This window comes from Fundulus heteroclitus, chromosome 4, assembly GCF_011125445.2.
Source record: "Fundulus heteroclitus isolate FHET01 chromosome 4, MU-UCD_Fhet_4.1, whole genome shotgun sequence".
NCBI lineage: Eukaryota > Metazoa > Chordata > Actinopteri > Cyprinodontiformes > Fundulidae > Fundulus > Fundulus heteroclitus.
The window spans coordinates 18,317,162-18,461,340 of record NC_046364.1 but is presented as its reverse complement, the minus strand read 5'-3'; the positions used below and the strand labels follow the sequence as shown (position 1 = coordinate 18,461,340).

At 40.7% G+C, this 144,179-nt stretch overlaps 2 protein-coding genes across 2 annotated transcripts in view; both read left to right on the top strand.

The window, feature by feature from the left end:
• The window catches only part of smad3a (SMAD family member 3a), a 30,748-nt gene extending 324 nt beyond the window's left edge, over positions 1-30,424 (top strand). The window contains exons 1-8 of the mRNA XM_036136204.1: positions 1-468; positions 22,258-22,451; positions 22,736-22,870; positions 24,189-24,314; positions 25,061-25,273; positions 25,362-25,499; positions 26,293-26,437; positions 29,554-30,424. The exon at positions 1-468 is cut by the window's left edge and continues 324 nt beyond it. Of these exons, the coding sequence (XP_035992097.1) occupies positions 266-468; positions 22,258-22,451; positions 22,736-22,870; positions 24,189-24,314; positions 25,061-25,273; positions 25,362-25,499; positions 26,293-26,437; positions 29,554-29,677 (1,278 nt within the window). The 5' untranslated portion in view covers positions 1-265 and the 3' untranslated portion in view covers positions 29,678-30,424. The remainder of the gene's footprint in view (positions 469-22,257; positions 22,452-22,735; positions 22,871-24,188; positions 24,315-25,060; positions 25,274-25,361; positions 25,500-26,292; positions 26,438-29,553) is intronic.
• A 40,424-nt stretch (positions 30,425-70,848) lies between these two features.
• Positions 70,849-137,117, top strand: map2k5 (mitogen-activated protein kinase kinase 5). Its single transcript, XM_012877155.3, has 22 exons — positions 70,849-71,257; positions 71,470-71,518; positions 75,293-75,360; positions 79,770-79,839; positions 82,102-82,142; positions 83,457-83,524; positions 83,626-83,674; positions 85,321-85,385; positions 89,622-89,661; positions 89,779-89,847; positions 91,102-91,183; positions 92,357-92,418; positions 94,896-94,944; positions 95,051-95,124; positions 96,009-96,059; positions 96,176-96,247; positions 99,210-99,239; positions 106,580-106,606; positions 106,960-106,992; positions 112,881-112,942; positions 113,960-114,005; positions 134,363-137,117. Exons 1-22 carry the CDS (start codon positions 71,132-71,134, stop codon positions 134,462-134,464), a joined length of 1,335 nt encoding a protein of 444 aa, XP_012732609.2. The 5' UTR covers positions 70,849-71,131; the 3' UTR covers positions 134,465-137,117.
• Positions 137,118-144,179: the final 7,062 nt, after the last annotated feature.

The window sequence follows — 144,179 nt, the reverse complement described above, 5'->3', positions numbered from 1 at the left end:
GGCTGTGTAGCTCGATTCAGGGCGAAGGAGTGCGCCGAAGCTGAGGAGTTTGAAGCTGGAGATGCCCTGCAGAGGCGTCTAGCAAACACGAACCGCTCGCTTTCTCGGCCAAACAACGCTCCAACCTTTGCTGCGTGGACCCTTATAGGGGCAGGTGGTGGTGTTTTTTTTAATTTTTTTTTTTTTTTTGTGCGTTGTGTTTTCGGTCCAAAACCCAGCGGACTTTCTCGACACTGGACGGACTTTGACTGAACTCTTTTGAAAGATGTCAATTTTGCCTTTCACTCCCCCCATCGTCAAAAGACTGCTGGGCTGGAAGAAGGGAGAGCAGAACGGCCAGGAGGAGAAGTGGTGCGAGAAAGCGGTGAAAAGTCTGGTGAAGAAGCTGAAGAAGACGGGCCAGCTGGACGAGCTGGAGAAAGCCATCACCACGCAGAACATCAACACCAAATGCATCACTATACCGAGGTGAGGGCGGCTCTGGTGATGGCACGCCGAGCGTAAAGTTAGCCAGCCGGCTTTTAAAACGCACATTTACAGCCTTGGCGCAGGAAACTAGACCCTTTCTCTCCGGTTCCACTTGTGAGGGAACTTGGCCTCTCCGGCTCCCCTCCTTTTTTTTTTTTCTCTCGAGCCGCAACTTCAAACTCTGATTTCCTTCGCGTCTAGTAAACATGGAGGCGAGCAGGCAAGCTAACAGTGTGTGTGTGTGTGTGTGTGTGTGTGTGTGTGTGTGCGTGCGCAGCTCAGAAACCTCCTGCTAACCAGCTCCCGTAACGGCGCACCGCCACCGGAACACAAACGCACCATTTGAGCCGAAACTGTCCCCGGCTGGATCTGGCGAGCCGGACCCCGCGTCACCGAGACGTGTTTGGGTCTCTGCGCGTGCGCGGCCGGCCAATGGGACGCGTGCAATGCAAAAGCACCGGTGTAGTCCCAAGTTATATAACTTGGCCTTAATCTGGGACGCTTTCTAGCGTTGTTGGTGCGTAGGCGAGTCTGGAGAGCTGAAGGGGGGGTGGTGGTGTTTATCCTCTCTCCTCTCAGCGTCACCCTGCAGCCATTTGTTTCTGTCAGTGCATCCTTTATAATAATAATAAGTGAAGTAAGGTTGCTGCCGGTGGTTCAGTAGACGGGTTCCTCGAAGGCTGCCACAGCCAGGCACTTTATTTGCAAGAGTTGCAGAAAAGGATAAACCAAAAAAAAAAAAGGTGCGAAATGTCCAAATCCGTATGCATTCTTCCACAATCAGACTACTTGATAGACTTTTGCGTGCAGGGAATGGTCCAGGTGGACAGCGATAAACGCCATGCAGATAGCTACTCCAGTGGTAAATAAATAAAGCACAATTGCACCAATGTTTGTTTTTGGCTATAATCATCTCTACGTACACTCTGCAGCCTGGCAAACACTCCAATCCAAACTTACCCACCATCAGCTGAGCTATAGTGGACTTGGCCAATTGCATTAAAGCAGTGGCACTGAGCGAACAAAAGTGGGCGATGGTAAGAATAGCTGTGCTCTGTTGTTGCTTTCCTGGAGCAGACAGCTTAAAAAACGAACAAGTCCTATTGTGCCATCAGTCTTTTTGGGTTAGCAGGCCTCATCGGTTCATTTATTATTATTGCTGCAGGAGGACAGATCTGTATCAGCAGCAGCGAGTAAATAAGGATCACATTGAAATAGTTCCAGTTCACACTAGATGAATTAGAATGAATTTCCTGAAAAATAAATAAAATGGCGAGCATAAATCCACTTCAATTCCCATTTTTTCCACTGCGGTGTAGAAAACTGAGCTTTTCTTTTTTTATGCTTAAAGCATGGTATTGTCTAAAATACGTTACTGTGACGTAGATTCTTGCATTAAACCTGTGATCGGGGCATAGGGGTGGGGTAAAGGCCAACAAGGACGCAAGCGGTGACAGTAAGTAAGCATCTGTAATGTTGTTCTGTGCACAGATTGAGCCAATCTAGAGGCTTTCTCCACCTCCACATGGTAAATGAAGGCCGCCACGAGGAGGATTAGAGCCTGTCACGGCGGAGTACAGCACAGGCCTGTTTATGTTTAGCAGGGAAATGTTCTTTATTGGCATGTGTTAACGTGTTTCCAAAAAAAAAAGACTTAGGTAACACGGCTTTTTACCTAAGTCAGATATCGATAAACATGAAACAACCTTGGGGTGGGGGAAAAAAGAGGCGATTTGCCTTTTTAAATGTAGTTTCAAACTTTGCTTCAAGCAGTGTGGATCAAATGGCTCTAAATTCGCTTTAAGTGGTAGAAACGTTGAAATTTCCAGTCACACCTGGGATTTTACAGGCTTCTGTCATGTATTCCTCTTTTTTTTTCTTTTTTGGTTTTGTTTGAATGAATGTAAAATAAACGGCCAAACCTTAGCGTGCATCCAGAAAACCTGGCTTGTGCGGCTGGGCTGTTCCTCGCATTTAATAGCACGCAGTGTCAGATGAAATCTACACCCCCCCCCCCCCCCCCCGCCTCTAATAGGGCGCTCCCACATTCCCGGCGGCCACAAGTGTGCATATCACAGCTACCGGGACTCTGTGCCAGCGCGCGGAGCTAAGCCGCCCCAAAAAGTTAAATAACGTTCCTGACGTTCCGAACGTTTCCTGCCGCTAATGCTCACAGGAAGAGGCAGAGCGCGTCGAGATGACCTCAGATTGGAGCTGGCCTGTCGGCGTGGGCCAGCAGGGTCCCTGGAGGACTGCTGCTTCTATTAATTCCCCCCCCAAGCTCTGGCACGCCGACAGCAGCTGCCTGCGTGTTGAGGCCTGTCCGCGGCCGGGGAGCTCAGCTCCTATGTCTCTGACACATGAACTGTGTGGCGGGGCTCGCCGCCGACGCGCTTCGCCAGGGTTCTGGGTGATGCTGAGGGCGGAAGTAAGCCAGCGCTGTGTATCGATCGGGTCGATAGCGGCATCAGGTTGGGGAATGGCATATCATGGATCACATATCATCTCAGGGAGGAACACACACATTCACACACAATTTAAAAGAACAAGATGCAGAATAGAACAGCCAAACAAAGTTAGCTGTGTTTTGAGGTTTTTATCCCTTTCTCCTGTAGTTTTCTGTCAGGTTTCACCACACGGTGATTGGATCTGACATGATGTTCTGATGTAAAAACTGATTATCAGGCAACCAAGCGTAATTATAGTGGTCAGCGAGGCTGGTTCATGTCCCAATGGGTTTACCTAACAGATAAAGCTCTCGTGGTATGAAAAGCCTGCACTTTCTTTTTCATTGGGAGCAAAGTGCTAAACTAAAACTAAAGCCGGGACAGGGCAGCTGCTTTTCCAGCCTGTCACGTCACTTGGGTTTTGACAGGAAGCATTTTTGTCTTTTTTTAGGACATCATAGGGAATATAAAAGTGAAAGCTGAAGCTTTTCTCTAACTTCAAGTCTTAGTCATTCAGCATCTAGTAATGTTGCCGCTGTGCCGCTTATCACTCTCAAAGTCAAAGACTTATTACCCCCCCACACACACACACACACACACACACACACACACACACACACACACACACACACACACACACACACACACACACTTCCTGTGAGCTGTAAACATCGTAGAGTTAACAATACTGGTTTGGATGTGTGTCAGTCCATGGGAATCTACTGCTTTCTAATGGTTTAGGACCAAATGTGACTAATGTATTCTTCTTGTGTTTCATTAAGCAGAGCCTGGACTTACAAACACAGGGTGGGTGGCTCATTGTTTGTAAATCTGGAAAATATGCCAAAAACGTTACACTGGAGGTTAGGTGTCAGGTTCTTCTATAACCTGGATGGTGAGGGTCATTTAGCCCTAAGGAAGCCAAACCACAATGTTTTCTTAACTCTGGCTGGCTGAGTGTTTTCACCTTCTCATAACCCTTAGCAGGCCACCCTTTGTGCTTAAAGCTGACTGAACGTCACCACTGGGAAAGTGATTTATCGCGGTTTTTAGATGAGTCAAGCATCTAAACCAGGATCCGACTCAGTATATTGACCAACCTTTTAGTTAACAATAATTTCCCAAAGTTACAGTAGTAAAATTGACCCTTTGAGAGAAAGAAACAATGATCCCTTTAACAAAAGTCGGCCTTTTCACAGCCATGCTTACCATGATGCGGCAGGACTGTCGTCATGGCTACTACAGCTGCACTAACCGGGCTTTTATTGGCTGGCGCAGACTTCCAGGTTTTCGGCTTTCTTTGATCTCTGACTCGCTGCTTCCCATCTCACCTAATCCCAAAACCCATGTATGTTTGATTTGTTTCAATTCAACAACTACATGACAAACATTCGCTGTAAAAGAAATTGTGCTTGAAAAAAAAAAAAAAAGATTTGCAGGACTTATTGCGATGTGGGACGCATTAGTCACATTCTGCTCGCCTACAAAGCAATCTCTGCATTAAAGGGAGAGTCCCACAGACACCGATGATGCATAAAAAATAAGATGCACCCATAGCCAAACAGGCCTCCATCAGACACTGCTTACATGAAATCAGGGGTGCCAGAGTCCGCTCCTCGAGAGCTGCTGTCCTGCTGCCTCTAGACGTTTTCTTTCTCTAAATGAAGGGTTCATTACCGAATGTCTGAGGGGATTCAGACATTTGGTTCAAGTGTAGGAGAAGGGGTTCATTTGAAGGTTGCAGGATGGTAGTGCTAGTGGACTGGACTCGGGCATCCCTGCATTAAGTAGCGCATGTAATGCATTTACTATCTCATGCAGCCAACAGTGGAAAAACTGAGTTTGAAAGGCAGAAGTTGAGATTCAAAATATACTGCCAGCCTTATGATTTTCACAATAGCTTACAGTTTATCTTACAGGGGTCCCCCCCCCCCCCCTCCCCATAACAATAAGCGGAAGAGCCATTTTCCACCCGTATTGACCGCCTGACCTGATTTCAGTCACTGGTTTAATTGATTGGGGCATCAATTATCATGAGGATGAGTTATCCTACTCAAAGTTCAGAAAGTTGAAATAGACTAGAAAAAATGTTAATTTGTAAAAGAAATGAAATAAAAATAACTCGGGTTACAAGCAGAGCCCTGGTTAGAAGATACAAGCATCACTTTTTTTATCACATTGGCTTAATTCAAATCATTTCAATTCAAAAGTGCTTTTTTAACCCCAAAGGGCAACTAAATGTTGAAACTGATGCCGTGCAGGTTTCTTCAAATAGTTGCGGTAGATGCTGATGGGTGTGGACAGGAAGGATCTCCTGTTGTGGTCTGTCTTACAGCGGATCTGACGAAGCCAGAGATCGCTCTCACTGCAGCAGACTCATAGATCTGCAGCACCTTGCTGCATAAACTGGCTGGCCCGCGCTAGGGCCGGGCGATATGGCATAAAATCAATATCGCGACATGTTGAACAGTATCACCTCGATAACGCTAAATGCCCGATGGTACTAAATTTCCTCCATTTTCTCAACCTCCCTTGGCTCTCGTTTCAGACTGGATGGGGCGGAGTCACGTGACTATAGACTGTAGCGCAGCGTCTTAAAGGGACAGGACCAAAGCCTACCTTTACCTATGAAAACGACTTTTGCTTTCATTTTTGTTTGAATACCAAAAATACCGACAGGTCGGTTGCAGTTGTAAATTTCCGTGGCGGTAGATTTTTTCACCTTACCGCCCAGGCCTACCCGGCGCTTCTTGAAGGAGGCACGGTGTGCGCTGTCCCTCCCTGTAGACGGCTGCACTGTAGCACCTCCAGTCCAGGTGAAGACCGACGTATTAATACTCGTCCACCTTGTTCTCCTGTGAAGGAAGTAGCGTCTGACCTGTAGCCATTTCTCTTTAAATCCACTATGAAAAGATTGTAACGTACTTTAATAATGATAAAAGCGGTGCACATGGCTGTATAAGACCCTGTATGCCCTTTAAATTACAGCAGTCGGACATAATGTTCAGGAAAGCTTTAATTGCCTCCTGAATGCCTGCCCTGACACGGATGCCCTTCAGCTGAAACGGGGGCGCCTGTGCCTGGTGTCCCGGCTGGAGATGGGCGGCTGGGCACTGATGCCGGTCAGCAGGTTGTCAAACTGGGTGAGTCAGCGCAGCAAACTCAACACGCCTCTGATTGATCTGGTGAATTCAGACACGGCGCAGATTACCGTGTTTTCCGGACTATAAGTCGCAGTTTTTTTCATAGTTTAGCCGGGGGTGCGACTTATGTGTGAAATTATTAGACATTTTTACCGGTATATCATCTTCTGTTATTTTCACACCAAACAGAAGACATGCTTTGCGCGGACGACCGGCGGAGCGGAGTGCCTGTTATTTCACTATATGCACGCGCGAAAGCAACAACAAAAAAAACGGCTGTTATCATCAAATAAACATGCAAGACTTAGTTTTTTTGTTTTTTTTGTTTTGTTTTTTGGAATGTTGGCAAGATAGCGCTACACTGGTACAATTATTTAGCCTGTTGTTGCCTCCGCTCTATTTTTATCTAAAATTGCCTTTCAAGATGACATGTCTGTTCTTGATGTTGTATATTATCAAATAAATTTCCCCCAAAAATGCGACTTATACTCCAGTGCGACTTATATCTGTTTTTTCCTTCTTTATTATGCATTTTATGGCTGGTGCGACTTGTACTCCGGAGCGGCTTATAGTCCGGAAAATACGGTATATTATATTATTTAGTAAATAAAGCCAAGCCGCTCTCTTGATTTCATCCGTAATTTTACAAAGAGTCCAGCAGAGGCAAAAAAAACCAGGACAGCGCCTCCAAACAAGCGTCCAGGTTGAGGCGTTGGACGTCTTTTTGACGCTCAAAAGGCCTTTGGTAACGTAACCGTCTCCTGCGACAGTCTCGGCCTGCTTTAACAGACTGATTGGTCTTAGAAACTCCCCATGGTAGCCCAGTACCATGGGGAGTACAAACATACGTAATCTTCCTCTGGCGGTAAAGAGTTGGTGTAACACCGGAGCATTTTACAGACAGCCGTGCGATGCCTTTGTGTCAGTCGTGACTGGTGTTGAGCCTGGGGGAGTGGATTCCCCACGTCTACCTCACTGAACTCAGCTTGGGTTCAGGCCTTGAGGCTTCGGTGAGCGTTTGTCGTGTTTTGGACTTATTCATCCCGGCAACAGGGGTGCTTTCCCCGTTCCCACCACTGCGTGTCGGGGCAGGAGGGAGATGAGTTAAAGCGAGGGGGACCAGGAAGAGGGAGAACAAGTGTCACCTTTTTACAGGCCAAACATGTCTCCGCAGCCGCGTTTCTGTACTCGGCGCCTCTTTGTTCATTCCTTGATTTATTAAGAACATCGATGCCTCTTTAAAATAAGCTTTGGTAACCAATCAGGCCTGATCAAACACCAGGAAAAGAGGACGTCTCTGCATCGTGTGCCATGTTTGTGGTTATTGTCGAGCGCTTTGACGCTGATGCACAAGTCAGATGAGAGAGAGAGAAGAAGCAATTAAGGTGGAATTATGGGTACTGACGAGGAGCTGGGCATTCCCATGGTCCCGTTTGGTGCCGGACGGGCCCGCGTGTCGATTAGAACCAGGAACATGCGACGCTGAGTTTGGAAACAGCCGGGCTCTCGGATTCCCCGTCTTATCGCAGCCTCTGGCTAGAACAGTTTGTGTTGAAGGGAAAAACAAATGAAGCTGCTGATAGCTGAGCTAGAACTGGTTTGTTTGAAGCCAGACGGCAGGTTGAAATGAAAAGGAGCGTGTCTGCGTGTGTCTGGGTGACTGCCATTAAAAACACACACACACACACACACACGGCTGAGGAGACGTCACATGTACCTGCACTGCTTCATAATCTGAATGCCTGAAAGGCATAAGCTGTGCAGCGCTGTGTCGTCGTTTTAAAAGTCGCTGCGCATTGTCAGCATCTGGCTTTTGTCCAGAGGGTAACATCGTGATTTTGGGAACATCGATCAGTTTATCAGGCCTTCCTTAAGTTTAACATTAAACACATTTGTTCATTATCAGGTGATTTAGTAATCGATCCGCCGTTTGACCTTTTCGGTGGCAACAGAAGACGGGCGTGGTGCGCGTCGGGCCTCAGCCGCTCGATAACAAGTGATTTGGGTGTTGTGGTGTTGACCTACAGTTCCTCTCTCTTCCCTCCGTTTCTGCTTTCGGCGCTCTTCGCTTCTCCTCCCTAATTTGAGGGCGACACAATGAAAGGCAGAGGGCGGCTATATCACACGCTGGACATGAAAAAGAGGCAATCGACAAAATTAGCTCCTGCAGCCACGAATACGGGAGTTTGCTTCATTCAGTCGGGCACTGCTGGACGTAATATTCACACCCGTCGAGCTAACCCTGCCTTATATTTAAAGCCTTGGTGTGGCAGTTCCCCTGCCTTTTGTCCGAGCACTTGCATTCAGCGCTTGAATACGAGGCCCGGTGCCCGAGTCACCCAGGACGGCGTTGTTCAGGGCAGACGCAGCCTGGGAACGGGTCACGGAGAGTTCACGCGTGTCCGTCTCGCTGCTCTGACGACGTTAACCTGTCGTCCGCTTCAGGGAGTCCTCCGTTGTTTGATCCGGTTTGACAGGCGACCGATACGGCCGTGAGTCAGCAGAGGGGCCCCCGAGCCGTCAGTGATTTCTGCCTCTGCCGACTGGCCTATGCAGTTTGTTTCAGGTGATTAAACGGCACTCCGGCGTCCAGCTGCAACAACTCCGATCTGTTTGTTATGTTTTGGGTGAGTCACAGTCAATCCTACGGTCGGGACTGTTTTCCTGTCGGTCCGCCGCTGTTTAGAAAAAGCCGGTTAGATTGGCTTTCCCCCCGCGTTATTCCTCACACAGGCCAAATTATCTCTAAAGCCGTTTATGGGAAGCCGGCGGTTAAGCGACAAATAAACTTGTGTGAAATCTGATTTACTAACAACATTTAGGATGTTTTCTCTCTCCTTTTTTTTTTTTTTTTTTTTTAGCGACAGTGTGATCCCCCGTGTTTCCGTGCGTGCGTGGATGAGGTTAGTCAGCTCAGAGGAATGCTCTCTGTGCCTGGTGGGGCTCTGAGGAGGGCGTGGGCCGCTGTTTGGTTTGCGGCTTAAAACCATGGGTGGAGGGGTTAGAGACAACTCTGCCTCGACTTGGCCCTGGCCGTCTCACTATCTGCGGGGGAGTGAGCGTGCACGAGGCAGAGGCACGCACACACACACACACACACACAGACGCAGTTTCACCAGACAACAAATGCGCCTTTGTGCTCCACTGGCTGCCACTGCAGGCGAAAAAAAACCTGCGAGATTATACAGCTGGATAAGAAAGTAGCATTAAAAAAAAAAAAAAGGCTTGAGTTTAAAAGGAGAAAGGAAGTTCAGAAAGGGATCCATTGCGCAATAGAGTGTCAGGAAGGCTCGACAATGTTGCGGAGATAGTGGGCCAACACTGACTTTAAAAAAAAAACCTCCGCGGATGAATCAGAGCAGAACTGTGCGCTTCCATGTTTGATAGAAGAGATGTTTAAAAAGCCCCCGGTGCGGTGAACTGAAATGTGTCGTGTTGTTTTTTTTTTTTTTTATAAGGTGAGAGGCGCGCTTTTGTCTGAGCAACAGAACCAGAAGCGTAACGAGAAGCTGAGAGCTTCCTGTGCACTTTACTGTCAAGGACGGCCGTTTGCTTTAAAGAAGAATCAAAATGTGTACAATTTATTTCAGTCGAGGAAAGTCTAAGAAATCAGTTTGGTATTTGAGTGTAGAATTGCTCTTTAGTGCAGCAGAAAACAGAGTCGGAGCCATTTGTTGTCCCAGTAGGTCCATACTGGACGTATTTGACTGTGGCTTATATTTCCTGGGCTGTTGGGAACCTGGGGGGGGGGGGGGGGGTTCTGGTGGTTTCCTCCCACAGCTCTGAAGCCTTGGGGCTGCTGGGTGGAGCAGAGTTTATCCTCAAAAGGTTTAAAAAGTTTATCCTCAAAGGTTCATGAAGTGAATAAGCCGGTGTATGTGTCATTCATATAATCAGCAGTGCTTGGGTGCTGGCTCTTTGGTTGTAATCACATCAGTGATTGGGGTTATTTCCCCCCACATCAGATAGATGAGGCAGTTCATCTCATGTGTCATCTAAAGGCAACTTTTATTCTTGCTGGAAAAGTAATCAGTGAAAATCAAAAAAAAAAAAAAAAAAAAAAAGGGCTCACCAGCAGAGGCTGTATGGTATTCCCTCACTGGGCATTGTTAGATAACTCGTTAACTCACCATTAGCCAATCATATGACTTCAACTCTGTGCGTTTAGGTCGCATGTCAGGGCAGGACGGCGAGGAGGGAGTCTGTAGCTCTGTCAGCCGTCTAGATGTGACGAAGACGACATGCTGAAGTTCAGCTGTGAAGTCACAGATGTGAAGAAACGGGGATTTAAGTGACATTCAGCCAGGGCTGCACCATATATCAAGAATATATTGTTATTGTAACATCAGTGTGTGCAATGCTCACATTGCAGCGAACTGTTTGGAGCGCAGTAATTGTTCGCTAATATATTACAAATGTTGTATCTTCAGAATATTGACCAATGTCATCGCCGTTGCAAGGTTTTCTGATATGGTGCCGCCCTACTTTGAACTCGCCGTGGTTGCTGGTACTAAACTCTGCAGCTCCGAGCCATTCAGAGACTTCTGATCTGCACGGATTTTAAGACACAGCCGCGTCTCTGTTTGGTCCGAGACAATATCCAGGCGGCGGGAGTTGTGTAAGGAAAAGTACCTTGTTAATGCTGGAGGTCAGAGGAGAATATATACAGACTGTTTAAAGATGATATAAAGGCCAGAGTAGCTGAGAGTACCACCTTACAGCCCACGTGAACATGCTTTGTGAATGCACAGCACGTCAGACCCCGAAGCAGCCAAAGAGCCGACTGCGTGCCACGTCTGTCCGTAAATATTAATCTGAGGCTTCCCATGTCAGATTTCCAATTTTTTTTTTCGACTTTCTAGTTGATTTCGCCGGCTTGAACCTTGGAAAGCGCAGCTATCCTAGTCCAGGAAGACTCACTCGCTAAGATGACGCTTTAATGGTGTTTTATTGTGAATTTGTCAAAATTCTTCTTCTTTTACTACATAGCGTACTTCTTCATTCAGGTTCATTGATAACAGTAGGCACATTTGTCCTCTGATTTCACGTGCCGTCTCCCTCCGGCCTTCGTTCACATCTTAGCTCAGCAAACAGTCGGTCTGGGACGTACGCTGTGCAGCTGACTCTGGCTCAGCAAACTAATAGGACGCTCGATCTTATCAGAGAACATTAAAACCACTTAAAGTTGGGTAAAAATACGCATAAGTGGCGTTTGCTTTTACATCACCCTGACAACCGTGACCAGCTGTGTGATGTGCCCATCAGCTGTGGGGTTAAACTTAGCACTAAAACCTGCAACGTCACTTCTGCTATTTTTTTCTTTATTCTTTCTGAGCGTTAGCTTTGTGCTGTGCTTCATGCTGGTGGCTGCCGTCTGGGTATGGATAATACATCAGTTCAAATGAGTGAACAAACATAAATTATCACGGCTCGACCATTTCCAGCTGAGGGGGGGGGGGATAAAACTTAAACGGCTCTGCCATGTGTACGGAGAAATGTATGATTTGTACGCTCAATGTTTCCAGTCATTTATCACTTTGTTCAGATATTCTGCTCAGCTCATTGACTCTTTGCAGTAAAACTAATGGATCTTTGCCCTCCTCTGTCTCCCCAGGTTTTTTTTTTTTTTTTTTATTGCGTCCAGACTGTTATTTGTAGTCTCGCCTTGCCGATCGTCCGTCTGGTTTTGTATTTCACGTTCGGGCCTCCTTCACTGGTCCCAGCACACTATGATATCACCTATGTGCCACAGTCAAGTCAGACTTTTCTCTCACAGTCTATGGTTGTCCCCCCCCCGCCCTCACCCCCTCGATCCCCCTTTGTTTGAAAAAGAGAAGTCTGATGGGTTTTCCAGAGAGAGTGGGTGGTGTGTTTGGACGAAGCTTCTCCGCTGAAGTCTCGCTGCCGCTGGAATGCGTTCAGAAGCCAAGGTTCCTGCACTTCTCTCTACCGCTGATGTCGATTGAAGCGGGTTGGTGATGACAAAAAGGAGTTTTCTCCTAACGTTCTGATTAGGAATATGATTAGGAAGGTTCTGCGTTTTGCGGCCGAAGCGCTCAGGTGACACCGGCGTTCCAGACAAAACATGTTTCCGATCGTGTGTCGGCGCACGATGAAGGGAGAGGCTGCTGTAATCCGAGTGTGTCTTATTTACCCTAGACAGAAAGAGGGTCTGACTCATTGCTCTGGGTGTACAGTGGCAGTCGGAGGTTTACGTACGCTCATCATCTGCATGAACGTCAGGATCATCTCGGGCTTTTGCTGATGCATTGAAATCGGGCCTTTTTTTAAAAAGGAAACGTTAAAATGCGTCATTAAAAGCCCCAGAATTAATATGGTATTCATATTGATAAAGGATTGCTTGTGAACTTCTAGCCAGCTCAGTGTCTTTACTGTGACAGATTATGTTCCTGAACTGTGTTGTTAAAGACGTCCCAGTAGATATATTTCAGAGAGTAGATCCCCCACACAATGAAACCAAGCGTCTGCAGAGAGTTCAACAACTTCTCAATATTTGCTGAGATCAAGAGGATATAACAGGGACTTTATTAGTGAAAAGATTTCAGATCTCTGAATTTACCTTTTATTGTCATCCAAGACTCCAGCTTTCTGATAATGTTAACGTCCCCATTAGAGATAGACCGATACAGTTTTTAAGGCCGATACCGATTATTTTGACATTAGTCTAAACCATACCCGATTTCTTTTTTTAATTTTTTTTATTATGGGCCAATTCTTGAAGCTGATGTTGCTTTTTCTTCCTCCATTGACACAATAACAAATGTCACCGAGTTCTCAATATAAACAAAAAAGAACCATTTATTAAAGCGAACAATACGTATCGGCCGGTACAAGAAATAAATGCAAGTACCGGCCCGCCGATGTGTCGGTCGACCTCCAGTCCCCGTTGTTCGTTCTCCAAAGAAATCTTGTGCACACTTTGGTAAAAGTCTTTCAAACATACCCATTCACCACGGCTAATGCTAATAGTTACCAGGTAGAAATGATGCTAAAAGGCACCTGATACAATAACTTTATCATCCCAGAAGAGTAAAAGAGAAAAGACAAGCACTATTTTCACTGAGCCTGACGGGGAAGACAGTTTTTGTTGTTATATTTAACATTTTGTGAAGGATGCTAATTATGAGTATATACCTTAATTAAAGGGTGGAGCAACAAAGTGATACAGCAGTAGGTCTAGCGTCACTGACATCGGGCTGCTAAAACCAAACAAGGAGCCCCACACTGAGGGGGAAAAAAGTCAATTTTTAGAGAATGTGAATGTTTCAAAACAGCCCCTGAAGTAAAACAGCTACTGAACCAGATATGAGTTTAGTAGCTGTTCATCTTACCCAGCCATTTTACCACAGTCATCCAGTTATTTACCTCTTCTCTGATAAAGTGTCATTGGACGGCAGCCCTGTTGATCATGACGTGGCCGACTGCTCTAAGGCGCTGTAAAATTCACAAAAGACGTTTCAGCTTTCCACCCCCACCCCTCCGTCGGGGGGACAGACGGCGGGCTCTGAGGGGGGGGGGTTTAGGGGCCTGGTCACAGACACTCTGAGCGGCCCTGATCTCTTCAGGCTTATTGTCCAGCACACCCGGCCCCCTCCCCTCTTGTTGCCCATCACCCTTTTGGCTCTTATGGGACACGGCGCGTGTGCGCAGTGATGATGTTCATTTGATCAATATTTAAAAACCAGTTTACTTCTTGATTTGAAGATGCACACTGAGCTACACATTTTAGATATTTTTCTAATAGTCAGCGGTGAAAGACCACAGAGAAGTTGATAATCAGAGTTTTTCACTGTGTCTTTGGGGGGGGGGGGTCTCAGTATATGATTCTTGCATGAGGCTCGCCAGAGCTGTAAAAAACATGTTAAAAGGTCCAAGCCTGCAGGGATGTGTGTGTGTTTGAGGCTACAGTCCACTTGAACACACAAATGCTGTGTATATGTTATGCCTGTGAGCAAACTGAGCATACCCCCCCCCCCCACCCCTCGAGCTTAGTGAGCTCAATCTGCTCTGTCTGAGTCTGCTCAGTGTGTCAACCAAAAACATCAACAATGTACTCGTCCTCCGCTCTTTACAATTACATATGTCCACATATTTTTACTTTATTGTTTGTAGGATTCCTTCACACTGACGAGTTTCAGATCTGTTATAGTTATTTCACGCCGCTCACCATTCCTCAGCGTTCACATATATAAGCATATAGGTTGATGGGCGGCGAGGTCAGACCCAACCTCAGCGTCCGATCATGGAGCACAGAGACAATGGCATTATTTTTCCCCTCTGGCAACAAATCTATATCAATTTGCTGCTTTCTGCTCTTCGGACATCAATTTTACCCCCTTTCCGTCTCTTTTGACGGCAACATCAGTGATCCATCTCTTGTTCTCTGTCAAAAAGGGAATCCTTTTTGACAGAGAACAAGGACGCCCTAAAGAAGAACTGACTCTTGTATGGGTTGAAAGATCTTCGTTTCTTTGCTTCATTGGTTTCCACTTGTTGCTTTATCCCCTCCGTAAACTCAAACAGAGTGTCTAAACAGGGCTTGATTAAAACAAACAGCATTAACAGCCAATATATTTTCCGGTATATTCCTAATATCTGTTTGTGATAGCTGTATTTAATATTCCTTCACATTTGTAGCTTAAATATGCTTCACTGATATTTAGCTCAGTCTGCGGAGAGAGCCTTGAGTCTTATCCTGACCCCGACGTTGGGAGCCACTTGTCTAAAGCGTCAAGATGTGCAAGTAGCCAAGATAAGTAGAAAGTAGCTGTCTGGTTGTGAGTAAAATCACCTGATTAACTTTAAGAACGAACGCGCCGCGCTACAAAGAAACATTTGAACACTACAGGAAGCCAAGTTGTGGATTATGGACGTGGCTTTGCAATAAAGGTGAATGAACGGTGACAGATGAACTAAACTGAAGTTGAAAGGATTTACGGGATTATTTGTAACAATGTCTGACGCTGCTAAGATTGCAGCCGAGTCGGTACGTGTTTAAAGCGCACATTGCTTCGTGTAGGAGGCCGAGCGGGAGCACGCAATGAAATAAAGGCTTTAATGACTGATGTTGATAAAGTCAGTGATTCATTTTCAAGTGTTTTGAAGGAGCAGTGAATGAATTTAAAAATGCCCACAATTTGATGCAAGAGCTCTTATCGGAGGAAGAAAAGGAAAAATGATTACCGTGACTGGTATTAACTCAGAATAACCAACGTGAATTACTTCATGAAAGATGTTGAAACGTGGAGAAAAATCTGACCATTGGTCCAGCAAATCAAAGTCGTCGACCTTCAGACCGTTCTCAGTCTCCTCACTGCTGCGACGGTGCGACCCGCTCAAGGTGCTGCATAGAAAGAAAAACACTCTTTCTATAATCACACAAGCTGATATGAAGATGTGGCCTTATCTCAGGGGCATCCAGTTAAAGGGAGGTGAGGCAGACATTGAACTCCTCATTGGGACTGATGTTCGACACGCATTGGAGCCATGGAAGATAATGAACAGTCACGATTACGGACCGTATGCAAACAGCGCTTCACAGGGACGGGTTATTCTGTTTTCAAGTAACAAAATCTCATACCGAGTTTACGGATCTACTCATCAGACAATATAATCAGGATTTCTCTGAGAACGTGAGGTGACAGATGTAAGTTGAGGATGTGCGTTTTGTGCCGACTGCTTCCAGCTTAACATATATCAAAAATGGCCATTATCATCTACCTCTTCATTTCCGGACGAAAGACAAGGTCATGCCTGCTAGCTATAATGTGACAAAAGAACAAACTCTCCACCCTATGAAGAGGTTTAGGAAGGACAAGAGGAATAGACCTCCGTCACGGAGGACATATTCAAAAAGGGCTATGCAGAAAAAGATTCCCTCAGCAGCTTTGCAGGGAGGTTGGGCAGGTGTGGTGCATGCCGCATCATGAGGTTTACCATAAGCGTAAGCTCAAACTGAGCGCAGTGTTTTGGCTTTATATCCTCGTTTCAAGGAACGCGTCTCAACAAGGAGCTCCTTCAACGTCCAGACTTGACAAACGTCCTCATGGGCGTATAGCTTAGGTTTCACCCAGAACAGACTGCAGTTATGGCAGACATTGAGGCAATGTTTTATCGAGTACATGCGGATGAGAAAGACAGAGACTTTCTGAGGTTTTCGTTGTGGCCAGAGAGCGATATTAGCAAACCACTTGAGGTTTGTGGGATGAAACTTCACCACTTTGGCGCTACATCATGCCCAAGCATTGCTAATTTTGCCCTGCGTCAAACTGCTGATGAAGTTATTAAAACCATCAAAAGTGACTTTCATTTGGGGAAATTGGTGAAAAGTTGCTGTCAGGGAGGTTTCAGACTGACGAAATGGGTCCGCAACAACCGTGAGGTTGAGCGTCTCAGTGCAGGGACATTTAAAGACAGGGTTCCCACGGGTCCTTGAAATGCTTGAAAGTTTGTGTATCTGAAAAAATAAATTCAAGGCCCTTGAAAGTTCTTGAAAACAGCCAAAAAAACACTTTGTCCTTGAAAGTCCTTGAATTTTTTTGTGGGGTTGAAAGTTCACACGGATGACGACTCATGTGTCATTATTTTACTACCACACGATCTTTCAAAATTATGTTGATACTGCAGACTTTTAATTTGCAAAAGTACGTTCGCTCTTCTTCGTTAGTTGGTAGGCTACGGTTTAGGCCTACATGCATCCAATAGGTTACATTCACGAAGTGTTGCCAACTCAGCGACTTTATCGCTATATTTAGCGACTTTTCAGAGTCAAAGTCAAAAACTAGCTTAATCAAAGATGAAAGTAAGTAAAACAAATTGATATAATTCTGAAAATCTCAATGCTGCACTTTTTTCCATAAAATTCCATGAAACGGTAGGCTAATGTACATCTTATATGTAATGTAGTATGGCATAGCCATGTACTGTGGATATAAATGTAGGCTATGAATATGATCAATATCAATGTAGGCTATAAATTAAGTCCACTTTCTAGCATTGCTTCTGACCCAACAACTTCTGTGCTGTTTAGTCTTATATTGAATTTGCATTGTATTAAAATATGATAACCTATTCAGCGGTCACAGTAGGTAAATGCCGTCACGTGTGGTCCTTGAATTTGAGGAAATTGGTCCTGGAAAGTCGTTGAAAGGTCCTTGAATTTGATGTTCACTAAGGTGTGGGAACCCTGTTTAAAGAACTGGCTTTGGATAAAGACGAGCTGAAAGGACAAAGTAGAGCCTGCACTTGGGATCAACTAGGACACCCACAGTGATGCCTTCAGCTTAGAAGTCACTTTCAGCAACCGTTTACCCTGCAGGTCTTCATGCTAAATTACAATTTTTTGCTGAAATTGGATTTTTTGAAGTGGCTGTCCATGTTACTGTTAAACGAGACCGCCATCAGACTTAAAAACCGTCCGTAGAAGACGGATAAAATAAATGTGACATGAATGTTCAGACTGCGTACATTTAATTAAATATCCGATATCTATCCCAGTTATTACCACATATGGAAGTGGCACAAGTTGGGGTTTATTTTGGGTGAAAAGATCAGAATTGGGATGTTGCCACTCCCATGCAGAAGACGGATATGGGTCGCATTTCCCTGCAGTGTGAACGTAGCCTTAGACAGGACATGACAAATTGTTCAGTGGATTTTGATTTTGAGAAACATAATCATTACTTTCCATTTTGCAATGGTTCTTGTTTAGGCTCCTTTGAATATTATTTAAGTAATTATTGCTTAACTAAGGCTAAAAATTAGATGCTGGTATGTTGGAGCCTATTGAGTATTTAATTGGCAGTTTTAATTATTTGTAAAATGCTATTAATTAGATAAAATAACGCTAAGGATCGTAGATGGTAGCTGAGCTGTTATTTATTATGATTTTCTGTTCAGGGCCCACCATGTCATGCCAGCCTCCCACTATGACTGAGGATAGAAACACAGCTGGATTGTTTTGGCCTGTGTTTGTTTGTGGTTGAGGGAGTGAGGAGCGAAACAGGTTTTCTACTGCTAAATCATTTCAGTTTCAAATTTTATTAAGTCAACCATCAACATCTAGCGCATCGAGAACCTCCTCCGCGGGAACTTCTCTGACGTTCCTCATTATTTTTTAGCTTATGAGGCAAGAGTGGCTAAATGTAAGAGTAGTTTAGTCTTTGTTTTGAAAACTTCTTCACAATGCGGTCTGTTGTTCCGCGGGGTTCCAGGCGATCGTGTGCACAAGTCTTTTGAAAAAAGGTTGAATTCTTGAACGGCATAATATTAAATGACTAGTTTTTCAGCTGCTCTCTCCTGACCTGAAAGCTGCTTGGCGACGCCTGAAGGACAGCAGGTCACATGACACGACAGACAGGAAACTGCAGCAACCATTTCGAGTATCATTGCCATTATTGGACAAAAAAAACGGCTAGATTTGAAAGAAAAACATGTTTTTTTTGTTTTTTTGTTTTTTTGATCACCAGAAAAGTTTTCAATGCAATTTTTTTTCTTCAAGTAAACAAGCCAAACGGTTTTTTCTTTTTATAGGTTTTATGGGCTTTAAAAAGAAAAAGACGGCCTGTCCTGATCAACGTATTTAAAGACGCATTGATCAGGAACCTTGACATTGGATCGGTACATTCCTTTAGTTTATGCTACTTAACTTTGCTTTCAATATCCACGTCTATCTATTTCTCCTGCAGGCTGTGATTGAGTAAGAGTAAATAGATCCTCTCTGGATCTATTTACCTTTTTTTATGAATTGGCTGCTGGCTCTGCAGTAAAATATTGTTTGGGCTACCGGGAGGCTTTATACCTTTTGTCCTGGACATCTTGTGTCTGAACACAAACGCGCGCACACACAACGGAGCCCAGCAGTGGAACGTGGGATCATAGCCGCCCCCACTGCCTTCCCTTTTTGACCCATAAATCATTGTAAACTGTTTTTGCAGGATCTGAATCTGTCCCCTTCTCTCAACAACAGAAGTGATTAATACTGAGCTGTGGGGGGGTGTTTCTCAACCAGCTCTCGCTAGGCCTACAATTAAATAGTTTCTGTGGCTTCTGGTTGTAGTTTTAAATCAAGCTAGCCGCCATATAAAAGAGTAAACTGACCGTGCCTGGAAGTACGGCAGAGCAAGCAGCTGGACTTTTCACGCTGCGGGTTTCCTGCGTCTGGTGGGCAAAGCCGACTCTACGTAAACGTCCGTGCCTTCAAGACTTCTTTGCAGCTCGACATGTTGTGCACAGAGCAAAGAAAAGAAAACAAAAGTGGATATCCTTTCTATTTATTTTTTGTCTCTTCCACCTAACATACTGCAAAAATAGAACAAAAAATAAGAAAGTATTTCTTGAAATGAGAGTATTTTTCCTTGATTTGAGCAGGTAAATAAGATTGTTTGCCAATGGAATAAGATTTTTTACACTTAAAATAGGAACAACTCATCTCTATCTTCTTATTTCAAGTGCAGTACATCTAATTATCATATTTTAGGGGTCAAAATACTCATTCCATTGGCAAATAATCTTATTTACCTGCTCAAATCAAGGAGAAATACATTAATTTCAAGAAAATTGTACTTATTTTTACTTCTCTTTTTGCAGCGCAGTGGCTGCTACTAGTTAGTGATTCTGTAATTCCTTTCTGTTTCAAGTCTTTACACAGCCAGCTGCCTCTGGAACATCTGCACGGCCGTTTCAGTACCATTGACTAGCATAGACCCAACATACCAATAGCATTGCATCACTCCTGTGTGATCAGCTTTTCTGTCATGAAAAACCAACAGACGGGCTTAAAACGTCCTCTCCTTTCTCCGTTTTGCACTTTGGTTCATTTTCAGCTCTTGATTTTGATTTGACCCTTTTACACGGCTTCTCCTCCATGTCAGTGAGACCTTTCAGATAGCGTCATCTCCAAAGCGCTCTGGTCCTGTCTGGTTCTCTGATTGAAGTAAGTCCTTTTTTTTTTTAATAAGCTCTTAGAGGTCTGACTGACCGCGAGCACGGCAAAGTTTTTTGCGATAAACTTCCAGAGGTACAAAAAAAGGCCCTGTAGCTCTGTTGCAATGGTCATAAATTGCAGAGCGAGGTTATGAAATCTGGTGAAAGGAAGCGGTCAGTTATTCATCGCAAAATATGCCAAACGGGAACGCTGAAATAGGAAAGAGGAACAGCAGTCACAAGAGGATTCAAAGTAAACATTTTGTTTTTTTTTCTCCACAAAATGTAGTGTGTTTCACACAATTAGGTTTATCTGTCGTTCTTATCAGCTTTTATTGCAGAAGACTGAACTTGATTGCATCCCAACCCAGTTAGGTTGGGGTGTTTTGCTGTTTTTGTGGAGCAGCTGCTTCGGTCTTTTTTTTTGCTGAACGTCTAACGTGAACTCTAATCCAAAACCAAGCCCTGCGCTCAGCTCTGTTGTTTGTTGTTCAGGCTCTGCGAGCAGACGCCAGCCATATTGTCAGCCAGACTGTCTTATCTGCCACATGCGAGACACAGGAAGCTCCTGGTGCTCCTATCGCGATCCCAGAAAACATTTTCTCCCAGCCACCACCGCTGCGTTAGACAGACGCTTGAGGCAGCCATCCTTTCAGTCTCATTGGTGTTTGGGACATTCACCAGCCTCTTAGGCCTAAAAGTATAATTTCAGCTTTCGGGGTGTAATATAAAATTTAAAAATGTGAACTTGGCTTTCAAATCCCTTTAAGGAGACCTCTGTTTCCTTTTAACTTTGCCTATAGGCTTTTGTGGATTGCAGGTTTGACTTCAATGTTTTTTACAGATTCAGGGCCTTGAAATATTCAGCACAGTTTGCCACGTGTAGGTTGTCGGGATTTAGTTAGAAACAGCCGAGCTCATTCAGCCTTCCGCTGCTTAAGTGCGTCAACTTTAGAGCGCATAATCTCCACAGACACTGTGTAAAAATTTCAACACCTGACTTCCCATCAGCGCTTTTAGAAAACGCAAGACGGCGCGAGTAAAAGCTTTCGCTATGAAAAATTAAAGCACAAATGGGTTAAGTCATAGTGCCACCGATGAGCTTTCAGTAGCAGGATGACAAATGTCCCGTTTTTTATTTATTTATTTAAATTTTTTTTTTTTGGTTTGTGTGTGGAGCAGACATTTGTCCTTAGAAAATAGGTTTTAGTCATTTGACCCTTGGTCTGATTTTGTCTGCAGTGGGTGAGACGCTGAGCAGGAGAGCCACCGCGCCTGTTGACTCTTGCATAACACGATGAGCTTAGCGGGTATTTTATTTATTTTTTCCGCCATGGGTCATTGTGTTCACATTATAAGAGGCGGTGCAAAAGCCATTGTGTCGATCCACACTATTAAGCTACAGCTCAATGCTATCAGCTGACCTAAATCCTCCTGCCAGTAGCTATTTTATTTTTTTTTTTATCCCAGATGAGGCCAGATGTTTTACAAGACAATGAAATCCCTCTTACACACGCTGTAATCTCATTTCCAGTTGTTTATTATTGGACCTTAAGTCCTATGAAGTGAGCTTAGAGCTTGCGGCCTCATGGGCAGCAGGTCATTTTAGGGCGCTAAGCACTAACCCAGAACCGGTGTTCGCTCCATTTAACAGGACCGACCTGTGCTCCTCCTGCTGTAGATTTTACAAACCTTATTAGTATTTCCTCACACCGTCAGGAAGTGTAAGATTGACAGGAAGTGTTTTATTTACTTTCAGTTTCAGTGATTTGTAGTTTTAGTTTGAGTAGAATAAATCTTTGAGTTGACTGCTGTAAGTTTTGGTTCTTGAACATTTGAAGTCATAAAGGAATTTATGAAGAGTTTTCAATCTGGGGGAAATTATTTATTTTGACATTTATCATTGTGCAAAATGATCTTTAGTCATTTGAAGCAGCTTTATTTGGGTGGAATTTGCTTTAAGGAAGTTCCAAAAACCAAGTCCTAATTAGACGTGCATTATATGCAAAAATGACATTTTTATTGGTTATCTTTCCACCTTATTGCATCTTTCCACATAACTAGACTTACACGTGATTGGATTTTATCTCTCTGTAACATTTTTGCCTTTGTTTTAATCATTAGTAGTCATTCTTTAAGAGTTTTGAATTATCTCCCGATCTTGGTTTTAGTCTGGGGGGGAGGTGTTATCTGGATGGTACACCGAACATGACCCGTGTCTGACGGGCCTCCCTCCTCTCTGCCTCTCCCTGCAGGTCTCTGGACGGCCGCCTGCAGGTGTCCCACAGGAAGGGTCTGCCTCACGTCATCTACTGCCGGCTGTGGCGCTGGCCCGACCTGCAGTCTCACCACGAGCTGCGAGCCGTGGAGCTGTGCGAGTACGCCTTCCACACGAAGAAGGATGAGGTGTGCGTCAACCCGTACCACTACCAGAGGGTGGAGACCCCAGGTAGGACGGCTGGGAGGGAGTTGATCATTTAATCACACAGTTACAGAAAAAAAACATCCAAGATGATGTTTTACAGCAGTAGTGTAGTGTGATTTTATTTCAACCTAAATTGTGTTTGCCTTTTTATTCTTAAGAGTTTAACTTGTATTTTTCCTAGGGTTTACTGCTTAAATATCACCATAAAACGGACCTTTGTTATAAAACTCTACTATGCAGCGACTTTGTTTTTGTTTTGTTAAAATGGCTGTAGCGGTATTCTGAGGATCTCTCTGTGTGTGTCTCAGTCCTCCCGCCGGTGCTGGTGCCCAGACACACAGAAATCCCCAGCGAGTTCCCGCCCCTGGACGACTACAGCCATTCAATCCCTGAAAACACCAACTTCCCTGCCGGCATTGAGCCCCAGAGCAACTACATACCAGGTACCAGCGAGCTCCCAAAGACCGCTCGCACCCACGGCTGGTTTATGCTCTGCTTAAGTTTGTAAGATTTAGATTTCAGACAAACTGGGGAATTTCTTGAGTAGCAGCTTTTAGTCTTTTAAAATAGTTTACAGATGTTTTCCCTTTGAAGAGTTTCATAGTGTTTAATTAATTTATTTTTTTTTACTGTAAAAGAGACTCAACTGTTGTTTACCAAATTAGGAAAGCAACGAGTACAACACCTTGAATAGATCTTGAATTTGAAAGAAGAAGGTGCAAGGGAGTCGTCTGCTTGAAATCTCCTTTAACATTTCAGCAGTATCGGGCATTGTGTATCCATGGTCTCTCTAAATATCATTAATGAGAAGATGATCATTTGATTTTTAGAGGTTTAATTGGTTCAGTTTAACTCTTTTCTCTTTTTTCTGACAGTAATATTTTTTTTACACCGTCGTAATTCGCTTAAATGACTAGTTTGTGCTGCTATTTTGGTGATATTTATTATTTACTTGATGGTCCGACAGAGGTGCCAGAATACATTAAGATACAACTTTGTCAGCTCATCACTGCTGTAGCTGCAGCCTCAGTGGAAAAACTCAGAGGGACAGAAAACCTCAGTTTTATCTATTAGCTTTGATGGTCAGGGAAGGTTACCTGACTCCGCCAGATGGCATATCCATCTGGAAACCTTCCGTTGAAGTAATTTTGGGAAGGGGCGAAAATACTGGTTAGCTGATTGGCCTATGTTGGTGATAGACGGGCCAAATGAACCAATCAGATTCGTCGCCGCTCTGTTACGAGCGAGGACGAAAACACAACCACAAGCCAAGCTACTCTTGCTGCTGCAGGTAAAGGCTCGTTAGCTCAGCAAAGAAATACTCTGTAATTCCGATAAAACTTGCTCGATAGCCACGCTAACGCTAGTTTCATCGGCTGAAGCCACCATGTTGTTTAGACTGAACTGTCGCGCTTCCCGTTGCGTCACACCTCAACCCGCCTCAAAGCCAACGCTGATTGGACGTTCGTTTGGTGAACGGCTCCAAATTTTCTTTAACGGAGAGTAGCCAGACTGATCAGCGAGTGAAACCTTGAAAGCTCGCGAGATCAAGATGGTCTCACGAGGCTACAGGGAAGGAGCCGTCAGAGAAAAAAACACTAGCTGCATTTTCCATTTACCTTTTGAGGAGAGTGCCATAAAATGGCATCAAGATCCGACCTCCTACATCCAGAGTGACGTCAGATCTTGCAGACCTAAAATATCCTGAATGATCTGCATCCGTGTGTCGACATGTGTCTAAGCCTCTGGTGTGTTTTCCAGAAACGCCGCCACCGGGCTACCTCAGCGAAGATGGAGAGACCAGCGATCACCAGATGACCCACAGCATGGACACAAGCTCCCCAAACCTGTCACCTAACCCCGTTTCACCCACACACAGTAACCTGGGTGAGAACCTCCTGTCAGTGTGTCTTTGTTTTAGTGTTGTGTCTCCCCCCCCCCCCCCCCCCCCCCCCCCCCCCCCGCTGTGGGAATTGTCTGTTTGGTTGCGGTAAAAGGAAGCGAGATGATGAAAGAACCCTTTGTCTTTCATGACCACCATGTGAGCAGCTAAACAGACCAGGACAGTGTTCGGTCCACGCTAACGTCAAAAAAAATATCCAATGTTTGCTCTGCTAGGATGAGAACACATCTGAGGCCCTCGGCTGGATGCTACCAGCGAAGCAGCAAAATGACCCCCCCTCCCACGCTGTCCTGTGTTGGGGAGAAAACGAGCAAATTACCAGAACTAGTTGACTTTAGTGAAAGCAAACACGGATGAGCCTGTAATCTTCTTTTTTTTTGGTTCTGGCATCCCATCTGCGAGGGTTGAGCTTCCTCGTTTTGTTTGCTCAAAGTTTCTGGGAAACGGCGCATGGCGCTGACATTTTCTGACGCAAGCTTTCACTAAAGTAGTTTTTTTTTCTTAGGGAGCGTTTTCTTCCCAGTTTGCAGCCACCTCGGCCCGTTTTCCCCCCACGTTTCTTTCGTCGGCTCTCCGAAGCTTTGATCACTTCTGTTTTCTCTATTCTTTGTCGTATTTGCCAGCCGTTGCTTTAAACTTTTTATTGTCGTACTTTTACCATTATAGGTTCAGGAAAAGGTAACCTGAAAGCCGCTGTTTGCTGACCCTTCTTTATGTCCGTCTCTCCCAGACCTCCACCCTGTGACGTACTGTGAGCCGGCCTTCTGGTGCTCCATTTCCTACTACGAGCTGAACCAGCGAGTAGGAGAGACCTTCCACGCCTCGCAGCCCTCGCTGACCGTGGACGGATTCACAGACCCCTCCAACTCGGAGCGTTTCTGCCTCGGCCTTTTATCCAACGTCAACCGCAACGCAGCGGTGGAGTTGACTCGCCGGCACATAGGTGGGCCTCGCCACTCCTCCCTGAAGCGGTCCAGTACGTGCCGCTGCCGTTAGCGTCGCCGTGACATCTTGTCTCTGTTCCCTGTAAGGTCGAGGCGTGCGGCTGTACTACATCGGAGGAGAGGTGTTTGCAGAGTGTCTGAGCGACAGCGCCATCTTCGTCCAGAGCCCCAACTGTAATCAGCGCTACGGCTGGCACCCCGCCACAGTCTGCAAGATCCCGCCAGGTGTGGCAGCAGTGCACACAATCTGAAGCAAAACTAAAGAGTGGACAGATTGTGTTAAAATAAAGCAATCAGGCAGTCATGGACCGTTCATAGGCGCTCTCCTTTGTCAGTGACCGATGGGTTGAATACAATTTTATGGGTTTCTAAACTTTCAGGTAAAGCACGGCATTTAGTTTATGCAAGTTCAGGCTTTAAGATGCATGGAAGGAAAATTAAGAATGAAATATTGTGATTTCTCAATCCATCTACCAACCAAGCCAACCCTTCCTCCTTGTGGGTTTTGCAGGTTCTCAATTAAAGGTCTGCCACAAATTCGTAGTGAAACTTTTATATTTTAGAATTGAAAATGCAATGAAAACTTCATTTAAAACAAGTTTTAGTATCAACACTGCAAGACCTCATTAGCTAAAGGGTGATTAATCTGATCTAGTTGAGTATATTGGGGGATTGTGAACAGATGTGGAGTGTAAACCTTTCAATCCACACTGCTCCAACTATCTGTCCGGTTGTTTTGGTGAAACAACATTTTCCCTGCTACACTCCATACCGGACCTAGACTTTGAAGTCTTTCCTAATAGATCATTCCTAAGATTCTTAGTTATTCATCCTGGTAATAAATAAAACACAGTCAGAACAACAAAAGCACAAGTTAGAGTTTTCTACTCTCAGGGTGACTTCCCATTGCATCTGATAGTAATTATGGTCTGAATTTAAAATAAACCAGCGGTAACCACCGGGGTTTTTGTTCCGCTTTTGGTTCTTCTGTGTAACTCGGCTTATTGTTTCCCTCCAGGGTGCAACTTGAAGATCTTCAACAACCAGGAGTTTGCCGCCCTGCTGGCACAGTCGGTCAACCAGGGGTTCGAGGCCGTCTACCAGCTCACCAGGATGTGCACCATCCGCATGAGCTTCGTCAAGGGCTGGGGAGCCGAGTACAGGTGAACTGCAGTTCCATGCTGGGAACAGATACACGTGTCTGTTGGTGTCAAGAAAAGGTAGAAGAGGAAGAAGGACCGGAGAGAATGTGATTGGTCAGGTTTAGCATTGATTAAATGTAGCATGTTGTTATTTAAGCTGCAAAGTTTCCATGGCATTGATTTTACTAGCTTTAACATGGGCTTCAGCCTCGGTGTCGACCAGATGGCTCGTTCTGAGATCATCTGCATCAACAGCAGAGTCCCGCACATTCTTAGGAGATAAGCATCTCATTTTAGGGCTATTGTTAGTTTCTACACATGTGGGTCAAGTGACTTGCTACAAACAAAGCTAATTATTTAGAAAAACGAAAAATCAAACCTTACATTTTTTTAGGTTTGGGTCAAGTAACTTAAGATTTATGAAAAGGTAGACGGGACGAGGTTACAATCACTGCATCCATGCAAGAAGAGGAAAATTAAAAAAAAAATCTAGATGTTGCTTAAATAATTAGCATTTAGTATGCACTGTGGATTCGAAAATAAGTGTGAATGGAAACTGGTTTGTTGTGTGATTTAGAAAAGATGCATTGAACAAACTTTGTTTTTCTATTATTCTTACATTAGACTTCTATTTTATCGCATTTCTCACACAAACTTCTTTATTTTTTTCCCTGACTTCTTTTGACAATTTAATGTCTATGGAGTATTTACAAGCGAATACATAAACGATTAATCACCGCTGTTATTTTGGCTGTGTGAATGCTGCTGAGCAAGGATTAAACCACCTGATAGAGGGAGCCTGTGTGCGAGCAGAGACAATAGGAACAGCGCGTGAATCACGTCCCACTATCCAGCCGCCCCCGCTCACACACACACACACACACACACACACACACACACACACACACACACACACACACATCTGCTCACACTCTGGTGAATCCGGTGCATGACGCCATCGAGGCATCAACAGAACCCAGCCCCTGCTGGCACACCAGACTATTTTTAAACACACACACACATGTGCTGTGTCAAAAAGAGATGTCAGACTTTCCCCCCCTTCAGTCTTCTCGGCTTTCCACACAGTCTGACTCACTGATAGTAGGACGGATTGGCTGAAAGTCGGCCCCGGCGGGGGAAAGTTTCCACCAGGGAGAGTCCTTTCTGCTGTCCTGACCAGCAGCTGACATGTGCAGACACTTAAAAACAGGGTTCAGGTTACGGGATCAGGCCAGCCTCCCTTTCTCTCGGCCTCCGCCACACTCTCCGTTTTCAGTGTTCATTGATTTGAAATTCTATGGCTTCCTTTTTTTTTTTTTTTTTTTCATTTACATGGAAAAATAACCAATGCAGACAAAAAGATTTGAGCTGATAAAGCTGAAGAGTGAAAATTAGTTCTTACCAAGATTAAACAAAACTTTAGAAGTGTTAGATCATTTTTTTTTATTTTATTTTTTCAGGTGTTCAACATTACACTACAATCTTAAATTAAGTAATCTTGTCAGGTGAAATTATGTTACTGCATGGCCATATAATTTCACTTGTTTTGAGTACCTTTTCCTACAGATTCAGCGTTTTCATCTCCATTTTAAACACTCCCTTTTTGCAGTGAAAGCAAAAAACTAAATTATGGCTTTTAAGATGAAGTAGCAAAACAATTCAATGAAAAAGGATCAAACATACCCCGACCTAAAACTAAAAACGATCCCCCAAAAAAATAAGCAACAGTAGGTTTGAATAGAGGCGAGCAAAATGCAAATGACAGGAAGGGGAAATGGTGCCGCGTACATCAGAGGTGTCTCGTCTCTGTCACGTCTTGACAGCAGAGAGGCTCTTGGCCGAGTCAGGAAGCAGAGTTGCTGCTTGCAGCGCTCTGAAACCAGATCAGACTTTTATATAACATACACAAACTGCTGATAATTGATACTGATGTTTTATTTTTTTAATGCACTTAAATGCTGGAGGTATCTGCCATCTAACCCCTCTTGTTCCAGTTTTAGTGAGTGCTTTTAAAAACACTTCCTCTCACACAGAGAAAAGACTTTGTAGAAGAACCTTTGAGAATTTGGGTAAAGATCTGATGACTTGAGGTCATCCATGCATGTGAAATACATTTTTTTTTTGCTGTGATTTCTTTTTTTCTGTACTCAAATAAGACCTCCATTTGTAAATAACTGGAGGCTATAATGTCGCTGTACTTCACAGTGCCTTGAGGTGTTGGTATGACTACGAAAGTCTATTTATAATCCTCCATAAGTATTGAGATATAAAATTCAGAGTGTAAAGTATGAGATTTTCACACTTTTTTTCCTCCTTCCACTTTCTGCTAAGGTCTATTATTGCTCAATTAATTCGGTAGTTTCAAACTTTTTGAAAATTAAATTCCCATGCAGCGTCTTACATTTGCCTCACCACATGTTGATTTTAACATTTTATCTCCTTTAAAATGTTGCTTTCTTCTCTTACTGACTGAATGCGACCTTATTCACGAATCAAAACATGGTCCCACTCCCTGTTTAGACTGTGGACAACCTTAAATGTATCTTAAAGTGGACGTGTGTTTATCTTTAGGGATTTTGACAAACATGATGAAGTTACCGAAACTCACAAACATGCTTTAAATAATCTAGATTTATTCTTGGTTCTTTCTATGGGTTATAGATTTTGAACTAAATAAATCTTGTTGCCACTAAAGCTGTGGGCTTGTACTGCACCCTGAATATCTGAAAAAAGCATTTTACGTGCTGCGTTTAATTGTTTGTGCAACCTACTGATAAGACTCTGATACTGTTCAAGCAGGTTGAAACGGGTCCAGAACTTCATCAAAACGACAGAAGGAAATGTTGAAACGTGTAAATGAAAAACGTGAAGGAACCCTGCTCTTGGGTTTTGTTTCGGGCTGCAAAGGCCGGGTCACCTCAGAGCACCGTTAATGCTAGAACCAACGCTGTTCCCAGCCCCGTTACTTCGGCAATACGTGGTCATTCATTGGGGGGGAAAAAATCACACATGTCTCGCGTATCGCTGCGCAGAACTCAAGAAGCACTCTGCTTTTTATTGCTGGAACTTGACTTGTGTCCAAACAGCTGGCTTTGCGATCCTCACATCCTTCTGTCCTCTCCTGGTGTGTCCCACAGGCGACAGACGGTGACCAGCACCCCCTGCTGGATCGAGCTGCACCTGAACGGCCCGCTGCAGTGGCTCGACAAGGTGCTCACCCAGATGGGCTCCCCGACCATTCGATGCTCCAGCGTCTCTTAGGGGCGTCCTTCGTCCACGCGTCTCTCACATGACACGCCCCCCCCCCCACCCGCCCCTCCCAGGTTGCACCACATCTTAGTACTGGAAGCTGACGAGCCCTCCCTTCACCCAGCCGCTCCTTGTTCCTCCCCCACACCTGCTGTCAGAGGCACTTTTGTGAACACTTTGTGTTTGTGGCAAAAAGGGGACGAAGTGCATTAAAGTCGTACCACATTAATATGATCTCAGCTTATATGACGGCAGTTTCTTTCATCCTTGGCCTCCGCAAGCCCGGAAACTTTACGTTTGTTTTTTTTTGTTTTTTTTCATTCTCGCTTAATTGAAATTCACCGTTTGTATTTTTGTACAGATTTTGAACTGAACGGCGGATTTGATGAATGAGTTTTTAATGAATATTATTAAGTCCCAAAGGAAAACTAAAAACCTAAACATGTAAGAACATGTTAAATGCATTTCACTTGACTTTCTTTTTGTTTTTTTGGGGGCATTTCGTACATTATGAAGACTTCTATAGATGTAAAGCAATGAGACAGACTGAAAGTGATTTTTTTTATTTAATACACCTGCAAGCACTGTCTGTAGGAATGTACTACAAAGAGGGTATTTGTTATGCTTTTAATGCTTTCATTGTATGCTGCGACTGTTGTTCTGGTTAAAGTAACAAATAGCGCTTTGTAAGGCTGTGTATCTTTTGGTGTAAACGCCATCAAATGTAAAGAGAAAGAATGGAGAGAAAAAAAAAAAAAGTGAGTCAGCTTTGTTAGCTGTAAACCAAACTGTTGGAGGATTTACGCCACACATAAATGTCAGTGAGAATACAGACAAACGAGTCTGATTAAACAGGAACTAAAGCTCTTTGAGGACGTTACAGGAGTACTGAGAGACGGTGGATCTCATTAAAGGTCACCAGGAGGAAAGGCGGCGTAGACGAAGCCTCGCTTGTTAGCAAGTTCTCAGCCGGGACCGCGTCCCCGTCAGCAAGCTTTGCCGAATACGTATTTGCAGCACTTCAGGTTGTACATATTGTATGTATGAAATCAGGACTTGAAAACATCTCAGCACGCTTTTAGGGTTCTTCACCTCTTTTTTTCAGTGACGAACGGCACCCTCATAAGTATGATGTGAATACTCTGCAGAAAGCTTTGATGTGTTCAGAGAGCAGGAAGTGGCCTCTGCTTTGTTAGCAGCTTAACTATGGTCTTATTTTTAGCCATGCTGACTTTTTGCACACTTTTCAGGGCTGGAGGAAAACACACATCTGATTCATAAGCAATTGAGGGGGGAAAGTTCAAGTCTTTCAAGTTTATTTTGCAACTATTATTTTATTTGGAAGGTTGTCCCAAGTCCCAGTTGTGCATCGGAGGACGGATAACTACACGCAGGCCTGGGTCGTATTTTTTTTTTTTTTTAAATATGCTAACAAGAGGCAGTTTTGTTTTAAGCAGAGCTTTTTATAAAGGGAAACGTAGTTCAACAGCGGCATGTAAATAACAGTAGTGTCTTAATTTTTTTTTTTAAATATTATTTTCAGGTCTGTGTACAAATACAGCAAAAATTGTGACCATTAACGGTTATAATGTCGGCGGCTTTAGAAGCAGAACAAAAATAAAAAACGAAAAACTAAAGAGTTGGTAAAAGCTGTTGCTAAAACATAAAAGCATAGTCAAAGCTTTGATCCCATTTCCTTTCAACCACCCACTCGCGTGGAAGTGGATCAATTTCCTTTTGGTTCTATAACACTAGACAAAGACTCAGAGAGGGCGTGCATGAACAATATGGTTGTTTTCCGTCTTTACTGACCTGAACCTGGCTCTTGATGTTGTTGCCAGCCCGTTGGGGTTAATCTGCCACTTTGTTGTGACTGACGACTACGGAAGAAAAAGCAATGAGATATTAGCGTTCGATTCACGCTGGCAGATCCTAAGTGATTATTGTTTAAATGTGTAAACTTTGAAGCGTCGGGCTGTTTCAGTAATAGTAGCATCTACCGGTCTGAGACGAGCCTGCTCTCTGTCGGGCTTCTAGTGTCCTTGAATGCAGCAATCCTGATTCTGTTGGGATCTTAAAACCCTCGTGGTTAATGTAATTACCCTGATGGGGACGTTTTAAAAGCAAATTTGTCATTTTTTTTATACACCTCTGCAGGTTATAGCTGTTGTGTGTGTGTGTTTTTTTTTTTCTTCTCCCAGTTTAAAGTTTTTGCTGTAATCATTAGTTACTATTTACGGTCCTCGTCTCTGAATTTGTCTTTTTAGATCTTTTGTATAAATTTTTCCTTTCCATTTTTCCCCTGCTTCAAAAAAAGTAGATGTGATGCTTTGCATTTTTGTGTATTTCTATTGATCTACAAATAAAATATAAAACCTGAGTTGAATCTGAATATGGGTCATGTTTGATTTTCTTTGCGCTTTTAGTTGATCTAAAGTCAGATTTTGGAAGCAAGAAAGGAAATCTGATCTAATTCAACATTGAAAATTGGAGCTACTAACTAGATTTTATCAGTGTATTTTCTGTAGATTGGATAACAGATATAAAGATCTGGTTTCTTGCTTATAAAGACAGCTGGTTACAGTCAATCATTAAGTACATAATAAATAGTATTAACCCACCATTTTCACCAGCACCAGGCAACAACCTTATTAAAATAAAGTGCCTTACTCGAGGTCTGAATCCTGCGATTTTTCTCTCAAGCATCCGGCCTTGCGTCTTTGTGAGCACCTGGTTCTCTCCACCTGAATAACTGGTGTTCCTATCAGTGGCGACGGAGGATAACGCTTTAGAGAGGGGCGCACCAGAGGTCGCACATTAACACACAATAATAAACTACTTAAACATTAATCCGTTTACAGTCACTTTCCTCCTGCTGAATGTTTAAGTCTGGTCCAAGTTCCTTTATCTAATTTCTTTCCTACAACAAAAGCCTTGAGAAATTATTTTGTAAATGAATAAATTTTCTTGTGCCGCGCTGTTCTCTGTTGTTAGTCAGACTCTTCTGTTGAAGGCATAGTGGACGATCTTTTTCTGGGGTTATCACCTTATCTATTGGTTGTCCCGCACGCCGATCGTTGTGACGCGCTCACATAACGCCAGCGTGTGTGTACGTTCTTTGTTAGTTTCCGCTTGATGGCTGCGCACTTCTAGTGTTTATGTATCCGGTTAGCTTCGGTGTTAGTCGTTCATTGTAGCTCCGCTGCTCTCGCCATATACTTTGAAAATGGCTGAAAATCGTACATGTTTATGAGAAGAGCAAGGCCCCAGTAAAAAAAAAAAATGAACAGAGTGTGTTTGGGAGATTGTTTTGCACAATCCCCCTGAGGAGCAGAAGGGCAGGTAGGATGGTCTTGCGCATGTGTAGTTATTCAAAATGTGATTTGGGCGTTTCTTACCTACATTTCCGTAAAGATTGTCCAGTAGGCTTTTAACGTCTGTATGTTGGCGGGTATCATGGATGAATCTGATTGGATGGAGGATGGAAAAAAAAAAAAGCGATGACTGGTCCAGGTGCAGAGATCTGCACCTCTAACCAACATGAAGTCACATGGAGGCCTAAAGTGTTGAGTCATACGTACACACTCGTGTGTCTGGCGCCCCACACCATTGAAACATCAACATTACGAGACCTACACACAGCCCAAGATAGAATGGGAATACTGAAAATCAAAAGTCAGACACCTTTTATGAGAGAACAGACGTGATAATTACTTTTTATTTCGTAATTTATTTTTATTGTGTGCACTTTATTTCCTGCGATTTTAATGGGGCAGCACCGTAGCGGCTCTTATTGACAAGCTGCCTCTGTTTTTCTATTGTCTTTTAACTTGACATGGCTAAGGTTTTTTTTCAACACTTATTGAGGGCGTTTAGGAAAACTTATGGCTTATCATAAAGTGGAACAACAGTGTCTGTTCACAGTGACGCTAATTTTACATCACAGTGGACTGACAAGGTGTTTACCAAAAAGAAAAACCGCCTCTGCTCCAAAATAAACACACATGCAAGCACAACTGAAACCTGCAGCCACTAACATGGACAAGTGCCAAATGTCTTCTGGAGACAGATTTATGGTCGGATGTGACAAACATTGACTTCTTTGGTTGCTATGACTAAAAGTGGGTTTTGAGGGGTAAGGATGAGGCTTTAAACTGAAGATTATATTGCCCGTTAAGCATTGTGGTGATAAGCAGCATGCTATGGGACAATTTAGCAATCGGGGGTACTGTTGAGTTGTACAAGGCGGATAGAATAATGACAAAGAAGGTCTACCTTCCTAAACTTTACATAAAATCAACAAGTAGCTTTTTTGAAACTTTGGAGTGATCTTGAGAACAGATTTGGTGGAATGGATAAAGCTTCTGGAATGGCCTAGACAAAGCCCAAACTCCAACTGTGCTAAATTCATTGGCTGTTTTTTTAATGTGGTCAAACTCCTGCCAGAATTATACATGAAGCTTATTTGTGGCTACAAAAAACAAAAAACAAAAAAAAAAACATATGGGTTCTCTTCAACTTTGTTTTTCAACTCTTCAACTATTTTATCTAAATATTAATGGGAGCAGTCTGTATTTATATTCTTCAGCCCGTATGGATTGGAGAAAATCCTCACGAGATTCAAAATTGAAGTCTCAGTTTATGCTGCATGATCAAGGCACAATAGAAGCACGACAGCTTAAATAATAAATGAAAAAGCCCTGAAGAAATCCTACCCTTGAAGAAAGCATTGCAAACCTTTGACAAGGAACTCCTGCTTAGGTACAGTATTTCCTGCTCTGTGGTGAACAATTTGATTCCCCAGGAACAAAAAACAGTAATTACAGGGCCACAGCAGACGCTGTTGTTTCTTGTGTCTGTAGAGCTAGTCAGTTCAATGCATAAGCTGCTGTAAAAGAGAAAAAAAAAAAAAAACATAGCCTGACGTGGTGTCAAACATAAAGGAAGGCTTTGTTGTGATGCCCTTCAGGTGTAGACAGTGAAGTATGCTGCCAGACGTGGTTCAAGCCGGTTCACTGTAGTCACAGTTTGCCTGCATGAGAAAATCAAATAAGCAGAGAAAATACAAGACATATGAAGGCATTCCTTTAAAAAGCATCTACGTCGTCTCCACAGCTCACGCTGACAAATTTCTCTCTGCCTTTCCGCGACAAAGTGAGGTCTCACGGTAGGTATGGAGTTGATTTCTTTGAAAGCTTCGTTGATGTGACAGACCAAAAAGGTCCCTCATCATGTCATCCTGGCCCACCCAGAAACGTTGGCGACTGACTGAATGCCACTGTTGCTTTTTTTTTTTTGTGCTTTTCTGATGCCGGTTCATAGCGTGATGGGTGGCGCAATCAGAAAGCAATACACATGGACCGTGGCTTGAATAGTCTTTGATGGTCTCGTTAACTCTTTGTATGCCGCTCTACCCGTCGGGTCAACCTAGGGTTGCATATCCTGCTCTAGTTTAATCAAGCTTTTTTAACAATATTAGCAGCCATGGTCTTTGCCTTTATTTTATTTTCCTATATTTTAATCATGTAAAGCACTTTGCATTGTCTCTGTACTGAAATGCGGTATACAAATAAATTTTCCTTGCCTTTTAATATGGATTTAACATGGGGTCAATAAATTTGTCCATACTATATGAGCATGTAAATGCAAAATAATTAAATAATCAGCTACCACAATTGTATTTGTTTATCAGATACTAAGGACAGGTGGCTATACACTGAACCATTGCTTTTCATTTAATCCCTTTTAAGAAGAAATGTAGCATTGTGGACTAAAACCAAATGTGTCTGTTTCTTTGTGTTTCTTATGTGCTTTTACAGCAGCAGCAGCTCCGTCTGCTCTCTCAGCCTGCACCAGTTTCCCGCAGGATCTCTGCTAGAGCTTTACTGCAGACAGTCTTTCAATAATTAACTCCAATCTGTAGAGGTCAAACACAGGGCAAATATGAAAGCTTGACTCAGACTGTAAGTGTGCAATGCGGAGCTTTCTCAACAAACATAGACGGATGGTCTGGCTGTTATTATCTCAGATTATCCTGTAACCTTCAATTGGTAATGGCTAGCAAGAATTTATTTATATCAGACTAAAGCTGTTTGCCTTTGGGGATTATTCAAGATCCTTTCGATGCTTTTCATTTCTTCAAGCAATTTGTAATTTTATTATTAAATAAATGTACATTTTTATAAAACTTAAAAAAAAAGAAAAAGTGTTTCCCTTTATAGTCCCATGAAGGGGAAATTTGTCTCTGTGTACCCCGTGCCTTAGGGAGCAGTGAGCTGCCAACATTTCGTGGTCGAAGGCCTTGCTCAAGGACTGAAAGTGAGAGACTGGTTTTCAAACTGGCAACCTTTGCAGCCTCTCCAAGAGGCAAATGCCTGGCTCCCTAACCACTCGGCCACCACTCCCATATTAACCCCCCAGTAAATGCTTTGAAGAAGTATAAATATAAACTACATACACATGTAATAGATTAGTTAAACAATACATAACATTTTAATTCGTTGTGTTTTTTAATTATTTTAGCATTTAGTATCTCCTGTGCTTCAGTCGATCATGAAATTAGTTTAACAATTTGATTTGTAAAGCCGGTTACCTGCAGATCAGACCTTCTCTAGAAATTGGAGATAAACAAAATTCTAATTTAGTTTATTTAATGTATTTATGATAAGATTATTAAAATTATCAAGTAAATAAACGTTTACCGAACATGTTACCCAGTCATAGAATCAGGGCACTTTTGATCTGAAACATAAGTACTATAAAATGTGCTAATATAAATGCTTCCTTTAAGCTGAGAATGTTGATTAGTTACAGTTAATAGTAGTAGTTAATTTAATGTAATTGGACCTGATTGGCCAAATCACTCATACAGTGAGGTCAAATTAGATTTTGCATATAGTGCCTGTGTGGAGTCCTTAATATCTCGCTTAAGCACTCACTATTTGCCAAAAAGGTTAAAAATCTAAATTATATGGCTTATTTACTTTGTCTTTACACATGCTTATAATAAAGTTATATCTCTGTTGAGGCTTGAAGAGCCTGTTTGTATGTGAGCTGTTTTAGCTCAACACTGCCATCTGTTGACTGGAGAGAATACTGACAGGCCAGATTCAAAATGACTGTATACTCTGCAGATTGTCTCACACTTTCAGTTCTAAAAATATTATTTCATTAAATACAACTGAACTTACTTCTGTGAGCAAACAGACATACGATGTGGATTTTCTTTTATTATTTACTCCAGGATGTTGGACTTTAGAAGCAGTTTATCTACGTATTTCTTGTAATTCAAGTGATCCACACTGCTGCAATCCAACACCATTGTTTGAGTGTTCATTAAGAGAAACATAGCATTAAATATATGTTTATTTAATTTACAGTATCCAGGACAGTATGTTTGTCACTTCCAGCATAAAACTGGTTTTATCTGCTTCATGATTCTTAGGCATGCTGCAGCATTGTTGTTGAGTCTTTGCATCCATATTTCTATTGTAGATGCAGTACTTAAATCTTTAAACAAGAATGTTTAGGGGTTTAATTGTCTTAATGTAGAGCAAATGAAGTATAATAAAATCAAGAAACAAAGTTTTGAAGGTATCAACCCACAGGCTTTTTGATCACAAAACACATACATCCCTTTAATGTTGTTGTACAGCTTGGACGTCTGTCCTAGTTTATTTCCTGAATTTCAAATAAAAAAAGATGGGACTATCACAGACTGGCATTCAGCAAAATCGGACTAACAAAAACATTCAAAGCCTGAGGGCTGTGGACTGGCAGCGGGCCTTTTTTCACAGCCACACCTGGACTACTGGGAGACCCGTTACCAAGATGCATGGGTGACCATATCCCAGGCTTACAGGTTGCAGTTCTGTCATTGGCCACCAACCTAATCAGGGACCAACGTGCCTTTGGTCACAGATCCTGAACAGGCTCAGGTCTTATTGTAGGAAATACAAACCCTTTTAGACAATGGGCTCATTATGATCATGCCACCACGTTCGCAAGCCAACAGGTTCTTTTCTGATACATAAAAAGGATTCCTCTCCTTGGTCAGTGCTTGACCTCAGGGGTCTGAATCTGTATCTGAAGGTTCTGTCTTTTTGGATGCTTTGTACTTCCAATGTCATTCAGGCCATATGTCTAGGAGAGTGGTTCATCTCCATAGACCTGAAGGAGGCCTATTTCCACGTCCCCAACAATTTAGGACAGAGGATGAGGTATCTGCGGTTCACCTTTCAGAGCATAGCCCTTGATTAGGTGGCCATCCTGGCACTGTCCGCCATGAAGAGGGGGGACAGGATTTAGTTTCTGCTCCCCTCTTTTCATCCCGGTGGTTCATTGGCCTCCACATGGACACCTTGTCCCCAGGTGTACGCCGCTTCTCAATCCTTGGAGAGACAGCAGGCATTTGCGGCACTGCAGACTCCACGGCTTGATCCCTGCAAGGCGAGAGGTGGTGATGGCAGACACAATGCTCCTGGGATGGGGACCAGTGACAGTGCAGTCCATCCAGGGGCTGTGGGGCCCAAAACAGAGGCACCTGCACATATATGTCTGGAGTTGCAGACTATTAATTGGTACTGGTGGTAAAGATAATCCGGGATTGGTTAAAGAAGGGCCATGTAGAGCTTTTTGCCTCAAGGGCAAAAAAGCTTTCCTTGGAAAAGGCCAGCTCAACCGTGAGGGATGGATGCCTTTGTCAACACCTAGCTGGGTGTCCTAATGCTTTTCTGCCCTTCCCACTGATACTTCCCACTCTTCAACAGGTGAGCTTTTTGACTCAAAATGTTCTCCTAGGGGCTCTCAAGTGGCCCATAAGGGTCTGGGTCCCCAGATTCCTTTACCTTTTGGATGGGGAACCGTTGCAGCTTCTGGTGAGGAGGGACGTGTTTTCCCAGATGGACAGGAAGGTTTGGTTTCCATCCCCAGGCAGTCTGCTGCTCACAGGCTGGCCACTGAGGGGAGCAGGTAGCACATAATGGGTCTGGGGGCCTCAGTCTGGCAGACAGACACTAAAAAATGCCATTGCTCCTTCAACATTATGAACTTATGCTGATTGTTGTGGGAGTTTCGCAGCATAATGCAGTGACAGGAGTTTGCAGACAGTTATTCACTTCCTGCGTGACATTCTAAGGCACCTTCTATGTCTGTTTGACAAGGGATGGGCATTGGAGCGATTTCAGCGATTGTTACATTGATAGCATGTGGGTGAGGCCACACTACTGGGTGACACAATTTCTTTTAGGGGCAAGAAGGCTGTGTCCTTCCAGACAGAGACTCAGAGTCAAGCTTTGAGTCAGCCACTCTTTGAGCAATGTGGGAAGCCCCCTGAAACTGGTATCTCTGAAAACGGCCTTTCTATTGGTAGTGATCACAGCTAAACAGGTCAATGAGCTCCATGTACTTGCGGTTGCCCCTACCTGTCTACGTTGGAAGGAAGCCAGCAAAACATCGCCTGTTACCTAATGCTATGTCCCCCTGCTATATGAACGTGGTGATCCAGCTTGGGGCATACTGCCGGCCCTCCTCCATCCTGGTCCGAGGAACAGTGGTTGGCAAAGTTGCTGTGCCCGGTCGAAGCACTACAGCTGCACATTGCAGCTACAAGGCAATGGAATTGGGTAGTTAATACAATTGTGCTTGCATATAGATCGATGGGTGCTTCCTTAGGTGTTTTATGCCCTTCTACCAGGAATGTGACAACTTGTGATTGTGATTTTTGAAACATTTAAAAATCTTTCATGATATTTTTTATGTTTTAATGGGTGTATAAAGCCAGAACTGGCCCAAGGCAAAAGCAAACTAAGCTCCTGCTTAGGACCCCCAAACCATCCTGGGCATCCATAAATGCTTTGATTTTATACCAGGCCATTGAGTTAACCTTTTCATTTGTTTCTGGAGAATGAAAATACTATTAAATTTGATTTGGCAGTTTAAGCTAGAAAAAAGTGTAAATATGTAAAATTGAGATTTTTATTAATTTGATTTGTAAAAGGCCAAAGAATAATCTTCATCGTTTGATTGTTGTGGCACCATAGTTACAATCCAATGGTACTAAAGTTTAATCTTTAGTTTGCGTTAGAGCTCAGTCTGTTCACAAATACATCTCATCAAATAATAATGCTTATCGTTTAAGGTCAGCCAAATTCATATTGGCCCCCTCTCCTACATACCACCAGATCTGTATTGAAACATTGTTGGTGGTGGCGATTAACAGGAAGAGGGAAGGGCCCCAAATCAAATTCTGCTTAAGGCTTTAAACAACCTTAAGGAGAAAAAACCACAGGAATCACCTCAAGGAAGAAGAAAACGATCAGCCACAAAACGCTTTAGTGAACTCTTAATGATAGAAGAGTCATTTTACTCTGGACTTAAGAAACAGAGACCCATTTAACTTGTTTTGGAAGAATATTTCAACAACTTAATGAAAGAAGAAAAATCCAGAAGCATCTTATAGCAATTATTCCAGCATGTTATGACATATTTCTGTCCAATAAATCTCCAGTTGTGCTTTGACACACATAAAGTAGAATCACTCTTTTTACAGCAACGTATCTTTTGTTTATCACTATTAGTGGTAATAAGGCGGTTGGTGTGGAGCGGTCTGGGTCTCCTGCAGGTAATTGTGTTTAAATGAACGAGAGCTCCATCTATTGACGGAGAGAAACGTTCCTCTGCTGACGGGAAGGGAGCGGACGCGTGGGCGAGAAGATGAAATGATGAGACCTGTCAGATCAGGCTTCCTGTGAAGGTCACTTTAGACCCGGCCATGTTGTTGGTAAACAAATCCATCTCAGCAAAGGTCACCAGTTGTTTCATGGCATTTTCTCTCACTTTATCTCCTCTTCTGTTTCCTCCACTGTCTCCACTTCTTCCGTTTACTTATTTGGCTCCAGCTCTCTCTTACTTTCCTCGCGTTTTTTGTGTCTCGGGCCCGCAGACTGCAGCATTTTCAGCAATCTGTACCCTCCAACCTGATTGCCCGGCCGCGGGGTGGCTACATTACAGATGTCTCTGGATATGCCAACCAAGATGGGCGCCCGCTTCCTCCAACCGGCTGCTGCTGGCTCTGCGCCCGCACGTAGCCCTCTCTCGCACGCGCGAAGGATGCGCAGAGCTGGCCAGGACTCATCCGCCTGTCAGCTGCACACAGGCGCAGGAGAGGAAGTGTCACATTGTGAGAGGACATTTTGTTTCGACAAGATTCAGAAGCACCTGGCCAGAACTTATGTTCAGTCCAAAACATGCCTTTAAATGTGGAAACGTAGGGGGGGGAATGAGAGATTTATGCCCCTTGGGTGATTTGCTTCTCTCGTTTCCTGACAATATGTAGCAAAGCAAGCTTTCCAGCAATACTTTCGAGATCTACCTTGTACACTTCCATTGCCAGAGAGAACAAGGAGAATGAGTCGGGGCCTCTGAAAGCACGGAGAGTGTGAAAAAGAAAAGCGGAGGAAGAAAGAGGCAGCAAGGGAAACATATTTACTGACATCCATGGGCTGTCACCGCTCTGATTAATGGCAGCTGGAATACCTGCCTGGTGAAAAGGTGTTGTTGGGGTGTGGAGAAAGCCCGGGCGCTGACCCAGAACTAATAGCATTCGACTTGAACAAGCTGTCCAACCTGAGAGCGCTGAGCTCCTGCTGGCGCCCGTGCTGCACCGGGCTGGAAACCAGACAAATAAGAAAACTTTCAGATGGGAAACAAAGTAGGTGTTTAGGCTCAACCTTTGAACTTTAAACACTCGGCCTGACTTAACGGCATGAAATCACTTTGTTCACCCATCACACTATGCAATACTTACTCTCAACTTTTGAGCGGTAAATTACCATCGAGGGCGGCCATCTTTAACGAGTAGGGAGCCGGAGGAACGAGAGATTTACCTGCCCGCATGTATTCACACGTAAATTAGATTTACAGCGCATGCAAAATACAAATGTATTGAACCCCTCTGGCATTTTTCATGCTTTGTGTCATCACAACCTGGAATTAAAGGGGATTGTTTGCGAGTTTCTACCATTTCATGTACAGAAAATTCAGTAAAACTATATTGTGAAGCAAACAACAAATAGGACAAGATAACAGAAAACCTCAGTCTGCATAAATGTTAACCACCTTTAAAGTCAGTACTTTGATCCTCAAGCATAACCACAGATTCTCAAGTGGATTGGGGTGTGGACTTTGACTAGGCCATTCTAGCATATTTAAATGTTTTGTCTTAAACCACTCTAGTGTTGCTTTAGCAGTATAATCTGAGCTGTTGCTCTGCTGGAAGGAAAACACTCATCCCAGTCTCAAATTACAGGCAGACTCAAGAATCTCCCTGTATTTATCACCATCCATCTTTCCCTCAACCTGGACCAGTTTATCAGTCCCTGCGGCTGAAAAAAATCCCCACAGCATGATGCTGCCACCACCATGTTTCCCTGTGGGGTTGGTGTTCATGGGGGGGGTGGGATGTGCTGGGTTTCTACCTGACATAACCGTCTCTTTGGTAGCCTAAAAGTAAAATTTTATCCTCAACTGACCACAGTACCTTCCTCCATACAATTAGGGAGAATAAGTGTGTCTTTATTTTTAACACTAAGGTATGGCTTTTTTCTGGCCTCTCTTCCATAACGAACAGCTCTATGAAAAGTACTTCTTATCGTGGTCTTACTTTATGATTAAAATAAAATCCATTACTGTAGAGCATCAAACAGTTGTTGACATTTTTCTGATCATTTCTGATGAAGCTGTCAGTGGGCTGAAGGAGTTGGAGTATTGAGCGTGGCACCAACAGTCATATGGTTTTTATGAAAAGACGTGATCAACACTATGCTTGAATACTTTCCCTCATCTGGTTCTTTTTACTATCTAAACAATCATTTCATTCATTATTTGCGATTGTTGTTTTTCCTGTTAAAATCCATATGCTTCTCTCCACAGTCGCCACATGCTTGTTTAGTAAGTAAAAAGGTACGTCAAAACCAAGATACAAGGCAAACTGCTGGTTTCCTTGACAACTTTTTTTTTTTTTTTGATCGTGTGATTAACTGCGTCATAATATGATTAGATGGACTTGAACTACGTGCGTCTGGATTTGATTCTGGATCTCAGTCTACAGGATTGAAACGAGCTGAACCGAGCTGAATATGCATCTGAGCTGGACGGGATTATCTGTACATGTTTGTAACTCGGACCTGTTTGTCTCAGAATGCCTTGAAGACTGCGTTTCTTGGAAAACAGTGTTCTGTAAATAAACGCTGAACTGAGTTTCTGCGCCAACCGGTGCAGTCGCTGCTTCTGCTATATGTCCCCCTTTCATGGGTCACCCATGGATATTAAGTCAAAGTGATAAGCCCAGCCTGCGCCAGCTCTGTGGCAGACTGCTGATCTGTTCATGGCGCTGCTGCGTCGTGCGTCACGACGGAAGCTGGAACACACTCCAGCTCCTTTCTGTTCATTAACGCCAACATTTGTTCAGACGGTTATGAAAAACTAATGAATTCATAAACCCCTTTATCTTTTCTCTCTCCAGCCCCCATGTTGCTATTTATCATACCCTTTCCAACTATTATCATGCAGCATTTTAATGTATTTAAATCTGCCATGAACATATCCTCCACCCCCCGCCCTGATGACCACTAAGGGGTTCCATGAGCTCTTCCTCACATTTCCCCTCAAAAAAAAAAAAAACAGCTCAAAAAAAGCTGGGGTCTTGCATGAAATAATCTGCAGAGTGCTTGCCAGGAACATCATCCTGCCGAGGCTGTTTTTGCTGAGGGCAACAGAAAGCCCAACAGCTGGGACATAATGAAGCTTTCAGGCACTTGTTCTCCCATCATGTAGCGCCAGCCCCTGTCTGCTTCCACCAGATGTTCCATGTTTTCCCTCCAAGAGTCTCTCCTGCCAAAATCACGGGGACAATCACGAGCATCGCGGGAACTAGCTAACTCCACAGTCAGTTCATGATCATAGGGTGATCGCTGGGTTAATTGCTTGTTTCGTGTTTACTGGATGAGGCCCTGTCACTCAGTTGTCATATTCTGTGTTGTCGGAGGTGCTTTTACCAGCCTCAGGTCTGGTGTCAGTCTGGAGTAAATACACCAAAGCTGTTTGATTTACACCCAGAGTATGGTAGATGTGACTTTGAAATTAGAAACTTAACTTTATGTTGATGCAGAATTATATTTTAAAGGTCAGATTGTCATCTCTGGTTGTACTCACTGAATGCAGTATGTGAGCGACAGAACAGAATCCTGCATGACTCAGCAAATATGGCTGGCACTGTTCAAAGAGAAAATGTTTTTATATTCCTCTGGGACACATAAGTTTTCATCACCTAAAACATACGAATTAAGCCTCAGATACCAACAAGTGATAAGCTGAAAACTCACGGTAAAATAAAAATACACGAGGATTGAAAGTTAAGTTCACAAGAGGCACAAGGGTGGAGCTGACCAGCTGGTATCAGCCAACACCATGGTAGAAGAGCGACTTTTACACTGCAAAAATAGATATAAAAATAAGTTGAATTTTCTTAAAATGAGTGTATTTGTCCTTGATTTGAACAGGTAAATAAGATTATATACCAATGGAATGAGTATTTTAACCCCTAAAATAAGATAATTAGATATAATGCACTTGAAATAGAGGATGGAGATGAATTGTTCCTATTTTAAGTGCAAAACTCTTATTCCATTGGCAGATCGTCTTATTTAGCTGCTCAAATCAAGGACAAATACACTCATTTTTAAAAAAAGTTGACTTATTTCCAGTTCAGTTTTTGCAGTGTAAAAGGTTCTGGAGCCATTCCAGTTGCATTAGAGTTGAAAGCGGTTCACCCTTAAAATGTTTGAGACAGCGTTTAAGTCTGATAACTTTAACAGACATCTGCCATCTGATTGGCCGAGGTCGTGGAGGATGCAGCTCTTCTGCAGGAAAAACCGCCTTTGAAAATGATCTTGATGAAACTGATCAGCCACTTGGTTTCTACAACAACTTTCTCAAAATAATTGCTGGAGATCTTCACTGATGAAACCTGGCCTTTCCAGTCTGCCCTGGTCTTCTTTATGAGTTTATTGTTCATGTGTTTATTGTTGCTAAACTTTACTGAAATCCACTCGGTTATCTCATCGACGGGTGAAACTGTTTTCTGCCACCATACAGAGCACAAGTCAATGCCTTTGGCAGAAGAACTTGAACAAAAACATGTAAAGCAGCAGGATAACACCTGCAAGAAACATGCAAACAGACATACTTAAAAGGATTCTGATCACTTGCCTTATGCCTTGTGTGATGTCACGAGATGCATGTGCGAGCTTGTTATCGAGAGGGTAGATTTTATCTTTATTAAATAATGACATGCAGCACTTTATGCACAAAACTGACCATAACATGCTGTATAGATGATCATAAATATCTAAAGTTAACCAGATTGACTGCAATAATCTGTGGGTAGTAGCTTTAAAGGGTGAATGACAGTCAGGATAGAAGTGTATTTGTTCCACACCTTGGCACACTATAGCTTCTGTCTGATGGAAACCAGCTGATCTTATGTCGTGGGGATACTTAAGGGTGCGCTCATAATTATATTACATCTTGATATCGTCTTGTAACCGTTTATGTTTTTAGGAATTAGAAGTTCCAGGCAGCACACTTTGTTTTGCTGCATTATTTAATCTTCTAAACGTAACTGGGGTCCTACCGTTGAGTTCATCCACCTTTTTAGGCCTGAATGGTTCATGGGTTCGAGTTAGGTCTGGACGGGACTGAAAATGAGGAAAAACGTCCAAACATACATTTTGAAAGCTCTTCAAAAAGCCTGAAAAACTGTTGACAACACCACCTTATTGAGACCACGTCAAAATCAGACTCTTTCCCATAAACAAAAACAAAGAAATGAAGGATGACTTGAGAGATTTAAAAATACCTTTTTAGCGAACCGACATCATCCAGTCTCTCCCATTCACCCAGCATTGTGTTACAGACTAAATTAATTAATTGAAACTTTTACATGTGTAATTAATTCATATCATTTATGCTTCTCTCCGGTCCTGCAAAACCGATCATAGTCATCCCTTGTTTTTCTTCCAGGGAAATAAAAAAATATCACTTTGGGCCATCCTGTCACTGATCGATGCACTTTTAGCTGTTTAACATCTGGCGAGCCACTGGAAACTGGCTTATACGGCAACACTGCGTTGCCATCATCCTCCCGTCATTAGCTTCCTCCATTGCCCCGGGGTTCATGATGTCGTTAGCTTACATAGAGCTGCAGTAAAGTGGCGTAACATGACGTTTCTGAGCCTCTTTTATTGGAGTAGCCTGCTATGCAGCCGGCTTGTCCTATTTCACGGACACCACAGGGAAATGAGACCTGATGGGAGTGGGGGCTTGATGACATGAGGGTTTAAAATTTCTTGCAAATTTAATCAGGGGATTTGCCAAATAAAGAGCGATGAGCAAGCTTGTAAATGCTTTCAACTGGTGGTCTAACATTTGTGTTTATGGGTGAAAATTAAAATGAAATTGACTTAATTGTTATATTTGTTTTTTTATTTGCTTGGACGTGTGCAGCCGGTCCATTTTCGGCTGCCGTTTTTGCAGCTTTGACCCTCCACACCATCCCCTCCATGTGGCACAGAAAGTTTAAATGAGAAGTGGGAACTTGCACCGTTGCTGCAGTAGTTTTAATCAAATGTGCAGTCAAAATAATTAGACTCAATGACGGAAATTATGTAGTTGTAATTACAAACAGATGGGCGCCTTTATTTGCACTTAAGGCGACAGTGTGCATGGGAAATGCGGTGTGAACGAGAATAATTAAGAAGTTTAAAGTCCTGTTTTTCCAAATTGTGGTTAAATAATCAAAGGGATGATGTACATTTGTTTCAAATTAATTGTATGAATGCTTCGCCGTGAGCGGCCACTGCCTCTGAGCGTTAAAACAGAGACGGCAAACTTTTTTTTATTTTTTTGTTCCTTGAAATTTTCCAAGACTTTGTTTTGTAGAGGGAAGCAGCCCGCAAAGGCTGCGGTGCCTCCTGCTGGGATGTTTCACGACACCCGAGGGCTCACTGGGGAGACGGTAACTCATCGACCGAGTCGGACTCTATACTGCTGGTGTTCGCGCAGGAAAACATTCTGTAAGTATGAGCACTTTAACACAATTCTGGCAACGGAGAACTTCTAACACAATAAGGAAAGGGTAGAAATATTCTTGTCATTCTGGATGTGCCTAATAAATGAATAAATACTTAAAAAAATATATGAATATTGGAAGAAAAAAAATAGATGTGCATAAAATACACTGAAACCAAAATACTGCCTTTTCCGGAATAAATTCAAAAAGCTCAAAAAAGAATAAACATCCAGTCCAAACAGAGGTGAAGTTACAAAGTGCAACCTATTATATTTATACCATGCACACTAGTTTCATATAGGATGAAGAAAACACATTTTTAAGGTCTTTTAATTATTGTCAAACCTATGGCAACATGTATATGGAACTAAAATGTAAAATTGAGAATCGCTGTATAAAAATCTTGCTGCACTGCATGTTTTATGACGCAAATAAGACATATATGTGCAGATTGACCTTTTAACCCGCTTGTTCAGATGTCAGGGCAGCAGCAGTCTGCACATGGGGGACTTGTACGCAGTTCCCTCGGTGGCCAACAGAGGTCACCTGGAGCTGCTGTTTTAATGAAGTGAGCCCGTCCTCTGCACCTGACCCCTGCTGAGCCCTGTGAGCTTCAGTCCCCCCCCCCCCACAAAAAAATATGCTTTAGTTTGTGAAAGTCTCACTTTGAGCCATCATCAAACAGCTTGTGCCTTATTTTCAAGCTCTGTGATTCAGCAAACCTGCAAGCACCGCTGTGCCTTATTTATGCTGCTGGACGGTACACATGGCGGTTTAGCTGAAGGGGTGAAAAACAGAAGTTCCTCCTCCTCCTCCTCCTCCTCATCCTCCCCAGGTTTCCTCCATTGGTTTTTGGTGCTCTAAAGCGACTCTGCGCCAGAAGAGCAACCCTAGACGAATCACTGTTTGCTGAAGCTGCTGTAGGCTGGCACAGGAGACAGAAGGGAGAATTCCTCGTGGATCAAATAAATACAGATGTGAAGTAATTAGCTGTATTCCCAAGGAGCCTATTGTGAGCATGTTAAAGATGTTAGGGATCAGCTGGCTTTCCCACAAGCAGCTTTGATTGCTTCTAATGGGGACAGAGAGGAGGTGGGTCGCAGTCCACCAGGCTTTTTCATGCGTCATGTGTCCGACGTACGGGCCAGGACAAATTAATAGACAGCTGCAGGTTAAACATGAATTGACTTTTATGGACCATGATTTACAATATTTACTGCAAAAGTTTTACATCGATCCTAGCATCGCAGGCCCCATTTTAACAGCAGTCTGCAATATTTTCTTCACGGGACCAGACGCCTCCAGAAAGTTTCCAAACTTGGAGAACAGTTGGAGAAGCGTGGGTCACTGGTTATGTCAGAGTGACGCAGAAAATCAAAGAAAAAGAAGAGCAGAAGGTTTGATGAAGCTGCTGTCCTAATCAGGGGGTGAGGACAGGAGTGAGGGGTGTTTAAGGTAAAAAATAATGACAGGAGTATATAAATATTGCAAATTATAGAAGTGTGTCATTACCTATTTTAAATCGATGTTGATATAAAATTGAAGATTGTCCTTTACTGTAGTGTATAGTGTATAGTCATTCTCATTTTTATTATATTTTGCTTCATAGTATTCAGACTTTCTTGTTATTTTTAAAGTTACCATGGTGTGAGAACAAATAGTTTGCTGAAAGATGGGCATACAATGAATCACATGCTGCCATGATCATACAGAAAATACATTTAAAACATACTCCACAGACAGACCTTAAGAAAACCCAGAAAATTACTGGTCAAGACTATTTTAAACGATTACAAGCCCTTTTAGCTCATCCACAGTCATGTACTAGAAAATTCAAACGGTGTGCGTCTGTAGGCATGTTTCTGCATGGTGGTGTATGTATCCTCATATGTATTTGTTTTCTTTTAATGAAGAAGTTCATAAATTACTACAGAATAATTAAGAGCACATTTTATTAATCAATCCTCTTTCTGAGGTCAGAAGAAAAAAAAAGTCACTCCAACAAACAATATGGGGCATGGGGTCTAATTTGTGAATTCATTTATTTTCTCTCACTGCTTGAGGTGAGATTTACAGAGCAAATATAAGTGGGTGTGGCTGCAAGTTTAGATGTAGTTGATTAGTTTTACTTACGTATAGGGCCTTGCAATAAATCGTGATTTAATTATTTTTTTTTAAAGAAATATAAGGTGAGGCTATGTCATTTATATTGAGATGGTCTATGATGCATTATAGTTCTACTATTCTATATTACAGTAGGTTATTTTTTCATCTGTTTCTCATATTTATCTAGAGCTGTTTGTTAAAAAATGTGCCTGTGAGATATTCGGGATAAAGCTTTGATTCTAAGATGTCTTTTCATAATTACTTTATAAAATTAAAAACAAAACCATCTGTCGTCTTTCAGCCTAAAAATATTGAGATATTATTGTTGGTCCGTATCACCCAGCCCTACTTATATTACTCCAATTCACAGCAAACATCATCACAAGAGGATCCAGAACCAGCGACATACAGTTCTTTTTGCTCCAATTCATGCTCATTTTGACTCAGTTGAAAACGTCTAACTTTAACCTCCCCCGACCAATATTACCAATATTACCAATATTACCCAGTCACAACACAGTTCAACCATTCAGTCAAATGGAAAAAAAAAAAAACGACAAATCTCCTGCCACAACAGATGCTCTAGTTTTCACTTCATCTCCAATTCATCACATCGGCCCCAATAATAAAGACTTCAAAATGAATGAAAAGCCGCTTTCATCTTTACCTGAGAAACAGATGTAAAAGAAAAACGTCTGTGCTAAGTGTGTCATCGTGTAACAAAAGCGGAGTTTATTTCCCACATGATGGAGCCATTACCATTAATGCCACTTCCTTGTGACAGTAAAACCCACTTTTTTCACTCTTGCAATTATAGCCCCCTTCAGTGGGGGGTTTATTTATGTCCAGCAGTTAGCAATGCATTGATTTAATATGTTTCTAATCAGGACATACAGCTTCAGGGTCTAAAATGTTAATTTTTCCTGCTGCTTACAAAGTAGCCTTTGATTTTCTGTCAGGGCACTAATTACAGTGTTGTGCCATTAGATAGGCAGAAAGCTTTGTCTCGTCTAATTATGAGGTAATCATTGCTGTGGAGCCAGCATGTCGTTCTCACCTCTCAGTTTATGCTGTTTTCATTTCATCTCCACACCTTCCTGCTATTGTTTGCTCCTACAGGTTCACACTGTGACACGTTTAACGCTGCATGTTCTTATAAGTGTCAGAGTGTGGAGTTTGTCTGCGGTGCAGCAGCCTGGTGATTGTAGTTGTTGTGGTATGGGTGCTGTTAATTACTGGAGTAAACGGTTGAATCGTGGCCAGGACCCCTTTTGTGGTTGCAAGAGCGGCTGCGGAGGCGAGAGACGGAGGCCTGGAAAATTGTTTCTGCCATCTGGGGACCGAAGGGGAAGCAGGGAAAGGAGAAAGGGGGGGGGGGGGGGGGGGGAACAGCGGCAGACAGAAAGGCCCGATTGGTGGCCAGAGCCTGAGGGTTCGGGGGTCCATATGGAAGGCAACACTTTGCCTCGCGCTTTATTGCACACCTTGCTGTTTTAATCAATGGCAAGCCTGTTCACAGAGCCTGGAGCAGCAGTGGTTGCTTCCCGTCGTCTCCCTGCTACCCAAACTTTTCCTGCTCCACTACGCTCCGGCACGTCGTACCGCGTCTCTGAAGAGCGGTGCGGCACTTCCGGGGTCTCTCTGGAAATATTTGCGCTCGGTTGTGAGGCAAAAAGCGTCTACTCGGTAATGATGATTTGACGCGGCTGTCGGGGGCTCCTGCCCGCTTCTTTTCTAATTTTCCAGCAAAGCCGGATGAGAGCGTCTGACGCCTGCTGTGTTTGGAGCTGTTTCTTAAAATGGGGGACACTATTCCATCTGAATTCCTCTCCGAGGGTTGAAAACAGTGAAATTGGACTACAAAAGGCAAGGACACGGTGGGACGGTGTGCTAATGACGCCGTAAAAGTGCCAACCAGTGGTGGTCTGGCTCCCCATCATAGGCCCACGCTGTTTGGAGGCAGTTCTGGTAATCACCCCCCTCAGAGTGAACGCGCGTCGAGGATAGACGGATAAAAGGCCTCTGCCCCCGGTGGGAGGCTGAGTGTTTGATTTTGTCACCCGGGAGCATCAACATTTTATTAAATTAGATCCATTTAGGAAAGAGTGCGAGAAACAGGTAGAACCCACTTGTTTGAAATCAAGCACTCGCTGTTTTCATCGGTTGTTGCCATGACGAGATTAGATGAGCTTTAATATTGAAGCGACACCTGGAGTGCGTCAAGGTTTTGTGATCGAACATAATGAGTGACAATCCTTTTTTCTGATCCGGAACATCTCCGTGCAATAAATCAGTTAGAATAGTAGCATCTCCTCTGCTCAGATTTTAGCTTTACCTTTAGTTGTCTTTTATTAAGAGGATGTTTGTAGGATAGCTTATAGCATTTACTGTATAATAGTTTGTAAATCTGAACTGTTTCTAAAGGATTTACATCAAACAAAGAATCTTCACCTAATTTTGAAGCAAGTTTAACGTTTAGCCACTGGGGGCGCTAAACCTGTCTATCTATCTATCTATCTATCTATCTATCTATCTATCTATCTATCTATCTATCTATCTATCTATCTATCTATCTATCTATCTATCTATCTATCTATCTATCTATCTATCTATCTATCTAACTTTTGTAGCCTAGTAGCTCCTATGAAACTGAAAACTGTAGACTTGGACATATTCTAAATTCAACAGGCAAACAGATAACTTATCAGTCTATTATTTATGATGCAAGAAGAGAATGGATGTTGGGTCCTGATTGTTCTTTCATCAAACACCATTGAGCTAATTATTTTTGCAAGATCCACTCTTGTTTTTCCTCTGGCGCGATCTCTGTCTCGCTTTCTCTTTCTGGTCTCCTCAGACATGGTTTTCCTCTTTTTGCTTCAAAATTTGCCATGACAAACTTTTACTTGAGGATGAGAACAGTAGAAGGTTAGCTCTCGTGTTTAAGGGGAGCACGGACTGCCGTAAAGCAGCGCTCTAGTTCACATGACCCATTCAGGGACGGATCTGACCCTCTTAAGTTACATGGGCAAGTTTTTGAGAAGGGCTGCCAGCACGGAGCATCAATACATGCCAAGCTCTGTATATTGACCTGAAAAATTATTTAGTATGTCTCAAATTAAGCTAATACTTAGGTCAAAACTTAGACAGTGCTGCTTTTTAACAAAACACTACAGGTTTAGCGGAGGCAGCGTCTCCGGGTTTGTGGGGTGGGCTCTGGTTGGCCTCATCGGGTGGATGGGCCCGTGGGTCACCTGGGCTGGGATCGGGTGGGGGGTTAGGGCCAGAGTATGGACTGGGTAGGCTGGGTTGTGGTAACTGTTGTGGGAACTGTTAGGTTCTTAATGCTACCCTGCTAGACAGGAGACGTAAAACCAAGTTAAGTTTTCCCTCCGATAAATACAATCATTACAAATAAAAATAACACAAAATGAATAATTCTTAGCACAGACTGGTAAATCATACTAATTGAATATCATAAAAATGTATCTTATTTTAGTTAATCCATTCAAAACGTCTGGAAAAGTCACAGATTTCCTCCACAAAGAGGGTAACTCAGGTAAATCGGAGACATTGTCTGAAGCGTCTTACTTGGGCTAAGGAGAAAAAGGACTGGACTGTTGCTCACTGGTCCAAATTTCTTCCTTTTTGTTGAAAATGAATTTGTCATTTCATTTGGAAATTAAAATCCTAAAGTCTGAATGAAAAGAGAAGAAGCACAGAATGCAAGCTGCTTGAGGTGTAGTGGGAAATTTGTACAGCCCTTTGTGGATGATTTTGTTTGTTTGTAAATTCGGCCTCACATTCTGCCTGGGACACAATAAAAATTTCTAGAATTTAATATGTGGCCTTGTTTAAGATTCTAAACCATTTTATTAGCTTAATATCAGACTTTTGTTTGTCTTTCATCTTCAGTCTGTCCTGTGAGCTTCTGTTAGAAGCAGTCTGTGAAATGGTGTGAGCGGGAACTGCTTGTTCTTTCACAAACATCCTAGGGGTGGCTGTTTGTTATTTTTGCAACTCCCATAGACGCAGGACCTCTGTGCAGTCTGTAACCTTCTACGGCAAAATAAAGACACAAAGGCAACTATTTGGTTTTCCTTGCTTTTCACTTCTTACTGACTGGCTTTCAGTTGTCATACAGTCGTGATTTAATGAGCCATGTCATGTTCTGCTGTTGGTCTATGGTCTTTTATCACTTCCACTGTCAACACAGCCATCTACCGGGACATTTTAGAGCACTCTATGCTTCCTTCTGCTGACAAGCTTTATAGAGATGCTGATTTTATTTCCCAGCGAGACTTGGCACCAGCCCACACTGCCAAAAGTACCAAAAGCTAGTCCAGTAACTATGGTGTTATTGTGCTTGATTGACCAGCAAACTATTCTGACCTGAAACCCATAGAGAATCTAAGGAGTATTCTCAAGAGGAAGATGAGACATCAGAACCAACAATGCAGACAACCTGAAGGCCACTATCAAAGCAACCTGAGCTTCCTGAACATCTGAGCAGAACCACAGCCTCATCGCCTCTATGCCATGCTGCATTGATGCAATAATTCATGCAAGAGGAGTCCAGAACAAGTATGCATACAAGCGCATATACTATGTACATTTGCATACTTATCAGCAGGCTAACATTTCTGGATAGAAAATATTTTCTACTGCTTGGATATAATACTTATATTTTCGGAGTAACTAAACTTTTGGTTTTCATTGAGCCATTCTCATCAAAAATCAATCAAGGAAAGGCTTAAACTGTGTTAGTCTCTGTGTGTGAATCTATGTAATATCTGAAGTTAACTTTCTGAACTTAGTCACTAGAATAAATAATAATTTTAAATTATATTCTAATTACTTGAGATGTACCTGTAATCATGGACTGGAACTGTCATTGTTCTTTTAGTCATTGTTTTGTTTTTGGGATGTTTCTTCTCCTGTCTCATCCTCTGAAGCGAACGGTTTGGATTTTGACTTTGTCGGTCTACAACACAACATTTTTGCCTCCTGATTGACCCCTTGGATGTCTGATTAAACATTATGCATGAGAGCCAGTAATACATTTTTAGGATGGGGCAGTTTGTGAATGCATTCAGAACAAAGGTGTTAAATGATGAAGGTTAGCAATAAATCCATCTGCATAAGGCCATGGCAGGAAAATATAATGCCACAAGAGGCTAGTAATTTCCAGACATCCTCAGCAACTATTAAAAACTACTAAGAAAACCAATAATTGCCAAAAGAAGTGGCAAAAATCTGCAATAATTAATAATGTTATGTTTTCAGTAATTGCCTACGGGGGTTTTAGTCTCTGGCCTTTACTAAGCTGTGCTGCGATGCTAATATGTGGATAAGCAGAAAGAAGAACTGGAACTTGTGTTTCAAAGGTTATATTTTGGGGATGTTTTTTGTCATTCTTGATAAAGTTATAGATGACAGCATTTCTGTTAGCTTTAAATGAAACTAAGTTACCATATGCAGACTTTCTTAGACCCACACCCCATACTATTGAGCAACCAAATTTCAGGATAAGTTGCAAGTAAAGTTACATAAATTTCCAGTTTTTGACTAAAACCTTAGTAAAATAGCAAAGTTTTTGTAAGTTTACATGCACTTTATGAGCTTTAGAGGCCACAAACATTATAAATGAGACATTTTTTCAGGTGTCTGAGCATTAACTAGCCTAATTTTATGTTATCTGTGGAAGCACGTTTCTTATCGAGATCAAGAGAGTTGGTGAAAGCAAGCCTTGTTTTCGTAAGATCATTGTACAGAAACAGTGGTTTTGGTGTTACGCCTGATTTTATTGTGCTTCTTTGCAGACGTGGCATTTGTGGGTGATCTGATCGTGTCTGTTAATCACGTTTGCCGGATGTTTCTAGTTGTGAAACTAGCTACCAAGAAGGCATGCTCTGTTACCTTAAAATAACATAATAAAGATCTTTTCTTTTGATATCTTTTTTTTTTTTTATTATTTGACAGGGACGGTGTACATTAATTAGCATTTCTGCAAATGCACCAGAATTAGCCAAAAGGCTATTTTTCATCTGTTGTCCCTTTACAGATCTTAAAATTGTCTACCTAAAAACACAACAGTAAGAATTTTACAGTGAACAATGCAAATATAAAAAGGAATAAAAACAGCTATGACCCTTCAAAACTTTTTTTTTTAAAATACAGGGTTCATGTTTGCTAGACTGTGGCTTTTAGGTCAATAAAAATAGAACAGTACATTCAAATACAAATAATTATACTATATATATATATATATATATATATATATATATATATATATATATATATATATATATATATATATATATAGCACTTTTACGCAGAGGAACAACACATTCTCCTTTGTATGTATTAGTGTCTTAACTAAGGGAAACTAAGACAGAACAAAGTAAATAAATAAATAATATGATGTTGAATTGCTTTACCATTTCTAATACAATATATCATTCCGCTCTTTATACAGTACAATATACAGCCCCAGTGTCTTCTATATCAACTCCGTGTTCAGGACCCAACACACTGCACCGTCTCGTCTCCTAAATGTAAACTCACCAGGCTCCTCGTGTTACAGCCCTCGCCATTACTTGGATTTTTGATTAAATTGAGCAAACTGCTGCCGATAGCTGAATTGTCCAGCCACTCTCAATTACCGTCCAGGGAGGGTACCTGAGAAAGCTTAACGCAGCAATTAACAACTTAATTAAGTGCCACAGCCATTGTGCCATTTCTGGAGCCACGCAACAAGGCTTATATTGATTGTCGGGGATTGCCAGTTGGCCCCCAATTGGTCGCACAATTGATTGGCTTGGATAGGCATTCCTCGATGACTTGGGGAGGGAGTCGGTGTGGGCCGTGTGTTTTGTCTCAAAGGAAGTAGCCGTCATGCTGCTGTGTGACACACTGATAATGACCTGCCAGACTGGCTGCACGGCCTTTCCCTATCCCCCTGGGTGTGACGCGCGTGTCCGATGTCAATCACTCCCTCTCTGTCACACAAACCGCAGAGACAGACACTCTGCTCGGATCTAGGGAAGCATCAGCGGTCTGCTCCTGCTAAATGCACCTGACAGGGATGCTGTAGTAAATACACACAGCCGAATACACAGCACACACTGGACATGCAGATAGAAACTTCCGCTTTATTCACCTCAGGATAAAGTGGTGAGTTTCTCCCATGATTGCCTTTTCCACCCTTAAAGGTGTAGTGGATGATCTTTCTGGAAGCATATATAAGAAATGCCCTTTTTAAATAACTGTGCATGCTCAAGACCTTCCTACCTGGTCTTCTGCTCCTCAGGGGATCACTTGAAAGAATCTCCCAAATTCACTCTGGTCATATTTCTTTCTTTTTTTTTTTTGAGGCCTTCCTCTTCTTGCGGCTCTCAGTCATTTTCAAAGTATACAGTGAGAGTAGTGGAGCTACAATGAATGGCTGAAACCGAAGCTCACTCGATACATAAGCACTAGAAGCGCGCATGTGCAGCAAGAGGAAACCAGCAAGAAATGAGCACGCACAATGATTGACACGTGGGACAACCAATAGATAACGTGATCCCCAGGAACCTGGAGCAGAAAGAAGATCGTCCACTATACCTTTAAGTGTTTCAAATTATCAGAGAAATGTTCAATGCCAGAGAACGATAACTTGCGTTTAAGGTCACCTCATTTTATCTCCATTGGATTTAACTCTGGACTTTGACAGGACCACTATTCCTCATTTTGTTGCTATTAATTTTTGTTTGTTTTTTTGCAGTTTTTTTTTTTAGCCAATGAGAATTGGACCTGCGGGTGGACATTGGGTCCTTGTCCTCCTGTATAACCTGTCATTAGTTCAAGTTTTTTAGTCCAACTGTTTTTAATGTTCTATTTTTGTTTCTACATTTTATTCCTACTTGCTCTTATTGTGTTTTATTTTCCTATATTTTAATCATGTAAAGCACTTTGCATTGTCTCTGTACTGAATTGTGCTATATAAATAAATTTGCGTTGCCTTGCCTTGCTTTGCCTACATCTAAATTTGTTGGGACAAAGTTAATTATGTCAAAAACACCCTTTTTAATCTGGTTCTGAACTGAAACTACTCCTATCGTATATATATAAAAAAATAATCAGTGCAGGATAAAAGTTATGTTGCTAGCACAGTGAAATATATGATGGTTTGTGACTTTTTCCAATTTACATATTTAAAAAAACAGATTACTGAAGGAAATAGAAGTAAATGTAAACATTTTTTTGTTTGCTTGCTTATTCATGTTGCTGAAAATGTGGCAAAATGTTGCAGGGCCATGTTTTGTGGGAATAGTGTGAAGCAGTGTTTTTGGCCTTTTTTACCTGATGCTTTTCTTATTGTGAAATAACGAACACTGACCTTAACTGAGGCAGGTCAGACCTGCTGTACTTTAGATGTTCTGCATTCTTTGTCATCTTCCTAGACGAGCCGTTGATGGAGTCTTGGAGTAATGTTACTAAGAAGGGTCACCATTGTTCAGTTCTTTCTCCGTTTAGGGATAATGGTTCTCTGAAGTTCCAGGGCTGTAGAAATTACTTTGTAACCCTCTCAGACTAATAGATGTCAATGACTTTGCTTCTCATTCTTCTGTTCTTGATCTTTTTTATACTGAGACACGATGTGCTGCTTTTGAGATCTTTTTACGCCGGGCTCACACTGACTACGGAGCGGGCGACGCAAGGAACACAAATCATTAAAATCAGTGTGTACCCTCACATGAGCCACGGTGCAGTGTGGTGCGGTTACAGAGGCCACAACGCTCAACAGAATGGTTTCATGCTGCAGTATTGAATTACATGAGAAACACAAGAAGTCAGATGTGGCACTAAATAACTTCCTATATATTTCAAAATAAAATTACTCTGCAAACTCTGTATTTTCTCTCTTTCTTCTCTGCACACATGTGTTCGTTCATTACGTCATAACTGGTGACACAGGGTGAAACGTGTACTGTAGAGCATCACTAGTATCAATAGTGAGGGAAAACAACTAGAAGGACCGTACCCACACTGTGGTCAGTGTGAGCCCGGCGTTAGCCTACTTCATGTTGTCAGACAGGTTCTGTTTAAGTGATTTCTCACCTACAGGTCAGGTAATAATCAGGCCTGGATGTGGGTAGTCAAATTGAAGTCGGCTTTCCAAAAAGAGGATAATTTAAACAAAGGGCTCAATTTACACAGAACGGATTGCTTTTTTCTCAGAACAGATTGAAAACTGCTTTTCGTCTTTTGCCAGTTTGTGTTTGGTTGATTATTCCATTTTTTGGACATGACAAAAAGACAAAACAGAAGAAATCTGTCAGGGGGTAAATGCTATCACAGCCCTGTGTGTGACACAAATAGCTAAAATCAAGTAGAAAAAAAAGAAGAAACAGCAGTATGCATGCGACCCCCCCCCCCCCCCCGCCCCAACCAACACACACACACACACACACACTTTGAGGGCTCCAGTGCTCCCAGGGGGGCAGTTAGGATGCAGGACAGGTCTGGATGTGGGAGAGGAAGCTAAGTGGTGGTAAGACGTCAAATAAAATGTCATCTCTTATTGTGTCAGTGAAGTAATTCCTTTTTAAAGGCTTGACCTTTCACCCTGGAGGAGCTCGGCCAATTGCACAGCTCAGCCACGAAGTGATAACAAATGACTCAAATGTGTGTGTGTGTTTTGAGGGGGGTGGGGGGGGGGGGTGGATGGTTGGAGTCCCTCTGAATCGGTTTTGCAGGGAAAAGGATGTGTCCAAATCAATTCCAGTGGGGTCCACACTGTTTGTACAGTTGACCCAACATTTAGTTTTGACCTAATTTTAATCTATTTCACAGAATGGTTCTGGGTTTTTTATATATAAATCTTTCACTTTTTAACTTATTTTACTTTTTCTGTCGCATTGGTTACGTATTTTGCTGGGAGGAGGTACCATTATAAGGAAGTAATCATTGACAAGTCTCATTTTAATACTTCAACAGGATCATTATCTTTCTTTTTGCTGCGTTCAAACCTGCTTATGGCAACAACAACAACAAAAATACACAACTTCAGCTCATTCATTCAGTGGATGGTGCAAGGATCTCTGGATATAATGAAAAATTACAATGTGTCACTACGTGAATGTCAGGGTGTTTGACAGACTGGGTTTTCACCACAGATGCTGTGGTTCTGAGGCGCTCGACTCATGACCTGTAATTACATCGGCTACTTCCCTGTCAGGTCTCGCCAGAACCGGCTGGCCACGGTGAAATCAGGATTGTTCCCTTCAGTCAGGGTCTGAGGGTCAGTTACCCTCAGATTAAGCGTTAAACAGCAGCTGTGCTGGAAATAGACAGCTTCACAGAAACATTTGGACCAATAAAGCCAACCTTCAAACAGTTTTCTGTAATATTCTGGTTTCTGTTCGGGTTTTATTTTTGAGTCATTTTACTCTCCTGCTTTAGGTTCTCTGCTTTCTTTGAGTTTTTGTCCTGTCTGGGTTTTTATTTACTGTTAGGTTATCTGGTTTTGTCATCTGTTTTAGTCTAAGCTTTATTTTCTGTTTTAGGTTTTTTCTTTGGAGTGATTTTGTTTCTTTGTAAGTTGTGTGTGTAGTTTGTTTCTGTCCTCTTGTCTTGTCAGCTTTTTAGATTTGTCTGTTCTTGTTTTGAGCCTCAGCACTGATGTCTGGTCTAATTACTCACTCTGCACACCTGCCTTACTCCACCCCTGTTGCAATCACCTCTCACCGGTTTCACCTGATTCCACCTTCATATAAACTGCTGAGACCAGACATCAGTGCCAGGTCGTCTGTTTGAGTATGGGTGAGTCTCCTCCTGCAAGTTTCTGTTTATTGGTTTACTTTTGGATTTTTGACCCCTTGTCTCCAGTTATCTGAGCCATCCTGTTCCTGTCGGTTCCTGTCCTGCCTGCCCCGTTAGTCTGTTTATTTTGGTGCCGTCTTTTGGTTGTGAGGTCTTTTTTGGTTTTTGCCTCAGTCTTTGATTTTTGTTAATAAAGAACCTGATCTGAACCTCTGCTGGTCTGGTTGAATTCTGGGTCCCTTGCCTCCGATTCCTGACATTTTCAAGGCAAACAATAAAACTAGTTGAACCATTGTCATCGTGTTTATCGAAAGGTAAAAAAGTTTTACAGGACAACATATTTCCCCGAGTCTGTGACTGCTTTCTGAATCTTATCTCCATTTTAATGTGCAGAGATTTCAACAGTTAAACAAGGGGAGCCGGGGTGGGGGGAAATTGCACAGCAAGGCCGACAACAATGCCCTCTAATATTCTTTGGACGCGGCCTGCATTAATTTGCATTGAAACTTGTAAAATGGAGAGGAGCAAAAGATCCATCCATCTACTGGGGCACGTTTGAAGGTTGGATACAGGTCGCATATGTTTGCCCTTCCAGCGTTCTGTCACATTGTGGTGCGACGAAGCCTCAGCTGCTGGATGGCGATTTTTAATGAAAAACTGGGGGCCGCAACATTCAGGTAAGACCCCTGGAGGTTGTGTTTCTGGGGCATTGTTACATCCCACAATGAGGCGGAGGGGACATGTGCGTGCACAAAAAAGCACACCCAGACACTCATGCATACGCATTTTGAAGCCAACAATCGGAGCTACAACAGCGGCTGATAGAGACACTAGTGTGTTTTCATGGCAAGAGGACAGGTCTGATGTATCCTTGATCATTTCAAAGACTCTTTAACAAACATCAGAAATTAAATGTCTCAAAACATCTATTAAGTACCCGATTAAACAGCTGAGCTCATTAAATACTCAGACAATAAAAACAAAGTACTTGGTAAGAAACAACCTAATTTAATTTTTCTTTGCAGATCAAGGCCAGTTTTGCTCAGTCTGGCCAAAAATGCCTTAAAATGCAATCATTTCCCAATCTGAATAACATTAACCCTTTTCTATTTTCTCATTACACTTAATTATCCATTAAATATGTCCAGTAATTATAAAATTCATTTCAAAATAATTCCTTAAAAAGGCAACTAAATAGTCTGCGTCTTTTGGAGCAATAAAATGCAATACCACATAAATATTTGCAAGAGCTTATAAAGGGCAGCTTTTGTTTTATTTACAGATCTGCAAATGTATCCAAAGAACACGTTTGCGTTTGACCAAAAACAGCCTCGGAGCCCTCGGGGCCCTCGTCAGTCATCATGCCATTGGAAACGTTTGCTCAGCATTTCAGAAACTGTTCACTGCCACACGCGCGTCCTGCAAGTCCAAAACTGTAAAATAGTGGGATGTCTGGAAGTCTGGCATTTTAATGAAAGTGAAATCTTCAGTCCTGTGTCCAAACTAGTGTTTGTTTTTTTTTAAATCATGCTGAAAACAAATAAAACTGACATTTACGTGAAATAGTGATACATTTTCACAGAGCCACCATAGCTGTATTACTGTAAACTCCACCACAAGTTATCATGGTTTACACAACAGCTGGTCAGGACATAAGAATGTGCTAAATTGTAGCTATTTTAAATTTATTCATTTATTTTGCATTCCATTAAAAAAAACGTCACAGTAATCTAAGTTTGTAAACCTCTCCTTAAAAGCAATAACTCCACATTCTGAATTTCTCTGCTACATGGTGATAATAATCTGCTCCTTCCTGGTCTTAGTCGGAGTCTGTAGGCAAGCGGACGAGTTGTTCTGTTACAAAATCCCGACACAGGAGGTGACAGAGCATGGCCTGAGATCGAGGCCACAGCTGAAAGGAAATCTTTATGCTAAAATTTTATTTCTACATCTTGTGAAAGACCCACACAAAGTGTGTCCATAACTGTGAAGCACACATGGTTTTTAAAGTCAGAAAAACATGTTGTGCATTTGTATTCAGCCTCCCGAGTCCATACTTTGTAGAACCACCTTTAAGGGCTGCAAAATAGCACCGGTTCAGATTGGACAGAGAGCGTCGACGGTGCATCGAACTTCAGGTTATACCCCGGATTCTCATTTGAGTTTTGGACTTAGCTATTCTAAGATAGTAATACACTCTGATCCAAACCATTATATATTGTTGTTTTCTATGTAGCCCAAAAAGGTCCGAGCTTAGAAGAGCACATTCTCCCACATGTTAGCTGTGTCATCTACATGAATTGTGGCATCAACAACAACTTCCATCTGGTCAGATTTGTGGAGTGCACATCTAATAGTAGACCTCCTGTCAAAAGATGCTCCCACCTGAGCTGTGGATCTTTGCAGCTGCTCCAGAGGTAGCATGGGCTTTATTGGCTGCTTCCTTGGTTTATGCTAATTGTTGGTTTATGTGGATGACCGTGTCATGGTAGGTTAGTAATTTTGCTATATTCTCTCCATTTTCAGATGATGGCTTGAAGAGGTTTCAGTGAGATGTTAAAAGCTTTAGATATTATTTTATACTTGTTAGATTTAACTTTGTTCCTGACCTGTCTGCTGAGTTCCTGGGTCTTCATTCTGCTTTTTGTTCACTAATGTCCTCTAACAACCCTCCAGAGTCATCATAGTAATCGCTGGGTTTGTTTTGAAGCAAAATTACACTCAGGTTAACTAGAAGGTGGCTTCTGACAACAATCCGTCACACTGGGTTTTATTTACGGGTAAAAGAGTAGAAGGGGTGGAAAACATTTGCGCGCCACATCTTTCATATTTTCTATTTGTTTTTATCCATGCATCCTTATCCTTCCACTGTTATAACACAACTTTTTCTTGGTCTAGCACATAAAGTAAGGCAATAAAATCCACCAAAGTTTATGATTGTGAACGTGACATAAAGTAAAAAATGGTGTGAACATTTTAGCAAGGACTGTGAAAGCACATTACTATTTCTTTATGGGTCACTTAAAATTGTTCCCTATTTTAACTAAAGAAATGTGTCCTGTTATCTATCTATCTATCTATCTATCTATCTATCTATCTATCTATCTATCTATCTATCTATCTATCTATCTGTACACACACACACACACACACACACACACACACACACACACACACACACACACACACACACACACACATATATATATATATACATATATATATATAAATATATATATATATATATATATATATATATATATATATATATATATATATATATATATATATATATATATATATGTGTATGTATATATATATTTTTTTATCTACGGTCTGTTCTGAACGTCCCTGGAAGAAGTTAAATGAAATAAAACGAAAGCAGGAAAAAAGTGCAACCCTTCATGATAACAGTAACGCACCGGATCCTGCAGACGTTACACGGAGAATTATTCAGGAGCCACAGCGGTGATTTATAGCCGGTATTGGCTGTCGCAAGCAGAAGGTCAGACGGCGAGCAGAAGGTCACAAATTTTAAAGCCTAAGCGATCTCATCTGACGGGTGGAACCAACACACACCTACGGCACAACTTTCCACTGACTCACTGCAGTATCAGGTACGTAGTTTGTCATGAATTAAAAAACACGCACAGATAGGCTATAATGGCCTCCTTCACCAACCACACAGTCTGGTATGTGCGATCCAGGACACGTTCGCAATTCTAGAGATTCAAACCTTTATTTACAGGAGAACCAACATTAAATGCACAAGAGATTGTCTGCTGTTTCCCCTTCAGATTCTACTTAAGCACAAAACACTTCACTGAGTTTAGCTTTCTGTCTACTTTCACTGTTTGCTTTGTTGTATTGGCGTACATATGTCATGTGAAGGCTGACCATAATGAGGTCTTTCTCACAGCAAGGGTCAGAGGCATCACTTACAGCGGGAGATGGACCCCAACACACACCAGTACACAGTCACCAAGTCATTTACCTCATCTTCTATCAATTATTGACATGTTTCTCCCAGCTGAAAAGCCAGGCCAGACTTTCCGTTGATCTGTTTGATGAATATTTCAGCTGACAAACAGGCATCCTGAAACACGGCACCAGAGCAATGTGTGGTTGAAGAGAGGTCATGCATCTCGGCCACAACCACACACATACGGATGTGTTGCAGTGTTAGTGTTGCAGTTTCAAATGCTACTCGTTGCTTCTATTTAGTGGTGCTTTTACTCTGAGCTGTGTGTTTTTGTGTTTTGCCAGGGATGTGTTGTATTTTGCATCATCATTTATACATTTGTTTGTTTTTTAGGGTCATTTATTTGGACTGGATACTGCTACTTATTCTTTGTGAACCTTACTGGTCGGTAAGCAGCCAATGTGAAATATTGATTCATGATGGTTTGTAAAATGAGAAGAGTCTAAATGACCAAAGACCTTTCAGGAATGCCCTCTGTGGTCCATCTATGCATACCACAGATATTTATGCATGTACAGGAAGCTGCATAATTGTTATATACCTGAAAAGAATAATTCAGTTTACTAGAAAGGTGTGGAGAGTACCTCTGAGTAGTCAGCATCTTACCAGCAGCAGACAGTTTTCCATTTGTTTTAGGGGTGGCACTTCCCCCTTGTGGTTGCTCAGGTGAATTAAGCACATTCTTTTAAATACTATTGTCTGTTTTTTAATGATCATGTATTATTTTTTTCTCTCTCTTTACAGCCATGTTTTAATTCAGCTGTGTTTAATGGAAATGCACCCCTTTAAAGCACTTTTTTTTGTTTTTTATATGTCTAAAGTGTTATATAAATAACATTTACTTACTCCTTACATAACACAAACTGTTCACTTTAAAAAAAAAGCAAATAATATGTTTTGTCATAATTATGGATGACAGCAAAAATGTTCTAGTTTTAGCAATGTTATAGAGGAAGATTGATAAAATAAGACTGTGCAAACTGAATCTTGCTGCTCTGTTAAGGTACAAGCACTGCAGCACAGCTATCTCCCGCAGGAAGTTTAAAAAGTATGAGATAAAATCTCTCGTCAGTGGATTGGATTTGTAAATGTGCATTTTGTAGTAATACTGTACTTTTAGTCTTTCATATTTTGTATGGTGCTGATGTCCTTAGTCTCCATTCCTGTTTATATTTTCTAGTTCCCGACTTATTTTGATTGTCTGGTTCCTTTCTGGTCTAATTTACTTTTTGTTCTGCTTGTGTCTCCTGTTTACTGAGCTTCTTTTTTTATCTTTTGGTTGGACATTTTGAGTCATTCTTTACCTCCATGTTCCCTCTTTCTACCCCAGTTCACAGAGCCTTCCAGTCCACCCTGTTTGGCCATTTTTGTAGTATGCTGGGGGACGGTCTAATGACCCACCAAATATTTTGACTTATCCACTTGTAGCTTCAGCATCCTTCAGCTTGGACTCCAAAATCCTTCCGTCGTACCTTTACCATATCCATTAGTTGTATTCTGTGTTGTTTTTTTCCAGCAACTGGTTCCTGCTGTTTTCTGCCATTTTCGTTGCCTAACCTGTTTTTTTCTCCGATGTTCATGCTGGCTTCTTCTTGTTGACGGTTGCACTAATGCCGCTTGTGTTCTCCTTTATGTTTGGGGATCTTTGTTCTTCTATCCTTGTGAGTTTGGACCTACAAGGACAATTAATTAAAGTTTTCTGCACCTAATTCTGCTTCCCTGGCCATAGCTGATCTTTTTCAGCACCAATCCACCACCAAGTAGTTTTAATCACCTTCATTAAATCCATCATAGCTAAAACAACCACTTTTTTTCTGTCTGGAAACATACCAAGAATTTTTTTTTTTTTTTATTGCACTTTGTTTCAAACATATTAAACATTAGAGGATTAGAGGATAAGCTTGTAATTCCTTTATAGTCAAATGAGCCAAAACCACACAAGCCTGAAGGGAAACTGAAAACTGGGTGGACAACAGTTACATTCGGATGAAAAATGCTCTGCATGATTTATAGTTCAGAATGTATTTGTAAAAACATACCATAAAGAAAGAAGCATTTATGTCTTACATGTATTAAAGTCAGTTGACCACAACATGAGAAGAAAACCAATAGAGCTCAGGTTAACTGGTGATGTGTTATTTATGTCAGGCTTTGTCCAAAAGCAGCCTCAATGGAGAGGGACACACCTCATAAATTTTCTATGGCCCCTATGAGCAGGTCAGAACGGCACCAATATTTCCTCTTTATTAGAAACAACACAGAGCCGTAAAGGGCATCTTTGAGGTGAATTTGAAACACTGGAAACGTCAAGAAAGGCACGCAGCTCAGAGACCTGAGAGTTAGTCACACAATCCATTTCTTGCAAGTCCGACTTGTCCGTGAATTGGTGCATTTCCCCATAACTCTTGCTGACTTACAAACTCCCCGTGCTTCATCACAGGTCAACTTCTGAGATGAACTTTAAAGGAACATATAACAAATGATCGCAACGGCTCGGGCAATTCATGACCGGGTGAAGTGCCATAACCCTCTACATATCCTGACCTCAATTTGGAGCCTGCGTTTTGAAGGCCCATCTGAGGAAGATGGTATCGATCTGAGCGCGGACTCTGGCAGCACCAATAAACAACTTGCCTCAGGCTTCAAGGCCGAGGAGACATCTCTATTTCAGCTTGAGGGCTCGGATACCTGAGTTGGGGCGTCATGTGGCCCCAGACTGATGGGGGGGGAGATGCAGTTTTCTTACGAAGCTCACATCAGATCTGGTGTTTTTGTTATAAATGTTCCTTTTATCATTGAGGTTTCTATAAATGGGATCAAATCTTTGTACAGAGACATGAGAGAGTGATCCGAACCATGAAATAGGCTAAAATATCTCAAAAAGCAACCCATCGTGGCATTCAAGAACAGATGAAAAACAAATAGACATAGACATAGACAGCTTAATTTGTCATTTTGTATGCAAAAAGTGCGTACAGAACGAAATTTCGTTTGCATACAGCTTGAAAAATCACAGTAAATTGCACTAATTTTCAGGATAAGGATGCAGCAGCGATTTATGTAAACAATTGAAATGTAAACAATTCCCTTGACATCCAACACTTTTCCCCAATGAAAATCACACAGCCGCACGTGTGTTATGCAGCAGGACACTGATCCAAATCCTGCAGGCAAGACAATCTTCAAATGTCTCAAACAAAAGCAAAAAAAAAGAAAAAGAAGGATTTTGAGTGCGCTAAACAAAGACCAGACTTAAATGCATAAACTTTAATAGGCCGATCATGCTTGAAACCCCTCCCATGTGGCTGAAATAAGTTCTGTGAAGGAGAGTGGGCCAAATTTCTTCCATAACGATGCAAAAGACTCATTGTCATCCATGATACAGAGTAATTGCTGTTTCACAATTGGGCCAGGTTGGTGTGGAGGACAGTTTTTCTGCTTTTCACAGTGAAATCATCCTCTAGTCTAGAAGCTACAGCATGTATTACCCAGGTTGTCCTTCCTTATACTGCTGAATTTACTTTGATGTACTGAACTTGTTCAGTGTGACAAAAAACAAAAGGTAACAAAAGAATCAGTCAGGGGGGCAAATCATCTTTCACGGTGCTGTTCAATAATTACTGTCGACGTGGAGGAGAATATCATAATTAAATCAGCCAGGCTGGACGTAATATGTGAGGTGGTGATCAATTCTTAACGAGCAGAAAAATAGCGTCTCGAGATGTTTATCTGTATCAGCGTTACAGTGGAAGAAGACAGCGCCGACTTTGGCTCATTGATCAATAAACACAACAAGCCTACCGATACATTTGATGCAGACTAATGAAACAATAACCGTTTCCAGACGAGGAGGACAGGATGTGAAAAGCAGCTGCATTGGTTTGCACCCAGTAAATGACCAGAAACAATAGATCACCTCGCAGCGAGAAAGGCGGCCTTGCTGGACAGAATTATTGCTGTCTCGTTTACTTGCATTTCCCTCTTTGCTGAGAAAGTTAAATAAGTGTGCCTCATATATTTAGAGTCCAACTGAACTCACTTTGTGCTAAGCAGCTTGTCAATAGCAAGGCAGGGTGAGGGGGGGAGTACGGAGCAAAAGAGGAGCTCTGATAAAATGGCTCTTAATTACCAGACAGCGAATGCTGGCCTTCCTTTTTCACTCTCCCCTCCCAGCTAAGTCAGGAGTTTGATTTCTGATAATGTGGATTGCTGACTGCGCTTCGCACCGGTTGGCCCCTAAAGCAGAAGGACCTAACGTCAAGCCCTGGGAGAGTATGTTTGACAAAGTGCCATATAGATCCTGTGCTTTTCATCAGAGGGCACTGCTGGTGGAGGCATTAATCAGGACGCTTAATGACCCTGCTTTGTTTCCCCTTTGCTCTCCTGTAACAATTAGACGGAGTAATAATTTCACGCGTTACATGGAAATCAATGGGTCTTTAACCCAGCTGTTGGTACAGGTGTCAGAGATGAGATCGGCCCTGAAAGAGTCGATGCAAAGAACTCGTAACCTTTGTGTGTTTATATGTGTGTCTGAGTCTGTGGTAAACGGGCGGAAAGCGCACACGCCATATTCGATTTGGATGATTTCTTTTCGGCTTACGTGAGACGAAAACGTTTGGTTGAAAAGTTCATCCCCGGGCCAACCAGGGGTGGGACGGGTTGTTTTGTAACCTGCTTGAAACCCAACCTACCACAATGGCTGGCGGAGCAGACAAACCCCAAGGATATTGTTTCAAGTGGCACATCTCTGCCAGGTTAGGAGGCTTAGGGAGAAAGAGCGGGCTTTAACAAGTTCTTATCATTACACATAACCCAGGTCAACAGACTCAGGTATCAGATCTGGGATCAGTGCGCTGTAAATTAACACAAGATGAGACTTCACTTTGTCCGAAGATCGATGCCTTGTTATTAGAAGTGCAATCAAAGCTGCAGAGCGGCTGCTCCTCAATCATAAGGCCGTAATCAACAACAGTTTTAAGTGCTCCTTTGTTTTACTTTCAATTAAGCTCTAACGACTGATGCCAGGTGGAATCCTTTAAATACAAATGCTGCGTTAATGGTGTGAAAAAGGAGTACAAACTCATGCGGTTTTCAGCTCAACTTTTCTTAAAAGTGTGGACCAAATCTTTACAGTAAATCTTCATTTGTAAGGTCAGTTTATTAAAAATATTCCCTCTTTTTCAGTCAGCTATACAGAAGCATTTCGGAAACACAAGCAGCTTTAGAACTGTCATAATATTTTATCCATTTATGATGGCTGTTTTTATCTGTTGTTACTATTAGGACCAAAACGTTTGATTCGTTGATGCATTTACAATCTCACCCGGTCTGAGTGTTGTATCCTCTTTTATCCTGCTCATTCTGAGTTTTGGTATGAGAATAGGCGCTTCGCATTTATTCAAAAATGGTTCAAAGAGTGTCAACCAGTGGCTTGTGGTTCTTTGGTCAAACCTTTCCTTTTTACAGTTGGGATCTCAGACGTGCACTTTTTTTTTTGTTCCTGATGCCATTTGCCAGACGGATGTCATTTAAAGTGCTGCAGTAAAAACATCAAAGCTGTAGGAACCTCTCAGCTGTCTACCAGCAAGGGCTGCTGATTGTCCTGTTGGGTCGTCTGGCTCAATCCAATGATCAGTAGCGCCAGGATAACTCTTTTTAACTGAGCAGCATGAGGCCCAACTTACTCATCTGCTCAGCTACCAATTTCTTTCATTTTCTTTACATGATCTTCATTCCTTGAAAGCAGGATGAATTTTGAAATTAATTTTGAAATAAGAAGATGTTCAGAAAGGAACTAATTGAAAGCAAAGGGGAGGACTCAGCTGCCAATGCTCGTTTTCTCTTCTGTAAAGTCAGTTCTTCATTTCTTTTCAGGCAGATGTGCTATCTACAAAAGTAAATAAATAATAATTTAATAATACATTTAATTGTTTGTTTAAGTGCTACTCAAAACACAATTAAACAATCACCAGAATAAATTGTAATCATTATGTCAAACATTTTTTTTAAATTTGCAATTGTTTTCCTTTTCCTCTTTAACATCAATATGGTTCCAGGTCCAACTTTGGCACACATGGCTGTAACAAGACAGAAACTGTAGGTGTGCTACATTTTTATATCTTTTTAAATGTTGTCTAATCCAGCATTGGGCACTGAACTAGACAAATACGTGATTAAAAATATTTTTGGTAAACACAAATTAGTTAACACAAATTCAAATGAAACTGATGTTGGCTGTTAATGACAATTTGTATTATTCCACAAAAGTAGTCCAAAAGAACTTGATATTGAAAATTGGAACCTTTAAAACTGCATCATTCTTGCAAAATGTTAACCCGTTTTATCAATGCTTATTTGTCCCTACCAATGCCACCAGGTGATGTGGTAAATGTGAAATATGACTACAACAATGTTTCGTGAATAACACATTTATCTTTATCCTTCTAGCACATTATGGGATGTTTGGAAAGACTACTACAAATTTCTCTTACCTCAAAATGTTTCTTTAGGTTTGATGGAGATGGCTGTAAGTTGAAGATCTAAAAATTTGGAAAGGTTATGTCTTATATGTGCGTGTTATTTGTAATCTATTTGCAGTCTGAGGCAGTTTTTGTCACATTAATAACTATTTATTCATTATGAAGATGATTCTTAGTGGGCCTCCCAAGGGACATGTGAGAAAAAAGATAAAAATGATAGATAAAAATATGTTTGTTTTCCTGAAAATAACAATAATAATAATAATAATAATAATAATAATAATAATAATAGTAGTAATAATAATAATAATAATAATAATAATAATAATAATAATAATAATAATAATAATAACAACAGCAACAACAACAACAACAACAATAATAATAATAATAATAATAATAATAATGATAATGATAATAATAATAATTACTTTTATTATTATTATTATTATTATTATTATTTATTACTATTATTAGTAGTAGTATTAATAATACTACTACTAATAACAATATTACTTTTTAAAATGTAATTTCTTTTCTAATTATTTTAAACAGAGCATAAGATACATTTAGAATTTCTTTCCATCAGAAAAATCTGAGAGAAACCAGAAAGGTGCGATCACAGTGGGTGCGATGTTCCAAACGAGTCTCTTATTTTGAAATTCTCCGAGCGGATGTTGATTCGGAAACGCTGCAGGAGCTGCTTCCTGCAACCTAGCAGCCTAGCTAAACACCTCCTGTGTTCCTACAGTAAACTTTGTCTCGGGGCTACAACGATAAGGCTTTCAGTTCTCAGGCTGAAGGTTTGCGGCTGACATGCGGTGACAGCAGGGAGCGAGCCCGGCCTGCTACGTTTTCACGCCCCTTTCAGAGGAGATGACCGCAGCCGGAAGTTAGCTCGCTAGCCTCCACAGCCTGTGACAGCCAGGGACGATTATGAGGCTCGAGCTTCCGTTTTTATGCTCATTTTAAATTATCCTGTGGAAATGGACACCGAGCCGATTGTCATTCGTATAAAGACGCCCTTAGGGGACATGGACTCGTCTGTGGACTACCCATCTGTGCTGAACTTCAACGACCTGCTGGTGAGTCTGCAGAAACAACCAGGGAGCTGTCAGTCTAGCTAAAATGAAATAGAACTTTTCTTCATTCATGTGGGTTTGAATCCGCTAAGTTTTCCTGATTCCCTGGCTGACTCCAGCTCGTACACGCGTGTCTCCCTCCCGCTCTTCAGTGTCAGCAGCTTTAAAGTTGCTCCAGTCAAAGTCTTTCTGATTCACTCTGCCAAACATTTCAGGTCGCAATCAGAGACGTCATGCCCGAAGCCACTGTCACGGCCTTTGAATGTAAGTTCCTCTTTCTGTATTGATCCAAGTGCAGTATTAGAAACACCCACTCTCCACTAAAGCTCTCCTCACTGGGATCAGCCTGTGTAAATAACTAAACATCCCTATTATAAATATGCTGCTCCCTATGAAGGCTGCTGAGTTATCACCTTCACTTACTGAGAAGCATGCTATGCTGTTAGTGGGGAGGTTAGAGATGATCTGTGTTGTTAGGATGAATCTGTCTGCAGGTAATTGGTTTCCTCTGTCAGTGGCTCACACTGAAATACCACAAACATCCCACTAACCTTTTCCTGAACTTTTCTGCCATACACTGTTTATTATTTGGCAAGTTGTGTTTCTGAATATTATATTTATTATCGAATAGCTGCCGTCCCCTGAGTCGATCCAAAACCATTACTTAAGTAAAAGGGAGGTTTGGGCTTTCTTATAGGGCTGGGTATCATCTAGGATGAGATGATTCTATACGATTGTCGATACATAGCTCAGCTTGATTTGATTTGACTCAAATATCAATATTTATTACTTTCAAATTTATGCTCAAAGTCATTCAATCACCAAAACCAGCCAAATATTATATTTGTTAAATTTATTGAACACTGATATATTAACAGGAAAATAAAGTGCATTTGGTTCATTGCATTTAACGTATCACAGAAACCAAAAATGTGCCCAAACGTCTGATTTTAGGGACAAAAGTGCTTCTAAAATCCATTATGCAAATTCGTCTCACTTGCACTTCCTCGCTGTGAACAGTGATGGCACGCTGTAATAACGCCCCCTAGAGGTTGGGAGGTATATCGATATTGAAAGCCAGAATTTCAATATTAAATTGTTTTTAAAAACATCAATATTAATTTGTATCGATTTTTATGCACAGCCCTACTTTTTTTTAGGAGAGTATTCTTTGTGTGTAAAAGTATTAGGGAAATATTACTGTGCAGAAATATTATGCGGCTTGGAAAAAAATTCCACAAGTCACTTATTAACTGTAATTTTATTATTACCATGATAAAATGACACAAACAGGCATTTTGGACACCCTTCTTTTCAATAAGAGCCACGAGCTTTCTATTGATAATATATTTTTATGTGTCAAAAAGTTTCCAACAGAGTTTAGTTAATTTGAGAAAGGGAGCCATGTCATTATTCTTTCACCTTCAAGTTCCTTGTGGCTCGTCATGCAGCGGAGTAAGCCCTGTCCTGCATAAGAATCAATGTCTTCTTGAAAGGTGCAGACTATATCCTGTGCTACTTCTGAAAAAATGTAACTTCTAGAAACTGGCAGCAGGTTTGGGGGTTGATTTTGAGCCCATCCTCAAACCAGTATGGTCCAGCTAGCCCATCTTTATTACGATCCGTATCCTACTTCCACCTCTCTTGTATCTGAGTGGAAGTGGAGCTCTGTTGCCATCACTGATCCATCAGTGGGCCCTTTCTATCTAATCTGTCACAACACACTCATGTCTCATCAGTTCACAAAATAAAATCTGTCTTCAGATATCTCTTGGCATCAGTAAAAGTGTTTCAACTTTTCAGCCTTCCTTACCTTGGCCTGAACCTCTCTGGGCGCTGGCTTGTGGACTCCAGATAGGGTGAAGTTCAGGAAAATCTTTGGCAGTTCATTTGCATCTTTTTTTTCCAACCAGTTTCTTGTCGACCCTGTTGACTATTTGCAACAAAATGTTTGCTGGTTCTGTGGTCACACCCCAAAATCTTGGTAATTTCAATAGTGCTGCCTCCCTCTAAAAGGCTTTTTTAAAGCTGCCTAATAACTGGTCCCATCCTGATGTAGGGTGTTGATCTCCTTGGGCCAAACCCTCCTTCATTACACAAGCACACGTCTCTGCAAAGGAAAAAAAAAAGGATATGGTGAAAATACTCACTTGTCCAACAGTTGTGCACAGCTGAGAGAGAACGGAAATACATAACTTACTGTGATTCATAAGGACTAAATACCTTCTGTTGTTTTTTTGGGGTGAAAAGCTATAGATTTTCAGGAAGTTTTCATACCTGATTTTCAGTCTGTAAAAAAAAAAAGGGGGGGGGGGGGTCAGGCATTAGGATCTGTAGATAAAGAGAGAAGGAAGAACAGCCTTACAAGTAAATGTTAAGTGAGAAATGCCTAACAGAAATATGTAAAACTGACCCTGGTCTGAGCTGGGTTGTCTGATAGCTGAGGGAACAAATGATTCCTGCTTGTTCTTCTCAGGAACAAAAGCAAGTGGCGACCCAAGGGTAAAAAATGTGAAACGACGCTTCATGACTCGTGAGTTTATAGGAATTTGATTGATTACCCTTCATGTTAACCATATGTGCAGATTTTTAATCTAACAGTAGGCAAAGATGAAATTTACACAGGTGGTCTCACAAAGTTAGCATATGAATCCAGACAGGCACATCGCTAGTATTTCAAATGCTGGTGTAAACGTTTCCCTGAAACATGCATTCACTTGGTAATGTAGCAGACAGATGACGTGTCTTAAAGCAACAGTGTGTAAGATTTACACACTGGCCGCGGAGTGTCCAAAACGCCACAATGTCAACATGTCTTCTGTGTATTTGGTACCAAGCTACTGCTAATAGCTAATAGCTACGGCCATTGTGTGAAATGGTTTTTGGCACTGTTGCCAAGTCAGCTTGCATTTTGCACGTGCAGTGGCTTATCTGGGGTCTAAAATTAGCGAGTAGAGACCCGCTTGCGCTGCAACCCTACGAACAAGAGTGAACCGCATGATATCACGCCGCCCCTCTGCGTACACACACATAAGTTACTCCCTGAGAGGGAGAAGGATACAAGCTTGCCGTCTGCCGGGAGGACGGAGTAGTTTCTGGACTACACTGCCCTTTACTTCTAATGTGACACCAAAATAACACTCACTGTTATATTGAATTAACTTATCTGTCCAGCAGATCATTTTCTCCCATTTATTACTTCTTTTTCTTTTCTTAGTTAATTTCTCATCCCTCTTGCTGGACAAAGATTATGGATGGTCCTCCATTTCAATAGAAAGCGGCAAATAGAATGATCTACGGTCGTCTTTGCTTGTTTATACTCCTCTTCCACCAACAGCACATCTTCATATAGGAGACAGAGAGAGAAAACCCGTATGGCTGACAAGTTTGTCCCCTTTAGGCTACTGTAATCAGAAATAGCAACGCAACATGGCGACTCCCAGTGGGTGCACAGACACCTATGTATTTATAAACTACTAATTCTATGCTATGAGAACGCTTTTATTTTGTATGTGATGTTATAAGACTTTGCCAGAATATGTATTTATAAGAACAGTACCTGATTTTTGTTAATTAAAAGCACACACACTGTCCCTTTATTACTCAAGTTTATTGAGTGCATAGTGCAACTTTAAATATTTTATGATGGCTTTGTCTTTATGGTTGGCTCCTCAGGAGCCCCCTGTGTTGGCTCTTCAGCTGCTCACCTTACATGCTGCTCTGCACACAACCTACGTCTGTCTCATATCATCCACCCACCCTGAACAGGTCGCCAGTCCCTAAGGGCAACTTAGAGAGACTAGTTAAACTGACCGTCATGTTTTAAAACTGTGGGGGGAAGCTGATGTACCTCAACATAATCCTGGTCAAATCAAAATATTTATTATATTCTCTAGTTTACTCACAGTACTTCATTTCCTCAGTTATATTATAACTAGATGGTAGCCGTTGACTTTAAATCATCCACTTGATGCAATGTGATGTTCTACAGTCCAGATGTTTGTGACCCACCGTTTCTTGTCTTTATTTTGTGTTTAGATGAAGATGAGGTGGGAGACAGAATTACTGTACGAAGTGATGAAGAACTCAAAGCCATGTTGTCATACGTGAGTACACAACTGAAAATCCAGGAAAACAGCGTCCCATTCCTGCCGTACTAGGTTCTGAAATCTGTCCACAGTCAGTAAGGACGTCATTGTTGCCAGATCTGGGCGCTGTGGATGTGACGAAATGCAACATCTAATTCATCTGTCTCCATGAAGATAAATGATCAGGTTAAAATGTCTTAGTCAATAACTCTCCATATCTAGTGTAACAAGTGGTATATGGTTGTTAGAACATTATTGAAGCAGAGGAAAATAATTGACCATATTGACAAATTTGACTCTTTCTACGTCTGAGTTGACATCCATGAGTTCGCAACTTAAAAAAAAAAAATGTAATCAGATAATCTTACATCAACTGGTAAAGGATAAAAGCTAAATTGTACGCAGCAGACGTGCACACGCACACAACAACACCCGCTCCGCGATGCCACCTACTCCAGCGTATTTTTCTATCCCACCATAGTTACTGATCATGCCACGGACAGTAAGAGTAATGGCATGTAATGAGTTTCTGTATGAGGTACACTGAAAGCTAAATGATCTGTCAATTTTTATTATTTATTATTCAGTAGTTAAAGTTTTGCCTCATTAAAGAGCAGCCCCCCCTGGGCTGCAGAATTGTTCAAAATCTACTTTCATCTGTGGATGTCTTTTACCCCCCATCAGCTCACAATGATGCTGCTACTGCCACAGGCACAATTTACACACTCTGTTTTTTTGGCCATTTTTATCACTTGTGGTTGCATTTTAATCATTATGTAGCAAAGGGTAGCAGTGTGATTAGACCAAAAAAAAAAGGCAGATGTTATGAAGAGGAAGCTGAGAGGGAAAAAGTATTGATCTAAGCTACAGTCATTTTTTACAGATGCAATGGCCCACATGTAGAGTACAGTGGCCTGCAAAAGTATTCACCTCCTTGGCATTTTTAATGTTTTTTTGAAGCCTTGATTTAAAATGGATTGCGCGAGAGTTTGCATCATTTCATTTACACCACATGTCTACAACTTTGAAAATGTATTATTTTGTTTATTGCAAAGCAAACAACAAACAGGACAAAAGAGTGGAGTCTATCAAAGGACTGTTTTTTTACAACCCCACCCTGACTTGTTCTTCTCAACAACTTTGTCCCTGACTTGTTTGGTCTTCATGGTGGAATGCCTCTTGCTTCTTGCTGCAGCCTCAGAGGCGTTTTAGAAAAGGTGTGTTTTTACTGACAGATCATGTGACACTTAGACTGAATACAGCTGGACTTACTGTCACTTTTAGGGAATACATATGCACTTGCTAGCTCTAAGTAGTTGTTTATATATATAAATATAAATAATTTACTCATTTCACTTCACCAACATAGACTGTTTTGTGCAAGTCCATCACATAGGGCGCTGAATACTTTTGCAAGGCACTGAATGGTCTGTTTTATGTATTTTATGCACCCATCAAATCAGAGATTTCTTGTCTTTTTCCCCAAAAACAGGCCTTTTTATTATTTCCCAATAGCAATGCAAACAGCACCAAAAAGACTTACAGAGGACTCAAAACTGCTTGGACCCAAACGTCATCCACCCTATCTCTCAGACAATTTAAAAAGTATTTGTTTTTATAATGAGCCTTGAGTACTTTTTAGGAATGTGGAGTTTTTGGCGTCTGCTTTGTGATAGTTTTTAGTGAGTGTGTGTAACACGGACATCATATCTCACAGTACAGTAAAGCTGGGCGATATGGACCAAAAATAGCATCTCGATATTTTTAGGGCGAATGCAGCTATACGATATTTATCTCAACATCTATTTCTTTTCATAAAGTAATTATAAAGAGGCATATCTGAATCAAAGCTTTATCCCAAATGTCACACAGGCGCATTTTTTAACAAACAGCTGTAGATAAAAATGAGAACCAAAAAAAATAAAAAATACCCTACTGGACTACATAATTGTATAATTATGACGCAATATTGACCATCTCGATATGAACAATACAGTCTTATCTTATATCTCTTTTTAAAAAAATCTTGATATTTTTACACTCTCAGTTTATTGCCTTGCCCTACTTTGGGCATTATGATAGTCTTCTGACTGGTTGACTGCTTTTGTCAGAGAATGTTTTGCATAGAAATATTTTTAGGTTCACCATTAGCAGGGTTCCCACACAGTCCACGAAAGGGTTATTAGGTCTGGATTTTTTCTCCGTCTAAAAGTCCATCCGTCCGTCCATCCTAAGTCTGACCAAAGACAAGTTTTTACCCTTAATTTGTGAAATTCAGCCAAAAAGGCTTAAACGTGTTACAATAATGCCACCTGAGAAGGTTTTGGCTTTCAATATGAATAATGCAAGACTGCTGCATAAATGTTTTCTTCCTATTTTTAGTTATTGGTGCCAACCACATTCAAAGCCTATTTTCCCCGCAGTTAGTGCTTTATGCAGAAGATGTGACTTGTCTGACCTTAATGTGCGCCCCTGACCTCCAAGCATTCCTACCAAGCACGGACATTAAATATTCACGCTGCACTTCTGTGCCCACACATTTAAAAACTCATTTGTTCATGAATTTTTTTTGCCAAATGAGTCCAGGAGTTCTGTAATGGCTTTCTACTCATGGGACAGGCCAACGCACAAAAAGCTGCTGATCACCTGGAAAATACTAGACACGCTGGAATGTAATTTGAACTACTCAAGTACATGTACTTTAAATGCATTCCTATTTCCGTTTGTGATTGTTTGCTGCGGTTGGCGCTCGGCCCTTTTTCGCAGATATCCCAGTGGATTTTGACTTCAGTGTTATTAATTCCAGGTGAGCGGACAGCCATTATGTGAAACTGATAGGGATTACGGGGAAACAGCATGTCGGGTCAGAGGTGGGATAATTCATTTAGCCTGTCACTTTGTGTGTGCAGGTGTTTCTGTCTGGATGCTTCAGATTAAAAAAAGAATAGAAGTACTTTTGAGTATTTAAAAAAGATCTTTTGGTTTTCTCCATCCATTTCAAGATATCTGCTTGCCAAAAAAAAAAGAAAAAAGTTCAACCCCCAGCTACTTAAATTAATGCTCAAATTTGCTACTTAATTAACAGGAGTGTGCAGGAGGGCGTCTGTTTCTGAAAAGTCTTCCCGTCTTTGCAAACATTGATTGCGGCTACACGCTCCTGTGAGACCAACCCGACTTCCAGGCATCTCTAATCATTGTTCGACACCTTGAAAGACAGACGGCCCTGTTCAAAGTTAAAGACTGGTCTGTGTCAGGTGCTAAAATAAAACATGTGACCCCCCCCCCCCCCATCCCTTCCTCATCCGGCTCCCCCTGGAGGTAGTCATTCTAATGCCACCATTTTTACTCCCATTTCCCCTTACTCTGCTAATGATGATGAGACCCACACTTCTCTCATGTGTCCCTTAAGGCCTAGCGATACTGTTTGAGTTCGGACACTGTTTAGTTATTGGCCAGCAGTGGAGAGTATCTTTTAATAACACAGCTATTACAGATTAGGTGGTAATTGCGGCTTTAATCAATAAGCCAGCTGAGCGGAAAATTAAAGGTACATGAAGCCCGATCTGCTCCCACAACCTTAACAGTCGGTGCCTTTTTTTTTTTTTTTTTTTTTTCCTTTTTCTTCTTTTTGGTATCAGGCCTATTGTTCAGATGTGGCCTAGTGAAAGTGCTGGAGGGTAAAAGCAGAGGGCTAGGAGCGAGGAGGGGATCTGACAGTGATAAATAGGCCTTTTAATAACAGCTGTGCCACTTGGGTAGCCATTCTGATCCATTCCCATCCAAGCCGGTCCCATCGTCCTCCCTCCCTCCTTCACAATGAGAGAGCAGATTTACATATTGCTGTGACGACTGTCTGATTCACACTGGATGGAAAATTAAACACAATGAACTCACGGAGGTTTGCTCTACGTAGAGCATCGTCTTGTTTTCGAGATTTTAAGGCTTTTCCGACAAAATTCTTTGAAGGAGAAAACACACATGCGCGCACACGTTTCCATGCACAGAGGCTCACACTTTACCAGATGGTTTGTTTAACCGAAACATCAATTATTGCATTGCCTTGGCAAGCAGCTGAAAGGCTCCAGAGTGCGTCTGCCCGTATTAGTCCTGTAGGATATGAGTGTTTGGTGAGCTGCTGACCTGGAGGAGAAAAGGGTTAATGCTACAGTCCCTCAGAACAAGCCCACAGGGCTTTGGACCTCATCGGCAACAGATTTCCGCACAGCATGCTCTCATTTTTTTTCAAGATGCTTTGGACTTATTCTAACCTCGCTGAAAAATAGCACTTTTTTGGGGGGAGGCGGGGAAGACTTTTTATTTTATTTTTTGATCAGACTTTAACCTATTTATTCTAGAAACATATTCAAGTTGTCTTCTGTGCATTAATAGTCAAGCCAATATGTTGCCCTTTTTCTTCTTGATTTTAGTACTGCAACACATTGAATGAGCAGCGCATGAATGGACTGATGCCAGACCCTCTGCAGATTTTTCCAAGAGGTACAGAGTCTTAATTTCCTCACACCTAGATTTATTTACGTACTAGATTAGGAAAAGGTATGCTGCAGTATTAGGAAAACATGAAATTGGGCACTTGTTGTTTAATGTTGCAATGATTATATGAGTTGCCATAAAGATAAATGTTCCTCTTTTTTGTTGTGTAATCATGGCGTCTCCACCAAAACACGTTGTGAGTTTTTTGCATCTGGTTCAATAAAACCTTTGGGCACAAAGTAGAACTGCACATTGTTAGAAAATCTTGCAGTGCTGATAATATTGGTAAATATGGCAACAATAATATCAGTTGCGATATATTTCCTTTTTCCTCTCTTTCTCATGTGTGCTTCCATCACTCTGCCCTTTAGCATGTTGGACATTGTCACTTGTGTCTAGTGTGAGCATCTGCTGCTGTGAGTTTCTGTCCAACTGGCTAAATGACATTAGCATGAACAATTTAACTTCATAACACTTGGAATATATTAGCCAACAATTATTGCACTCCATATGGCCAAAGCACAAAGACATGAAGCCTGTCCAGCTGACCAAATACAGGTGCATCTCAGACTCGTTGTAAAGTTAGCGTATTTCAGTAGCTCACTTTTCTAACTAATAGTAATATACATATTATTCACACAGACTGATGTTTTAAAGTCTCTGTTTCTGTTAAGTATAATACGTTTCCATTTATAGCTAATAAAAACAAGACATTTAACATTAGAATATTAAACCAATACAAAAATCATTAACGCCAAAGTGTGGGCTTAATGAAAGCTCAATGCCTGCTTAAGGTTTTATCTTTATTTTTTTGTTTGAGGTTTTTACGGCACTAGTGGCTGGTTTTTCGTACAGTGGGCTGACAGGAAATGGGGTATGAGAAAGGTTAGCAGCAAAGGACCAAAAGGGTCGGAGTCAAACCCAGGACGGCCGCGTCGAGGACTAAGGCCTCCATACATGGGTCGTGTGCGCTAACCACCGCGCCACCAAAGTTCGCCCAATTTTGTTTTTTCTCCAGTTTATTGAGATGTACCAATAATTGTAGGCATCAGCATGCAAAAACACCACAATTTCAATGTAGTTGCCTACAAAACTTTGCATTACAGCAGCCATCATCTTGCGATGGCAACTGTTTTGAGTGCCATATTTAAAACTCCAAAGCTACTTATATATATATATATATATATATATATATATATATATATATATATATATATATATATATATATATATATATATATATATATATATATATATCCCTACGTTTCTACATTCCTACAGCGGCCAATTACCAGCTTAATACCGACATCTTACCGTGGCCTTCTGCATTTTCTTTTAATATCCACAGCAACGGCATTAAGTAGGTCAATCCTTCGCGTAGAGCTGGTCACAGTCACTATTTTGCTTTTTCGTGGTTTGCAGTGAATCCATGAACGCTTTTTTCTGGTCTGATGCTTAAAACACAGGTCGTCTTTTTATATCGCCTCACAGCGTTAATAGATCCTGGTCGAAACATTGTGTGTAACACCCGCCTGTGGCTCGATTGGTACTGATTAGACCAGATATCAGAGGATCGGGATCATCAACGCAGGATATTGCTGGAAACTGATGTAAAATAGATTTGTTGACATTCAGAGTAGAAAAGCCAAAGGGTCAGACATTTACCCTAAAATAGGTACCGTAATAATAGATGAGAAAGAGTGGAGCGGATTTATTTCCACCTATACCATCATTGCAACATTCAACATTATAATGGCAGTCGCAACCCTATTTTTTATGTACTTAAATGTCATAAATGACAATTTCTTTTGGCCACAATGATAGAAAATGTTATGGACAACACATTTAATCCACGGCTTACTCTGTTATTGTGTTGATGGTCTTCATTTTGCATTAGAGTAGATGTTGCTGCTCCAGTGCTTACTTTTTCAACACCACGTTGTAGTTTCCGGTTCAAAGTCACACAAGAGCTCAGGCCAAGTGATCAAACACTCGATGTGTGTCTTTTACTCTGTTTGAGTTCGTCTCTCCTTGACGTCCCTGCTCTAACGCGGTGATTGTTTCATCTTCCTTACCTCCCACCAGCTGTCTCAAGAGCCCAGCATCCTCAGTCACTCTCATTCTCAGACCAGCCCTCATGTCATTTCATCATTTTCTTCTTCTTCTTCTTTTTTTTTTTAAAGTTATTTATAAAGAACTGATTCCTTTTCATCACATTTGTAAATGGTCCAGTGATGTGTTCTACAATCTAACCAATTACTGTTTCAGCCGGCAAGACTCCAGGGATCCGGAACATACATGGCCTGAAGGTACCCATCTCAATAATTGTTTCGGCTGCCTTACACGGGGCGCGGGGTGGGGGGGGAGGATGGGAAGTTGAGTCAAATGGATTGGTAACACTGTGTTCCACTTATTGAAATGTCAATTGAAGTCGAGGTTCTCCTTCTCTTTCACTCACTCTCCTTTTTTTCCCCCGCCTTCATCCATGTTTATGCATGGAGATCCGTGGCTCTGTCAGAGGCTTTCTCCTCCTGAATCGCTCTGGATTCTTGGTTCTCATTCTGGGAAAGGTCTTCCAGAGAAATCCCGATTTTCTCCCCCCCCCCCTCCAGAGTATTATGATCTGTAAGACATGGAGGAATATCAGTGTTGGTTAGAGCAAAATCAGGCAATAAGAAGACGTCATTGTTCAACCATGAAATTGTCATTACAAGCCCCCAAATGGCCTTCCACAGACCTTCCCATTTTATGTTCAGCATATGTTGCTATTGAAAGTCGCTGCTAATTATCATGGGTTAAATGACTTGACACCTCCTCCATCTCTCCCGATGATCCATATTACATCCATCTGCATTTGCAATGACAAACTCAACCCCCACAGAAGCACCGAGAGTGTTTTTATTTAACCCATCCTCAGAGGAGCTTTTGTAACGCCCATTGAGCTGTGTCCGTTTTTTCCTTTTCTTTGTATTTTATGTGTCTTGGTGTATTCTTTTTAAGGTGAAAGGTCTATTTTGAGAAGACGGTGATATCTAAAGACCTTTAGTTGTCTGGTAAATTTTCCCTTTTTTTTATAGCACAATAGTAATTGGCTAAGGGGGAACCTTGTGTGGCATTTAAATGAGGTTTTCCTTGGCACTAATTAAAGGGAGAATCCCTGGACTTTTGTGAACCCAACACATCGGTCTTTTGACCTCAATTAGAGGTATTTTTAGCGTCTCCTTTACAGGGTTTCATCTCTTGATTTTTTATTTATTTATTTTTTTAAATATCTGGGTTGAGTATGGAGGCCTTTTGCGTAAACAGATTCAGATGAATGGTTATAGAAAGCGGGGAATTGAGTCCCCATTGAGGCATAGCATTTTAATGCCCTAACTTGCTGATTTATTTTAATCAGTTTTATTTTCTCTTGTGTAAATCACTTTACTGTTTATTTTCTTCCTTTCCTTCACCTCTTTTCTTGCTTCTCTTTCTCACGAACACCAGTTAAACCCTCCGAGCTTCACTGAGAGCCTGGTTGTCCTCATTGTTCATGACCATTTACCACCTGTGTTTCTCTCTGCTCGTCTTTGGCTTCATGTGTTCATATTTTTATTGTCGCATTTGTCTTTGCTCACCTTCAGGTTAATACGAGACCCAGTCCAGCCAGCGACTGCACTCAGGTTGTCCCAGAGTCCTTAGCCAACAATAGGTGAGTTTTCCTGGATTAAGCTGCGGCTGCTTGGAGGATAAACAACTAGAGAGGGATTTGTTGTGGTTTCACCGTCGTCACATTCTTGATTTTGTGTTCAGTTTAAAGAAATCATCTGCAGAGCTGAAGACGATCTTGACGAACGGGCAGGTTAGTTGTCCACTTTTATACGCACACTCATCCTTGTTTTAAATATTCACTGAGGACCTTGCTGTGACTTTCATTCATTTTCAACCCTTTCTCCTAACTCGATGTATTGGTCGGCTACTACAACCCCAACCCTAAACCTAACTATTACCAGTATATCTAACCTAAACCTAAATGACACTTTAGTCCTAAACCTAGACCTAACACATTGCTCGAGGGGGGAAAAAAAAAAAAGTGAGGACCAGAAAAAGGTCCTCACTTTACATCAAAATCCTCCCTTTGATGGTAAATTATAAAAAATATGTTCTCTCTCAGTACAAGTACACACACACCTGATGAACTAATAGACTTGGCGTCTCACATCTCATCCACTTCTTTATCCATTAATTCTCAGTTTTCCCACTCAGCTCACAAATAAATTGAGTTTAAATTTGAAGGAGGGCATTGCCCGTACAAAATGTTTCACTTTTGTTTACATTTTATTTCTCCGTCTTGTATTAAAAACATATTTTCTGGACACATTTTGCCGCCAAAAATGTGCTTTTAACCAGCATTCATCTGCACACACTTTAAAAAATATGCTTAGTTTAATCTGTGTAGCTTTGTACTGTTCACTGACACCAGTCATTGGCTGATATGGCGCACATATTAGGCCTATTTTCTTTCTATTGTAAAGCCACAATTGCAATTTTTGGAGTGCAATTTCCCAGAATAAAATAATAATTTGGAAAGACCACTACCGCTGTTGCGCTACATGCCCACACCCACATTGTGTGACGAAGATAATGTAGATATTTTCTACATTATCACAATTGAATCACAAAATGCAAAAGTTCATATTGTACATTCTGTAGTAAAACACGTTGTGAGCACATACTGCATCATGCAGTTGATGGTAAACTAATAGTAATAGTAACATCACATGTCCTAATTGGGTTTAACATTTACAGAAAGGTAAATAAGTTGTTCTGGCATCATTCATACAAAGGTTAGGCCTCTGACTGAGCTGCAATATGTTTTCTGCAAGTTCAAGTCGCTGCAAATACACTGAGTGTACAGCTAATCCTCATTGTCTGTTGTCATAATGTTTTGGCTATATCCTTAGGGATTTTGTAGATTTATTGTTTCGTCAATGAACTTCTTCAGCTGAGTTTTCACGAAATCAGATTTCAACTATTACTGCTTGTTTTACCATGTTACAGCTTTTTTTTGTTTCTTTAAATACATTTTAATTTATTGTATCAAAATATCAGAAAAGTACAAATATGCAACTTTTTCCCCCTTTGTAAATCAGTAAAAATGGAATTAAATGAAAAAAATAGAAAATAATGCAGCTTTAAACTAACCATAAGTCACTGCCCTTCTCACCCAAACCCAATATCCTTTTATAAATTGGACAGCAACTGTGGTATTGATCTCCTCCTCCTGCTCCTCTGTTTTCTCTCCTGTCAGTGAACTTGGGGTGACCTGATGCCTGGCTTGTTTATAGCTTCCAATAACAGTGTAGCCCCCTTTTGTTTCACATGTGCATGCCCCCCACTCCTCCATGTCACGTTTTCAGCTAAACATTCAGCCCTGCCAGTTCCATGGCATCTCACGTTATAACGTCCAGGTGCCATAACCGTGTGCATGTGTTTGCTGCCCTGTAGATAAATGCCCAAGACCTCCACTATCAGGAGCAACTTGGCCATGGAAACGGAGGAACGGTGTATAAGTAAGTATCTGTACAAGCACAAAGTTAACGGGGCTGAGATCTTTAAGGAGCGCGCCCAAGTTACTAACATAGTTCCATTTCAGCATGGAGGGGTTAAATTTGAACTTTTTATCTGTTTTATACTAAAACGTGTTTCTATGTGAAAGGTTTTCCATTCTTTCTCCCCCGATCCTTCGGTTACTCATTTATCTCATCGTTCAGGCCGGTTCGAGGCTCCGCCTTCACTTATTTATTCTGGGTTGAAGGTTGCGAACATATATGATATTGATTTGGGGGCTATAAGGTATGACAGCCATTGACTTAATCGGTCTGAAGTGAAGCACTTTACCTGCCACCGTGAAAAAGCCCCATCCGATAGACAAATGTATCACGGACCTGCTGCGTTATGACAAGGTTGGCATTTCTGCTGCTCTTCTATCTTTCTCTCCCCATCTTTTCATTCTATTTCCCATCAATTCTCTGCAATTGAGCTGTTTTATTGAGATTGAAGTATTGATCACTGCTAAGACTAACCTTGACTTGACGGAGCGGCTCGCTTCGGTCCCTCCTCAGCAAACCCGGTAAATTTCCCGGCGTGGCACCTACACAAGATCGTCTTCTGTTTTTGAGTTTCATCTTTCCTTTTCTAACTTCTTTCACGGCTTGAAAACGGTTTCAGTGGGCTTCATCCTTTAATAGTTAAAAGGGAATAGGGTTGTTCATCAGTTTGGCACCAGGAATGGTTACACTGCACTGAAGAAAGCCAATATTGCAAGCCCAACAACTTCTCTAGCCAATTTAGTCCAGTAAAAATCTATATGCATTGGTGCTGAAAATGTCATGGATGAAGAAAGAAGATAAGCAAAAAATAAAATAAATAAAAATACACAGTTTAAAAAAAAGGGGGCTCTTGCTATCGAATGAGTTCTTTAGAACTTTGTTGTAAAGTTTAACTTGAGGACAACCAATCATTTAGTTTAGGTACATTTAACAATTCATAGCTGTGTTTTGCCAAACTAATCAGGTTTATTTAGCTGAACTTATATTCCCCCTTTACAGCAGTTTTGTGAAACAAGGTTATTTTTTTTCATTGTACTCTATAACTAAATTGGTGAATGAGAAATGGACGAACTGAGTTTAAACTAAACATCTCTCTGTCTACTGTTTGAGAAATTAAAATTCTCATGGTGCGGATGTTTTTGCTATTATATTAGACATCCCTGTCAATCTCTGCTTAGATTGGGTTCATCACATGTGACTAGAGCTTCAAATGGCTCCCCACCTATTAACCTCTTACCCTATTTATGACCCACAGCCATTTCAACTCAATTGAATGTTACCAACACCTCAGCTCTTCATAGCCACGGATTGACCTGCTCATCCATCAAAGTCGCCTTCCCCCCCCACCCCTCTTTTTTCATTTCACACTGTTCACCAATCAGAATGCCGCTGCAGCTTATAAATACTGTAGCAAGGACACACCTGACTCATGGATCCAGCGGGCAATTAAAACGGCACATTTGCCTGGCTGTGACTGTGGCGACATCTACTTAGACACCCGCAGCCGTTTCTTTAGCATCGCAGCCCATTTTCTACATTGATTTTTGTTTTCTCACCTCATTGATTAGAGTGTATATTGAACCCATTTGGTTAATGCTTGTGAGTTTTCAGTGTCTTGGTCTCTGTGAGCAAAATCTGAATCTGTACAGGTGAGACACTTGTAAATGATGAAAGCCTCTTATTTATCCAGACGTATTTGCACTCCGTCTCAAGTCAGGTCAAGTAACGGGTCCTTCAGGGTCTGGAAAAGGCTGGAAAAGTGTGGAATTTGATCCAAGTATTTTCCAGGTTTTCAATAATTCTGAAGAGTTAAAGTAGCTTGGAAAAGTATTTGTATTTACAGACTTAACAACCTATTTCTTTATCAAATATTTATGTCTTTCTGTCAATTTGTGTAGCATCTACTACAGTGCGTTTCCCATCCAAGCAACCGACCAATTTAAATTTTGCATCATAAATATATAGTTATCCTTCATATTTATACTTCAACAATTTGCTGAAAAAAATCAGAGACCTCTGGAAAGTTGAGTCAGGAAAAGGCTTTGAATTTTAACATAAAATATATATGTTGATCTTTTTTTTTTAATTTCAGTCATACTGGGAAGTCTGAATTTCCACGTTCTGAATTGGATCAATCGTGTGTGTCTTGCTGGCCTGACAGTGGGCCAACGCGCTGCAGCTTTAGCTTCTTGTTCCTGCTTAAAATGTTAGAAACTTAAGAGGTTTGTGGATGTCTGCGTTTGGGGCTCTGTCCATTTCGCTCTGGAGACCAAATATAGTCGTGCTGGACAGGCTGGTCAGCGAGAGCCGCAGGTAGAGTGTCATCTATGTAACACAGTCTAATACGTGTGTCTGTCAGCCCCGATCCAAAAAAAAAGGCCAGCGTCTGTAACCCACAGCCCCAACTTTAGAGACATCATGAGAGGCCCTATGAATACTGCATGATGGAGCTTTTATTACAGAGCAAGCTGGAGTGTAAATAAGATCCAGGCAATGGGGCACATTTACTAGGGTCAGATCAGGGGGAACTGACGGAGAGGGGTGGGGGTGCCTATGTAACCTTGTCCACTAGTCTCCCGCTGTCACAAGCCTGTCACTGTAACTCATACAAGGATGCTCGGCCCCGGGGTGGTCAAGGACAGTCTAGGAATAAAGCGTTGACCAACCAGTCACACCTCTTTCACAGCCCTAATATGCTTTTTCTCCTAATTCTGACCTTTTTAACTATTTTACAAAGAATTTCAGCCAACAGATTGTGTCTCTAAAATGTATTAAATACACTGATAATGCCGCGTGTATTTAGCTTTAGTCCGTCGCTCCACTGTTGCCCTCCGACTATGTGTTTAGTATTTAGTTGGGCATGCTGAAACTTATTTAGTTGTTTAGCATTGCAGTAAATCTCCTGCTAAGTTGGTATGAAACATACCTATCCCTGCAGTCCATCATCAATTAACATTGTCTTCTTAATTAAGAGGCAGCTGTCATGCCTAAGTGCTATTGATCGTAGCTAACCGGAGGAGTGAGAGATGCACATAAAAACACGGCCACCAGCTTTCTTCTGAGGAGATGAGGCATAAGATCAACAATATTCCTTCTAGAAAATAAAAAAAATAAAAAATGTTGGAGTTACATATAATTATTTAACCTTTTGCCGATAGCAAAAGGTTTTTGATTTGGCTGCTTTCAGTTTGTGTTTTATTTTTGTTTTGTTTCACTAGCATAGCCCCGCTCCTGGTTTGCCCTGCTGGTACATTCCTAACTCGCCACTAATAGTTGCCATTAATTAAACTTCTGGGCCAGTTTAGTCGTGTGTGCCGACAGAGCAATTCGACACCCCAAAGTTGGACACATTAAGCACACTTTGCTCCGTACACATGGTCTCTCAGGAGGGCCCGCTGCTCGTTGTTGGGTTAAGGATCGCATGTCTTGGACCTGCAAACCAAGCGGCCCGTGTGACGCACGCTCAACCCACATCCTCTTCATCATTGGACAGCTGTTGTACAGTATTCGCCCTTGAGGATTGTATGTTGAGAGCTCTTGAGGTATTGTCAGGACTACTGTAAGCTAACCTTGGAGGCCGGTAACTAAAGCCGACGTATGCTGCTAAGGTGTTCACTAATTAAATCATTATGGGTGCCGGTCGGTGACTGTCGCTTTACCTGCAACTCTAGTTGCCCGGATCTGGTTTTAATCATTTAATCATTGCTGACTTAATAAAAAAAAAAAAAAAAAAACTTTCTGTACTTCTTGATGGGCTTTAGAAAGTTTGTTCTGTAGTGTTTTATCAAATATTCTGGAACATTATTTTGCTCATTAATTAGTGTTTTATTAGTCTGAGCACGGTTTAGAGCAGTTTCTAAATAATGGTCACGGTTACCTTTTGTGAATGAGAAGTAGATGGTGATTTATTTGCAAAGGCCTATCCATACATTTTATTCAACAGAAAGAAGAAACTGAGCTAATCTGCAAACAAGTGTTTCAAATCAATAGTGAACTGGATCGTGGCTAGTTCTGAAAACTGCTGCTAAAAACGAGTTTAAAAAGTTACTATCTACAAATAATTATACATACAGTTGTTCTTTTTTTACTTATTTAAATTTAACGTGGTTAATATTGACAATTAAAAACAAGGAAATCATGTCTCTTGTACCTACGGTGTAAGTTTTGTTTACCCATTGGTTTTTGGTTCTTCTCTAGAGCGTACCATGTTCTCAGCAAGCGGGTTTTAGCTGTCAAGGTGAGAAATATTTGGTTTTCATTAGACTGATTGTAATTACTGCTTTACTTTACTGATTTTATTTAGCGTTCGACTCAATAAAAGTGGTGGTTTTGCTTGTTTAACCTGTGGATACAGGTGATTCCTCTGGACATCACCGTGGAGTTACAGAAGCAGATCATGTCAGAACTGGAGATTCTCTACAAGGTTGGTGTCTCTCCTACTTTCACCTCTTCATCAGAACAAAAAGCTTTTCCTCCTCTTCAGTCCTGCTGACCTGCTCTGTTAATTAACTAGGAGTCTAACTACTGTGGTGTTATTTATCAGCTCCACTCTTACCTACTCTGGGATCAGAAACATGCCCATGTTTGCGCTTCTAATGTCTTTGAAAAACAAAGATATTAAGTTGGAATACCTTATCATATCATTTTTGAAAGTTTCAATAATGGAATCAGCCAATGCTAAGTAGTTTTCAGTAGTTTTTTATTTATTTTTTTATTATTGGGGCCGGTGGTCGTAATATAATTTAATATCTTGTAGATTTAATCTCTTAATTCGAATTTTCACTTTAGTAAGATTTTGTTTTTGGAAAATCAGGATTTTATTTTGCCAAATCACTCATTCTACGTCAATTAAGAGAATGCACGCAAAGCTGAATATAACAGCAAACAGGCTTAAATCGGAGGCAACCAGACTTTTGTTCAGTTCCTTCTGAAAAGACTTCGACACCTATCAGGAGTCAAAATCTTTTCAGAAAGAACTGAACCAAAGTTCGTATACAGCTGTGGCCGTGGAGGTGACTGGCACACATGATTTAGAGAGCTGACCCAATGTTTTGGGCAAAATAATGTAGGAAAGTTTACCTAATAAAGAGGCTTGTAAGCAAATTAAAAGCATGTACAAATGGCTGGGATTGGGTCCTGCTTGTAGAGTGATATTTAGCGTCCTTAAATGAAGAAGTGTTTGCTTTGTCTGCATAAGGAGGTTGTTTTTCAGTGATTTTAAATAAAAGAATCAGGCTGAGAAAACTGCTGGCTGTGTTGTGAAACTCAAGAAGCCTTCTACATGACGCGTATGCATCTCACAGATACAGATCTCAGGAAATAAATAGCTTCTTGCACTTTTTTAACAGTTATATCTCCCTGAGGATGTATTGCAAACACTATTTCACTGTTATTGCACGGCAAAGGAGCTCCGCCATATAATTTACTTTTATGATGTCATAATTAAGTCAGTCATGCCTTATTTTTACTTTTCATACAGGTGAGAGCAGCACAAATGTTTCTAAAAATCCCAAAGTATAATCACAGTTGAACACTGTTACTGTAAAAAATTTAGTCAGGGCTAAAAAATAAATAAATAAAATATTGCAACCATTGCTCTTCGGCTTTAGCGTAGCTGTACAAATATGTAGAAATGTTTTGAGTTACTCTTTACTGATCACAGTCTGCTTTATTGCAGTGCGATTCGTCCTACATCATCACTTTCTTCAGTGCCTTCTTTGTAGAGAACAGGATTTCCATATGTACAGAATTTATGGATGGTGAGTTTTTCTGCTACATTTCTTTTTTCTTTCCCTTCGCTACCTACAGCTGCGCGGCAGAGACTTCAGGGAACATCCCCGCGTCTCTCTGCTGAGTCTCCATTTACACTTCTGCAGATCAAAGGATCGCCTGGTCGCTGTGAGCTGCTTAGCATGGCTGTGTGCTAAAAGCTACAAGGGCGTGATAAATCTTGACTGGAGTGCATTTGTAGATGTATTTGTACGCGTGTGCCTCGACGGGTGTGAGATGGGGGGGGGCTGTAGGTTTTTAGGTGTGCGGGGGTGTTTGTTAATGCGACGATTCCCATGTTTCACACATTCAGCCGTACGTCAGTAAAGTCTGCGTGACTCCAGGCCACTCTTCCTCCCTGCAACTTTTCTTTTAACCTCTATTGCTAGTAAAAGTAAACATTGTGTTTGGCTCAGTTGTTTCATTTGAATTAAACAAGATGACCCATAATAACAAATATTGGGATGTATTTTAAAATCACTGCTTCAAAGCCAAGCTGAACAGGGATTATTTTTATTTTTTTTTTGCATGACAAAAACTGATTTTATGCTAAATAAACTATTAAAAATAACATTCATAGGATTTTATCTTTGCAAATGTCCAGCAAAAGCGACTGAATTTTAAATTTTTTTATTTTAATTTAGTCAATAGTTATACTTCAGTAGTCACACTGCAAAAGCTGAACTAAAAATAAGCAAGATTTTCATAAAATTTGTGTATTTGTCCTTGATTTGAGCAGGTAAATAATATTATTTGCCAATGGAATAACATTTTCGAAATTAAAATGGGAACAATTTATCTCCATTGTCTCATTCCTAGTGCAGTATATCTAATTATGTTATTTTAGGGGTCAAAATACTCCATTGGCTGATCATCTTATTTACCTGCTCAAATCAAGGACAAATACACACATTTTATGAAATTCTTGCTTATTTTTAGTCCCCTTTTCGCAGTGTATTCGATTGGTTTATGTAGAAACTGATCTGAAAAGAAGTGTTACACAAATTTAAAGCCAAGACATTTTTCTCTACATCTTTTTCATGTCTTTTTGCTGTAACTGCCCTTAATATGCTGAAGGAGCAATTTAGCAATCAGACATATTGTACGTGGTAAAACCAGCCGGGTTAAAGATCTTTCTTTTCTTTTCTTTTTTTTTTGTGCAGGAGGATCTTTGGACGTCTACAAAAGAATACCAGAGCACGTTCTGGGAAGGATCGCTGTGGCAGTACGTTTCTGAGTATTGAAAGCAGAATTAGAGAAAGGGTTGTACGTGTTGCAGTCCTTCTTCGTCTCATAGTTACTTGTCACTGTTAAAATCAGCTTTTTGACTGAGACGGCCTTGAAGTCGATTTAATACTCGTCTCTTCTCCACACTCATTACCCTCCTTCTGTCTCCGGCTCCTCTTTTGTGCTGCTTCCCCTTTAGGTTTGTCCGTAATCAAACAGTGACAGCTATTTAATCAGTGCTAATTCTGTTTCACAGCTTTTCCTCCTTTCTACTGCCACAGTTGTTAATTATCACTGAAAGAAAAGCACTCGGGAGGTTGCCAGTTGTTGCACAACCTTTCAAGGCAGTTTTGTGTTTTTTGGGTGTTTTTTTTTCCATTCCTTTCTCTGTTGTTTTTCAGTATTGGATCACAAAAGCCTTGGAAGTAGCGCCCGCATTGTGTAAATGAAGAAATCGCCATAAAGCAGTGAAAGCATTTGAAAATGAATAATACTTAAACACCCATTTGGTTCTGCAGGAGGAAGAAACCGTGTCCCTGCACACACGTTATAGAAAGCCTTCCGATCATCTTGACTTGAATTATCTCTTTAAGGCATATGTCATTAGTTCCTTTATTTTCTTTGGTCCAATTATTTGACTAATTTGCTATGAGATAAAAAGACGTTTGACATTGAGAATCTTGATTTAAAACACAATTCTTCCTTTTTACCACAGCGGTAGGATTTTAATTCAAGATGTTTGAAGCAGCTGAGTGAAAGGAAAGTTTGGAATATATGATCTGGAATCAGTTGTGTGCACCTCCACTTTGGGTTTTGGTATTTTATGTAGCTGGTATTGAGAGGGTCCTCCTCCTGCAGGGATGATGCTGCTTCAGCTTCAGAGATCTATGGACACAAATCTGACTATTGCATTGGCACTATCCAGAACACAATGAAAAGCAGTAAAATGTATATTTTCTTTAACAAACATAACAAACAAAAGAGAACTATCAGAAACAGCTGAAAGGTAACCTACTGGAAAACATAAAAGTATAATTATAACACAACACAAACCATCTTGATATAAACGATAGTCTCATCTCATATCTCTTCTTTTTTTTAAATCTCACTGTTTTTAAAATCTTGATATATTGCCCAGCCCTAACAACCCTTCCCCAAAAAAGGATTAACAATATACAGACGGGCGGCGGCTGCATCATGTCTGCTTGTTCCACATATAAAATTGGGTAATGATGGCCCACCCTGGATGGTTGCGATCGCTTGGATTTTTCTATCTTGAAACATAAATGCTTTGAAAAATATTAGAACATTTAGGAATTTAAATTCCTAAAACAGGCTCTGATGACAGTGCTGCTCTTTCCACCTCCAAAGACAATGAAAGCCGAAGTCTGTGCTTCATTTAATAGTTTAATTAACATTTCTACTAAGGTTAGGTGATACTATGAATGTATTTGAATGTAAGCACTGTAACAGTGTGGTAGTCAACGAAAGTGCTTGGATTTGAATATTGTTTGTTTGTTAACAACTATACCAATTATTCCTGTCTTTTAATTAAAAGCCAATAGCTAATGAGCTGCAGATGAATTTCATCCGGAAACACAAATGATATAATATTCAGGCAGGCAGAAATCTTTAGCACCCTCCCCCAACAAAACTCCACCTGAGTTTTAGGACCAATTCAAGAAGCATTACCTCCCAACCAGGGAGCTAATGCAGAAATCTGAGATGATTTCTGCCTTGTTATTCTGATTTGAGAACCTTGTTGCTGTTGTGGGACCGGTCAGATTGGTTTGCCAATCGTAGGGCTTTCCCATCAAAAACGTCTTATTTAACCAGAGCTGGTAGAGCCATTTCTTGACTTCACGGTTTGCTCTTCCTCAGTCCGAGAGCCCAATAAGAGCCATTACATTTTAAACACTTCATTAATTTATTGTTTGATCCTCCTCGTGTTTTAATCTCTGTTTTAGTGAAGGGTTGCAGTGAGTGTAGACGATTTAACTCCACAAATATTATTTATCACACTAGTCCTGCAAAGTAAAGCTTTAATATGACCCCTTTGTTTGTTGTTGCTTTCATAAGCAACCAGCGGAGCTTGTGAACGCTTCTCAGTCTTGATCAGATGACTTTTCATTCACACTAGCAGCTGGAAAACAGGAATTTAAACACAGCTTTCAGTGCAAAATATTTTAACACTATATAGAGATGTAAAAAAAAAAAAAAAACAAAAAACAGCGGAAGTGAGTCGGAGATCATAATGACCCGCCGTGAGCGCAGCTGTAAAAGTCACGTTGACCGACCCCAACTGTTTTGATGGCTGGTTTCCAAATAACCTGCAGAAAGACCATCACTTTCACTGTGTCTGGGTTTTATACTTGACCAATTAAAAACCGAAGCCTTTGATTTTTATTTGCACCAACGCGGAAAAGTTGTAATCCTTTCGTTTGTTTTTTTTTTCTCCCATTCTCGCCTCCCTAGGTTGTGAAAGGCCTGACGTATTTGTGGAGCCTGAAGATTCTTCACAGAGGTGAGTAAGGTGCTGCGATATTAAAAAAGAAAAAAACAGCAGAGTTGATAAAGACAAGCAGCAGAGTGCTGATGTCGCAGTTTCGTCAAGCAGTTTGTCTCCACAGATGTCAAGCCTTCCAATATGCTGGTGAACACCCGAGGACAAGTCAAGCTGTGTGACTTTGGTGTCAGCACACAGGTACTCTGATTTGTTTGCGTGGGAGCGGATGGAAGAATGCGGTTTTGAGATGCGAGGAGGCAAAGCAGTAGCGAGGCGCTGTACCGCCACAGTCCTGCTCCGTTGGTGTGCACGTGCAGACCTGTGTGCATGTAGGCAGCTTGTCAATCACAGTATTCATTTTCCACTCAAGACATCAGAGCCGTCCCCAGGGTCATCTTCTCACATTATCCCCCCCCCCCCCTTCCATTGTTCTGCATCCTCTGAAAAAAAAATCCCTTGCTATAATTATGAGCGGCGCACACAGCGCCGAGCCTCATTGATATGTATTCAGTAGATTGGAGGGGAGCGTGTGGGTGGCTGACAATAGCCTTGTCATCATGTGTGTCGGCGCACACGCCGCAGTGTGTTTTGTAACGTAATCATCAGGGACAGACCTTTACCGTCCCCAAAACACCCAGTTTTCCCTTTCAGCATCCTCACACGCAGTCTCCCTTCAGTGAAAAAATTGGTCATTCACTCATAACCTTCCTAAAGGTGTCCTACCCCTCGTCTGATTTTGATTTTGATTTTTTTGTTGTTGTAATTTATGTATTTTACACCCATACACCCTTCGTCCCTGCCTCATTCTGTAGGACATTTAAAAAAAAAAAAAAAAGCCACATGGGAGCAGACGGTTATTATCAGGGTGCCGTCACTGACGACACACAAGCTCTTATGCTGTTGTCCCCTTGGTCGTGGTCCCCGAAATAACAGCAGGTGTAGGAAATGGACATTTTGTATGGCTCTTGTCCTAAATCCATTTCCGTTGTGAATAGTAAAACTTTTTTACATGGTTGCTGTTTACATATTTGCACATGAGCATAATTATTGGCTTTAACAGGGTATTTTTTTTACAATTGCAGCTGGTAAATTCTATAGCAAAAACATACGTGGGAACCAACGCATACATGGCAGTAAGTTTCCCGCTTTCAGCTGTAAATTTGAATAAAGTTATACCTTTTTTTTTTTTTTTTTTGAAAGTTTAAGTCTTCTTTATGTTCTAAGAGAGCTTTATTTTTTATCTCCCCAGCCAGAAAGGATTTCAGGAGAGCAGTATGGGATTCATGCCGACGTCTGGAGTGTGGGCATCTCTTTCATGGAGGTGTACATTTTTTTTTTAAATAACTTCAAGCATGTCCTTTTATGTTTCACACAGAAAAGGAGTTTGAAAAGGGCGGAAAAATTTAGTTTTCAGAAACTTTGGTGTAAGCTGGGGAATTTCAGAAATATTGAAAATTTAAAACTTTTTTAATGGCCATTACAGGAATTTGTATGAATCAACTGGGAATTGTGGGGGAAATTTAAACCAAAAAACAAACATTTTGTTTAGTCGTAGGCAGGCAGCCATGTGATACTTACAAATTAAACACTCAAGCATCAAAAATGTTTCCTCTATATCATCAAAACCTATTTTACTTTACTCGTAGTAAAGCTCAGCTGTGCAGCTTCAGTACTGTTGTGCCCTGGACCTCAGTGGTTCCAGGTTCTAGAAAGCGTCTGTGATGGAGGAACAACTCTGGATGGTGCGTCCCGGAGGCTGGCCTCAGTCCCTCTTAGGGCTGGACGATATGGGCCAAAATGCAGATATACGATATTTTTATTTATTTATTTTTTTCCCAGTGTCCTGTCTAGCAATGTGGCAATAAGAATTGATGTCTTAATGCCAAATAGAGCTCAACAGATATACGATATTTATCTCAAATTATAATTTTTTTTAAGTACCTATAAAAAAATATATAAAAAAATAAACTTTTATTAGATACTTAGATGATTTTTATTATCTTCTAAGTATAGTGAGAACGCAACATGGTCCATCTTGATAAAAACAATATATATTAAATCTTATATATTAAACCTGTTTTTTTTTTTATCCCAATATTTTTCAAATCCTGACATATTTCCCAGCCCTAGTCCCTCTGCAGAAGAATTTGTGCATGTGATTGAATAGCAGAGCTGTCTTCAGTTGTATTAGTTGGCAGTAGCTGTAATATATTTTCAACAACTATGCTTAAAATCCTAGTTTAGAGCCAAGTGTCAATATTTTAAATGCCTGGTTTATTCCTGCTTATTTCCGTAAAGTCTCAAATAATGTTTTTTTTTAACACACTTGATGTGTCTCTGAACTAAAGTCAACTATTCTACTACATCTCCAGCTGAAATGTAGTAGGGTTGTCATCTATTGTGTTATCTTTTCATCACTGCAGAGAGTCGATCACGTGTTTGAGTGACACGCTGTTATCAGACAACATTGCCGTTTCACAGCTGCACTTCCCTGTTCTCTCGTCTTCCCATTTGCACCATTGATTTTCCATTCGTTTCTGTCTGCAGCCGTCTCTCTCGCTCTGCCGTGCAGCAGATGATTCATGCCCCCGTCTCACCTTTGTTTGTCAATAATGTTTGATTTAATCACTACTCTAACAAAAATGGATGAGTTCAATATGATGTACTCATGTCAAGATCATTAACGAATAATTTGTGTGATGAAGATGACCCATATCTTCGTCACTCGCTGCCAATGTGTGCATTAGGCTAAAGGGAGATGGCTTTCACTTCCACTCTGGGTTGATCTTTATCCCACCACTTGCTCCATTTATGTCCAAAGAAGAATATGTTGGCTTCTACTAGCGTAAAAGCACCAAAAGGCTGCTCGTCATTCAGATGAACAGTGTCCACCTCATGTCAACTCTAAAGGAGAGATTTCAACCACCTTTCATTTAAAGAAATGTACGGCTGCACAATTCATCGCATTTGCAATATAATCACAATTTTAAAAGAAACAATTTCCAAATTGCAGAGGTCTGCAGCTTTTGGCTACGTAACAACTAAAGGATCAGATGTGTCCTTTAGTTGTCTGTAATATGTTTAAAGTGGGATAACCTCCACAAGGAAGGGAACAGAGCTGCAGCAGTGAGATAATATTATTTTATTACTTGTTTTAGAGTTTATATAATCATACTGTTTTACCAGAAACTTTCAGAAATCTCACCACAGCATTAAGTAACGGTCAAACTGTTTAATTCATAGAGTTGTTTGTTGGTTGCACTTTATGTTCAACAAGGATTGATGTCACACTCAATTAAAAGCTGTTGTCTTGAAAAATAATATTCTGACTAATAAAAACAATTACATTTCTTGTTTTAAACAGTCCTTGTTTACAAACGTCTTTTTCTACAGGCCATTTTTGTTGCTTGTGGTTAATGCAGAGAAAAGTCAAAATTAAATCGCAGTTATGGTTGAAATGTATCTTAATTTAGTTTTTGGCAAAATCGTACAGCCCTGAAAGAAAGCACACAAACACACTTTATTACACCAGGGGTTCCCACCAATGTCCTCCTTTATCCGTCTGTGTTGTTTCCAGAGGGGGTAATGGCATGGAGGTTTACTAAGTTATAGCTGACGCTGATAGACTAAGACTTCTTACCAGCAGGTGGGCACTAATCTTACCATAAAGGCTGTAAGTTTCAGCTTCTGCAGTGGCTTCAGCTCCCACATTCCCCCACTCTGTCCATTTCTGAATCCAGTGGCGATGCTGCAGGACAGTGTGAAAATAATGTTGTATGAGTGGATGATATACATTAGCAGGTTCAGCCTAAAGCTTAATGATGTACAATTAGGTAACATGCTTGAACATATGTACCCATTTATAGCTGGTAGCCGGTATATGGCAAAACCTTCAGCCCGATTGTTCCTGTGTTTGGATTTTATCCACACACACACGGCCTTGCTTAAAATACAAAGTGAGGACCATGGCTTGACTTCCATTAATTTTCAAGCCTTTCCATGCCCTTACTCTGACCCTAACCCTGACCTTTACCAGTATATCCCTAAACCTATTGACACCTTAGTCCTAAACCCAACCCCTAACCCAGGAAAAAAAAATAATTACTAGTAAAATCAGCAAAAAATTTTCCTGCTCAGCTGCATTTACAACAAGGCACACACACACACACACACACAGCATATTTGAAAATACAATTTCAATTTATACAACTGTAAATATGTAAAATTATTTTTTCTTTATATTTTAAAGTATCTTTCAGTAATAATTGTTCTTCTTTTCACAGTTGGCTCTTGGCATGTTCCCGTATCCTCAAGTAAGTTGTTTATTTTTTATTTTTATGAATTAGTATTTAAGAATCTTTGCTTTTGTATATTGTTCATAACTATTGATTGTACTTAATGGCTGAATAGCAGTATTTATAATGCGGCTCTACACGATCTGTTACCAATCTCAAAGAATACCTTGGATTTAAAAACTTACAGTTTGAAACATCTATAAACTTGAGTTTCTGAAATTCAAAGTGTTTTTAATGAGAGGCCCCAGTGCCATAATAACTGAAGTTTTAATGAGGCGTAGAGTACTATAGCTCTGCCCCTCCCCCACCTGTTGCTGGGCGCTGTTGTCTTGCTTACAAAGCAGACAGATCGAGCTGTCTGGAAAGATGTCCAGTTGTGAAAAACACCAACTCTTATTCAGTTAACACCTTTTAAAACTACAATTACCCTGCGAGTAGTTGTGCTGTTTTTCTTAAACAGCAGACGGATAAACAGTGATGATATGCTGCTTGATAAATGTGGCAAAAACACTATGAAATTTGTCAGCTTATTTCATTTCCCTCCGATCAGTCTCTGCAATAAAATCACGTAAGCATAAAAGTTACAGTAAACATCATTATACCTGGACTGATCAATATTTCATGTAATTTTAGCAGCAGTAGGAATGATTGTTGCTTCTCTGTTTTAAATAGGTGGTTTTATTAAAAAATAGATTTATGTTTTAATTTGTGTGTAAATACCATGTTATCATGGCGTTTTTAGTGTAAGATGTCAATCATTACAACTTTCATGCCTTAATCAAATGTCTCTTTTGGTCAGATTTTAGGAATACAAGTCTCCCTCCAAGCACATTGTAAATTTCTTTGTATCGTCATTTTATTTATGTATGTATTATTTATGTATATTTGGTTATATTTATTTCACAAATGTCTCCTGAATGACACCAGCATACTGATAGTTTGTTAGATTGTTGTTGTTATTTGGACCGATGAGTATTTGCTGTTTACACACAACTTTCAGTGTATGAGGCTGTTGTCTGGTCCCATTCCCTCCTCCTCATTACAGTAAATTAAAATCCTCCTCAAATGTAATTGCTGACTACAGAAGTGACTTCCCAATCCCATCAAGTCATTAAATTGGGTTTAACTTGCTAATCCGTCCCCGAGCAATCTGAATCTGCTCACCTCAGGTTACCTGCTGGCCGCTCGCTTGCAAAATCTAAAGAAGCGGATTTACATTAAGGATGTATCGTACGAAAATCAGGCTCAGCAGGCTTTGACCTCATGGATTTGGCTTTGTTTGTTGGGCAATGTGGTAAAATATGACTGTTGTTTGCATAAGTGTGGCATTTCACATATGCAAGCTGCTCCAAGATCACAGCGGCCTGAATGAGCTGTTTTAAAATCTCTACATATATCTATTAGAACAGTGTATTCTTAAATGCTGCTATATCTTGTACAATCATCCCACCAGGGAAAAGGAAGAGTTGAAATAAATCGATTAAAGCTTAAAATAAATTTGACAGATCATTCTCACGAGGACTGTATGCAAACTTCTGCCTGCCGCAGATCAGTTTCTGTCATTGTCAAATTGTTTTAAACATATTGCCAGTAACCTTTTCAGAGTTTTCTTGTAAATAAACTGTTTAACTCAACTGTGTAGGGGAAAAAAAGTGTTTTTAGCAAGTAGCATCCTACAAGCCCCCTGGTGAAGATGTGTAAAAACCTTTAAAATAAATTCACGTTTTGCTGTAGCAGCATCATTTCTCACAGAAGATTTGGAAAAAATCAGCCTTCAATTTGGCAAGGGTGGGAAAAACGACTATAATATGACACAGTGGACAGCTTTTCTTTGCCAATCTTCACAGTAGGAAAGACAAGAGAACACTACGACTATTGAAGGCATATGTGTTGTAGTCTTTATAAGAATTCCCCTATATGGGGGTTGGGACCATATTTAAAAGGTTTAAGCGAACCAGAACGGTGACAACCAAGGCTGGATGAGCACCCGTTTTTATTTTACAGTTAGCAGGACGGCAAAGGAGGAAAGAAGGGCGTCTTGGGTTCACCAAGACTCTACAACAACAGTTTTAATGCAAGAGCTTGGAACACCTAACCTGACTCAGCCAGATAGATTTGCTCCGCATATCCATCTGGAAATCTTCCGTTGAAGTAATTTTGGGAAGGGGCGAAAATGCTAGTTAGCTGATTGGCCTATGTTGGTGATAGACGGGCCAAATAAACCAATCAGATCAACGAAGCATATGACGTACTAACACGACAAGAGGAGCCAATTGATAGATCAAACTCTTGCCGAAACCAGTCGGGAGAAGAGCAAAAACATCTTTTCCTCTGAGAAAAGCCTCCAGAGGAGTGTTTTGCTCTTCTTTCAGTGAAGAAATACTCTGTAATTCCGATAAAACTTGCTCGATAGCCGCGCTAACGCTAGTTTCATCGGCTGAAGCCGCCATGTTCTTTAGACTGAACTGTCGCGCTTCTCGTTGCGTCACACCTCAACCCGCCTCAAAGCCAACGCTGATTGGACGTTCGTTTCGTGAATGGCTCCAAATTTTCTTTAACGGAAAGTAGCCAGACTGATCTGCGAGTGAAACCTTGAAAGCTCGCGAGATCAGGATGGTCTCACGAGGCTATGGAACACCACGCTACTCCAGACATTTTGAATTGAGAAAGCTTCCTGGATGGGAAGCGAAACATCTTCAGTTTCAGATTAGAAGAACGGTTGTTTATTTTTTTTTAAGCTTTTTATGGATTGATCATGACCCTTATAACTGAGAATCTTCATCAACACAACAATTTATTTTAAGGCCTTTGCACACATCCTTCTCAGGGGTGTCAGTAATTAAGGAGGGTGGGTATATCTCCCTTATCTGTTGGCCAATTAAGCCCGGCGTGGCTCCATGTGACAGTTTTGTTTGAGTCATAAGGGCACAGATTGGATCCGTTGTTCAATGACGGGACCGGGCCAAAACGATTCAGTGCGTCACGTTTTAAAAGAGCTTTTGATAGGGTTATTATAAATAACCCAGTTTATCCTAGAACGAAAACCACACAACACAAGTTTAGACTGTTCTATAGAAGAGGACAGAGGATAAACCCAAACTCCCTGACAGTCTGGGATCATCTGCCCTTGGCTGCCTCTGTCCTTCTGCCTTTTTGTCACACATCAAAGGAGGGTCAGGAGGATTCAGGAGTTTACAACATGGGGGTTGAAAAACCAAGAAGGGAGCAAGTTTTATTGCGGGTGATGATCAGTCACCTGCTTCATGCACAGCTGGATAAGGGAGACATTCCTTATCTGGGAGAACCATTTGCTCTCCCTGTCTAAGGTTAAAAACAACAGAACCTTCCTGAAAGCAAACTCTTAAAACAAACCAAATGCCTGTAACTTGATAAAAATAAAATGATTACATTCATATTTCTTCAACAGCTTTAATGTCAGGGTATTTTTATAAGAATGAATTCATCCCCTCGTTGGCCTGTTTCTATAACTTGAGAGGCTGATTGTGGTTGAAATAGCTGTTTCCAATGTTCATTCTCAAAATGAGTCATTGAGAAAAGCTATTTCATGCTTCTGTGCTACAATATAAGGCGTCTCTGTGTAGCGCAGGTGTGTGTGAGCAAAAGGGAAGTTGTTGTTTGTGAGTTTAGTCTTGAGCCGGTCTGATTTTGGTTAGTAGTTCCCTAACCTGCAGTAATTTTGCTGCTATTGTTTACTTCATCCTCACCTAATGATTTAGCGGGATTGGACGAAATGTTTGGAATCCCTCTCTGTTGTTTGTGCTCTCCCGCGTCCAACGGTTTCCTTATACCGGTCTTAATTTTCCCCTAACTCCATATGGCGCTCGAGACAGTTCACCTGCAGGCTGTGGCAGAGCTATGTGGAGAGAGCGCTTGGATCCAGCTCGTCAAGCGCAGCCAGCCAAAGTCCTCGGGCCTAAGCTGTCATTACTTTATTTATTTATTTCCTTTTTTCTAATGCCGGCGCACAGCTGTTTGTGCAAAACCCTCCGCCACACTTCAAGGAAGGCATTTCAGCACAGACCAGGGAAGTTGGTTAAGATCGGGAGGGAATCTGTGACACATGAATTTCTGCCTTGAAGTTGCCGATGATGCTGGAAGAGTTGCGTTTGGCTTGGAGGCATTCGTAAATTGCACTTGTGAAGAAAGCCAATATTGTGTTTGCGATGTGCCATTCATGCTGTAAAAACTCTGAGGAAGCGTGGTTGTTTTCTGTTTGCTTTTATTTGCAGGTTTTTTTTTTTTTTTATCATTTTGTTGGTGCTCATTCATCCTTTTGTGTGTGCGCATGTATACATGCAGAGTGGAGTCATCACCTCATGTTTGCCATGATTAGAGATGGTCTCTTTAATTCCACTTCACCACATGTCGAGATTCATTTGCGTTCTTTGTCAGGAGTTAATGGAGTTTTGCGCGGCTCGCTCTGAAAGTCTTTGAAGACACCAGACCTGATGATGTGATGTGTATACAGCCGCCAGCACTATTGCTTCTGATTGATTTGTTGTCGTTTTGGTTCGCTCCATTGTTTCGTTTCTCTTCATTTTTGTCATATTTCTCATATTTGAATAGATTTCTGGATGAAATATCGTGCTTTTTTTGTGTTGTTTTCTTTCGTTGCTATTTTAGAAACTTCCTTACACATCGCTGCATCTATCAGGGCCTGAAGACACTTTCCCTCTGTTACTTTTTTCTTTAACATAAAGAGGAAGATTATAGTGTCTATATCTTCTTTTTACTTGCTGGATAATTGTAAACAAAGTTCTGTTTGTTTTTCCAGCAGCGTACATGATTAAAGGTACTGACAATAAAATGACCCTTTGTTAAAAAGTTAACATTGAGGTCTAATTATTAAACAAGCAAAACCTTTGCAGGTTATATAAGAAGATCATTGCTCTTCCATCCTATTCATCATTTATGATTTGACTTTATCTGCTGTCTAAGGTAAGATGCAGTGCCTGGTATGTGACTTTCCTCAAATTCTGTCATGTTACAACCAATTTATTAAGTTTTTAATTGGATTACATACAACACAAAGTATTGTATAATTGTAAAGTAGAAGGAAATCTACAAATGGTTTAAAATTTGTTACTGAAAATTATGATTTTTCCATCCTTTTGTTGAACCTCTCTCTGCCAGCTTTGTACGTCTAGAGACACAAAGTTTTGCTCGCTCTTCTTTGCAAAATCGTAGAAGCTCAGTCAGTTTGAATGAAGTTAGTTTTCAAGTATTGCGACAGATTCTAGATTAGATTTAGGACTTTAAGGGGGTCGTTCTACCATATGGATGTGCGTTGGTCTGAGCTGTTGTAGCTTTGGCCGTAAGTTTAGGTCTCTTGTCTTGAAGGTGAATCTGCACCCCAGTCTTTTGCTGCCGAAACAGGATTTTGTCAAGATTGCTCTGTATTTAGCTCCAGCTGTCTATTGACCATTATCCCTCACCTGTTGGGTTTGTTCCTTGGTCTTCTTGATGCTTTTCAATAATCTTTTCTAACAACCTCTAATGTTTTACTTACTGCTTTTTGTTTGTCTAGCACACAACCCCCCAGTAAAATACATTAAATATAGTGGTTGTAAATGTGGAAAACATTCAAGGGGTCTAATTTTTTTCTCTGCACTGCTGAAGATGCTTGACTGTCAGTTTGAAGGCTTTACATATTGAGTTATTTTTTTTATTTTTTATTTTTTTGTTTTCCCTCTGACTATATGTTCAGGGGTTCTGAGGTTTTAGCTCATTTGTTATCGTATCTCTCAGTATCTGACCTCATTACCATCTGCTATTCTGTACAAACATCTATATCTGATTAGTGTTTTAAATGTTATCTAAAAAGATAAATGTAACATCTTTCAAATCTTTCGCAGAGGAATTGAGAATCTGGTGCTTCTTATGCAGCTAGGCTGCGAGAGCACGAGAAAATGCCAGGCATCTGAATATTGATTTTGTAACTTGTGGTTTCACGCTGAGCTCCCTGTGATCTTCCCAAGAAATGAGGAAAAAGCTAAACTTCAGGAGCTCTGCAGAGACGGGAAGCTGATGTTTTCCACAGATGCATTCATCATGCAGTGTCACAAACGCACACATAAATGCACAGAAGTAAATACATCCTCATACACGGTGCTGTCTTCTTAGGGCTGACATTAAAGAGGAGAAAGTCAGATCTTTTTTGTTCTAGCTTAATTATCACATCAGGCATTGTTTACCCTCAGGATGAACATGCACCTAATGACGTATTATAAACACTCAAACATACTGAATCCTTCTTTTTGAAATGTGGCCAGGCTATCCTGTAGAAGTACAATAAGGTCTTCAATTATGTTTTAAATAAGTTAGCCTCCCTCTATCCAATTTCAAGCCCTGGAGCAGCTCGCAATTGTGTTTTAGTAATTATTGCAGAACAAATTAGTTTTCTATAGTTGCTTTTAATGTGTCTGAATCAGGCAAAACTGGATGTAGAGGCGGTTTAGGAGTCTCTTGGTATTTACAGAGTGCGAAAACCTGTATTTAATTGAGTGAATCAATAAGTGCTCTAATGCACTGTCAAAAGAGCAGGAGAAATGAGCAATCTGTTCGGCTGAGCGCAGGTTTTAAGCCGTGTATCATTTATTCTGAGCGATGAATGTATAAATTTAAGGTTTTTAGAAATGAAAACAAGTCGTTCTCGTGAATTCAGCCCCGGAGGGGTTTTGAACGGGAGACCGTAATGCTTTGCTTGGCTCCAAAGCAGTTTCATGCATTTTAAGTTAAAATGTTGCGTCTACATTTTTCAAATCAAAAGGCCTTTTCTTACTTTGAACATTATGTTATTTTCCTCATAGCTGTGTATGTTTCCCCCCGTTCTTTCAAGAACTATCGTAAGTCTTTGAGGCAATGTTCATTTGCTCACTTTTAAGGATCTGCTCCCATATCTTGTCGCATTTCTTCGCCGTACAAGCGCTACCTCCTGGCCTTTAGTAGTCCCTTAAAGAGCGCCATTATACCTGTAAAACAGACGCTCGCTGCGCCCGCCGTAAATCTCCTCCAACGCTGTTTTACAGTTATTCTCCGTCCCAGCACATCTAGATAACCTGGAGGGCAGGAATAAAGAAATGCTCAGAAAATTAGCATTAGTGGATCTTTTACCCCCATTCCCCACAAATGAGAGCCAGACCATTAACATTTGTGTGTTTTCATTATGTAAATGGTGTTAGTACGTACTCACAAATTGCCAACAGGAAAGCAATAATTTTCTCCTAGTGATCATAATGTTTCCAAGTGCATCGTCTTGATTATGACACACTAATTACATATTGGCCCATCTCTTTCTTTTTTTTTTTTTTGTGTGTGTCTTCTTTCTTGCCCTACAGATTCAGAAAAACCAAGGATCTCTAATGGTAAGTTTTATTGCTGTGGAATAGGATGCGAGGAGCCAGAGGTCTCCTTCTCTGCGTATAGTCTGTCACTCTTGGTTGAACCTCTCATTTAAAAAAATCGCACTCAGATTGGATTTTTGCAACAAATTATTAGATTATGCCTAAACTGCTGGTATTACATTAGGTGCTATAATGGAATAATAAAAGCCCTGCTTTGCCTGGGCTTGCTGCATGTGATTAATCTTAGTACTTTTTTTTTTTTTATCACACAACTGATTTCCGCTATTACCAAGAAATTTCATGTAGGCTAACGTTTTTTTCTCCCCCCCCCCCCCCCCCCCCCCCCCTCATCTCCTTCTGCCTCTCCTCGTCAGCCTCTCCAGTTACTGCAATGCATCGTTGATGAGGTGAGTCGCCGTCTTATGTGCTTCTGCATCTAAAGTCAGTCCTAATGGCCCGGAAAGCTTATATTTTGTTTCCTAATGAAGCTAACCACTCAGGCGGCTTTGCTCCCCATTCACTCAACCCTTCACCCTATGCAACAGCCTCAGGCAACAGACGTATGCACATTACTGTAGAGGCTGGACCCGTCACGAGCGACAGCCGCACAAAACACGCCTCTGAATTCGGCGTGAAACAGGAGCCAAAGTTGAGTTGCACCAGGGTTGTCCTCAACTTTCCTTTGTAAAGGTAGTATTTATCTTGTAAGGGTTGAGGATTTGTCCTTTTTACTTATTTTTTTCAACTGTATTTATTTATTTATTTTACACTTCTAATAAATGTACCAAGAAGAATGTTTTAAATCAGCAAAATCTAGAAAGCAGAGACTTTGAAGAAGTTATTTAAACTAGTTCCATTTTGAAAGGCAGCGGTAAACTACAGCGACGTGTGGAGCGAGATCAGGCTCTGGAGTTTATCCACAGCTGGAAAGTGTTTTGGTCCTTATCTGTCCAGCCATCCTTCTGTCTCTCTGTCCGTACGTCTGACTGTCCATCCCTATGTTTGTTCATCCATCCATCAATTGATCCGCCATCCGTGGTGAAGGGCTTCATTAAATGAAGTGTGAACTTTTGTATAAACTCAGATAATGTGGTCCGGGAAGTAAAGTGGGCTTTTTTCTTTACATGAAACTGTAAGAAACCTAATAATTGATCACATCTTTGCTAATTATCTTCTTTATAATATGCTTCTGTTACCATTTAAATCTAAAACATCCCTTTCTGTTATAAAACAAACATGTCATTAGGTTAGAAGCTTTCTAAACCAGGCTAACATACAGAGTAAATCCACCTATGCATGCTTGTTTCTATACTTCTTGCCGTGCTGTAGTGCTCATGAATTCTGTATGTAAGCACTCCCTGCCTTTCATCATAACCAGCAATCACATTTTCTTCATTTTTATTTTGCCTGAGCGTTTTTCTGCTGACGTTCACTAATGGCCAAAAGGCCTGAGCAGCAGCCACCCGGTGCCCCTATCACCAGCCATATTGCACATTAAACATACAGTGTCACTTGTCCTTAACTGCCTATGGATTGGCCGTAATTAATAATTAAATGCTTTTGGTTGTAATGGATTGACCTGGGCTGAACTGTTCATTAGTCAGCTAGACGTAGCGATCACTCAAACTATTTTTCCCCGTGCCCTTTGCTGTCTCCGTGTGAGGGGAGAGAAAGCAGCCTGTTGTCCCCGCCGGAGCAGCACAGCCTTACTGTCCCGGCTAATTTGGTGCCTTCAAGGAAGAGACAATAGGATAAAGTCTGCCTGGAAAGAACGAGTCACTTGGAGTTGGATTTTTTATCCTGACTGATTAACTATTTAACTAAAGTACATTAGTAATTGTTGGGGCGAAGGCGATATGTGGATTCTGCTAGAGCCCACTTGGTTTATTTGTGCGTTTTGAATATTGAGTGAAAATCTCACAAGGTTAGACATTTTAACCACATGAAAGCAGAAAATCTCTTTTTCAAGAGATGATGACTGAAATATTTATAAAGTTGGAATCGCTTATTACTCCGGCTATCAAAATTCCTGGTCACATAAGAAAAGTGGAGAGTCTGCAAGCTTGACCTAGATAGGCGAGTGAATGCATTTCACGTCTGGTTTCCAATCACTGAAAACCCCAGAACGATATGCATGTTGCTTTATTTGCTCTATTCAGCTTCTACAGCTCTAAAGCTAATTATCCAAACGCTTGTATTGTATTTACAGGAGTAATCAAACTCAAGGGAAGCTTTGTTGGACTTCTTTCTTGGTACTGCTGCTTTGTCACCGGTGTCCAAAACTGCAGCTTAACTGGTCGGTCTAAACATGGTTTGCCTCGTATGTCTCTGCGTCGCCCCGTGATGAGCTGGGGCCTTGCTCAGCATGTACCACTCCTCTCTCCTGCAGCCCTGAACAGGATTATGCGGGTATATAGAATAGAGGGATACATTTATGTTTTTATTTCAAAGCAAACTGATTCACAGGATGGAGTCGCTGCTAAAAGTCCTTCCTGGTTGGTGAAATGAGAATGAAGTGAAAGCAGTTTCTGTAATGGAAACCCAGGATCTAGTTTACCAATATATTTGTCAGAATATTACGACATCTGTCTTAAACTGCACTTTTTCTTGAATGCAACAGTCAATGATTACAGTAAAGGTTAAAGTTTTGGCTTCTCAGAGGTGTTAAATGTCATGTTTAACTTAATTTTTTGTAGGCTGAGCCATAAAACACTTTTGGCGGACGATTATGGAAACCCTGTTTTTACCTGATAATGCACGAGTCGGCTGGTCAGAGCAGCAACAAACAGCTCGCTCCTTGATTCACCTAATTTTGTGTTTAGTAAACGTCCGATAAAAGTTCGGGACAAAAGCTTTGATGCGTAAATGGATTCAATGCAACTGCTCCGTCCAGGACTCCACAGCAGATACTTTTTTTTCCTTTCTAATTAATGTTTGTCACTTTTAATTGCTAAATTAAAAGTAATAAACATTGTTTGTATGAGCTGTGGTCTTCATGAAAAGATTTTCAGTCAGGGCAAATCCGAACTAGCCAGTCTAGCTGAAGTTAATGGATCAGTATGAGATGTACTGGGTGCATTTTGACCTTTTGACCTAATTAGTTAAATATAAAGACTTCTCTATATAAAACTTATTTTTCAAACAAACTATTAGACTTTGGTATTAAAACATACTGTGGGATAATAACTACTGTAAACATTTTAACTTGAATTTTTCATCTTTTTAACTCGAGTATGCCATATTATCAATAATTGGGCAATATTTACTCTGGTATTTATCTTTTACTTTTATATTTGGCATTTCTGGTAACGCTCATCCTCTGTTGATTTTTTTTGCTGTATGAAATGCCTTGTGGGGGGGGGGGGTGGTGGATAGGTAAATATGGCAAAACACCAGAGGAAAGCAAATATACGGTTATTACATGGCAAATAATTGCTGCTGTGTTAACCTTTATGACACACTGAGAACGGGGCCTGTTTAAGGCCACACGTATGTTTAATTGACGTTAATTTAGCCGCTCTTCATTTAGATGCTTCCAGTGCGTCGCTGAGAAGCACGCCGGCGCCGTTGAGCCAGGGTCTTTAAATTGGAAGTTCTCCGCAGTTGTTCCCACCGTCTGCCCGCTGTCCCCTCTCATTAATGTGCCGGCTCTCCTCTGTTTGTTGAATAGCAAGGGGCTCCGCTAATAAAGAACTCCCACTTTATTTTCAAGCCTGTAATTACTGATCTAATTTTGCCTAATAATTGCTTCATGGCAATGACATGTATATTTACTCGTACCCTCGTAGCATGCGCGCGCTCGTCTCGCAGTGGAGCAAATTGACAACCAGAGGAATAATTTAAACAGACCAGTCACTTTCATCAGCCTGCTTGTCTTTTGTGCCATCGCCCTGCTGCCACATCAAAGCTGCAGCACTGTTGCACTCAGCTGGAGACATGAATAAATGCATAATGTGTTTGTTTCTGCGAGATAGAGAGAAAAAAAAAAAGAAGGCGCTTTAAGGTGCATACAGATAGGTGAGCGAAGATTTAATCGACACAAAGGATCCGTTTGCTTGCTCGGTCAACTCTTTGAGCGTACTCTGGCTCTAATTCTGGCTGTGTATGCAGACCGGGTTTCACCATCCGAGCAGAGAATATAGCGGTGGCTTGTAGTGTGCGGCGCTCAAGGGCATTTGTTTGTCGGGTGCAGGTTTGTGCATGCGCTATGATATATTGTTCATCCAAGCGGCGACGCGACTGTGAAGTGCAGTGAGATTAGGAGGAAGCCATTCCTTTGTTAATTTAAATGGGTTCATGCATCATGCTTTGCGGGAGGCTGCCGATCAGAGCATTAAGGAATGGCGAACACAGCCCAGAGGTGTTTTTACTGCCACAGCAGGGGGTTCCCTTGTAAAGAGGTCTAATTTCTGGCATTTGAATAAATGGCTGCTTTTGAATCCACACTTTAGGGTTTTGTGCATGTATAAATAATTTGTGTGTTTTTGTGCAGATTTCTTGAACGGGGAGCTACTGATCCACCCACCGGCTAACTTTTTCATGTATTGGAGATTGTTCCTCCTACGTCCGGTCTTTGTCAGTCCTAGAGCACACATGCTCTTGTTAAATTGCAGTGTTTTAAAATGTATTGGATCGTAAAAGATGGAGGAATCTTATCCTGTCTCTGTTGGAAAGAAGCCCTAATTGTTTCTGCTGAGAGCATAACACGAGAACTGAAGCAGAATGAATGTAACAAAACGAAGTAATGAGGTAAAGCGATGATTAGGGGGTCAGTCTGGCACAGATGTTTTACCTGCCATGGTTCAGAGAGTCACCATCGACAACGTTCATAAAGCAGATGTCTAAAGATTGGCGTGGGGCGCAGGTGGCGGACCTTTTCTCCCCGGTTTTTGGTATTTTTTTTATTCAAACATGCATTTTGGAGGCAAATATAGGTAAAATAATCAGTAACCCAATGTTGTGAATCCTGTTTGTTACCACACAACATTCATCAATTAGGGAACACAACGCTGCAGTGTTTTAAAAGGCATGATATTTAAGAAAGCAAAACCAAAAAGCAAACATGCATTTTTTTTTCCTTCAGAAATGTAGCCTTGATTTGAATGACCTGAAATGATTCACAGCAGCTTTTGTCTGGCTGGTTTCTTTATCCAGTTTTATCTCTCTGTATCTTTTGGTTTGTTGGTTATATACAAAACCTCTCCTCCTCCTCAGATTCTCTCCTATTCTTTTTTTTTTTTTCTCCTCTTCACTATTTCATTTTAATACGACGAGCTCCTCTCATGGCAAATCATCAGAAAAGTAAATTTGTGATAAGAAGTCTAAACCTCCAACACTGATGGAGGGGCCCGATATGTTCCTGAAGCCACAAAGCCGAGCTAAAATCTGAGTTTTGGTGAATCCAGTTTTTCAGACACATACTCTGGTGACATGTTGAATCGGTAACAATGTTAGTAGGTATTGCAAATTGTTCAACGCAGCCCCCTGTGTTTACTGTTTAAGAGAGTCTAGAACAAAGATTCAGTTGTTTCTGATGGAAAAGGGCCTAATGTCATTATTTAAAGTCAGAAATGCTGTTTTTTATTTGGTGGAGTTGCCTCTTAAGCTTCTCACAATAATTAGCTAAAATCTTGTCCCCATTCCTCCTGACAGAAGTGATGTAATTGAGTCAGGGTTGTTAACCCTGACTTTCTGCTGGATGTAGATCTTATTTGGTGGCAGACCTGGGGTCATCTGATTGTGCCGAGGCGTCAGCTTTTCTGACTTTTTCTTGAGATTCTGCATCAATGTTTCCACTTATTGTTTTGTCCTCATGATCTGACCATGTACTTTTGGAAGTGCACCAGTCTGTCCTGCAGCAAATCTCTCACACAACATGATGCCGGCACCCCTGCACTTAATAGTTGGGACGGTTTTCCAGGCTTGCTAGCTTCCCAGTTTTCCTCCAGCGGTGGTCACTCTGGTCTAACAGGTCCACAGTTTTCTTCCTTTAGGTTTTTTTTTTCCTACTGTTAGACACGTAGAAGCCGTGTATCTGAGGTGTCGCCTTAAATTATATCCACAGGGGAGCCGCTGTTTGAGTTGAATGTGGGAAATTGAGCTGTCAAAAACTTACAAAGCCATGACATCATCATCTGGGCTTTCCCAAATTGTTTAAAGGCCTAGTACGTGTAAACGTCTGACTTTAAAGAAAGTAATTAAAAAAAAGAGAAAAATAATTTAAAAAAAAAAAGCCATAATTTGGCCATGAAGGAAAAGTTGTTTGCTGTCTGAATTGGTTTGTTTCTTTTTACAGGACCCTCCAGTGCTTCCTGTTGAACAGTTCAGCGAAAAGTTTGTTCACTTCATCACGCAGTGGTGAGTTCCCAGTTTTGTCGCCGCTGCCAGTGACTTAATAAGCGTTTAATACTCACGCCGATGAAAATGGCTTACTGTTCGCACACTTTTGACTGTGTTGACAGGTTTTCTGATTATTTTAATCTCATATTACCCTGGTGTATCCGGTGACCAACGAAAAGCAGCCCCGTCTGGCTCCACTGTGTCAGACTGAATGGGTTAAAAACACCACAGGCCGCATCAGCCAAATGATCCTTAATGAATCACGGGTATTATAGTATATAATGGCATTAAAGTGCATGCTCCAGTGTGTGTTGATGCATTGTGTTGTAGTAGGTTTTAGACATGATGCTCATCGGTGCTGCTGGCAATGGATGTAAAGCAGCCTTTTTGACAGTGACTGGGGTTTTTTTTTTTAAATGCAGGAGGACAAATCCACTGTTTACCCTGTTTGCCTCTGATTCATTAGCCACTTGTAACCTTTACAGTAAAGACAAACATTTACATGCACTTCCAAACCACATGCATGCTCTGCGGAGGAGCGTGTGTGTGTGCTCAGTGCTCCCCAGCAGACTATGGCAGCTGCTGTTTGTCCCCCGTGGCGGCTTGCTCAAACAGGGCACCTCTCTCTGCACAGGTGCTCCGTCCTGCTTTGGCGCTGCATTTGTACTTTACTGTCTGACTATTCTTAGGCGGTCATGGCCCTTTCATTATGATACATAAAGCAGTTTCACGACTAACTGCACACGGTCCCCCGTGTCGGTCGCTCTGACGGATCACAGTAAACATAAGATGGAGGACACACGCACATAAATTCTCTAATTATGTGGAATAAATTACCTTTGTTGTTGTATAGCTATTCACCCTCTTTTTTTTTTCGGTTTCTGTGGTATGAAGGGTTTTGTAGCAAGACTCTTTATGTATTAATTTCTAAATGAAAAGTGTGCATACATTAAAAGAACAAAAGCGGCTCTTTTGCTCCTAGGAATACAGTGAATGACGACTGGATACTCTTCACTTGTGTCTTTCCTTTCTCAGTATGCGGAAGAACCCCAAGGAGAGACCTACACCTAATAACCTTTTGGTAAGTTAAACCGCGCCTGCTATTAAACCGTCTTCTGCGGACATAAAAATGTGTTTTTTTTTGTTGTTGTAATCTGTACAGATGGTATTAATATTCATTCATTCTGATAGAACTTTAAATAGTTTTATTATCTCTGTTTCTTTTGGAAAGTGCAGTTGTGTATTTCATGGTGATTGAGGTGTTTTGGGTCAAGGACCCTCCATGTTGGTAATGGCGTGTGGAAACAACAGGAATGAACTTTTTGCTACCAATGAAGGATGTCATACAGGCCAGCAGAGAGCCTTGAGGCAGGTTTGACACCCTCCCCAGGAGCAATTAATTCAGTTTTACCACTTTGAAGCCATCTTAAACGAACCACGCCTAGTTTCACAAGATTCAAATCATTTGATCATTTAAAAATTGGATTTCAAAACCTTGTCAAATTTGATTGGTTGACATAAGGAAATGATGCTAATTATTAGAGCACTGTCAATGTGCTTGTTTAGCAGGTATGGCATAAACAGCAGGAAAGCTGAGCCTTTTATTACTTTAGTGCCTCTTCTAATTGCTTCTAGTCAGCCAAAAGTTGCTTGTTAGGTTCATGGTTCAGGTAAATGGCTTCATGTTTGTTTGGGTGCATGGAAGCCATTTCTTCAGCTTGAACATTGATTACAAAGCAGGTTTTATTTTGTCTTTTTTCAGATGCATTCTTTTTTCTGTTTTCTGGTATAATAATATAACCCATTTAACTCCCGTTGCACATCTAATGACAATGTGTTGTTTCTGTACTCTTACTGAAACATTGACATTTCTAATAGAGCGTCCATCCATCCGTCATAAGGCCAGTTAGAGAAAGCTTCACAGGTCTCATCTATATGTGGAGTTCTTAGTGAAAAGGCTAAAGGCTGTATAAAGTCAAGATTTGTTTAAACAAATCATGGTATGTCCATGAACTTTCTTAGAAACAATTCCTACTGCTGTTAAGCCCAAAATGATTCATACATCAGGCAAATTAGTTTTAAAGTAACCATTTAGTTTTTCCAACATGTTTCTTATGATTGGAGAGGCATATACGGTAGACTAGAATCATATTTACAGAATGTGTTTCTTAGACGTTTAAGTCCATGCAATCAATGCAGAACATTGAGTTTTATGAGTTAGTTGGATGTCTTTGTACTAACAATTTTTCAGCTTTTTGTTTTTGTAAAAGTGTATTTTTCCCTTTATTGCTTCTTTTTTTTTTACTAAAATTAGTAAAAAAAAATAAAAAATTAAAATTCTCCCTAAAATTAAATGTGAGTTTTTTAGTCTACTTGAAAAGTTTAAGAACTGTGGCCTAAAATAGATACATTTTTACCAAACTACATTAAATAGTCTATATCATACCTAGAATTTAATTTGAATGTGTCTACTTGGATTTAAATCTTATTGATTAGATTGATCTGATTATGTATTTCTTGGAATGAATTGGACCGGTTTTCCTTGTTCAGTGCCTCGAGATGTTTGTCGGGAAATATTGTTGTACAAATAAACCAAAATTTTAACTGCATTGTATTCATGTAAACTATTTTAAGACATGGTCACTCCAGGGCAAAAACATTGTATTTCCACTTTTAGTCAGTATTGTTTTCTCATGAGAATCAACTCCATCAGTCGCCTGCCACATTTGTCTTTATATCCATCGATACTGTACGGCTCTATCGGAAAGAGATCGCGACTTTGAGCAAACAGTGTGAACTAACATTCAGAAGCAAGACTTTTTTTTTTCATTCAATCATAATGGACAAAAGACATCTGTAGATATGTTAAAATGTATCGGTATTGTCAATTATAGCTTTAGTTTCCATTAAAATGGGAGTCACCTTGGCAACAACTAGACGTCGAAAGAAAGATGAGAATAAATCTCTTGTTAGTCAATAGCACCGGACACGCACTTTTGTCTGGGGGCAGAAAATACGTTTGTCGGAAATCTGGTTGAGAACATGTTAATAAATAAAAGAAGTGACTTCCCCAACTTTTAGCGCTCTCAGTCTTGTTTGACTGCGATGCCACGCATCTGCGGCCCTGACAGTTTTATCACTTCCAGCACTAGCAGACGCGAGCAGACATTTACACTAACGGGCTTTTAAGAGTTGCAACACAGTCCGGATCCTGCGTCAGGAGCCATGACGGCATCTTGCAGGTCCACTGAGGAATGAGCGGTGAAGGTTGGTGTTGTGAGGACAGAGTGCGGTAAGGTGTAAATGCAGAGCTGCTAACAGATTGCATGTTCGCGGTCTCGCACCACAAAGGAGGAGTAAAGAAAAATGTTGGTTTAGCAGGGATTTCAGTTGAAGGTTGTTGTTTTTTTTTAGCTTCTGCTTTAAATATTAATTTCTTGCTGTCCTTATAACGATTAACCTCTTTTCTAAAGAACCGTTTTTTACTGCATACCATGACCACTGCAAATAGCAAGCAGCAAGTTTTTAATTTATAAAATGAGTCAATTAGATATTAGATTTAATGTCCCCTGCACATTTTTCTCAGATTTAAGATTTCTCTGCAGAACATTGCCCAAAGCGTCACTTTGACCCCACAGACTTGTCCTCTTCTCACAGTTCATCCTTGAGCTTTTTCTTTCTTTGTCTCGTCCTGGATAGCGTCTCTTATGCCCACTTGTCCCCAGGCACATGGTGTCCACAGTCTCTCCTTCTTCCTTGTGCACAGTCTCAGATTACTAGACCTGATAGTGACTCCTATCTTTGTCTTTTAGCGTGTTTTTTCTTGATATATTGCTTCCTTTTCTAGCCACATATTTCACCTTAAAGCTTTTAGATGCCTTGGGTCGTGTCGGTGTAGCACTAAAGCAGCTTTTTACATTTTTGTTTCTGTTTTCCTTCACGTTCTCATTGTGACACAATCATCTGCGATCCCTGAGCAGTTTTTAAAATTTGTCTTTATTTTGGACTTTTTCTTTCCCTCTATGGTGCTCGTCTTCTCTTTACTCATACATTTCTTTCCTTCCTGTAGGCCTTTTATTTCTTTTTCTGCATGATGAACTGAGATATAAGGTCATGGATGCCTGCCTTTGTGTCACCACTGTGCTGATTGTCTTTCTCTCGCTTCGTCTTCATTGGTCCTTTCCTCCCCACCTCTCATTCTACATCCCCATTCCTCCAGCCTCCTGAGTACATTAAAACTCTTTTCCTATTCTATCTGTATGTTAATGCACCAAGTCACTGCTTCCCTTCTCTCCTGTGTCGCACAAAAAGTGCCACCATTTACTCTCACGTTTTTTGTTTTTTTTTATCTGTGGAAAGTAATGCAGAAAAATTGCACAATAGTGCAGAGACTGAGCAAATAATGTTGTTTTATGACTGTATACACTCACCTTGCTGAAATTTGTTTATCATCAGCTTTCAACTTGTGTTTTCTCTTATCAGTTGTCACTTTCCTTGATGCCATTCTTGTTTCTGGGAATATATCCCATTATATTTTCTTTGATAAGTGTTTTTTTATCCTGTTCATTTTCCTAAATTAAAGCACAGCTATTAAAAGGATGCATGAAATTTACAACACAACACAAATGTATGAAAGACCAGTTATTTCAGCCAAGCCAAACCCAGTTATGGCTAATTTTAGGAGCTTTCGAGAAATTGTTGACATCAATAATGGTTTTTTAAGGCTTCAAAAACCTATGCATTCCTCAACATATTTTTTTAAATTATTTCTCATTCAGGACAGCCAGGGACTGTCTGCATTTATCTCTTTCATCCTATTCAAATGTCAAAACAAAAAAGATCAGGCTTAGTTAGCCTTATTTATTTAAAAAGTTTTAATTAATTTGTAATTTTGTAGAAAACAAAATGTTGTCTCTCTAGGCCAGATGATATGTGTTATTCTCTCTAAAATGTATAAGATCAAATGGCACCTCATGACTTGAGATGCTGTTCCAAACGAAATTGTTTTGCTATTCAGAGAGTCTGTGTTCAAAAATCTAAATAATAAGAACTAGCCTAAAGCAGATGTCAAGGTCTCCCAGTGTAGGAAAAATAGGACAAACTTACATTTTGTGGGGTTTTAACCTCAACACATAAAATATAATAATGTAAATGCATTCATATTTTTACAAAATGTTTGAAAGATTTTATCATAATAGCTTCATGGTCATTGCCTTTTGGACAAGTGAAGAAATCAGTGCTGCTCCTCAACAATGTCCATCCACAACCCTACATTTAGCCGCCATGGTAACCAGCTGCTGTACAGTATGGAAGGCAGCTCTCTTCACTTTTTCCATTACAGTTTTAGGTTTTTATCTTGGTCATGCATCACTGTATCAGGATAGGGTTTGCAGCAGACCTACGGATTTGTCATACGGGCAAAAGGACATGAGCTTCCAGTCCGCTAATATTTCTAGCTGGGTTCAGACAAAGTTTGTAGGGAAGTGGAGATTGCTGGTTAAACGTCTTGTTTTGATGTATGGGAAGCACCAAAGTCTCATTAATAGCACATCAGTCTCATTAACAGAATCTTATCAGTTTCAAATCTATCAAACGTCTTTTTTAAGAGTAAATTCTCTTTTTCAGAGAGGAATATGTTTTAAAAATGTGTTCATTCTCACAATCACAATATAAACACTTCAATTGTACAATGAAAGACTATTTTGCATGTATTCTCAAAAGGAGTCTGTAAACTTTAGTAATCATCCTAATATAAAGACTGCCTAACAACATATACACAAATATGAAATCTAACCACTTAAAGTGACTTGTGAAAGAGTTGGAAAATGTCAGTGTGGTGCAGTTTGGAATTTGGTTGATTATAAAATACCAATCACAATTATAATTATCAATGAAAAACTAAAATCACTGTCGACGTAACTGTATTATCAGAAAGTTAACTCAAAAGGGTGATACAAGTGCGAGCCTTTAAATAATAGGCATCTTACACAAGTTAAGCACAACCGTTCTTTATATGGAATTAATTACCGTGTTTTTCAGACGATAAGTCGCTCTGACATATAAATCGCATCAGTCAAAGAATGCATCATAAAAAGGAAGCAAACATCTATAAGTCCCACGGGACTATAGGTCGGACTGGACTATACTTTTTTTTTTTTTTTTACACAATCCAAGACATAAAACTGACATTTAATCTGGTACGGCAACATATTCAATTACACAACTGCATCAACAACCGACTGAATAATGTAGAACGTGTCGGGGAGGATGAATAGGGTAAATTAGCATAACAAGCCAGCAGCTACAACCGGGAAGGTTTTATCCAGCGCATTTCAGCGTACCAGCCTGTTATGCTGAAAGTTGTCAAAATTAGACAGTCTGCGTGCTACGTGCTAACCTAATAGTATGACACTGATGTTTCAGAGCAACATAAAGCTCATGTACATCAACAAAGCTGTTACCCGCACCCGACAACAGACCTATAAGCTAGCGCTAGCTGTTATTGGGCTGTCTGTGAGGATAATAACACGGTTCTGTCGCACCCTATTGCGGCTATAGACAGTAATATTTACTTCTTGGTTCATGTTGGTCAAAATGAATTACAATTTAAAATTGATAAATGTCATACCTGACTATAAGCCACAGGATTGGCCAAACTATGAAAAAAGGGTGTGACTTACAGTCAGAAAAATATGCTAAACGGTTTATCTTTACAGTTAAGATTAATAAGCCAATAAACTCTCCACTTACACTAAATTACTCAATACACTAAAAGAAAGACACAAAAATCTTATCAATTGATGGCTATTGAGCAGACTTAAGAAATGATGTATTGTGAAATTAAACAATTTGTGACAATTAGGTAATTTTGATGAACTCACAGTGATCTCAGAGTTGAATCTCTCATGAGCAATTAATAAACTGGTCAATGATGAATAGTCACAGCTTTATGATCAGGTGATAATTTGTGGTAAAATGAGAAACATCAAAGCAACAAGGACACAGATGTGTATTTCTGTGTCTGAGCTGAGTGGCATCTAGTGAGGCTAAGCTAATTAGCAGCTACGTAGCTTAGCCACCACGGCTTGCCCAACAGCAGAGAGCTGGCCAATCATCAACACCATAGTGGCCACATAAGCTCGTGATTTGTAAACGCCGGCGAATTGGAAGCAGAGGGCCACAGAAATTAGAGGAAAAGCCTTGTGTGTGTATCGGAGAAAGAGAGGGAGAGAGAGGAAAAGAGAAATGGAGGAAAGTAGCATAGCTTAAATAAACTAGTACCCAAAATGCAAGGACTGCTATATTGGGTCAAAATTGCTTCAAACATTAAAAAACCCACTGATTGGCTGTTTTAAGCTCGAATTGGTTCATGTTTATCAGCTTTAAAACCGTTTTAATCACCAACATGCGCTGCGCAGATGGGGAGGGGGAGAACATTTAGCTTGCCGCTGAGCGCAGCTGTTCCAACATATACACAACACAATAACGATCCTGGATCATTTGTCTAAACCTGCCGTTAACCTTGCCTAGAGAAAAAGAAGAGGTAGCTTTCATGCTTTTAAATATTTCCTTTCACATTTAAATCATCCAGTGGCGGTCCATATAAAGAGGAATAACAAAACTTTGGTCTAAATTCCTTGATATTGTTGCCCTACAGCACCTCTTTTGCCCATGGTCTGAGGTCCGTCTGTCAGCAACTTGTTTTGGTGCGGCCTCTTTAAATCTAAAGGAGGTGCTTTTCACTCCACCCCCCTCCAGGTTGGAGAACGTTTCAATTCACCCCATTTGGCCATTTTTGTAGTATGTCAGTGGTATGTAGTATGGACGATGTAATAAATTATGTGGGTTGATATTTTCACTTATCTGCAGTTATTATTTGTAGTTTCAGCATCCTTCAGCTTGAACTACAAAATCGCGATAAGAAATCAAAATGGCGGAGTTGCGAAATTGGTTATAGAAAAGTCCATGACCTTGTTTACCAGCTCCACAGCAAATAATAGGATGTTATTGTTCAAAAATTGTAGTAAGGAATAGAGAAAACTGAATGGCTTGAAAAATATGACCCAAATAGAATAATAGATGTTAACGCAGCTCCTGGAGAATCTAGGTTAGCAATGAAGCCGCTCAGCTCCATAGATATTCGGAGTACATGCTAGCAACAATAAACTTAGTAAGTTAATTCAATATAATTGTTAAGTTTATTTTGCCCTTGTGTTAGAAACAGGGCAGTGTAGTGCAACTACTCGGTCCTCCTGACAGAGACAGATAGCTCTGCCTCTTAGGAGAGAGCTGTGTACGTGGAGGGGCGGAGTGATATTACACATTTGGGAAGAATATTTAATGCGCCTTATAATCCGGGGCGTTTTATATGTGGACATAGACACATTTATTAATTCACAGTGCGCCTTATAATCCGGTGCGTCTTATGGTCTGAAAAATAAGTGACATTTCAAGCTGCAGTTTCGTGTTTCCGTGTACATGTGAGCCACATCTTTTTTGAATTGATGATGTCGTGGCTTCGCCTCTCTCTCTGGAAACGGAACTTTTCAGAAATAACCACAAAGATGGCGCCGTCAGGTGTTTCATTTATTCTAAGGAAAATATTGGCTTGTTATTAAAACAAACAAAAATGTATCGCTACCACTTACAGAGCTTAGCTAAAGTATTCAACCCCTCTGCATTTTTCATGTTTTGTTGCTTTACAACCTGGAATTAAAAAGGATTGTGTGAGAGTTTTCACCATTTCATTTACAGCCCTTGCCTGCAACTTCAGCTTCACGTTCATCCCCCTTTGAAGCCAGTACTTTGTAGCTCCACCTTTTGCAGCAATTACAGCTGCAAGTGCCCTTGGATCAGTCTCTATGAGCTCGCCACATCTTGCTCCTGGGATTTTTTCCCCATTCCTCAAGGTACTCTTGCTCCAGCTCCTTCATGCTGGATGTTTTTTTGATTCTGAACAATGATTTTCAACTCTAACCACAGATTCTCAATTCAACTGGAGTCTACACTTAAACAAGGCCATTCCAACACATTTAAAATGTTTCCTCCTAAACAGTTTAAAGGTATACTATGCAACCGGGGTTGATTTTCCAGCGAGGCTCCCCCCAGAGGGCAAAAGTAAAAGTGCACTGTCGTAAAGATGCTCAGCTGTTCTCCTGGTTTGTCCGTCAATTCAGGCGCGGTTGTGTTTGAGCTTAGCAGACAGGCGAACGCAACGAAAAGTCGAAAAAACGGCAGTACAAACAATGACCAACACAGTGAAAGTATGAACATGCACAGAGAGAGAGAGAAACCATTCCAATGTTACTTACAATCGCATCAGCAGAAACGCGAGGTCCGCGTCAGCCTTGCAGCCTTCTTTTTCTTTTAGCTCTTGCCAGAGCCATAGAGAGAAAGAGTTGCGACACTCTTTGATGTCACCGCCAGGGCAGTCACGTGGTTCGTGTAAACCGCTATAGTTCCAAAACATACGCTGGCTTTCATGTTCTTCTATGGGACAGACAGCAGCGATTGCGTTATTTAGCGGTAAATATATATATAAACATACACCCTACTACTTTGTCAGCTGTTATTGGCGGCAAAAAGCGTACAACGGAGTCCAATGGGAGTGTCGCAACTCTTTCTCTCAATGGCTCCGGCTCTTGCCATTCGGAAAAAGCTTGCCCGATGTTCATCCATGTACGACTCCTCTCTCTGTCCAGAGCCCTTTTCCTCTTTCTTGCCTGCTCCAACATGGGCTTTCGCTGTTTTCTCGCTGGTTCCGCCATGATAACTGCACAAATATCGCCACTGCACTAGCAACGAGCATGCCTTTCACTGCGGGCGTGTAGCAGTTCTCGCCGTAAAGCAAGACCAACTCTTGTGATGCACCAGACTTCTGAGCCTGTGGGTGCGGGCCGAGGGCTCCTGCAATTGCAAGTACGGTATTTCCCCCACAGACCACCAGGGCGGCCGAGAAAACCTTTGTTCGACCTGAAATTACTCATTTAATCATCCAAAACGGTATGGAACACATTAATTAACTGAAAAATGTTGCATAGTATGCCTTTAAGTCTTTCTTTAGCAGTTTTCTTTGGGTCGTTGTTTTGCTGGAAGACTTTCTCAGGATTTACTCAAGAATATCCCTGTATTTAGCACCATCCAGCTTTCCCTCGACTCAGTCACTTTCCATTAACTGCAGATGAAAAACATCCCCTCAGCATGATGCTGCCACCACCATGTTTCACTGTGTGAATGGTGTTCTTGGGGGTGATGGGATGTGTTGGGTTTGCGTTATGCCGTTTTCCTTGGTTGCCAGTAGATTTAATTTTAGTCCCATCTGACCAGAGCACCTTCCTCCATACATTTAGGGAGTCGTTTTGAGTTTGGGAAAAAACTCAAAACGTACGTTCTTATTTTTCACACTGAGTAGTTGCTTTTTTCTGGCCTATCTTCCATAAAGCCAGCTCTGTGGAGTTTATTATTTTAGTCAGATCCTCCAGTCTCTGCTGAGGAGCTCCGCAGCTCCTTCAGGGTGACCTTTGGTCTCTGTGCTGCCTCTCTGATTAATGCCCTCCTTGCCTGGTCTGTGAGTTCTGGGCGTTCATCTCTTGGCAGGTTTGTTGTGGTCCCAGGTGCTTTCCACGTGAAAATGATGGTTTGATGGTGCTCCGGGGGAATATAAAAGATTTGGTAAATACTTTTGCAGGTCACCGTATAGCCAAAAATAGATGTTTTTGTTTATTTATTTCCTGACAAAGGGAGCATTTACATGTGGTCTGACAGTGGGCAAAGTCATCTTTTCAAAGAAAAAACATATTCTCTGTGCCTTTTAAACCCTTTGGAATAGATTTTTCTTTTTTACCTGCCGTCCTGTTGTTTTATTAGAATATGAACATTAAGCTGCAAAGAAGCAAACTTTGCTGAAGCTAGATGGTCCTGATTGGTTTCATACACATAAAGAGATGGGGATAAAAAGACATTATGTTGGTTAAAACTAGAGATGCACCAATCATGAATGAAATGGCCTTCTAGCTGTCTTTGAGATCTGACATGATGATTCCGGTTATTCTGCAACACTATTAAAAAGAAGATGACAAAACCAATAGCTAACAAGCCCTGAAAATACAAGTTTTCAGAGCTTTTATGCAATTTTTCAGTTCCCAATGGGCAGAACAGAAGGTTTTGTCTCTGAAACATCAAGAGCTGCCTCCAGCGATCATTATTCTAAAGCTGATGCATTCCTCAAGGATTTTTTTCATTCATGTGGAAAGATTAACAAGAAGACTGGTTCTACATGTGCAATTACATGTATAATTAGTCTGAACAACTTGCTGTTAAAACACGGGTTTACAGTATCTGTAGCTTCAAACTCCACTGAACTCAGCCAACGTTTCTTTTCAGAAATCTGGTCATGTGAGTAATTTGATACACAAGTGTCCCTCAGTCACTAAGTACCTAAAATAAAAACAAAACAAGTACTTATTGAGAGTTTTAGATCCCACAAAATGTACTCTGTGTTCCTTGGTAAATATGTCTTAATGAGACACTACATAAGTGCTGCTTTTCTACTATTCTGATAAATCTTTTATTGTGGACACCCTATCCTGTCATCATAACCTGACGCTGATGAGTGGAGGATACTTTCCACCGGCTTGATCTCAGGAGGCGAGCTGGTGGTATTTGGTGATGTCCTGTCTGAGGTTTCCTGCTTTTAGTTGTGATTAAGCTTGGTCCTCAACCTGTCTGTTCATCTCTTTGTGGCTCAGTTTGAAATTATTTGTTGAATTAAGACATCTTTCACTTTTTGAACATTTGGGTAATCATTAAATTAAATAAAACAAACTGTAAATTTCGTCAAGTATAATTCAACCTTCCTGCAGTTTGTACGTTTTTATGCAGCATCCTTTCAGCACCTCATTTCTCTCCCTTCCTCTTGGTCCCCTGATCCCTAGTCAGCAACCTTCGCCTTTTAGCGCCCTTGTAAATGTAGCCCTCCCATTCTGCCTGTCTATTCACCGGCGTACATGTATGTGCTGGCAAACGCACTTAAATTTCTTTGCCCCCTTCAGCCCCAGAGACACCAGATGAGCTCCTCAGTTTTTCCTCAAAAGATCTCCCTTCTTATCTGGGACTCACCTTCAGTTTAATTTCAACTTGCACAAACCAGGAGTAAGTTTTAAGCAGTTATAATATCAGAAAACACCCAAATTCATGTCAAACAACTTGAACCAGTAAACTTGAAATAATCTTACATATTTTAGATCTGATGCAAATTGTAATTTTATTTTATAGTCCCTGACTTTTCAAGCTTCTTTAAAAATCTTTGATTCAGAAAGTTTTCACCTCAAAGGAAAATACAAATGCTTCTACAAACATATACTCAATACATCTGGTTAGCCTGGTACTTTTTGGTTTTATGAGTGTATTTATTGTTTTCTAGGAAGGATGTGCATGAATTGTAGTTTAAAAAATAGTTTAAAAGTTTTGAAGCAGCTTTTCTCTCCATTTAAAAAAAAAATCTTAATGTTGACATCAATACATGTGCAAAAAGGCTTTTCACATGTGTGCTTTTATATCAATGCACTTCCTGTGCCTAAACACTGGTTTCGTCTCCCCCCCAAACATTTCTGTCAACACTTTCCCTAACGCATGTTTTCACATTTCACCCCTGGGTTTTCATTGATGTAAATCCCCATCGGACACTTTCTGCAGCTGTTGGCATTTTTTGTTGTATAAAAGCTTCATTTAAAATCACATTAAAACTGATCTTATAACGAAAAAATTAAGTTAAAATCATTAGATGTTAATCACTACTGTGTGATTAAAAAAAATTTGCCACATTTATATTTTTTGGTAGCTTGAAGTAGTTTAGACTGTTTAAATATTATTGACAGAGATTGACAGCCCAGTGTACATTAAAGAATAATTGACAAAAAAATGAAAGCTAAAGCACAGATGTACTCACACAAATCAAATGATCTCATTGTTCATAATTTAGTAGACTAGCGATCAGCAAATTATTAATTTTGCAGGAATATGGGATTTATATTTTTCGGCACGGTACCCATGTTCGGCACCCATACCCTCCGAACATGGGTCCCGTGCTTCTCCTCTGTATAACTGCCACCCCAGGATCTGGCATTTCTACAATCGGCATAAATAGCCATGAGTCGCTTTGCCAGGTGTTGAGTTATGTAATAACGCTGCAGCGTCAAAACGGCGTCCCTGTCAAAAATACGCTTTTCTGAAGTTACGCATTGGTAACACACTCAACCATTGTGAGAGATTTTTTTTTTTTCCTCCACCGGTCAATTCTCAAGCGTCGTCCCCTCTGAAAAAATCCTTACAGGGCAATAGATTATTGATTTGTGCTATCCTCCTGCACGCATTGTGCAGTCAATCCAACGTTTAATTCAGTGGCATAAAATCACAGTCTATCACAGTCGTCCTCAATCCTGGTCCTCGAGGACCGGTCTTCTGTAGCTTTTAGATGTCTCCCTGGTCCAACACACCTGAATCAAATGGCTGAATTACCTCCTTGGTATGCAGTAAGGTTCTTCAGAGTCCTGTTAATGGCCTGATTGTTGGACTGAGGTGTGTTGAAGCAGAGCAACATTTAAAAGTCGCAGGACGCCGTCTCTCGAGGACCAGAATTGAGGACAACTGGTCTATCATCATCTGTACTGCAATTCCATCCAATCAGATTCAGTCTTTTATAAAGTGTCCATTATTGAATAATTGTCTATCCAAGGAATCCAGCAGATCGCATAAACTTTTCACTGCACTGGAATCCTCCATCCAACATTAGCACAGAGTAATGCTTCGGTTAGACCCGTCATTGCTGTCCTCGGCTTCTCTAGACAGTGAATCGGCAAGCACTATTTTAAGGGAGTGTGCTCCGGCGTTTAACCATTTCTGTAACAGTCCATGGGCAGGGCAGGTGGGTAGTTGAACATAAACACAGAGCAAATATGTATTGCCAGATGTTACAGACTTCTAAAAATGTCTAAAGTAAGAACATCTAAGGTCCGACATAGGTGTGTGCAGAGTAGTCTGTTAGGAATGCAGCTCCTCTACAGATTATTCTTCTGTTACCAGTTGTTAAATACAGCCAGATTTGATCTTCAGCAACATCTGCCTTTTACAATAATACCTCATGTGAAAACTGTGTACCTTGAGCAAGGGGATGTAAGGTAATGATTGATTCCTGAAATGTATATCTGCAACATAACGGCGTACAGAGATGGAGCTGTGTATAGTGGCGATCAGAAAAATGGGTCTTTGGAAATTGACATTAAAGGCACAGATTATCAGGCAATGAGGATAAATGGCACGGTAAGACTGCTCAGAGAAGTTTGGATACGTAATAGGTTGGACTTTGCACACAGACGCCTTCTAATGCCAGCACCTTTCCAGGGGGATGCAGTGATTAGCATGCAAATCTGTAAAGACCTAGTTATTCTATCTACCTCCTCACCTTTCTCTCTCACACACACACTCCGTGTTTTCTCCAACACCACTCTAATGAGGTGATGACCAGTCCCTTGTCATAATTGCCCCAAACTGCTTTTAATTTCATCTCCGCTTATTAATCATGCACAGAGTTATTTAAAATCGCATAAATTAATCTTGGATTAAACAGACATTTCAAAGGCTTCAAACAATTAAAGTGTTGGGTAGAATTTCCCCAGGGTTTGGGTCATTTCCTTTTGAGTAGAGCAGTTGCAGGTGATTATCCCAGTTTGATCTGGCAAGACGGTGATTAATGTAACTTTTAAATGAGTCCTTCTCCCGTCTCACCTCTGACCATGGCGTAATACAGCTGAGAGTCAGACACCTTGAATGACCTAATACGACGAGTAGTTATTCACTCTGCATTCATAACTCTTCTAATAAAGGTTTCAAGCTTAATTTAAGGTGCAGGTAATTTAATTATTATAGGATCATGTGTGGGTGTGAGAGGAAAAATGAAGGTTTGTGTTTTCATAGTCCATAGACATTCGAAACAATACAAAAACCAGGCAAGAATGGAAATATTTTAATATTTTTTTTACCCCTGTTAAAGTTTGCTCATCCTTTTAAATCAATGGTAGATCAGGGCTGCTCTGATCAATTGAAATATTTTCACTGCAAGCCGAACAGTTTTTTTTTGGGGGGGGGGGAGGGGGGGGGTTTAGCATCATTGGCCAAAAAGTATCGAGAGTCATGAACTGAATGTGACTACAAATACATATATAAAAGGGAAATAAACAAGGAAATAAACAAATTCATTTAGAAAAGATTATGCATAAGCAATTGTCAGTGAAGTTGAAATAACTGTTTAAATTGTAAACTATTTCAGTATTAATTTGAATATTGCATTAAGTTGCGCTTGAAACAATTTCAACTTTAACCCTAATGTCTGATCACCTAAGTGGTTCTGCATGTCAGATTTAGATTTTTACTATCATTACTCATTTAAAATATCATAGATTATTTATCAAGTATTTTCATTTGGGTTTTAAGTCCATATTTTTTGGTTTTCAACCTCTACATTGTACTGATTGTCAGATTAAAGTTGTTTTTAGACTAACTGCACCCTTTCTATTAGGAGATCGCTCTGGGCAATCATAACAGTAAGACCACCCACCCAACATTAAGCCGCTCCCCTTATTTGTGACTTATCCACTGAGCTTCTTCATTAATCTGCCTTGTTTGTCAAGCAAATCCTACTGATTCATGAATTAAGATATCAAGAATATAGATGAATTTAAATTAGCTTGATTCCCTGACATTATTCTTTGGTTTTGGTAAAACCTCAGAAATATAACAGATGAACAAATTGAAACAGGACAAATTAAGTTGTTCTGTTTTAAAGTTACGCCTCAGTCTGCCCCATGGCAGCTGTAGCTACTTACATAGCTCACCACCGTCGGGGTGTGAATGTGCGGGTGAATGGGTGAATGACTAAGACTGTAGTGTAAAGTGCTTTGGAGGTCGTCAAGACAAGTTAAAAAAAAGCACTATACACGGGACAAGCCATTTACCATTTAGAAACATGAAGCTATACTTAAGTAGAGTTTCATAGACGGCATGCTGGGAATTTTGTTTTGCCCGATGACATGTGAACTGATTAAATATGTGTAGTGTTTCCTTCACTGTTGTATAGAGTGCTTAATTATCACACAAAGATGAAGATGGGGCGTAGTCTGTAAAAGATGCTCATTCTGAGCAATTTTTTTAACATTGATTTTAATAAAGACGTTCAGGCCGAAACATCGTCTGTGAATAAAGTTTTCCATTCGCATATGGAGCTGGGGGATGAGATGATTTTGGAAATCATTCTAGGTTTTTTTACGAGTATTTACCACCTTAGTGCCTTTTACTCTCATATTATAAGGGATGCCAACAACAAGCACGAAAAGCTAAGATTACTCAGCGGTTTAGTGTGTGTTGGTCAGTCCCTCTGGTCTAATGTTGAACAAAGAATGTGACAATACCAACTGTCTACATTGTATTAACACATTTTATTCCCCCACTTCACTTCACATCATTCTTCTCCCCATAGTTCTAACGTATTTTGTTGCTGCTGATATTTGTTTGCAGCAGCTCAGGACTTAATCCCATGGAAGCCTTTGGTTGAACCAGAGCACCCCCCCCCCCCAGCAGATTCCTTTGGCCAGTCAGGATTAATTTCTGGAGCAGAGGTTGCAGAGCTTGATTAAAAAAAAAAAAAAAAAAAAAAACGTCACTTAGGACTTCCTACTTATTTTTATATCACTTGTTCAGCACAGCGACGAAGAAGAAAGATTGATGAGTTGGATGTCCAGCTCTTAGAGGGGCACCCAGAAGCGTCCGCTGTGTATGTGTGTGTGTCTCAGTGACAGTCATGCTCGCGCTGATATGACAGTAATTAACCTCAGACTGTGTTAACCCTAGCTGCCCATTAGAAGGGCAAAAGGATTGATGGGGCTTGCACCAGTCCTTCACAGTCCGTACACTTTGGTCACAGCCCGAGCACTCTGAAATATGCAACTATTTTTTTTTTTCTACTGTGGTGGTTACACATTAACTGGGGGTAACTAACCCTTTTTTAACAAGTAAGCTGCACTGGTGGCCCTAAATTAGATTTTAGGGAATCTGCATTCCCACATATTTCTTCGTATTACCACAAATAGACCAAAAGACTCCTGGGAGTGGGAAAAGTGGAACATCATGCCCACTGTGTCCCAGTTTCATGCTAATTTACATTGTCTGAACCTGTTTGTTTGTCCCTGAGAGGTGTTTAATGAGTCAACAGTTTAAAATGACAGCAAAGCAGCAGCAGAGTATAGAAAATTACGTTGATTAGTCGATTGTTTGAGCAGGTACAAGACATTGCCCTGTAGGATAAGAACTGACACATGGACAGTATCAAATCTCTCAGTAGACAGCACCATTACATCCGTCAAAGAGTTTGCTACAACGACACCAACGCTACAAAAGTAAAACTGGTTGAGGGGCAGTATGACCAGCACCTCCTAACATCTCAGACAACTATTAATCCGCAGCATCTACAGTAGGTTAACACTGAGATATCAGGAGAGAAATTGCTGTGGAATATGGGGGAAATTAGAATCAGAGATCAGAGATTTCCAGTGGCTAAGTTTTGAAGTTTATTATTTTGAACACCCCTCTGGCAATCAAGGGGACCAGAGAACTTGTACTTTTGTACTTGCTTTTAATGATTGCAGTAACCAAAGAGAAATAGAAAGTTGTATCACTGGATCTTCTGTTCCTTTTTTAAGCTCTTGATTCCCACGCTATCTTATACCATTTTCACTGACTTTGACCTGAGTCAGACTGAACTCTATTCTCTAGGGTTACCTGCAGCCCTTTACCTCCCCCATCCCTTGTCAGTAAGGTCCATGTAAAAATATTCCACTGACGGCTTAGGTTATTGTTTGTTTATTGATTGTTGATTGTTCAGGAAGCACAAAATTAGTGTCAAATGTATCCTAGTGTGAAAAAAATCTACTTTAGGTTGTTTTAAAACAGACATATCATGCAAAATCCACTTTTTTAGCTCCTAAATACATTTTGTTTTGTACTTGGAGTCTCTAGGATTGAATTTGGTCTGTCCAAGTACTGCATAGATATCTTTATATTCTGCTTGGGTCATATTTTTCTAGTCGTTAATTTTTCTCTATTCGTTTAAGTTTTTTAAACAATTATGTTACAGTTTTGGCTGCGAAGCTGCTAAATAAGGTCATTGACTTTTGGCTTAATTTTGCAAATCTGCCCGTAGGCCCTTTTCCATTCAAAGTCCCAGACCTTGGTTTCCTGGGGTAAATGAAAGCTTTTAAGTAGCTGTGTTTCCATTGCAGTGGGTCATTTATTTAAATCAGCCCAATGACGAATAGAGAAGTTGTACAGAAATCAGTCCATCGGGTGGCGGTCATAAGAAACCAAAGGCCAACAACCAAAGCTCAACCCACGCCTTATCCTTTTCTTTTTATTCAAACATTAGTAAAATCTCTAAAGGCGATGGCTAGTTGGATACAACCATGGAGTATTTCCAGGTCATCAGTTCCCACTTCTTCTATTGTTAAATAAGTTTGAACTTAATCTTGCAGGATGCCTTTGTAACTTAAAAAAGTGGTTTAGTTTATGTAACCACTGTTTATAGACCTCACAAATGTCCCTTCTGTCTTCCTTCTGTATATGCTATCCAGCCTTTATTATAACTTTTTTAGGTGTTTAAAGGACTATTAGTTAATAAATAATTTTTGTTATCAGGGTATCTTGTAACCCTAGCCTCTTCTCCATCCCCTAAATATTCAGTTAGATATCCTATATGAAATAAGTAGCTTGAGTCTTATTGTGCAAAAATGGAAGTCCAGGAACACGGATAAGAAATCCTTTACTGATCACAAATGTACAAAATATCCTGTGTAATCCCACTTGATTCAGATGTGTTGTTAAATTCTGCAGAACAGTTGAAGGTAAATATTGGCTTTCTTGCACAGCATCATTGACATGTGCTCTGTCTAGACTAGGCCAAGCAATAGTCTTTGTCCTTTTGCTCTGATTGATCTCCTTGTTAGGGTCTAAACTGTGCACAACTCAAGTGATCTCTTGTTGTTAAGGACGGATATTGTTGAAATCAGTGCTGACAAGTTCATTTAAACTGCCTGGTCAAACTGCTGCTTTTGTAATTGGACATCGAGACATCTCAAATACAATTCCTGGTCAGCCTGAGTTAATTTGTCTCGTTTACAATCCGCTCCCCTTTCATCCCTGACCTCCGAGGGACCTCTGTGAACCCTGGCTTTACTCTGGAAAGTCGTGAAGGAGGATCGGGTGACGGGTTCGGTCCAACTGAGATATCACGTGTGACATCTCTTTTTTCAGTCCCGCTGCAAGCAAACACCGGCGCTATTTAACAAACTTTATGAGCTGTCAATCACCAGGTGGAACATATGTGTTTTGATTTCGCACCTCAGCTAATAAAAAGCCGTCAAAATTAGTCTGACTTTCTTTTTTAAAGCTTTTTTTATTTTATTTTTATTACATATCTCAGTTTACATCCCGTTACGGCTCAAGTAGGTCGTTACACCCAGGATGTTCACTGGGATGTCGTCACTTCAAATCTGTCAGGCATTAATATTTAACAGGTTTTATCGCTGTTCTTGTTTACTTTATTTGTATTTTATCAACACTTTGTGATCCATGGTTTGGAATAAACAAATGGCACAAATTTATCCCCATCCACATAAAGGCCTAATAATGTTTGCGGCTCCCGTCTGTTTGATAATAAAAAATAATAATGTGGAGTAAGTGAAAGAAATCTAATGGCTCTTTGAATGGTCTCTGTCTTTATGAGAAAGCTCATTACCTGTGATTTTACAACCCGCTAGTTATTTTAGCCTATAAGAGTTACTGTGAAGGTTATACAAGGATGTTAGTAGATATTTATTGAAACTTGCACTGTCTTTTTCACAGTAAAAGTAAACTGTAGAACTTCTAAAAACATTCAACGATAAAATGAAATGTATTTTGTACTCAACTGCCTTTGTAAGTTAGTTTCTCTAAACAAAGATAATATTCATTATTGGCAAGCAACTTAAGTAAAAATCTAATTTTTGTCCCATTAGTTATACTGTTTAAAAAAATATGAAAAGTATGGATTTAAACTGAAAAATGACCAAATACATAATAGCCTGGGAAAAACTGAATAGATTTAATACCATTTCTGTTTTCAGGCTTTATCAAGTTTTTAAAAGGGAAAGGTTTCAAGCTTAATTTAAGGAAGCAGCAAAAATTGGAAAAGGGAAGGATTTCTGGGTTTAGGGACAAACTGTGATGAACAGCCGTACCTGTGGGGCGTTCCTGATCTGATGAGGTCCGTCTTCAAACTGGTCAGAGGAAGGACTGTGATGGTCCAGCGACGGGGTCCTGGGCTTACCTGATGCATGTGGGGAGTAAAGGGTGAAACATTTAATCCAGTCCATCAGATTAGCTACAATAGCTCCAGAAGCTTATTCTGGTTCTGATGGAAAGTTGCTGAAATACACACTGCATCACGGTTTGTTGTTCCTAAAAGATCCAACAACAAGGATATGAGCATCAGAACTGGACCATGGAGCAATGGAAGAATGTGGGATGGTCTGATTAATCAGTTGAATCCGCTTCTCTTTGTCATAGGTGGACAGTGTGTCCATCACTTAGCCGGGCACCATTTGACAGTGGAGGCTTGCTAATGGAGGCAGCGTGATACTTTGGGCCACGTTCTACCCTTAGATGCTAAATGGACTGAGTTTATATAGCGTACTGACTCAAAGCGGTTTACGCCATACTCCACAATCACCCAGCTGGACTCACTAATGCGCACACATCTGTACAGTGATATGTGTCCAGGGGACATCAACATGTGAAGCTGGAATCAGGTTCGCAACTTTCCGGTTGCAAGACAGCTACTCTACCTACTGAGCCACAGGAACCTTGAGTCCTATCGGTCATCCGGACCTAAGGATCGCAGCACACCATGTGCTCAGTGTTCTTTGATGACTGCGCCGTCTTTCAGCACGATAATGCGTCGCGCCACAAAGATGATTCGAGGATGTTTGAGCTGTGAACTTGGCCTTTAAATTCCCCACATCTTAAGCTATTCAAACATCTGAGATTGGCTGGACAAGCAATGCCGATTCAGTTTGCAACTCATTGGACTTAAAGGACATGTGGCTAACGTCTTGGTGCCAAATACTGAAGGGAGTCAGTGGCTAAGGACTGTTTTTTAAAATAAAAGGGAGAGCAACACACTATTGGGTAGATGGTCATAATGGTATGCCTGGTTGCTGTTGGGGTAATTTAAGGATTCAGCCCTTTCATGAGGTCTTGCCGTACCTTTAACACTTCAGCTACCTTTGTTTTTGAGTTACTGACTGTCAGATTTTACCATAGTAAAAATTCTTGATTTATTTTTTATTTTTTTTGCAGGATCACACCTTTATAATCCAGTACAACGATGGGAATGCCGAGGTTGTGTCGATGTGGGTTTGTCGCTGTCTGGAGGAGAGACGATCTCAGCAGCCTCAGTGACGCTGATCCGATGTCCTTCTGCCGTCCAAACATTATACACCTGGACATTTGACACCGAGCCTTGGGAACCTACAAGAGCTTTCGGGGTCAAGTACGTCCACATGCACTGCGATAATGTCTGGGTAGTGATCGTTACATTCTTTATTTGAGGATCTGTTTATTTAAAAAGACTTATGTGACCTGACACGGAGGAGCTTATATTCTGGGACAATGTCCAGACGTCTCTGGCTAACATCTTGTATAGCAGATGCTCTGCCATGTTTATTTTATTTTATTTTTTTCTGGAGAATCCAGGAATCCTGAGAACTGACTCAAAGGATCAGAGACAGTAAACAACTTAACAAAAGACTGCAAACGGCTGACGGTCTCGCTTTGCTGAGCACAGCCTCCGAGTGAATGTCAAGGTTTCCTCCTGTGAGAAACTCCCCATCGTCTGTGCCTGTTTTTCCCCGCGCTGTCATTTATTACCTCAGCAACGTTAAGTTGTCATTTGATAGAGATGTGCTTCTCGATCAGAACAAATGTGTCTAGCTAAAACCAATAAGTTTGTAGGGGGAAAAAGGCCAGTTGATGGTTTTGCCTCTGGGTTTTTTCTGCAAAGTGACGTTTTGTCATCAGCTGATATGAAACACACAATTATCAGTGCAGATCACTTTTAGAAGTGTGTGTGCAACATGTTTTTTTTTTTTTTTGTTTTGTTTGACTCAGCAAAAAATCAGCAAATTCTGCAAACTCACCATCTCTTCAAGAACCAGGGAGACTTGAAGAGAAGTCTTTATTGCATGGCTTTTTGAAGGAGATGTTAGGATGTTTGCTTTGTCTTCACATTTTTCACTCAACACCAAGACACCTTTTTCAATTTGCCTTCCTGGCCCTGTCCACCTTCTTCTGACTTTCATGTTGGTTTTTACTTTGTGACCTGCTCATCACAAGTTTAATTTAACTTTAAGCTATTTTAACACATGGTTGCCTCATAATTATCAAACCACTGACTTGACGGCTTGGGAAGGAGTTATTTCTCATCCAGCATCCTCTCTCGTGTATTATTTTTTTATGTCACCGAAAAGAAAAAAAAAACTTTAGACACTTTATAACTTTCACTTATTAAGCAACACTTGCGATTTATTTTTATTCACATTTTAACTAAAACGTCCCTATTCCAAAATCCATCTGAAAAGTATTTCACGCAATGGTTGGTTGAGTTGTAAAGCTACTTAAAATCCAAAATTCAGGTTGTCTGGAAATCTGAATATCATAAAGACAAATCAGTCTTTAGGTCTCCTGAGGTGTTAAGGAAGCCCAGGTTAATTTGATAGCAGCCGTCAGCTCATCTGCATAGAACATGCATGTGGCGACAGTAGAAGGGAACTACTCCCTTTAAACAGGAAGAGAAACCTCTAGCAGAGCCGTGTTAAGTTTGAGCGGTCATCTGCATTATCTGACAAGGGTTTAAGAAGATAGACGGACTCACTGCTCCAGGAGGTCCTGTGTTGAGGAAAACCTTAAAGTGAGTTCTGCTTTAGTAGCCTCATCTTTACAATCTTCTCAAGTCCGTAATTATCCCTCCTGCTATCCTTTCTTCAACCACACCTTTTCCTTCCACTCAACTTTCCATTAATTTGCTTGGATAGAACCCTGAACAGTCAACATCTTTAGCATCTGTCTTTTGTGGCCTACCCTCCTTGTTGAAAGTGTTAGTGACCGACTGCTGGATAACTGTCAAGTCAGCAGTCCTACCCGTAGCTGCATAGGCCCTTCGTGATGCAACCGGGATTTGAACCTGTATCCCCCGTATCAAAGACACAGACTTGGCACCCTTGAGCGCAGAGGAGCTCCGTGTGTGTTCAATGAATCTATATACGAGTTTCACTTTTTGACTTGAATTATTGAAACATATTAACGGACATTTACTGGAGCCAAAATATATAAACAATATTATACTGAGATGCTTTCTAAGGAATTATATATATTTATTAAAATGGAAAGGGTTACATTGCTAAATAAAATTTAATTGGCCGTCTTCGTTTGATTGAATTGGCAAACTCTGTGGTTCTTCAGAGCTATTTAATGATTTTGTTTCACAACATATAAAAAGGACAGTGTGTTAGAATCATAGAAAAAATGCAGTATTTACTTCAGATCAGCAGAAAGAGCAACAGATTAAACATTTTTCATCCCTTTCAGTTTAACGGTTTTATGATTGTAAAGTTCATCATTTTACTGAGGATCAATATTAAAATTCCCTCCAGTCATTCATCGTGTATGAAACTTTAATTGAAAAGGAGTATATTATAAATTATGATTCCTTTTGTTTCATTTTAGTTTGTTTTAAATCCAACCATAAACTAGCGTTTAGAAAGTAGATACACACATTCAAAATACAGTTGTTATAAAGATGCAAGTATTCATCTTGAACAAAACAAGGTCTTCCTTGTAATTGTTATGTGATTAAACAACACATCTCCCGTTTTAGGTTTATCTTTACAGTAACTTCAACATTTGTTTACATGTATTTGGCATAATTCAACTGTTTAAAAAGGAACGATTAGCTGGAGTGAAAGGACGTAACAGCTTTATTTGGTCTCTAAATACTTGACCTTGGTTCGTTGCAGAGTTGGAGGGAAGACATGATACAAACACTCTGCTTTTAATCGTGTAACAGCGAGAACGGTCCGCGGTTCACTTCAAGAAACTTCAAACAAGAACCAGAGTTTTGCTTTATGGACATACAGCGCTGTGGAAAAGTGTTTGCTCCCCTAAAGGTTTCTTTTGTTTTTGCTTTTTTTTTTGTCCAACTTAAATGTTTTAAATCATGAAAGAAATTTTAATATCCAACAAACCTGAGGAAATACAAAAACTGTTGTTGTAGTTAGGATCATTGCCCTTCTGCAAAATTTAAGTGTCCTTGAGTTTAAAATCAGGAGCTGATGGCCAGATATTCTCCTTCAGGGTTTCCTGAAGCCACAAACACGTCCCAGACCATAATACTGCCACTGCAGTGCATCGGTTTAGCCTATGTCATGTTGAACAGGTTCTGTTTAAGGGATTTCCTGATTCTATGTGTCCGGCGGTACCCTCGCCTGTCTAGGAAACAGTACTGTTAAACTAATCTGCCCAAAATTGGGGTTCATTAGTCAATTCAAAATCTAAGACAGCAAATACATTTTCACAGGAAAGCTTGAATAGCTTTTTCCTTAATGAATTAAATAATCTTTTGAAACCTGCGTTATTTATTTACTCAGGTTTTCTGATCAAAACAAACTATAAATAATATTAAAAATAAAGTCTGTAAGGGGACAATTGCTTTTTCACAGCAATTCTTCAAGTTTGAAAGGATATCAGTTTATGATCCTCATCAATTTCCTTTAACATGAAATGTTTTAATAATACAAATTAAATATTTAAATTAGAAAATATGTGTTTACTTTTTTAACATCTGTTGAACATCTGTATGACATTACATTTGCCTTAATTTGTTGATACTTCAAAGTAAGAAGAAAGAAGCAAGGGTTCAGGTTGGAGAATGTGGTTTTCTGTGAAAAACATGTTAATGAAAGCAACAGATGTACCCAGCAACCCTTATCTTTTGTAGTTTTTTCACCTAATCTGCCATGAAAGGGACCTTTATTTTTTTCCTCACCTTTTCAGGCTGCTGACAACAAACAGCACCTTTCCTCTTTTAATTTTTTTTCTCTCTTCAAAACCATAAAGCCTTGGAAAACTGGTGAGATTCAGCAGAATTAATAATGCTGTGATATTACTGACAAACTAAGGCCTTTTTCTTTCATTATTAATGTCATATATTCCAGGTATATTTAATAAAATATATTTAAACAAAAGTTATTGAGTGTCTTCAGTCTTTTGTCCACTCTCTTTGTATGAAAAAAAAGTATCTTTCCTAGTCTACATTTAAACTAGCTTAAAAAGAAACTGGATTTTAAACTGGTTTCATTGCTCATTTTCTGCCTTTAGCCATTGTCTCTGTAACACATCAGGCATTGAAGATGCGTAGAGAAACTAATATTTCTCTTGACACATCAAGTAATGCTCAGTCAGAAAAAAAACATGAAAATGTAAGAAGATGATATGATATAAAGATATGGGTAAAATGTAGATATGCCCAGGAATGAGGCCTTGAGGAACACCACGTTTGATCTTCTTTCACACATTTACTATTGCCAAAGTAAACAAATTATGGATTTGGTCAGCTGGACTCTCAACGCAATAGATCAAATTTTCTCAAGAAGAAGACTGGGTGAAGGAGAATCCCTGTGCCTGAAGGGACATGTGCAGCGGGACACACGATGGGAGGAGGATCGTGTGTCTGTCCATTTTGTTAGTCGAGGATGTTGAAAATGTGTTCAAAATTGGATTTGTGCTTTTTGGAGCTGCCGGTTACCATGAGAAATTGTGAAAGCATTGGCAGCTGTTTCAGCCCATGTCATGGCTTCCTCAACTATGACAGGAATATGTCCGCTACCAACACTCAGACTGAAATGCTGTGTAAGCAGAACTGCAGGCCAGCTGCGATTTCTGAACTTGCTGGCAGGATGGAAACGATCTTGGAGAAAGCTGGACACTGGCAGAATGACCACAGTCTTCGGCTTTTTTGGAATCACAACGCAATAGATCAAATTTTCTCAAGAAGAAGAATATGTACCAGTGAGACTTGAAGGCAGACAGAAAAACAAGAGTCTGCCTGCCCTAAACAAATGCTGTTATCCAATACTATGATGCTTTCTGTTTTAGCTGTAGTGTCAGAAAGGCCAGATCAGAGACCTCAAACTGTAGCTTTCTAAGACTGTTTAGTGATGGAAGCTCATTTCAGTGAAGCTTTACCCTGAATAGAAACAATTCTCATTTTAGCTGTAGTTTAGAAAGGTCAGATCAGAGACCTTAGGTTGTAGATTTGAGGAATGTATGAATAGAAAAAAATTAAGCTTTGAATTTTTAGTGATGAAGCTCGTTCCAATAAAACGATGAAACAAAATAAGTTATTCTATTGAGCAATGATGGATTTACTGACCAGAGACACCTGTGATTCATGTCCCGGAGGATGATCCGCCCACTGACGCGGGGCAGCAGCTCTTCATACTGGGTCCTGGACAGTACCGCTGGAAGTGACCATCATCCAAATGCAGCTACAGGTGGTGGTACTCCCCAAACCAGGTGAGTCTGTGGAGGATCTGGTAGACCCAGGCAGCAACACCACTGTTGGGCTTTCCACTTTACATACAGCACCGTGACTCACTCTGTAAAATCCATCCTTGCCACGGTGAGTTAAACAGACAGGAAACCGCATGCAGATAGATGCTCCTCCTAATTGATGACACATTGAGGCAAGCTGGAGAAAAATTGGCTGTGTTGTCAGTGCAAATTTTTTACGAGAGAAAGGCAAAATGTCAAACAACCAACAGCAGGCGACCGACTCGAAGAATTTGCCTTGATTGCGTTCAGTGTGAACACACCTTAGAAGAGGAAACTGAGCTGTTCCTCCTTTCACAGGAACAGCTCCCAAACTTTACTCCCTTCAGCCTTCATCACCAACAGCGCTAGTCGCCGTGTACTGCACAGTAGTAAAACAGCTCTAAAACAGCTCTACATGAATCTATTCCTGTTTCACTTTTATCTTCCCTCCATGTGTGTATTGAAGTTTTCTGCAGGAACCAAAGAACTTTCTCCTCATCACAATATTAGTATGTCAACATTGCTCGGGTGTCTTTCGACAGTTTCCAGTAAATGTCATCTTTCCAGTTAACTCGTAATTACAAGATCTTTTCTTATTATTACAAGATCCTGATCTCGTAATAATGAGATAAGGTGTCTCTTTTTTTTCCCTTTGGTAAATGCAATGCACTTCCATAAATACCCTTCATTATTAAATCTAATTTTAAACAGGTTATACCAGATGGTAGTCCAATACATACTGATCATTTATGGTCAAATACCCCCACAAATATTTAATTAAATGTCCCTAAGCAAGTTGCCCCTCAACCACATACTTTTCAGACCGTAGATAAGAGGTTGGTCTGTCGCCTTGACACATCCCCTGCAGTTCTCACCTATTCAGTTCTGCTATGTCACACATGCTTTTTTTTATATATATATAGTTTCATATCCTTTTTTATTGCCCGGTTTCTTTTTAACTTCACTTACATATACTCTCTTCACATATGATTGGAATAGCAGCTTTCAAGCCTCTTTAAGAGAACCTTTGGAGTTATTGAAACCAAAAAGCAAGGACTTACTTGGTTTTTAAGCATTACCCATTAATTTCCAATTTGTGTGGAGTTCAGGGCTTTAGACCAGAAGCTACATGCTAGGCTGTTGTTGTTGTTTAGTCCAAAACAGGTGTTGATGTAACTTTAGGATCATTGTCCTTCTGGAAAGCTTATGTTTTTCCAAAGTTGTTAAGGCCCTCCAATACAATGAAATATTAAGTATGACTGGATAGCAAAACTACCCAACAGTACGATCCCGCCGCCACAGTCCCAAAGAGTTAGTGCTGTGTTATTTAGTATTAAAAACCTTACCTTGACTCCTCCAAACATTGCTCTGTCTTTATCCAATTTGACCATAAAACATCTCTCCAAAAGGCATTTAAATTGTAGCTAGCTATACGCTTCCCTTGATTCTGAAGGTGTTTATTTTGAGCTGGGGCTTCTTTCTTTCTCCCACACCATTCTGTCCACATTGTTATAAAACTCGGCTCGTGGTGGACAATGGCATTTGTGTTCCAGCATTTTCCAATTCATGTCGAGCTTTAGCCTTGAATGTGTTACAGTTACCAGCTTGAGATGAGTTCGGAGAAAACCCATAAGTCAACCTTGTGCTTTCACTTCTAGTTTTTAAAAACTCATTGCAGTTTGTTGTATAACATTTTCACACTAAAAGGTTGAATAACTAATTTTAGGCCCACATTTATGAGTTTATAAGTCACTTAGCTTCTTTTGTAGTGAATAGTCGTCAGGGTGAGTTGCAGGGCAAGATTTTAAACACATTGTTTTAACTGATGTGTTTTATGTGATATATTTAAATATTAGCATTTTATTGTTATGCAGTTTGATCTCCTTATTTGGATGCTTTAAATCAATCAGTCTTCATCAAAATTAAACAAATGACAGGCAGCATTTAGAAAAGGGCGCTCACACCTAACTTGGCCTGAAACGGGTTGGGAGAATGATTATTTTGTCTTCATTAATCTGACATTTAGACATCTTGTTGTGGACTGACCCAAACCTGTAAGCACTTTCCCTGAGTTCAGTAATAATTTGCATTTCATAATTAATCTCAGTCAACCTTTAATTAACACCTGATTTATTCTTGATTATTAATTTGTGATTTAACCTGCGCGAAGCAGTTCAAGGTACAGAGATCTTGTCAAACGGAACGGCTGCGTTCGGATGGGGCCGTGTTTTCACCTGAAAGGACAAGGACGGGCTGTTTTCTTTGTCTCCCGACTTGAAAAGGTTGAATGGAAACAATCGATTATATCTCTGCACCTGAGTCATAACCAAAATCTCCTCTTATGTCGCTGAACTTCATTAACTCCAAAAGAAGTGCACGCAGTTTCATTAAATAAGTGAAGGTGACGCATTAACCTGCAACATAAGAGAGTTTTCACCCCGAACTCAACAGTTTAACATTGAACGACCTTGCTAAATAATTCTGGTGTATTCCTCAGAACTGTCTGAATGAAATGAAAAAGATGTTGGACCCTTGATTTAATGGCTTTCATAATACAAAATGAGGGGAAAAAAATCATGAATTCCTTGTTTTTAACATTAGTCTGGCATTAAATAAATACAATGCATTGAAACATTGACTCAAGTCTTTTTATGTGAAAATTAAGAGCAAATAAGCTCGACCATCATTTTTAAAAAGTTGAATTTTAAACAAAAGGTGAGAAAGAGAAAGAAACAACATAACAGAAGTTAATACTGCGGTGAAACTAGTTAGAGCTTTGATGGGAGTAATGTCAATGTCACTTATGCGTAGAACGGTTAAGGATTCGATGTGAATGCACTATCACCACTGCTAAATTCAACTAATTTCTATAATAGCTTTTATATTCCCACAATTTCCTTTCTCTTTTGTTCAGACTGCAATACACCAAGAGCTAATGAAAGGACTGCAGAGAATTTGTAATCATACCAACTAATCCCTTTCACCTGCAAGATCCCCAAGGTTTATCAAGCAACACAGTTTGTTGATTTTATGTTTATTTTCTTATTTTTGATAAGATGCAAGTTGCCTAAAATTGAGTTGATTCTGTGTGGGGTTGTGATTCTTTGATGTTAGTTACAGATGAAGCCACTAACAGACTGCCACTAACTCTACTTTACTTTGACATAGAAAGCTCCTCTGGATCAGTGCTTTGTGTTCTTATTGTGTGTCTTGGCTCCGTCTTCTCAAACTCCCAGTCGGTCGTGGAAGATGGCCGTCCACACTGAACCTGGTTCTGCAGGAGGTTTCTTCCTGTTAAAGGAAGGAAGAAATTCATCAGAACTCTCTGAGCTGATTGGGTGAAGCGACACCTAGTGCACGTCTACCAAAGGTTGGTTTTAGCCAATCATGGTATTAAATTAAAACAGCAGCAGACGTCATGAGAAACCACAAGAAGGTAAGATAGCATATCTTGCTGTTCTTCTTTCAAAGATGAAATTGTGGATTCTTACAAAACAGATGTGACAGCAGCAGCGATGCGTGCGTCCTCCTGTGCTGCCATGTTTATGATGGTTCGGCAGTGGGCTCAGCCGCTCTCGCCTTCGTCGCACCGGTATGTGCCGCCCTGAACCACAATACTGCAACGTGATTGGCCCGAACTCTTTTTGGTTTCTTGACACGAACCAGAGCGGTACAAGATGGATTCTCGTGTGTTTGTCAACGCACAAATACCGCGAGAATTCATCTTGCAGACAAGGTTAAAGCTGCTGGAAAAACACCACAAACATTAAGTCATCAAGGCAATTCTACCGAATATTAAGAAAAAGTATGTGAACCTCTGAATTTCAAGGATGTAGAGAATTCTTTCTCTTTATTATTTATTCATGTTAGAAACAGAGAAAATGTTGGTAATCCAACAAAAATGCTTTGTCTGATTTAATATTGGCGAGGAAAAATGCTGTGTCTTTAAACACAGCGTGTGTAATTATCTGATTTAATCTTGAAGCTGTACTTTTATGTTCTCATATCCATCTGTACGGCAATACAGTTAGATGATTTTAAGAAATCCTTTCTACCAGCTAGATGTCGCTCAGTTATTTAGCTTTAATAAGGGTCCATGATCTCTCATATCTATGTGAGTGTCAGAACAACTAGTGAGAATAGGGTGTAATATAAAATCTTTAGAGTATAGTATACAGATAAATTCAATTATTTGTGGAATTTGAGCACTTTTCTGATCATTTAACTCCACAATTCATCAAAAGTAATTAGCGAAGGGGTTTGTTAACAAGTACCAAATGGAAGTAGGGTTGTAGAGTAGAGCAACATTGCAACAAATAGGGATGAAATTGTAGTATGAATGGACAAGCTGACCCGACGCAGCAGAACAGCGTTTCAGTTTTAGGCCACATGGTTTATGTGGCCTAAAACTGAAACGCTGCCCCTGTGGACAACAGAGAATTCCTTATAAATCTTTCAAAGGGATCCAAACCAATGGTTCCCCAGGCTCTCTAAAGGTTGGGTCTAGTATCTAACCACTACCGGAGGA

What these genes read in the sequence shown, in the direction of transcription:
- map2k5 (XM_012877155.3), top strand. Translation starts at nt 71,132, where the DNA reads ATGCTCATTTTAAATTATCCTGTGGAAATGGACACCGAGCCGATTGTC. An exon ending in AGCGGGTTTTAGCTGTCAAG is followed by an intron (nt 89,662 to 89,778) that starts GTGAGAAATATT and finishes CTGTGGATACAG; the next exon opens with GTGATTCCTCTGGACATCAC. An exon ending in TGCAATGCATCGTTGATGAG is followed by an intron (nt 106,993 to 112,880) that starts GTGAGTCGCCGT and finishes TTCTTTTTACAG; the next exon opens with GACCCTCCAGTGCTTCCTGT.